The following is a 131539-nucleotide window of genomic DNA, read 5'->3' as shown; positions in this document are numbered from 1 at the left end:
TTTGTAGGTCATAATAATTAATACAACCAAGACTTCTAGAGCCCATAAAGCTCAGCAATATAGAAAACATTGTTGGTATTATTTCTGGTCTCTACAATAACATATCCTCTCTTATTTGGGATAATACATATCTAGTTTTATTTATTTTAGAATCCTATAAAAATCGACATAGCGAATCATATGATATGTACGAAAAACAAAAAAAAAAGATGAACAAAGACATAGGGACCGTAGGTAGATGTAGATCACAAGCAATAGGTGATTCTACAATTTCCACTTAACTGAGTGTAAAGAAGGTAACTTTTCTATATATGGTCCGATTGTATCTGTCTTGGTTCTCAGTACACGTGAAAAAGGTACAAAAAAGACATTACGAAGAAAACAATTGTGGCTAAAATATATATATATAAAAAAAAAAAGCAAAATGTTTGTATATATATTTCTAGAGAAAGCTTGCTGTTAATGCTACCTACATAACGATGGTCCAAATCTAATAATTATAGATTATAAATAGTAAGCCAGAGCGCAAGTATCCGAAAAATCATGCTAATTATTAAGAGACTACGATATATCGACAAGGCGTACTAAAATGTGAAATTTAATTTAATGATTCACACAACCATATTATCGCCCAACCACTATCTAACATAATTATGTTTCTTCTATAAACATGTGCAAACAAAAAAAATTATAAATATCTTCAAATGCTTTAGGGTTTCTCCGTTTTATATTGCGTTAAATATCTTTTTTTATTTTTTTGATAAAGATATTGCTTTACATATTTAAGATGAATGTAATACTAAATTAATTTGTAGACAATTAGAATGTTTAGAGTTCTTCTTTTACAGGCTGCCAGAAGAAAATCTATATATATTTTACAGTAAATTTAAATATTTAACTGATTATAGTTAAATTAGAAGAAAATATTGTGATTCTCAAATAATATATTAATCCGTATGAAAGATACAAAACGAGCAATTTCGATTATATATATATATATGTATATATATACGATATAATGGAGTCATCTTATACTATCCACATATATCGTAGAAGATGGACCCGTGGCCTGTACTATCGTAGTTGTATTCATATATAGTAATAACTCGACAGCGACAAATTAAAGTAAAGACCAACAAATAGTTCCATGTATAATGAAAACAAAAGAAAAAAAAAGGTATATTGAAGGCATTTGTGTTTTGAATTCGATATGATAAGCATTCATTATTGTTTTTGAAATTAAATTGATCATTTATTAGTGGGTCCAATATAACTTACAGAATTAATAGGTCCAATTTTTGATATAATTTAGAATGAGATGGTTACTGAATTACTGGATTACAATTTACAGCCAACTGTTTCATATAATAAAAATCAAAATGTTCGGTCCTATTTTTTATTTTTTATTTTACCGCTAATTTAGGTGTTAAAGAATTAGTAGGCCGAATCAGTCGTGGCAAATGATGCATCTCCTAGTAAATCCTATCTTCAAGTTTTAATTTGTGGTCGAAACGGAGATGTAGGCTATATGATATAGGCTATATCTTATTCTTTTAGGAACCTTAATCAAGTTTTCTTCTTTATCTTAAAATCTATATTCCATCTTTTTATTGGCCTTAGTTTACGATTTTCTTTTTTAACATTTTTTACTCAGTATTTTATCGAATTAGTAAAACAAACAATTATTAAAACAACAGTTAACAATATATGTCTCTCAACCCAATATCTCAAATCAGCTCTATCGCTTGAATAGGCTCTTCAACTAGACATTCCTTCTTCTTTCTCATTGTGAGTGGGCTCTCAGCTCTAGGCCTCTCGTTCAACCTCCTGAGTTCAAAATTAGGTCTTTTTTTTTGTTGGGCTGTTTTGGTTTTAATAATTGTGGGCTTTTTGTAACAAATATGGTGGGCAACTCCTACTATAGCATTTTATTTTAGATATATGCATGCATTAGATAGCCAAATTCTATTTTTTTTCTATGCAAAAATAATCAAAATCATCTTTAATTGATCCTGGACCTAAATAGCTCCAAAATGTCTTTACTGCAGTCTGCAGTTAATCAGTTATCATTGCATGGAGATGGCTCACAGGAGATGGGCGTTGGATCTTGCCGCGAGTGATTTAGCTGTAAATAGTTCGACGTACAAAAAAAAAGATATGTAGGCATAAAAGAAAGCAAACACATCGACAAAACATCCACCAATTTGCAAACAGCAAAAGAGCTGATTGTTCAAAAAAAGAAAAAAAAAATGATAAATCATCTTTACTTATCTATTGGTCACAAATTGGAAAATTTTGTAGAGACATTTTTAAACTATTTTTACGATTAAGTCTTCCCTCAGCCGGATGGAAACTGTCTCAAAATACATAATCATATTCTTTTTACCCCGGTTCAATTAGTCCGGTTCCACAACATGCATCCTCTACCAAATAAATCATGTTACATTAATGAAAAACCATACAATTTCATTAACTTTTTAATGAAATAGACAATTTTGACAAAAAAGAAAAAGAAACAAAAAAGAAGAAGAAATATGTTTGGAAATTAATTGTTTATATTAATAAGAGCGACCATCTTTACTTAAACCAACCATCTTTATTTCAAAAGAAATGATAAACATCTTCACTTACAGATAAAAAAGTTTTGTTGAGACATTCTTTAAAGTATTTTTACGACTATAATTCTGTAAGTCTTCCCTCAGTCGGATATAAACTGTCTCAAAATACATAATCATACATTCTTTTGGACGAACATTTTGAGATCACGTCTACTATATAAGATAGTATACATCAAAAGACATGATAAATCAAGCTATGACTTACATTTTTTGTCGAGATCATACATATCTCTCAATATATTTCGTCGCCATAATTCTGTAAGTCTTCTCAGTCGGATGGAAACTATCCCAAAAAACATATTCATCTCTATTTTGACATACATCAGCTGCAAAGTTGTTGCATAATACAGTAACTTCAATTAGTCCGGTTCCACAACATCCTCTATCGACCACCTTAAATCCTGTTACTTAAAACATACAATTTCATTAACTTTTTGATGAAATAAAATGTTAGACAATTAATTTTATATTAATACGAACACGATTACCATATTGTTGAGGGTCTAGAATGATATCAAAAAGAGAATCATATATATCAACGTAGATTATTGTCTTCTCTCCTAAAGTTCTTGACAAAGATTCCAAATTTGCAGCGAGCTTAGCATTGTAGAGCTTTGTTGCATCATTGAACCTAACAACACAATTTCTCGTTGGTCCCCCTGCTAAGGTTCTCTGTGATGGGACACATCCGAGTGGTGGTGCACCGAATACTTGGATTCTTCTCGCTCCATACTCATGTAATTTCTGTGAATACCAAATCATTAAAAAGTTTAAGAAAGAAAAAAGAGTTTAGGTTTTAAAGCAAAATATTGAAATTTGTACGTCAATAATAAACTTTTACGAAAAAAACGTGAGCATTAAAATTTGATAGCTTACAAAAAAAAATAAGATGATGGTTTATTAATTATATCCATACGTACTTGAGCAAAAGATCGAGCATTGTCGGCCATAAGAGTAGTAAAGGAAGCGACATCGTATTGGTGTTGAACAGAAGGAAGAGCAAAGTAGGTGTTGGTTATATCATTACTGCCACATATAACCATGAACAAACTGTTTTTAATTATGAACGTTGTCCTTTCTTCCCCAACCATTTCCTTCAACTTCTCTATATACTGTTCGAATAATTTCAATTGCTGCGATAAAGCTATTCCTCCCTTTAAGAACAACATATTATTATTATAAATAAAATAAAAAAAAACTAATTACCTTAGAAGTAATCATATTTGTTTTATAGATAGCGTAAGATTTAGAAGTTTGATTACCGATAATTGGGTCGTGAAGGGAACGTAACCAGCACCGCCAGACGCAAATGTTACACCGGTTAAGAGATCGTCTGGTTTCAAATTTGGATTTCGGTAGGCCGGTATAGTTGGTTTAATTCCGAATTTTTCCGCTATGATAAGCAAGAGAAAAGAAAATAATTTTTTTTGATAAATACATTTATATTTTTTTTGATAAATAGATTTATATATTAGAAAAATTTCCTCGCCCTTAATTTCTTTGATGTTTCGCTTTTCAGTTTACTTTTTTTTGTTTTTTTTTAACACATGCTTTTCAGTTTACATATCTCAAGAAAATGACACATACATTACTTGAAAACTAAGAGAAAAAAAAGAGATCAAAAACACTCAACGACTGAATTAATTGTCCTAGACTCCTAGTTAATGCGTCTAATATTAACCCATCCATTAATATTGTGATGGTGCCATTGTTTGGAGTTTCTTTGTGCCTTGGTCCATCACATATCTTTTAATCAATACTGTAAATTACATCCAAATTAACACTACTCAGTCACTGAGATATTCAGTACTACGTACGATACAATAATTGACTTCTTTATATTTTTTTTTGTTTTTTTTTTCTTTTGACAAAAAGGTTTTTTTTATAGATCTTTTTCGTTGAAGGCTGTACCAGTAATAACTTATAAGCTGTGTTCATAAAACACAAATTTATATAACTAAAAGTGAGTGTTTAGTTTTTATCTACTGTGTATCGAAATATAATCAATTACATCAAAGAATACTACGTGAAATTTACCTATAAAATCAGTCGCAACTTTGCCGTTGGAAAATCTTCCGGTAGGAATTCCACCGTCAAAATCGATGCCGTAAGGAGGATAATTGCATCTAGCCAACGTTGTCATAATGTCGTCATTATTTCCGGCATCGACGATCGAATCTCCGAACACTATGATCGCCGGAATCGTTTCGTTTGGCGGAAGCTTCACCAAAGCGTTCGTGGTCGTCTTACATAACAACACGAGAAAGAAAACACACCAAAACGGACTCGAAGGAAAAGAAGTAACGTGATGAACATTTATACTGTTTCGTTTCATTTTCACTCTTTGTTTCTTTGGAAGCTTTTGGAATGATGAGTAAATATATATGTAGAGCTTGGATCGGCACATGTATACGAGGACTTTTTATTCAAAATGGTTAATAGTCTAGTCTAGAACATTTAATAATGAACTAGGTTAGCATACGTAAACCCTTTTTAAAATCTGTAATAAATTTTGGGCATAGGGAAATTACTATATGAAAAAAAACAGTACTATATTTTAAAAAAAATTGTCATTGATATCCCTCTTTCGCCTAGTCTGTTTCTTTGTCATGTTTTATTTTCCGACGAAGAAAAACATTAATTGCTTTCGGGCCTGCGTCGATCAGATTTAACTGGGCTTTGTGCTTAATTTATTTTTATCAACCTTGGGCCATATGCTCAGTTAACACCTGCATATATATCAAAGATATTTATTATTGTTTATTTGTTTTTGCCTCTCCTATAAGTTTCAGTTCCATCCTATAAGTTTATGTAGCAGTTGGTCATCCCTTGTGGCTCAATAGTGTTTTCATTGAAGAGAGGGGTTTGTCTTCTGTTTGTGTGTGAGTCTTTTGGCTTTTTGGATGCTCAGTGTTTTGAGATCTTTTTTTGGTTGGTGTGAGTTTGTTATGCTCATCTAGCTCGGTGTTGTGAGCTCATTCTTTTGTATAGTCTTCTCTTGTGGGTTATGGAGTGGTGGCTAGTTTAGGCTAATGTGTCCTAGGGTTCCTTGACATAGTGTAGCTTTTTGTAACAATTGTGTTTCCTTTGGAATTTTAATATAATCTCAGATGACAAAAAAAATAAGTTTCAGTTCCATCAGGACTGTGACAAGTGATTTCGAGGATTTTTTTTTTTTATTATACTAGAAAGATAGATTTCATAGATAAACATGGGATACAAAAGCCGGCAAGGAACAAACCCTTCCAGAGTCTAAGCCGGCGAGTACATGAAGACTCCCAGAGACAAAGATCAAACTAAAGAGAAACCTTAGGGGAAAAAAACCGAACAACTAAATACAAAACATCCGAACAAAAAACTTCTTGGATTCATAATCCAAAGACTCAAATTAAACTTACAAAGCCTAAATCAAAATTAAATAACAGATCTGAGACTAGAAGACTCTCCTTACCACAACCTAAACTCGATTGAATGAGAGTCACTTGTAGGAATGAAGGAGATCGAGATCTTCAAGGTAGAATTTCAAAGTCTGAGGCGAAGAAGGATTGGATCGAACCTGCGCCTTTGCCATGGATGGATCGGCCAGATCTGAGGCTGAGCTTGGAGGAGAACAAAAGACAAGCCGCGAGAACCCAAAAGAAGAAGATTTAGACTTTATAAATTTAGATCTGAAAATCTAGATGTGAAACAGTTGGAAGAAAGGAAGCTCGGATGCGCGGTAGATAAAGGGAAACGAAACTAAAACATGGAACAAAGAAAAAAAAACCCCGGTTCCGGTGCTGAAAAAGCCACCGGAACCGGTAACCCTAGATGGAGGGCGGCGGCTGCGAGAGTTTTAGAGAGAAGGCAGAGAGATTTTTTTTTAGAGAGAGAGAGCGATCAGGATCGATTTTTTCATCTGTGATGAAGTGATTTCGAGGACTATAATCAATCTTTGTTGTTGAAAATGGAAAAAGAAGAAAATTGCCCTTGTGGACAAAATTAAAGCATATATATATATATATATCATAAGAGAAAATATCATTCAAATATCAAAATTACAAGTCTTGAGATATATATATATATATATATATATATATATATATATATATATATTATATATGTATGTGACCATCAAATATCATAAGAGAAAATTACAAGCCTTGAGAAAGAGAAAATTGACACAAGTGTAATTCTCTCTTTGAATTGGAATAATGATTATTTAAAAGTGTATGGAACATGCTATAAGAAATATGAGCTATATCGATTAGAAGAACCTGTTGAGATATCTATCGAAAAGCTTTGCAACTATAATTCTGTAAGCTTTTTCAGTAGGATGAAAACTGTCCCAAAACACATAATCAGATCTTATGGGACACACAGAAGCTGTATAGTTGTTGCATAGCGCAGTAACTTCTATTAATCCGGTTCCGCAACATCCTTTATTGGCCACCTTAAATCCTATAAGATTCATAATAAAAATATACACTTTTACTATAAAAGATTTGGGATGTTAAAAATATGTTGAAAATAAAGTAATAGTGATTGATTACCATATTGATGAGGGTTTAAAATGAGATCAAGAAGAGGACTATAGATGTCAATATAGATTATTGTTGGGTCTCGTAGAGTCCTTGACAAGACATCAATATTTGCAGAGAGTTTAGTATTGAAAAGTTTTGATGCATCATTAAACCTAGCAACACAATCTCTTGTAGGTCCTCCTGCTACGGTTCTCTGCGAAGGAACACATCCTATTGGTGGTGCACCAAATACAAGTATTCTTCTTGCTCCATATCCATAGAGCGTCTGCCACCACATAAATAAAAAACAATTTTTAATAAAGACAGCAGAATTACTAACCTTACTCGTGACATTAATTATTGTATTACTAGTTTACTACTTATCTTACAAGTTACAATTATAAATTGTTTTTACCTGAGCAAAAGAGCGAGCATTGTCTGCCATAAGAGCGGTGAAAGAAGCGACGGTGTAGTGGAGCTGAACCGGAGGGAGAGCAAAGAAGTTATTGACGATATCGTTACTACCACATATAACAACGAACAAGCTATTCTTGATTATGAACTTTGTCCTTTCTTCTCCAACCATTCCTTTCAATTTCTTTATATATTCTTCAAAATATTTCAATTGTTGTGGTAAAGGTATTCCTCCCTTTAACAATATAAAAATAAATTATTGTTATTTTAATACTTCTTTAGATAAAGTAAATGCATAAGAATTCAAGATCAACTACCGCTATTTTGGTTGTCAAAGGAACATAACCAGCCCCACCAGAAGCAAATGTTACACCGGTCAAGAGATCTTCTGGTTTTAAATTCGGATCTCGGTATGCCGGTATATTGGGTTTAATCCCTAGCTCTTCCGCTGTAAAAACAAATAAACTATGAGAATTTAATATAATTACTAGATTACTTTTTTTTTTTGCTTGGGTTTTACACCATTTTAATTTTATATAGAGCAAGAAAATCAAGCTATTCACGGGCTGCAAGTCATTAATCAAGTTATTGCATTCGATATATAGTTCTTTTTGCTAATATATAATTCGATATATGTAGTTATCCAATAAAAATAATGGATTTTTTTTTTGTCAAAGAATAAAAAATAATGCATTGTAGTGCTCTATGTAAGATTTTAATAAATTATTCAATGAAGAAAATAAATTGCAGGTAAACCAACCTACGATATCACCGGGGACTTTGCCATTGGAGAATCTTCCGGTAGCAACTCCACCGTCAAAATCAATGCCGTAGGGAGCATAATCGCATCTAGCTTCTGTTATCATGTCGTCGTTATTTCCGGCATCGACAATTGAATCTCCAAACACTATTACTGCCGGGACGGTCGTGTTTTTTGGGATTTTCACTAAAGCATTTGTAGTTGTCGTAAATAACAGCACGAGAAAGAAAGTACGCCAAAACGGTATCGTCGAAGAAGAGGGACAAAAATAAGAATTGATGCGAAGATGACCAGAACCACGTCGTTCCATAGTTGCTAATTACTATGACGTATCGATGTAGTGTATTTGTGTGTTACGACTTAGAACAAAACATAGAAAATTTTGCTTCTTTAAAAGCTTGGAACGATGGATATAAGTAGTCCTCCTCTCGTTTCCTATAGATATTTATATATCCATATATGTCTACGTGATTTGTTCGGTTTAGTTGTTGTCATTAATTGCAGACATTGACATTTTTTTTTGTCTACATGTTATTCTAATATCTAAGTACGTGTTATGGTTAGAGGATCACGCTTTTTGATAACTAACAACGTACTTTTCCAAACAAATGCCAAAAATCCCTATAAACTTTTTTTTTTTTTTTTTTTGGTGAGCGACCCTATAAACTTTGTTTCACACTTAAAATATGTTTGATTCAAAAAGATTAAATAAATCCTCCTAGGTTTTTCAATATCCAACATAATTATGCATAGCCTTTTCTTAAATAAACACAAAGGTTTAGTGGGACGTATATTAGTGTCCGTCCACCCACTAAGTCTAAACTATTACTCCCTCTGTTTTCGAATAGTTGTCATTTTAACTATATACACACAAATTAAGAAATTATTAATATTGTTAGTTTTTCAATATAAAAATATCATTACTACGAGATCTAACGTTCATGTGATTGAATGAAGAACAATCATTCTTTTCTTTGGTTTTTTTTTTTTTTTTGGTAAAATGTGAAGTATTCTTTTCTTTGGTTATTAGGACAATCATATATTACTACAGTCAACTTACATTTTATTGAATGAAGGACAATCATATACTCCCTCCGTTTCGTTTTAGTTGTCGTTTAAGGTTTTCTTACACAAATTAAGAAAAGCATAATTTGTGTAATAGTTTGCAAAAAAGATTGTTTCTCATTACTACGAGATCTACGTAATAGTTTGCAAAAAAGTTTTTCAAAAAACTAGATCTACGTAACAATTCTACTTAACAGTTTTTGTCAATAATTTTACCTAATAATTCTACCAAACTAGATGTACGTAACAGTTTTCCAACAAACTTTACCAAACAAATATATATTAAACTTTATATAAGAACTGTGCAAAACTTTCTATATTATACTCTACTAAATAACTATTTCAAAGAACTTTAGCAAAGATTGCATCTTTAAATAACTTTGCAAGAAATTCATGTACATAAACGTTATAAAGAATGTAACTATGCAAAATACTTAATTTTCTGTAGAACTAACAAATCGTTTTTTAATGGAGTTTGGTTTGATAAACACTTATATATACGTAACTAACAACATAGTTCACATAAGTTTAGGGAATTAATTTAGAGTTATATGATTAAAAATTATTCTATATTAGTTTGGCATATCCTCCCGATTTTATCTTCAAATTTTATTATAATCAATAAAAAATAAAAATTCAAAAAAATTTTGTGGGCTAGATAGAATTATAAACGTTAATTTAGAGTTATATTATAAAAAATTATTCTAGATTAGTTTGGCATATTTTTCAGATTTTATCTTTAAATTTTATCATAATCAATAAAAATAAAAATTCAAAAAAATCTCTAACTAACGTGGCTGTAATTTGTTTTTATGTTAAATCATATAATTAGATAAACATAAGGCTAATTTTGTCTTTGTGAGTGTACATCTTAAATTCTAAAAGATATAGCCAGGGCCGGTCCTAGGATAGTAGAGGCCTAAAGCATATTTTCATATGTGGCCCTTCTTAAATATATAATATTAGGTAATTCATAAAATGTAAAAAAAAAAACAAAAATATGCTCATTTGGGGGTTTGAACTCAGGTTTAAGACAAGTCCAAAGGACTACTTAACCATCTTAGCTAACGAAAAAGCTTTGTATTATAGCCCATATTTTTAGAATATAAAGTGTGGCCTAAAGCACATGCTTCACTTGTTTTATGGGCGGGCCGGGCCTGGATATAGCCTAGATTAATAATTTTGGTTTGTTTTTAGATTTTTTTCGTAATTTTCCCTTAAATTATCTAGTAAAATGGAAAATTTGAAGTTTCATAGTAAAAAAGGATAGTTGTTACGGATTGGCAATAAAAGTAAAGGATAACTAACTTCACGTACTGACTGTTTTAGTTTATTTCACTTTCACAGTGAAATTGAGAGAAGCAAAGCTGTCACCTTTTTGGCCCTTTCAATGATTTCACCATTTGCTTTTTTGAAAAATTGAGAATGAATTTTAAAATACTGACTTTCTTTTAAAAAATACTGACATTTCCAGTTTTCGTACAAATATTTCCTACATTTGGTTGTTAAGGAGCCAAATAAGTCATGTACATTTTACAAACTCATATGACTAAGAATATATATATATATATATATATATATATATATACAGGTCTTATGATTTGTACCAAAAGATGTGTTGTTGCATTATACACCATTACCACCGTATAACTATTAATGTTTTAGATTTTTTCTTATTAATTAATGTTCTATTAGTTTCTATATAGTTATAATAGAGTAGATACTATTAGTCTATTACTAATGTATCAACTATTCCTAAATAATTGTCGACGTCACCACGTGGTAATGCTCTTTCAAACTCTATCAATTCAATGTCTTCTCGTTATAGGTGTTAACGTCAGTATTAAATGAGATAGGACCCATAATGCCACTATCTGTTCACCGGTGTAGCAGTAAATGCAAATTGAGTTTAAGAAAGAGTGCAAATTATGAAATATATACTTCAAAATTCAAGCAATAAACACGTAAAACAAGTTTCCATATATATCTCACTCTTATCAAAACAGCTATAGAGCCTAGAGATATAATCATATAAAAGCCTAAACATTTAATTAAAGTACCCGTGATAGCAATCGTTACCGGTTTAAGTGCTTCTTTCTCTCTTCCATATACAAATTTTTTTTTTTTTTCTCTCTTCCATATACAAATTTTTTTTTTTTTTTCTCTCTTCCATATACAAATTGGTAGTTTGAACTCTGAAGCACGTGTATTCATTAGTCAAAAGTTAGGCGGTTGCTCGATCGTATTCATGAGTCACATTTTTTCATCCATATAACTATTTGCAAAAGAAAAGTCTATATTCTTTTCTTTTAAAATATTAAGTATTCATTTTTTTTAAAAAATTTAACCGTTTGTTTGATAAATAAGGCGATTGTAAATTCGTATTATACTGTTTGAAACCATCTCGTTTAAAATTCTAACCGCTTTTTTTAACCACGTATAACCTAATTCAACTATTCGTTTAATATGTCTGTACTTTCATCCATTCATTTAGTAGCCAAACGAAATGTTGAATCTTTAATTGCCTTTAACTTTTTATTTTATATTTTTTTTGATAAACCCTATCGAACTGATCCGGTCAGCCCCGTAAGAATGTATCGAGGTGCCACAAAGTGGATTACTCACATGGTTCAACGATTCAACAGACACAATAAACTCCGAGCAGACTCGGATCGAACGGGCCATGAGATCCAAAATTGGACTACCACACTGTCTGATCCGAGTTTGGAGTGCTTTCCGACTAATGTCACGGGTTAAGCAGACCGCCTGCATTTCTGACTACCAGGTAAACCAATTAGGCCAAGGCCCAACTGACAGACTTCCCAAACAAATGTGCTTTTATTTGCAAAAAGGATCGAACTCAAGTCAAGAAGTTTCACTCTTCCCTAAAGCTTCCTCTGCCACTAGACCACAAATACTTTGGCAGATTGCCTTAAACTATATTAACCAATTAAAGTCAAAACTTTTTTTCTGTAAACATGCTTATGCTAACCTAATGCCGATAATTTATTCATTTTTTTTTGTTGAAATACGTTATGAACAAAAGAAATGATTCCATTAACAGTACTAACCAAGGCGAATATAGTCTTGGTCCAAAAGCACCTGATCGGGCAAGTTGGCTCCAATCCTATATTTAAATGCTAGTTTAAACGATTGAATAGTAAAATATGTTTAACAAAATACATATAGTAATCTAAGTGATATTATAACAAAAACATTATCACAAATCACTAAAATTACATATACTCGTCCGTAAATAAACCACGAAAAAACAGAAATAAAATAACTGTATTAAATGATACAATCATATATTCAGATCAAATGATACTTTATATCACATCCTCGACGATACAACCAATTAACACTTGCACATTTATACATGTCTCTTTCTCTTTAGATCAGACATATACCAAATTTTGTTATGTTCTTTAATTAAGAGATCAGATGTGCGTAGTTGCGTACTCATCTTGGTAACCTAATTTTTATGAGCATGCATAGGGACTTTACTTTACAACGAACCAATACGGTGAATTTAATTCGAATACTAAAAATTGCGGCACACAAAGGTAACATTTTTTACTGCAATTTGTTTTTTTGTATTTCAGATGTTAATATTCAAGACGCGGCTAAGTTTTATCCACATGTCCACGTGTGATTCGCCTCGTATCCACACGAAAGTATAAAACCAGCAGCAAAAACTTAATTTCGTGGGTCGTAAATAAACAAATTACAAGCTCCACATTGTATACCGAGTCATCTCCAGATTTATGTTCCACGCTACTTGTTTCCATAACTTTGCAACAACTAACTATATTTATTATACATATCTACATCTTGAACAAACATCATACGAGTAACCTTACTGTTTCTTCTTTCATAACCTTAATTAAGCTGAAACGAGTACCAATTGGTCATCACTATGATTTGAAAATTTACAAGTTGAAATGTTATGAAGCACATAAGTAGTAAATCAATCAGTACCAAATCTCAATAAATGAAAATTAGTCTACCAGACTTTCACGCAATATTAAACATAAGGAAAGTTAAGATTAGGGGCTTAGAGCTTCTTATCGATGGTATACAGTTTACAGTATACATTTGGAAAGTTATATGTATCTTTTATGTGACGTACCCTATAATAAATTCCTATTTGTGCAAATACACACGCGAATGAATTTTAAAAATCTCAACGAATGTTGGATTCACAGTATACATTTGGAAAGTTATATGTATCTTTTATATGACCTATCCTATAATAGATTCCTATTTGTGCAAATACACACGCGAATGAATTTTAAAAATCTCAACGAATGTTGGACTCATCTCCTTGTGAAAACTGGAATTTTTTGTCGTTGTCAACATAATTTGACAATTAGTGCAATTGCACTTGATAAGGTTCAGCGTAAAATAGTTATTTAACTGCTAATCATCATTAAACTGTAAGAAAATGTTTCTTTCTCAAAGCAAATTTAACAAGTTGAGAAAACATATCTCATTTTTTTTTTTTGAATTTGCGCATAGTTTCATTTATCAATACTTTTTCTTAAACTTAAAAAATAAAAAAAATGTTACATAGCATACAATGTATTTAATTATTCATGTTCGAAAATAATGTAGAGAATGTAACAATATTATTGGCACAGTTTGACATAATATCCGAATGATTAACTCGCTTACAAAGATTTTCCCTATCCCCTCTACATTCTCGGATACCAACAATGTCTAGGAAATGGGGAACACTGAACCACACATTGTAACATCAAACACACACACACACACACACGTGCCTTAAAACGTCACAAACTCAAAGACGGCGACGTTTGCATAAACGGGTTCTTGCTGTGTGTACAACATCGTCACCATTATCACCAGTAGACGACTCAGCCTCCTCTGCCATATTCCTCTCCCCAAGTCGTCTCGTCGACTTTTCTTTCTTTTTAATTTCCAGGAGCCTCCCGGCAAGTTCTTTACACAAGTCCGTTTTCTGATTCGTCATCTTCCTCCAAAATTCGGCTTCTGCTAACGCTTTTCTCGTACGAATCTCCATTTCGCCACATTGTTTCTTCATTTCTTCGATGATTTTGTCTTTTCCTCTCACACACAAGACGGCTCTCTCCTCGAGACTCCTTAGTTGACCATACAATTCTCTTGTCATCTGGTTCTGCGCATTTCTGAACTATAAATATATGTTGATGAGAAAACACAAAAATATCATAATAATAAGAACAGAGAAAAACCTGTAACATATGGTTAATGTCATTTGCTTGTTGATGATATGGAGCAATCAAGCCTAGAGGAATCGCGGGATTCTGTGGGACAGTTCCATTGACTGGTGTAACACTCAGAGACAACTTCGTTTGGGGTTCTTGCATCTTTGATAGGCCAAAAGAAGAAGAAAGTCTCTTTACAAAATGTAGATGCAATGATATGAGAATGACAAGGAGATAATGAAACCCTAATCACCAATGATGCAAGTGTGTTGAATTTATAGAAAAAAACAGAAATGTATGAAACATAGAGACGCGAATGTTCAGATACAAACGCGTCTGTAAGAAACTGATGAGTTACTACAACTTCCAAAACTTAAAGGCATCGTTTCGACGAACGGGCTTTTAGTTTTTCGGATACATTTGGGCTTTCTTTAAAGGAATTCTAAAGCCCAATAACCAATTTTAGGCCTATGTTTCCATTTAATATTAGAAAAAAAAGTCAAGGGGTGAAAGGGTCTTTTGTAGAAAAACCGTAGCAAATATCGGGGGACTCGGACCGAGCAAGTACATTAGTAGCTTTCATAATTTACTAATATACCCCTCTTTGATATTTAACGATTAGGGTTTTCCTTTTCTCTATTGTGAACTTACGATAAAGCCCTGAATGTGACCGACTTTGCCCGAGTCGGTGGATCTGCATCTCAAGCGTCTATAAATAAGGACCTTACCCTTCGCTTTTTCTTTATTTTCTAAACGCGCTTAGCTATCTTCTGCCTCTCCGTCTCTATCTCTAGGTCGAGATTTTTTTAGGGTTTATCTCCGTCTCTATCTCTAGGTCGATATTCTTGTTTTGGTTTGCTTGAATCTGAAGCTAACCTTGGGTTAATTGAGTTTTGAATCGATTGCATCGCCTTTGACCTTTATCCTCCGATTGGATCTGAGAAAATATGTCGCGCGTTCTCACTTGCCCACCGCTTGTGTTTGCAAGGAACCAAGCGAGCGTTCATAACTTGGTCGAATCGACTAAGGTTCGTTGAGCTACAGATCTGGTTTTTTGCTTTTTTTCGTGATTGATTTTTACGGATTTTATTCAACCTAATTTTGGATCTGTAGTAAGTAATCTTTGAACTTGTCTTTCCTAACTTGTTCTTAGCAAATTGTACTGCGATTACCATTAGGATTTGTATATAATGTTTTCCATAAATCTCATCATCATTGTATCCCTTAGGGGTGAATCAGGTAAGTTGCATTGTTTTCAATTCTATTAGTATGATTTGATAGGTCTAGAGATGTATATGATTTAGTTGGTAGGAGCTTCTATGTATGTATTTGTGTTTCCACATTGAGTGGGATGGTTGAACCGGTCTGGTTGTGTAAGACGTGGAGTCTAAAACCCTTTATTCTAATGGATTAAAGCATGAAAGAATCACACTTGATTCGAAAAAGGCGCACCGGATAGAGAAGAAGGAGAAGAGAATAGAAAAGATAGGAACTAAGCTCCCGAAATCACATAAACATTCAATTAAAGCTGCTGATAATCATCACAAGCTAGTATTTCTTCCCTCCAAGAAAGTCTCAGATGAGTCTGACCAACATGAGAAGAGTGGTTTGACAGAGGAGCACGAGGAACCTCAAAACCATCTTGGATATTTGTCTGATGGAAGTCAGAATAGTAAGAAGAGGAATAGAGACAACTCTCCTCCGGCCTTTGACAGTCTCATCAAAGGTTTGTATCTATTCTTAATCGACACTCAAGAAGATCATGTCGATATCTGTTTTTAGGTGATTTACATTTTTATTTTCACATGTATTTGCAGCTTCTCCTGTAGCGGGTAAACCTCTACGGATTCGGTTGATCTTCAAAAAACCAAAAGAGGAAGTTCCTGTACTGCCTAGAGAGGGTCTTGTTTGCTCCACTACAGTTGCAAAGACTCTCAGTCACCAGGATGTCATAACAAGTTCTATATCAGCATCTGAGCTTGAAGAGAATCTGCTGTCAACTTCTGTAGCAGCGGCAATAGATGAAACAAAGAAGAGAAAGAAACACAGACCTAGCAAAGAAGATCAATACAATGCATTGTTTGATGGTTGGACTCCGTCTTCCATTTGTTTTGCTGATTCTTCTTCAAATGACAATGGTGATGATTGGCTATTTGGGAACAAGACGCAAGAGATGCTTAAGCCCAAAGCAGCAGTCAAGATTGCCGATGACATGATGATGAAACCAGGAGATTCATCTTGGCCTAGAGCTCAATTTTTGTCTGAAGTTGGGATCTATTCTTTACCGTACACCGTCCCGTTCTAATTGCTCGATTCTTTTTGTTCTAGCTTTAGGCTTAAGCTTGTACAGTGTTTGACTGTTTGTAACAACAATTCTAATCTAACCCAATTTTGATGTGTCAAAGGCTTTGTAACATATACTAGACATGCTATTCAGATCACTGTCACAACTGATAGATGTCAATTGGTTTGTTACTCTCACAACCTGAAAGCTTGGTTCAATTCAACATCGATCAAGTTTCCAAATCTAAAGATCTGTGATACTTCAGCTTTAGTATCGTAGCCTGATCATATGTCTCGAACAAAAAATACAGTGCCAAAATTCTACAATTCGATGTAAAATCCGCTTTGGTTATAAAATTACCGGAAAATAAACTTAATCTCGTCAATTGGCATATTTTTTTTTATCAAATAACCACAAAACAAATCTCGTTGAATTCGCGATTGTGAGCGGATGATTTAAACAAAAGCAAGAAAATAAAAATAAAAGAGTAAGTCTATTATTCGTGAGGCGCCCAACTGGAAAAAAAAAAAAAAAAAAAAAAAAAACTGCTGACACACGGAGGAGAAGAGATGAGGACGCTCGCCGGAGTAGAAGACGAGGATAAGTGGCTGGCGGAAGGAATCGCCGGAATCCAGCACAACGCTTTCTTCATGCATCGCGCTTTGGTCCGTTTGCTGCTCTTATTTTCCTCCGTCGAGTCATCTCCTTTTTGATCTGATAAATCTTTCTATATCGTTCGTCTCTCAGGACGCGAATAATCTCAGAGAAGTTCTCAAGTACTCTGCTCTGATGCTATCGGAGCTCCGAACCTCCAAGCTCTCTCCTCAGAAATATTACGATCTCTGTAGATTCCATCGCCAATAACTTTGAATCTCTCGATTTGTTGCTTGTGTTGACCGTTTTCTTATGATATTTCTCTTTCTGATTCGGCTAATTGTAGATATGAGAGCTTTCGATCAATTGAGGCAGCTGGAGATTTTCTTTAAGGATGAGAGTAGGCATGGATTACCTGTGGTTGATTTGTATGAGCTTGTTCAACATGCCGGCAACATATTGCCCAGGATGTAAGCAGATTCGTTTTTATCATTGAACTAGTTTCCATTTTTCTTGATCTGATAAAGATCTATTAGTCTCAATTCTTTAGCTATATAGCCTAGATTAGACTTTATCAGATTGGACTACAGTTATGAGATTATACTAGAAAATGGTTATCTCCTCCTATACATCTATCGAGGCAGCTAAATTGATGTTTCTCTTGGGCTGCATTGATTTACCAGGTATCTGTTATGTACGGTAGGGTCTGTGTATATCAAAAGCAAGCAGGCTCCTTCTAAGGATGTTCTTAAGGATCTTGTGGAAATGTGTCGAGGTGTTCAACATCCCATTCGTGGCCTCTTTTTGAGGAGTTATCTTGCTCAAGTCAGCAGGGATAAGTTACCTGAGATTGGCTCAGACTACGAAGGGTGGGTTTGCTCTTTCGTTTTCCCATGAGATTTGGCTGCTTAGCTGTTTGTTTGTTTACTCGCCTTGCCATCTTTTTGTAGAGATGCGAATACTGTGATGGATGCTGTGGAGTTTGTGCTACAAAATTTCACCGAGATGAATAAGCTCTGGGTTCGAATACAGCATCAGGTGAATTTTCGATCTGTGAAGAGTTGATGGTATCTAGATACGCATAGCACCTCTGCACTTGCATGCCTCTGACTGAAGCATAAATGAACGATGAAGAGCATGCTTTTGGTCATGCAGGTTGTGTGGTGCTTGTGAATCATTGATATTGGTGAACCTGAGCTGAGGTGTTCCTTGGACTGCAGGGACCAGGAACAGTTCGAGAAAAGCAGGAGAAAGAGAGGAACGAACTTCGTGATCTTGTACCATCGATACCACTACTTGAATTAATATCCTATTTTGCTATGTCATTGCCCACTAAGTTATATTTAATGTTCTCCTCTCAGGTTGGAAAAAATCTACATGTTCTAGGACAGATCGAAGGTGTTGACCTTGAGATGTACAAAGAGACTGTTCTTCCTAGAGTCTTAGAGCAGGTTCAGCAGCTCATTTTTGCATCTATTACCAATTCCTTTCTTAGAGATGAGTTTCAATTACTGCATAATCTGGAAACCTTGAACAGGTCGTCAACTGTAAAGATAAGCTGGCTCAGTATTATCTGATGGAGTGCATAATTCAAGTCTTTCCTGATGAGTACCATTTACAGACTCTTGAGACCTTATTGGCTGCTTGTACCCAACTGATGGTGGGTAGGCTAGCAATCAATATTTTTCTCTTTCCTACTCTCCAATGCAATTCTAGTTTATCCAAATGCTTTGTTTGGTGCTTTCTGAGTAACTCTTCTGAAATGTCTGCATTGCCATTCACTATTCTTGTTCTTTTTTAGGATTTCGGATATTCTTGTGTTTATTTCCTGGTGACTAGGGATTTGGCTCACCAGTTAGAATTTTTTGAAGGAGGTCCCTGATCTCTTACAGTTTGACTGAAATTACAAAACTTTGAGCAGGGAATCCTCAACAAAGAGCACTTTTCTTCTGAATTGACTCTCTGCATTTTTCTCACTTGAGATATTTGACCTTTTTCCGTCCTCTCTAACCTTAAGAAATAATTTCTCAGCCAACGGTTGACACCAAGATAGTGTTAACCCAACTAATGGACCGGTTGTCAAACTATGCTGCCTCAAGTCCAGATGTAAGTGCCTATTGATCTATCATCGTTCCTTTTTATTTCTGTTTAATGTTAGCTAGATGTCTTCTTATTCTAGAATTCTATGCAGGTGTTACACGAATTTTTGCAAGTGGAAGCTTTTGCCAAATTGAGCAATGCAATTGGAAAGGTGGGCTCCATTAAAGGAAAATCTATTATGAATGCAATTTTCTTTTGGCTGTTGGATACTTGAATCATAACGGCCCTTAGAATGGTCCTATGTAGGTCTCCAGTACCATGAGAAGTAGTCAGCTTGATTTTAGTTTGTCATGTTATTTTCCAATCTTCGCTTATCTTCTCTTAATCAACTCTTTTGTTAGGCATCGTCAAATCACCTTCCTTGACATATGATGAAAAATAGGCCACTGTAGTCTGAACATGTCTGTGCTCTAGTTGTTAGATTTGAGGTTCAGTAGCTAGAAGAGGAGTACATGTAAACTTATGCAGAACTTAAAATGGAAAACCATTAAAAATCAAGCTATCAAATTGCTGGATGATGCATCTTGTTTTCTTTCTCGGTCATCCAACTGCCTCAGTTCATATTGTAGATTCTGTTGGTCAATAGGCTCAATTCTTTGAGTCTTTGCTTTTCCCAGCATCCTGCATAAGATGCTTTATTTTTCTTGAAATATATCTATATGACTTATGAACTTGGTGTGGGATACAGGTGATAGATACACAGCTTGAGATGCCTATTGTTGGAGCTATGACTCTGTTTGTCTCTCTTCTGACTTTTACTCTCCGAGTTCATCCTGATCGGCTTGACTATGTGGATCAAGTATTGGTATGGTTTCCCTTCGTGGCCATATTTTTTATAAATTTTTAGTCAGTATTGTCTCTGTAGCTTGTATCTACATTATATAGTTTTTTATTGATTTTCAGAATCAGATTGGTTTCATTATAAAAGGTGTCAAATGCATTTTTAAAGTTTGATGATTACTTGAATCTGGTGTAACACTGGTGTTAAACTAACTCTTGATCCGAAAACTTTGTAGGGTGCATGTGTAGTAAAGCTTTCCAGTGTGCCCAAGCTGGAGGACGCCCGTGCAATGAAACAAGTAGTTGCACTTCTGAGTGCTCCTTTAGAAAAGTACAGTGACATAGTTACAGCTCTTACATTGTCAAATTATCCGCGTGTTATGGATCATCTTGATGATGGAACGAACAAAGTAATGGCAATGCTTATTATTCAAAGTATAATGAAAACTGATTCGTGTATATCAACTGCTGATAAGGTAATACTACTAACTCTCTTCAATTAAAGATGTAAATATGTTTACTGTAGTAATAATATGCCAATTTTGTGTTCACTAGGTTGAGGTGCTGTTTGAATTGATAAAAGGACTTATTAAAGATTTGGATGAAACCAACGCGGAGGAGGTTCTGTCACTTTCCCTTCGTTTTTTTCCGTGTGGTTTGCAGTGAGCAACTCCGATCAGCTGTAATTTAACACCTTGGTCCTGATGGATTTTCTGTGTTTTTCTTTAGCTTGACGAGGAGGATTTCCAGGAGGAACAAAATTCAGTAGCCCGTCTCATACATATGCTTGATAATGAAGAACCAGAGGAGATGCTAAAGGTTGAACATCATTAATTTACTATACTTTCAGGTTCAATGTTATATGCATTTCGCTTCTAGACCTATTGTCCCCATGATTCTACTTGATATTTATGGTATGGTGAAAGCGACTTGTTCAGTTAACCTCAACATGGCTATTATTATTCAGTGGAACAATCTTAGTCTGTTGCTCCATTCACCCAAAACACCCTACTGTCCCATGATCCACTACCCTGAAGCGGCCTGCATTCGTATATTGACTTGCAGGCCGGCTTCAGGCCCATTGGCGTTCATTTACAGAAGAAATCAATAAACATTGGGCTTTGGCGCCATGGTTTCTTCTTAAATCATTATCCCTATCGTATAAGCAAATGAATATCTTAACTGGGTATTTTACTGATATGCAGATTATATGTGTTGTGAGAAGGCATCTTATGACAGGAGGACCTCGACGCTTGCCTTTTACTGTTCCCCCACTTGTTTTTTCTGCAGTTAGGGTATATCTCTTTTTTCACCTATAACATGCTTGTAAATACTTATATGCAGATTCTCTGCTTGAAGACAAGTGGTTGACTTTACGAGTTGCTTAAATGTTTCTTTCACAGTTGGTGAGGCAGCTAGAATCCCAGGGTGGAGATATAGCAGGAGAAGATGTTCCCGCAACCCCGAGAAAGATTTTTCAGATTCTCAACCAGGTTTGTGAGCTTTTTTTTTTCACATATCTGAGACTGAGATAGAGAAATATGTTTTGTTTACTTCACTGAGGCTGGCTTCTCAGGAGTTAAAAATCATTCCTTGTGAATTGTTTATCTCTTTGATATATTCAGATTATCTTTTAAAATTAATGCAGTACCCTTTCTAAGTGCACTTTACTGTGTATTTGACGTATTAAGTAGATCAATTATCAATCAAAACTGATGCATTTTTTCAATATCAGGTTATTTGGGATAGTTTTAGTTTTCTCTCCGAGCTGCAGTATGCGAAAATTAAGTTGTTTACGACACTTCACGTTTAATGGTCAATATTTTTGTAATCCATTTAACATGTGCTTTTTTGTTTCAGACAATCGAGGTTCTTTCCTCAGTTCCATGTCCTGAACTGGCTCTAAGGCTCTACCTCCAGTGCGCTGAGGTAATTTATAGGGTTCGGTTTACCAAAAAATTATGAAAAAGCTTTGAACATATCCAGCTATTATTTCGAGCTCAGAATAACGTGATTCAATTAATGGAATCCAGTAATCTGTTGTTCATTTTATCTCTGTTTGCCTTTAGCAAGGCATAATCTGACATAGCATTCTCAATATTTTGTCTTATTTTGGATTGATGATCAGGCCGCAAGTGACTGTGATCTTGAGCCTGTTGCTTATGAGTTTTTTACCCAAGCATTTATATTATACGAAGAAGAAATTGCGGTAATTTCTTCATTCCTTTCTGAGTGAACTTTACACAAAGATAACTAAAAGTCTCCTAAAATTATATACTTTCATTTTTCTTGTGGTGCGTTGTATTTTAATATAGGACTCGAAGGAACAGGTAACCGCGATTCATCTGATCGTTGGAACCTTGCAAAGGATCAATGTCTTTGGTATTGAAAACAGGGACACCTTGACACATAAAGCAACCGGGGTACAAATATTTTGCAATGCTTTCTTCTCAGCTTCTATCCAAACGCTTACGTTGTGTGTTTCTTTGTGACCAGTACTCAGCAAGGCTTCTTAAGAAGCCTGATCAATGTCGAGCGGTTTATGCATGCTCTCACCTCTTTTGGGTCGATGATCCAGATGGTATTAAAGATGGAGAAAGGTAAGTTCTTTTCCTCTTTCATTACTATCACATTTTTTCTTTCACTTTCTGTTTCATTGTCATTCGCCGAGAGAAAACTTAACCATGGGTAAGTCAGTGATCTTCTTATCTCCAGAACTAATCGATTCTCAATGTTATTCTGCAGAGTTCTTCTCTGTTTAAGACGTGCACTGAGGATAGCAAACGCGGCTCAACAAATGGCTAGTGCAACCAGAGGTAGCAGCGGACCAGTCACGCTGTTTGTCGAAATCTTGAACAAGTCAGTATACTTAACAACAAGCAAACAAAAACATCGGACATTGATTCATAGACAAAGCTACTAATAATGGTTTTTCATATATACAACAGGTACATTTACTTCTTTGAGAAAGGGAATCCACATATCACTCCATCTGATATACAGAGCCTCATAGAGTTAATCAACAACGAGATGCAAAGCGACAATGGTAACACGACAATCCACTCAGACCCGTTCTTTACAAGTACATTGCGTTACATTAGGTTCATAAAACAGAAAGGTGGTTTGATGGGTGAGAAATATGACCCTATCAAGTTGTGACTTATATTCGCGACACAAGCCTCATCAAATCCGGGGAAGAATTTACTGTAATTTCCAAAGAATTGGTGAAAACACTGAAAAGGATGTGTGTACACATGTTTGTTTTCTTTTCGGTCTATATGACGAAATGGAGAAAATCTTTGTAATTCTTATTTTCTTGTTCGTAATACTCACCTGTGTGTATAGAATCCTCGTTTCTGTAAACCATTCTTTGAATCTATACCTCAATGCAACGTTGTTTCTGTTGTATACAAGTCACAGAAATACATCACACAATACGTCTTTAGTTGTCTGAATCTAACTACATGCCAATACAAGACCATAAGATCAACAGAAGAAAAGAGATTGTGAGCTTGAAAAAAGTCACTATAAAATTAATTAAGTTCATCTGTTAAGAAAATACAAAATGGATCCCAACAACAATAACAAAGACAAAAACAGTATTAAGAGATTAGTCTACATAGCAAAAGTACAACAACAACAACAGCACACCAAGAACTCATCCCCTTCTCTTACCCAGAATCCTCTTGGCCTCACTTCACTCATTAGATACACCAGCAAAAAAAGAAGAGTAAAGACCGAAACAAGCCGGATTCAACAACTATACAACGTTGCTGGTGTTTTTCTTTTTCAGCTTCGTTTGTTACCTAAATCTTTTTCCTTTTAAAAGATGTTCGATCACAAGAACACGCAGCGGTTCTTGTTCTTTTTCTTCTTCTTCTGTTTCGGTGGCTGAAGCACCACTTTTATGGCTGCGTCAAAGACTGCTTTCACATTCTGCAAAACCCAAGACCCAACATTTTCACTCTCTTACCAAAACCATATCCAAACAAAAAAGACATGTGAGGTATTATTAATGTGTGTAGTATACCTGCTGCGTCTTTGAACTACATTCAATGTAGATTGGAGATCCTATCAGTTTCTTTAGTTCCTCTCCCTGCAGACAAACAACTAAAGATCAAGAACTCGCTTGGCAAAAACTATTGTTTTAAAGAATATTGGATTGTGGAGTTATCTACCTGGTTTGTAGTAATAGGCACTGCACCAGGATGGTCTATGAAGAATTGCTTGTCATCTCGAAGATCTGCATATTCCAAAACTTGAACTATTATCATCTCTTTCTTAGTATTAGGAAAGAGTTTTTAGACAAGAAAAGAGTCAATACCGAGTTTTGTTCCAACAAGGATTATGGGAACACCAGGGGCATAATGCCTGAGCTCAGGAATCCACTGAAATAAAGAAAAAGCAAATGAAGAGACCAATTCAATATTAGCTAAGCAAAATATTATTATTATCAAATGAAGGAAGTTAGATGAACAAAAAGCTAACCTTCTTGGCTACATTCTCATAGCTAGCCTTGCTAATAAGGGAGAATGCAAGAATGAAGACATCGGCACCACGGTAACTCAACGGTCTTAACCTGTTATAGTCTTCTTGACCTGCACAAACGAAAGAACTATTAATCAAAAGGAAACCACAAGAAAACCAGATTTTTGATAGGTTACAAAAGGAGTTTTTACCAGCTGTATCCCACAATCCAAGATTCACCGTGTTCCCATCTACAACCACATTAGCACTGAAGTTGTCGAAAACAGTTGGAACATAGTCCTGATAGTCAATAACAAAGTCATAGAGTTGGTTAAACAAAACCAGTTTCTCAAGAAAATTTTAAAAATGGATCATCATATAAAAATAACACACGCAATAATGGAAAAGATTGTAGATCCTCGTATATGCAAATTTGACTAATACATACAAATTGAACACAAGTCCAAAATGAAAGAAAAGCAATGCTCATAGGTAAAGATAATAACTAAGAAGCTGAATCCATGGAAGCATCATAATAGTTCTGAAGAAAATGTCAAGATTTAACTTTTACAATTTCGCCAGCTAATCAATCACATTCAAGAACAAAAGATGCCAAAAAAAAAAAAAACATTCTCAAAGAAAGCTTCAAGATCACTACTGAGAGCAAAAAAAAAAGAAAAAAGGATGAAACTTTACCGTAGGGAAAGTGTTGCTTGTGTAAGAAATCAGCATACAGGTTTTTCCGACGGCACCATCGCCGACGGTGACACACTTTATAAACCTCGAAGCACTCATCTCCGCCGCAAATTTCACAAACTCAAACCTTTTTTTACTTGTTCGTCAAATCCCAGCCATTCCCAAGAATCAAAACACAATCTTTTCTTACTCAAGAAAAAAAAACCCTAATCCCGAAATGTAGAACACGGGTAAATTCAAATCGATGAGAGATAATGGCAGAGGAATGAGAAAAATCTTTGCTTTTTCTTTAGTTTTCAATGTATTTTGGGCCGTTGATGACTTTGAGATGAGCTTTTCATACAACCTTATGCCAGCTAATGCTACACCAAACAACACCTTATCATTTACACTTTTTTAAAAATACTACTACTATTATTAATATTTTGACCACTTTTAATTTTGAATTTTGAATACAAATGAGAAATTATCCTTTTTGATGAGGTTTTTAAGTTTCTTTATATATAGTATAAAACTATAAATAATATGTTTTCTTTTTTATGTAAATGATATATGAAATTAATACTTGTTTTGACATAGCTAAACTACCACCAAAATAACAACCTAATTCACTAATGAACATGGAATTTATTTTATTGTTTATTTTTAATAAAAGAATGTTTTCTAATTTTGACCCTAGTTGTTAACCTAAATGAAAATTAGAAAAAGAAGAAGACAGCAAATAAATAAAAGATTATAATTTTTTTTTAAAAAAAAAACAAACTAAGAGTAAAGCATATTATTAATCGATGAAACTATGGGGAGGCATGAAATTGCCAAATATTAATCATTGGATTGGGACACTCCTCGTAAAGAACGTGCGACTTAGTGTTACGGCACCATTTCATTCCTTTTTATCAAATCTCTTTCATAATTCATTTTATATTATAGTTTTCTTTTGTCAAGAGTGTCTTTGTCTTTGTCTTTGTTTTTATAAATGTAATTCTAAAGAAATTTCTTCATCTTTACGACATACATGTATAAGAATTGAAAAATCTTACAAGAACGTGCTCAACTCTCACTCAACGTACCAATGAGCATACGACACATCATGAACTGTCCCACATTAGTTTTGTCCAAATCATACGGTCGCATTATTACATTTTCTTTTAACAATAATAGATATGGACCATGGACACATTGAAATTTTGTCAGTTATATTTTATATGATCTAAATAACCAATCATATAAAAAAAACTAAAAAAGGGGTTAGAGTTAGCTCTACGCTTCTACCTACTCTTCACCAAAAACACCTTTACCCATTCATTCTGATTCTTACATGAAATGAATTTCAGACATTATGATTTTTTAAAAAATTTTAATATGATTGATAATGAAATCTAGTGCTTGTAATTAAAGCGACTTATTTGGAAATAAATAAACTTTTCATTAGTGATTCAAGTGACGATCACCGTTTTCTGTTGGTAGAAATTTTTTGAAATCGATATGGACGGAGTGCCATAAGGCCCATAACACAAAGGCACAACTAGAAGCTAGAAAAGACAATAACAAGAAGGCTCAGACTTGAGGCCCAGTAGCAACTTTAGGCCCATTAAGGTGTTTTATATTAGTGAATGATAAACTTGTTAGTGCTATGTTTGTAAGTAATTAGTGAAGAATAAGCCCATCGAGGGAAGCTTGGTGACAAATGCGGCACTTAGTGACTGGTGAGGGTGAGACTCAAAATGAATTGACTGACTAGTGCATGATTATCCACGAAACAAGAGTTTATTTTGGAACGTAGTAAATCATATGTCATAGAAGAGTAAAATATGTTAGTTCTGTTAAATCCAAAATGTTTTTTTTTTTTTTTGTGACGTAATTAGTAGATAAGGTGTAGTAGACTAAAGTCTGTCGGCTTCTCAGTCATTCAACATTTGTTAAAATCATAGTGCTGAAGTTTGACAAGTGCAAACAGTCTCCATAACAGATGGCGCATAGTTAATTTCTAACAAACAGGCATTGCTTAGTACTGAAATTTAAAACATGGTCGAGACATTGGGCCATAAATGTACGGTTATGAGAGATTTGATGACTTTTCTGAATTAACCATTTAACCTCAACCTAAAACAGTCAAATTAAGGTTTGTAGTTAGACTTCAAGTAGAGAGAAATTCAGAAAATTTAACAATCAAACACACAAATATCTGTTACATTACTTAATTAGCAATGAAAACACACATATTTGTTACATTATTTAACACTCGAACACACAAATATTTGTTAAAATATTGTGTAATGAGTAAGCATGAGCATGCATACACTGTGATACACAGTACGTACAACTCCAACATCAGATACTAGCTTGAGAGAATATATATATATATATATATATGGGTGCAGCCGTGCAGGAAGTTTATGCCATGCTGGTTCCAACTCCATCGAAGTAACAGTTTTGTTTATATATCCCTAATTTACAAATCTTGGAATTTGGGATATAGAAGTCTTTTTATAACAACATAACAAGCTTATGAACATTCTATTAAGTCTTGTAAATTGACATAGTTTTTGTGGAAACATGCATTTGGTATTCTTCTCCAAAAATGCCTCTCTTGTCCATTGTAGCCGAGCCAAGTACATTAAAAAAAAAAGAATCAAAGATATCTCACTAAACATTTTTTCTTTTCTATATTCTTTATTTAACTTTTTGCGCTTGCAAATCCTTTTTAATAGAGAAACCAATATGCCTACTCAACACACGACCTCTATTTTTTTTAAGTTGAATCAGCTACGTAAATCGCTTTGTTATTAAGTGGAGATGATGTTATGGAGCTCTCTTTATATATAAGCCAAGTATTCTTTATTATAAGCAGTTTTTATATATAACATATTCCTCCGAATTATCTATCTTTATCCCCAAATATTGGTTGTGTTACTTGTGTTGCAGTCTTGCAGAAAAAATATGGACAAGAAGAAACAGTAGTATATGTCGTACGTAAAAGTTTTATCTTATTATAACAAAGCAACATAAACATATCTGGTACATGTCATAATACCACTTATAGAGTGACACATACTTATTTTATAAAATTACACTTATAATTAAGCACTAAGAGTTTTTGGTAGATTAACATAGGAAATAGTAGATTAACATGGGAAGTAGCAGATACATTTGTGAGCTGGGAAGACATAGTTGCAAGATCCATGTCGTGCTTTCTCAAGTCTAATGCACTGATTCTTGCATGCATTATTGTTTCCGCAAACTCCTGACCATGTTCCACTTGGTCTCTCGCATAATTTCTGTGCTTCCACCATTGTTGGCGCTTCTGCATATGGATATATCTCTCAAAGTTAGTTATCACAACAAAGAGAAAAGTTAAAACTCAATTTGCCATGCATATGAATATGATATATGATAAGATCAATACTCACCAAGAGCAGCAAAGAAAACAAGAGCAGCGAAAAAAAAGGTAACGATGGTAGCAGACTTAGCCATGACTAGTTTTTAACTTTTTATGCTTAGTTGTTTTCAATGTATATATGTTTTAGCTTGAAGAAATAAGCTTGGGATCAACCTCTATTTATACTGAAAAAAGGATGGGGGAGAAAGTGTTTAACCCCATGAACAAATAAAAAACACCGTCTGATAGTAGAGAATACTAACACGCAAGTATACACCTAATGATAGAAGATATTATCTTGACCACCAATTCATAAAAAGTGTGCTGATCAATATAATGCTTGTAAGCTTGTTTCAAGTGCCACATTTGTTCATTTGCAATTTCATTCGACCGGCTGGTTTGACTTGGTCAAAAATTTAAATATCTTGAGGGTTGAGCAAATCCTAGTACACTGGTTATTAAAAAAAAAATCCCAGTACGTTACACAAGTGGTACTACTGTGGCAGTGATTTGTCACGGCCACATCGCATTTAATAATAAATCTTGAAGTTGGATATTTTCTATCGACTTTTCTTCTCTATTCATTTATTTTTACTGAAACCTCCAAGGAGCTACTTCACTAGCTTGCAAGTTGATAAAGTAGGTTATTTCTTCACTTTCTTTGTTATTGATCACATAATCACCAAACTAATTAAGATCTAAGCATGTAATTAAATATGAGCTATATAGTGGATTTGAACAAATTTACAAGAGGGCTTGGACTAATAAATTTGTAATTTCGTAATTCCCACCCCAACCCAACACAAACTTCTTGGATTCAACTCTGCCAAATTCAGACCACCGAAACAACTTAAATCCGATTTTTTTTTACGAGTTTTAAAAGTAAATCTAAAAAAGCAAACTAATCGAAAGAAAATTCGTTTTAGACTTCGTAGTCGTCATCCGCAAAGTTTGACAAAGACATTTCTGTCTCCTCTTTAAACATTTTCTGTCAACAGCCACGTGCCAACAACTTGCTTTCATGCCGTACTAAGAGAGCACCAGCACTAGCCGTGGACATGTGGCAAACTCAGAAGAACACCATACAAGTTAATTTGTTAGATTATTAGGAATAGAAAGGCAAGTTATTAATGAGATTTAAAATCCTTAAATTAGATAGAATATTATAGATTTAATGTTGTTGGATTATGAATTATATTTGCTTAGATTAACAACTAAGGAATGGATAACTTAGAGTATCAATATCGTTGGTATGCTTTCTTAAAAGATAAAAAATAATAATATTTTAGTTTTGCAATTATATTCTAATATTTTAATATAGATAGATCAATGACAGAGCTATACGTGTTTTTAGTTTGTAAAAATGTCTCTTATCTAAGAGTTTTTAGATATTCTCTCTCTTCCTTCTCTTAACATTTTATTTTTTTTATTATTTTTATTGCTAAGAGTTATACTAAGAAACTAACATTAATGGTGCTCTTAGAATCTTTGATTGGCAAAGATGGTAGTTTTGCAAATATAATTTTTTTTTAGTTACTTTTAAAATAGAGATGTCAAAATGAGCTAACTCCGTCGATTCACTTAGTTCACTATCGCCGGATTTGTGACCAATATGTGGCTTTCGTTGCTAATATGTGGCAAGTTGGTAAAGGATATGCCGTGACCACTCTGTCCTTTCATTATATACTGTATAATATTTCTAGCCATCCCTACGTGGTTTTTCAAGTATTAGCTAGCCACGGATTTACTACTTTGGCTACGAAAATTTGACTTTTCCTTGTAGTACGAGAGTTGGAAAGAAGCATGGGGAAGATGGAAGAGGGAATTAACCATGATGTACCAGCCACATTGATGCAGTTTATGTATGTAAAGCTCGTCATGTTGTTGCCCATAAATTTAACCTTGTACCCAAAAAAAAAAATGTTGTTGCCCATAACATACGTATTACGTAACGCTTCCTCTTGAGGATTAGATCTCTTATAGCATTTTCATTTTTATTCGAAACCTTCTACGTGTTTTTGCTTCACCCCAATCACACGCACCTTTTTTCTGCATTTTATTTTTGTTATTTTAAACATACTAGAAAATGAGTTGGTGCTACAAAAATAGTATCCGAATCTTGAGTTTTTTTTTTTTTGTTTGCCGTGATTCAACTCTTAAATAATATTTCATTTCCGCAACGTAAATTTGGTAGTCCGATCAAACTATTGAGTTGGGGGCCGGTTTTTCTCTAGAAAATAAGATTTTCTTTTGACATACTATTCGTTCATTTAATTGGACTATATAATTCATAGTTTTATCGGGGATCATATTCATTGCACAGAAGTTTTTTTTTTTTTCCCTTATCATTACACGGGAGTTGGATAACTCATACATATATATCAGATGATGTATATATGTTCATTTTTGAATAGCAAAACCAATATTATTTTTGCCTTTCTTAAGGTTGAATTAGCTACGCAATTAGCCACTTTCTTATTAAACTGAAGATGCTGTTAGCTACGTGCCCAATTCTTGTGGAGAGATACTCTGTCCATATTGAAAACAATGGCAGTTGTAGTCTTGTAGACAAATTAAATATGGACAAGAAGAAATATGCACTGTTGTGCCTCCACCTCTGCATATATATATTTCTCAAGGTTAATTATCCAAATAAATGTAGAAAAAATGAAAACCCTTTGACAAAAAAAAATAAAAAAAATAAATAAATAAATGTAGAAAAAGTTAGAAACACAGTTTGCATGAACAATGTTGTGTTTAGAGATCTTTTTTATGTTCTTGTGTCACCCCAATCATGTATTTTTATACATTTTACTTTGATATTTTTACTGTTGATAGACAATACTAGAAAATGCTACAAAAATATATAATTCGGATCTTCCTTTTTAGTTTTTACCATAATTCAACTCTCTCATTTAATATTTTATTCCTAATCTTTTTTATTTAAAAAATTCATTGTTCCAGCTTCGGTTTGGTAGTCTGATCAAACTATTAAAATGTGGTTTTCACCTAGTAATTTAACGTCCGTCCTAGTCCTTGTTTGAAAAATCGCTAGGCGCTAGTCGGGCGCTCGGTATAGGCCTAGCGATTAATCGGAAAATCGGATTAAAATCGGGGATTAATCGGGGATTAGTTTTAGGGTTATTTTAATATTTTTAAAATATATTAATCCAATATTGTAAAAATTTATGATTTTTATTACAAATTTATGATTTTTATTAAAATTTGAACACAAGTTATTGTAAAACATCACAAACTCTCCGTTCAAATGATTGAATAACAAAAATAAAAAAAATTTTATACTTTCAATCTAAAAAATAATCGGGGTATATAAGATTAGGCGGGAAATAATCGGATTAGGCGGAGAATAATCGGGTTACTGATTTTTTAGGGGATTAGTCATTAATCGAGGCGGATAGGGTGGGCCTAGCGATTAAGCGGGGAGTAATCGGGGCTAGGCGGGGATTTTTAGAACAGGGGTCCTAGTAATATATAAATGATGATCACGAGCTTTTCTTTTGACATATTCTTCGGTCATTTAATGGTCCTGTGTTTTTATTCTTTTTTTTATGAAAAAAACTAGTGCAAGGTTCTGTTGTAAACACATAATGGACAAGAAGAAACAGTCCTACGTCGTCGTACATAATTTTTTATATTATTATAACAACAAAAGCAAACCAAACATTAAAACATAGGCATATGCATGTCATAAAGTCATTTCTAGAATGACACAGACTTATTTTATGTAAAATACACACACGAAGCACAAAAGATTTTTAGGTAAATTAACATGGGAAGTAACAGATACACTTATGAGCTGGGAAGACGTAGTTGCAAGATCCATGTCGTGCTCCTTCAAGGTTAATGCACTGATTTTTGCATGCGCCACTGTTTCCGCAAACTCCTGACCATGTCCCACTTGGCTTCTCGCACAACTTCTGTGCTTCCACAGTTGTTGGTGCTTCTGCATATGTGTACATCGCTCAAGATTAATTATCAAATAAATGAAATATTTAAAGCACAATTTGCATAGATATAATTAAGATCATTACTAACCAAATGCAGCAAAGAGAACCAGAGCAGCGACGATAAGGGTGATGATGGAAGCAAACTTAGCCATGATGATTATTACTACTTAGTTTTGTTTTCAATGTAGATATGTATGTGTTGTGTGAAGAAATAAGCTTGAGATCAACCTCTATTTATAATGAAATGATGGTGAGTTAATCTGCCACTTGTGCACCGTACAATAACTTGGTAACCCCACAAATTAATCACACCGCGACTTCTAGTAGCTAATATTGAAAGATAATATCTTGGATATTATTCATAGTTGATGGCTGGTTTCTACACCACATATTTTTCCCTGTCAATATCTAATGTAACCTAGGTGGCTGCTTTATTTTTGAGCTAATGCTACAACATGGGCAGCTGCTTAATCTGACTTGGTCAAAACTCAAGAAAATAAGTATATGAATATGGATATGTTAGAGATTTTCATAGTTAGGACAAGAACATCATGGTTCCGCAAAACCGTTGTCCCCTGATTTCGCCATCAGAAGGGGACGACTTTTTCGGAGGAACGGAGAGGACAGGGACTGAGAAATAACCTTAGTTGGCTATGGACAAACAAATTAAAACCATTGTTAGTAGTGGCTAAACTGAAAACCGAAGCGGAAATAAATACTGAAACCTTTGCTGGCAATGGTCTGAACGTAATGGGCTAAGTGAGGGGCTCACGGTAATTAAAAAAAAATTAACGGTGAATTTCATCAAAATTTGGTGGATTAGCTGGCTTAAGGTCTAATTCGTACATTTGTAACAAAAGAGTTTGGTAAAATAACTACAAAATTAATAACTGATGAAACAAATATCATTAAGGACAACCTGAAAGATTATAAGAGATCAAAATTAAAATATCTCTATATATTACATATATATATATATATAAACTATTTATTTTAAAATCTTAGGAAATTCAGATTTTTTCTAGGATTTTTTTTTGGAGGATTGATTTGAAGATTTTGGATTTAAGGTGCAACTTTTTGAATTTAGGATTTAGAAATTTTTTTAATTAATCTCAAAATTCGTATTAAGATCTTAATTTTAAGAGCATGTTTAGTGGGAGTCTCTCATTTAATCTCTCATAAAAAAAAAATTATAAAATAACAAAAAAGTAGGAAAGAGAATGAAGTGAGTTTCTCAAATAAAAGATTTTGAGAATTTTTGTATAGACCGTTCTCATTTGACACATGTTTCAACATCATTGATTATAAATTTTATGCATAGTTTAAATTTTAAATTAAAAAATAAATTACTTAAAAGTCATTAAAATACTATATTTGAGAGATTAAGAGAAATTCTCCCCACTACACATGCTCTAAAAATCCCGGATGCAGTCTTTACACTATCTTCTATGGGAATATCCTTTTTCCCAAGTGAACTGGAAGCATGAATATCTTTATCAGTGTTTTTGTTCTCTTTCATTAGGCCTAAGCACTTGATTAGGATTCATGATTATAAATTTTGAATTTAAGATACATCGTCTTCTATATGAACATCGTACAATCACCTGGTAACTAGTAACCCCACAAAGTAAACACACAGTGTCTTCTAGTAACTAACAATATTAAAAGATAAGATAAGATCATCTTGGTTGATGGCTGGTTTCTCCACCACATATATTTCCCAATGGGAAGGCTGCTTCTCTATCTAATGTAACCTAAGTGGCTAGCTGCTTTGGCTTTTTGAGTCAAGTGTTATATCGTTCACATAGGCGGCTAATTAATTTGACTTAGTCAAGAGGTTTAAACGCAGTGGCGGATCTACGGCATGAGTAGGGTGGACACGTGTCTTGCACTCTTTTTTTTTTAAGTAATTTTGATTGTTATAACTACAATACACCACGTTATTATATAAAGAAAACATTAAAAATGTCTTATTAGCCAACTAAAAAAAGCAAAGGTCTTCTTAGACTGCATAAATGCTAAATGAAAACGTTAGTTAAGACTTATGAGATATTAGGTATCGTCGAGCCAAACAAATTTTAAACCATTGTTTAGTTTATTTTGTTAAAAACATATGTTTTCAAAATGATAAATGAAATAGTAGTGAAAAATTTTCAAAATATAGAAAAAAATAAGATAAATTTATAAAAAATGAAACAAAATATTGATGTAAAAAATTGTACCCCGGACTAAAATAAGTTCTGGATACGGTTCAATGTTTGGAAGGAAGAAGACGTGAAAAAATGAACCATGAATCATAATGCATCTCGCGACACTGGTCATTTTTGTAAAGGTCGTTCACATTTTCTATAACATTCTTGACACTTCCGTTTGAAATTTAAATCTCCTATTTTATTTCATTTTGATCGGAAACTTTTATAGTGATTAACTTCCACGCACAAAAAAGGGTATCTGAAATTGAACCTTATATATACAGTGCCAGCCCTGTGAAATATGAGGTCCCATACAAATTTTTTTGGATGAGTTTTATAGAAAAAACTAAAACTTGAGACCAAATCCTAAAATTTTAGGAAAATGGGGCCTCGTTTTGCAATAACAAATAGATAAAATTTAAAAGTTGAAACTAAATCTGAAAATTTCAGAAAAAATGAAGCATATTATTTGCAATAACTAATAATTTTGAGGCCTAAATTTGATACTAAAAAATTTTAAAATTCTGGAGGTCCAATACATTTGTTTCTTAGAAATCTGTGGCGGGCCGGGCCTGTATATATATATAGAATGCTAGTGACAGAAATAAATTATGGAAGAATCCGCAACTTTCTAAACAAATCTTCTACAAAAATTTAACTTCTATTCGTGTATAAATAATTGTGTTGAACAATCTTGCAGAAAAAATCGTAAATCGACGTTGTATGAGAGTTTGGCGGAAAGAGTAGGCTTGGAGAACAGATGGATATCAGGATATGTCTTGAATTTTTGTTTTATATTTATATGAACGTTCTTAATTAGTTCTTACGAGCATGAGAATAGAGCTGAAAGAGGGAATTATTGTTACTAATTGATTTTGGTCATTTGCTTGAGTCGCAAGGAAAAAAAAAATCTAATACTCATGTGTTTAATAATGCTCACAACTCGTAAGAAAATAACCGGGTTGGGTTTGAGTCTTTGGAATAATGGATTAGCATTGGGCTCGCTGATCCAATGTTTCAAATGGGTAAGTGATGTTGACGCCAACGTAACTGAAGGCCCAACGAACAAAAGAACTAGAGATTTTTCTTTTTTTCCCGACATTTTAAAGAAATGCTTGATGAACAAAAAAGGTATTGCTCTAACAAAGTAGTGGATGGGAAAGAAAGAAAAAAAAAAAACTAATATTCTGATTTGGTTTAGATGTGTAACTTGTGCTGCCTTATCATAAGATCTAAAAAATTTAGATCTCAGACGTACGATGGAAGAAAAAGTGAAAGGTGATTTAAGGGTCATTTGGGATTGAAAAGTTTCTTCATCAAAAATCATTGCATGAGTTGAATGGATTTGGGATTAAAGCTGCCAATTGAGACAAGGGGATTCGGTAATGAGTGAAGCAAAAGCCCAGCTGGGCCATTACCAGTTTCCAAGACAGATAGTGTAAGACCACTTATGACACAACTTTGTCTTCACTATCATCATCTTCTACTTCTACTACTACTTTTGTAGCCTTGTCGTTTTTATCATTAACGTGATTGACATGACTATGAGCTATATACGTTATCAATGCTCTCTATTTGTTTCTTTTTTATTTCTACTTTTTAATGGTTTTTTTATCTCTAACTAAACAATATGGTTAGTGCGTGAAACAATATGGTTTTTTTATATGTGAAGTGAAAGTGAAACAAACATAATAGAAGTAAAAGGGGAAAAATGTCATTTAATAGCCCAACTTTTAAATTGTGGCCGTTCTCTACACCAACTTTATATATGGCCATTTTAAACATGAAGATATCGTTGACCAACTGTTTGAACTATGAACATTCTGTTGACCAGGCCAAAAAAACTAACCGTTACCAATCGTTAACAGATTATCTAACATCCGTTAACACTTCCGTTAACCATCCCAAAACGACGCCGTTTTTGTCTTTTTAAAAAAAAATTACAAACATGGGATTCGAACCTCTTACCTTTGAGAAAAACCAAAGGTTACTTAACCACCTCACCTGTACAATTTTATTGGTAATTCTACATAAACACATGCACTTATATATTCTTAGAGCTCTTCTTCTTCATTTTTAACGAAACAAAACATCTCCATAGTAAAGCTTGCATTGAAGAACACCTCCGATTTTGAACACTTCGAGGTTTTTGATGAAGCTTGCATAACCGGTAGAACTCCATGGAAGGCATTGTTAGCTAGATTCAAGTGTGTGAGATACTTAACCTTGGAGATGAATCTTGGAACGGTGCCGTTTAGTTGGTTTCCACTCAGATCTAAGTGTGTAAGCTCTTGAATTGAGGAGATTGAATCTGGGATTGGTCCTGATACCTTTTTGAATGATAAAGATAGGTATTCTAGTGATATTAGGTCGTCGATTGAATCAGGTATGTCGCCGGAGATAGAGTTTTTGGATAAATTTAGAGACTTTAGGTTTGAGAACAGAGTAATGGAAGTGTGTATTGAGCCTTTGAGTAGATTGTCAGATAAATCGATGAAAGTGAGATTTGAGTGGAAAGATTTTGGGATGATTCCGGAGAGATTTGCGTGAGAGATTGTCAAAGAGACGATCTTGTTCATGTTTCCGATGATAACGAAGAGACCAGAGGTTGAGAAGGGAACAGAGGAGACTGTGAGGTCAGTGAGGTTAACGAGACGAGCTACGAAGACTCCGGAGAGGCCATTACGACGGCGGTTAAAGATGTTTGTTTCGAAGGTTGAAGATGAAGAAGAAGAGCTCTAAGAATATATAAGTATATGAATTTTTGTATAAATACCAATAAAACGCTACAGGTGAGGTGGTTAAGTAACCTTTGGTTTTTCTCAAAGGTAAGAGGTTCGAATCCTAGGTTTGTAAATTTTTTAAAAAAGACAAAAACGACGTCGTTTTGGGGTGGTTAACGGAGGTGTTAACGGATGTTAGATAATCTGTTAACGATTGGTAACGGTTAGTTTTTTTGGCCTGGTCAACGGAATGTTCATGGTTCAAACGGTTGGTCAACGATATCTTCATGTTTAAAATGGCCATATATGAAGTTGGTGTAGAGAACGGCCACAATTTGAAAGTTGGGCTATTAAATGACATTTTTCCCGAAATAAAAGTATTATTCTTATGCTAAACTATACTATTGGTTAGTAGAGTGTGTATACACATTATCTAAGCAATTGGTGCATCTGTATATAAAAACTTAATGAATTTAAATTTCTTTCTTCTTTTTAATAACTACTAGTATATGAATGGGGTCACTAACTTTCTAAACAGTTCCAAAATTATTCTTCAATCAAACTGCATATGATTTTAAAATTGTTTGATACGAGTTTATTATAAATTTATAACATAAACCACTTCCAAGCGACAGAGAAGAATAAGCATATGATGCAAATTGTACTATGGCATGTGCAAATCCAAAATGTCTTGTGAAATTGAACATCTGAACCAAGCTTCTATAGTTTTATTTCTTTTAGTAAAATTTAATTTCTAACAAATTTATTGATATCCATTTAAAAGTTCTTTCACGGCCAGAGTCATTTCGTGATCAAGATGACATTAGTTTTGGTGATAAATGTTCCATCTTTGCTATGTCGTTATATTATATATTCTCTGTATGTATATTATATACATCAGAAAATAATCCAAAGTTTAGAGATTCCTTTCTACAATAAAAAAATTTCCCACTTACTAAAAAGAGCTCCTTTTCTGCTGAAGAGAACCTAAAACCTTTATTCCCTAAGTTAATTGAGTTTGAGCATTTTCAGCGAATCATAGTAGATATGCTTCTCTTTTTCATCACAAATTGACATCTCATTGTTTAAAGGTTGTACCGGTTGATCTGATTCTCAATTCACTTAAAACCGGCTAATAGTCGTTTAACAAAGACACGTGAAAATGAAAGCACATTTATTTGTTGTTAGGTATGTGTGTACTTTTTCAGCGTTTGCTTCTTAATCTAATGTAATATCATAATTCATAAGATAATATCTAAAACAAAATGCACAAAAAAATTATTAAAATGAGAAATTCGCTGCCATTTATAAATTGGACCTTTATGCCGCATATATATAGAACATTGGTCCCCAAGTGTATTTGTGTGTATGTCAACCCCAAGTGTATAGATTTCTTAAAAGATTAAAGTCCCTTTTTGTTGCTAAAGCACCTGATATTTTATCAAATTATAAATTGTTAGCGTGATGAAGATATATATTCGCCAAGAAGTGAACCATAGTGCTTGTATAACAGCAGACCAATAAGTCACAGTTATTATTATTTATTGTTAGAATCGATCTTGTAAAAACTGGTTTAAATTATAGCATGCATATTTATAATCAAGAAAGATTCACTTATATAAGTTAGGCATATTATCATCCGGCCTAATTCGTTAACTTGTAGTTGATCAATGCTATATTTTGCTATTCGTTTTGCCAGCCATTAACAACAAATGGAAATAATAAAAAGTCTGATTGGTAATACAAAATTGTACCAATTTTTTAGGTATGAACTGGAGCTCTAAGTTTTTACGGAATAGTTTTAAACGAATATGATTGGTTATTTATAGGTGTTGCCGGTTGCAATTAATTTGATCGGTTCGGCCTAATCAAGATCAATTCTCAAATGGACCGAAGTGGATAAGTCCCTAATGTTTTCAAGAGACGCATAATTCTCAACTATCAAAAGAACGGTAATATGAACAGAGTCGTGGGGACCTAGAAGCAGAAGGTCTGTATACTGACCGGTGAGTGAGTGTATGAATGTGAAAGTGAGAAGACAAAAAACAAGAAAGAGCGTTGACTTGGCAGTTAAAAGCCAAAAAAAAAACACAAGGGCAAATTTGTCTCTTTTGGAAAAGGACAGATACAAACTTTATATACGGGCCAATTAGAAAAATAGGCCCTACTTCTAATTAAAGCCCATTTACTTCTCTCTTTGTCTTCTTTTTCCTCTTTTTCCCATCACGTGACGACGATGCAACAAAACGCCGTCGGATTATATAACTGGTGCCGTTGACAAGACGGCGACAGAAGAAAAAAAGAAAAGAAAAAGAAGAAACCACAGCCTCTAGGGAACGTAACGTTATGTCCTGTCTATAGCATTTATTATAACGGTCAAATCAACGCCGTTTAGATTAACAGCCGTTGATGTTAAAGGACACCGTTAAATTCGAAACGCCGTGAACCTCTTATGTATTGATTTTTTTTTATGAAGACAAAAAAAATGGTGTCAGAAGACTTATCAGAGAAGAAGAAAACGACGACGTTTCCGTGTTTCCATGTCTAATAAGTGTAGTAGTGGCGGCTACTAAAAACTGTAAAGTTTTTTTTTTTTTTTGTCAATCAAAGAAAAACTTAAAAAAAAAAAACTGTAAAGTTTATTTCCAGTAAAAGTGCCTTTTAAGAGTAATTCCAGTGGTTTTTTTGAATTTGAATAGTGTGACCAAATTTGAAGTACAACAATCGCAGCAAATATTATTGATCACTCGTTATAAAAGAATCGAACATGAAAGAAGCCAATGAGAGGCTGACACGTATGTTTGACCACAAGTCGTAGTTCGTAATAATATACCTGCAGATGTTCTATATAAGTCGAATTGTACTTGCCTTAACTTTTAGTTTCACAAATGATAAATCTACTTAGACAATAACCACACCAAAATTTACAAGATAATTTGAAAAAATAAACACTAAGATTTTTATTTTGGCGCATTATATTTTTATAATAACAATATATATGTAAAGTCACATAAAAGTATTTATTCTCTCACAAAGTCTTACGGTATTTAGAACAGTACCAAATCGATTCTCTTCATCTTCCTCTTCATAATATGCCATTGTTGATGTCTCTGTGTCTTATCGCATAACACTCACGCTAACTTATTATTCTCCATCTCTCTTTCTCTCTGAAAGGACATCTTAAAAAAAAAATGGCGTTGAGACTTTTGAAGACTCATCTTCTGTTTTTGCATCTGTATCTATTTTTCTCACTATGTTTCGCTAACACTGACATGGAAGTTCTCCTCAATCTCAAATCCTCTATGATTGGTCCTAATGGCACCGGTCTCCACGACTGGATTCCTTCCTCTTCTCCGGCAGCTCACTGTTCTTTCTCCGGTGTTTCATGTGACGGCGATGCTCGTGTTATCTCTCTCAACGTCTCCTTTACTCCTTTGTTTGGTACTATCTCACCGGAGATTGGGATGTTGAATCGTTTGGTGAATCTAACTTTAGCTGCCAATAATTTCTCCGGTGCATTACCATTGGAGATGAAGAGTCTAACTTCTCTCAAGGTTTTGAATATCTCCAACAATGGAAACCTTAATGGAAGCTTCCCTGGAGAGATTGTTAAAGCTATGGTTGATCTTGAAGTTCTTGACGCTTATAACAACGGTTTCACCGGTACGTTACCACCGGAGATTCCAGAGCTTAAGAAGCTCAAACACCTCTCCCTCGGTGGGAATTTCTTCAACGGAGAGATTCCAGAGAGTTACGGAGATATCCAAAGCTTAGAGTATCTTGGTCTCAACGGCGCTGGAATCTCCGGTAAATCTCCGGCGTTTCTATCTCGGCTCAAGAACCTAAAGGAAATGTATATAGGCTACTACAACAGCTACACCGGCGGTATTCCACCGGAGTTCGGCGGTTTAACAAAGCTTGAGATACTCGACATGGCTAGTTGTACTCTCACCGGAGAGATTCCGACGAGTTTAAGTAATCTGAAACATTTACATACTCTGTTTCTTCATGTCAACAACTTAACCGGTCATATACCACCGGAGCTTTCCGGTTTAGTCAGCTTGAAATCTCTCGATTTGTCAATCAACCAGTTAACCGGAGAAATTCCTCAAAGCTTCATCGATCTCGGAAACATCACTCTAATCAATCTCTTCCGGAACAATCTCTACGGACAAATACCAGACTGCATCGGAGAATTACCAAAGCTCGAAGTCTTTGAAGTGTGGGAGAACAACTTCACGTTACAATTACCGGCGAATCTTGGCCGGAACGGGAATCTGATAAAGCTCGATGTATCTCATAATCATCTCACCGGACTTATCCCCATGGATTTGTGCAGAGGTGAGAAATTGGAGATGTTGATTCTCACTAATAACTTCTTCTTTGGTCCGATTCCAGAAGAGCTTGGTAAATGCAAGTCGCTAAACAAAATCAGAATCGTTAAGAATCTTCTCAACGGAACTGTTCCGGCTGGGCTTTTCAATCTACCGTTAGTTACGATGATCGAACTCACTGATAATTTCTTCTCCGGTGAACTTCCGGCAACGATGTCCGGCGATGTTCTCGATCAGATTTACCTCTCAAACAACTGGTTTTCCGGCGAGATTCCACCTGCAATCGGTAATTTCCCCAATTTACAGACTCTGTTCTTAGATCGGAACCGATTTCGCGGGAATTTACCGAGAGAAATCTTCGAATTGAAGCATTTATCGAAGATCAACACAAGTGCCAACAACATCACCGGCGTTATTCCAGATTCAATCTCTCGCTGCACTACTTTGATCTCCGTCGATCTCAGCCGTAACCGAATCACCGGAGAAATCCCTGAAGATATCAACAACGTGATTAACTTAGGAACTCTTAATCTCTCCGGCAACCAACTCACCGGTTCAATCCCTACCAGAATCGGAAACATGACCAGTTTAACAACTCTCGATCTCTCTTTCAACGATCTCTCCGGAAGAGTACCACTCGGTGGTCAATTCATGGTGTTCAACGAAACTTCCTTCGCCGGAAACACTTACCTCTGTCTCCCTCACCGCGTCTCATGTCCAACACGGCCAGGACAAACCTCCGATCACAACCACACGGCGTTATTCTCACCGTCGAGGATTGTACTCACGGTTATCGCAGCGATCACAGCTTTGATCTTAATCAGTGTAGCGATTCGTCAGATGAAGAAGAAGAAGAACCAGAAATCTCTCGCCTGGAAACTAACCGCCTTCCAGAAACTAGATTTCAAATCCGAAGACGTTCTCGAGTGTCTTAAAGAAGAGAACATAATCGGCAAAGGCGGAGCCGGAATCGTCTACCGTGGATCCATGCCAAACAACGTAGACGTCGCGATCAAACGACTCGTTGGCCGTGGAACCGGGAGGAGCGATCATGGATTCACGGCGGAGATTCAAACTTTGGGAAGAATCCGCCACCGTCACATAGTGAGACTTCTTGGTTACGTAGCGAACAAGGATACGAATCTTCTTCTCTATGAGTACATGCCTAACGGAAGCCTTGGAGAGCTTTTGCATGGATCTAAAGGAGGTCATCTTCAATGGGAGACGAGACATAGAGTAGCCGTGGAAGCTGCAAAGGGCTTGTGTTATCTTCATCATGACTGTTCACCATTGATCTTGCATAGAGATGTTAAGTCCAATAACATTCTTTTGGACTCTGATTTTGAAGCCCATGTTGCTGATTTTGGGCTTGCTAAGTTCTTAGTGGATGGTGCTGCTTCTGAGTGTATGTCTTCAATTGCTGGATCTTATGGATACATCGCCCCAGGTTAGTTACTACATTTGGATTGTAACATTAGTACGAACCAAAATGTTATATGTTCTGATTATCATTTTGTTTTTGGTTTGAATAGAGTATGCATATACCTTGAAAGTGGACGAGAAGAGTGATGTGTATAGTTTCGGAGTGGTTTTGTTGGAGTTAATAGCTGGGAAGAAACCTGTTGGTGAATTTGGAGAAGGAGTGGATATAGTTAGGTGGGTGAGGAACACGGAAGAGGAGATAACTCAGCCGTCGGATGCTGCTATTGTTGTTGCGATCGTTGACCCGAGGTTGACTGGTTACCCATTGACCAGTGTGATTCATGTGTTCAAGATAGCAATGATGTGTGTGGAGGATGAAGCTGCGGCAAGGCCTACGATGAGGGAAGTCGTGCACATGCTCACTAACCCTCCTAAATCCGTGGCTAACTTGATCGCGTTCTGACCAAAGCAAAAGATAAAATGAAAATAAGATGTGTAATGTGGTGATAATTTTTTTGGGTGTTCCTATTTATGGTTTCAAATACTTTCGGGTTGTATATTTGCTGTGTTTCAATTTGTATATTACCTCTTATGTGTTCTTATCTTCTCGAGTATGAGAGAGATGTAATCAATATGCTTATTGCTAATGGCTTTAAACTTTAGCTAATTCTCCTTTCAGAGTGTATAAAATAAAAAGAATGTGAGAGCTTTGACCTCTGGTTCCAACACTAGACTATTTACAATAATCCATTCCTATGTGAATTACGGTCTTGTCTAAATTCATGTTTGTGCTAGCTTCCATCATGGAGTCATGTTGCACTTCTTGACCTTATTATCTGCAAAGTACTTACCCTGCATATGTATAATGACCAGTTTTATTGAGTTCTTGGTGGTCATTCACTTCTCAACACTTTAAGATGTAAATCTAATCATATTTTTTACGACCAAAGAGACTCACCTCAGGGCCATAAACCGAACATTGTTGTCTCTACTCTTGGAGCATAACACACAAATTAAGAAACCGAAAAACCACAGAAACCAAACACCAAAAAGGATGTCAGCGATAAATTCATCCTGTATAATGTATTTTCCACAAGAGCAAATAAACCTGTTGGAGATGAGGATGATGCTGTGAAGCCAACTCTATACATAACTCTCACCTCCATTGATGGCCATTTAAAAAAAAAAAATGAATGTGATGTATTGCAACTCACTTGCAGTGTGTGAGAAGAAGACAAGGCACAGAACAGAGTCACAACGTAAAATCCAAGGGAGATCTACTCCACTTTTTTCTGCTCACATAACAATCTTCATTGCTAGATTCTACCCAAATCCAATATGACATCTAAATTACAAAGCATTTCAGGTTTCAAAAAAATCTTCATTACTCAAATAAGTCTCTTCATTAAGAATCCTATACAATTTCAACCCACAATCTTGATTCACTGGAAAGACTGAGTTTCGCCAAGCAGTTTCAACACTCAAATCAAATAACACTGCAGCTCTTGAATTCAAAATCGATTCTATTAAGAAAACAAGAACATCTATAATCATCATCATCACTATCAAATTTTACAACATATCAATACAAAGAAACTTTCCAACTTACAAGAAGAAGAACACCATTACCCTATTCCTCATCAAATCTATTATACAGAAAATTTATGAGAAATTTATACCAAATACATGTTATCTACTTCACTTGCATTTTTTTTTCAACAAAGGGAAAACAAAAAAAAAAAGTCAAAAAAGGGAAACTTCAAGATTATATACTTAGAAAGCACCGTAGGGTATATGTTGTGGAAGCCTAAATCGAACCTGTGAAGCCGGAGACCGAACAGCAACGCCGTGCCAGCAAATCCCTCCTTTACAAATTGCACCACCGTCGTGATGGTGACGGTGGTGGCTAAGATCCTCCTCACCACCAACGCGATTGTACCGCGAAACCGCATCCGCTGCTCTACGAGACACATCCCAAGCAAGCGTAACCGCAAGCAAAACACCGACCGCCGTAATCGAAACGACGACGACGAATCCAGCGCTGAAACTCCTCCCGGTGATTAATCCGTAGGCTTTAATCGCGATAATCACCGCCACGTAGATCGTCGCGAGATTACCGAGAACCGCGTCGGATAACGCCATGAGACACATAGAGATAGGACTTTCTTTTTCTTCTCCGTCGTCGTGAAAATTCGTTGCGGTGGAAGAAGCTTTAACAGAATAGTGGAGAACAGCGAATTGTGATGGATGTTGAAAACTCCAAAGGGAAGGATATTTTTAAAATTACTAAAATACCCTTGATAAGATCTTTTGCTTCTTCTCTAATCTACATGACTCATCATCACTAATGCGAGAAGAGTTTGGTAAAAAAATACCCTTCGCGTAAAATGACACCGTTTCTTGATTTGGTCAGACTTGCCACGCACTACATTTATGGGTGTATGACATTCTTACGCATGTCGTTGTCAAGGACTCAAGCGGCTCTATTCCATTTATGTCTGTGGTCAAATCTTGATCGTCGTACTCAAAAATAAATGCTCTTTGGACTTAGTAATTGTTCTAACGGGCCTCTAAAATCAATAATGGACTCCAGTTTTAGACCCATCTTGATAATAAGTTTTCTTCTAATTTGATTAGTGTTTCCTAACTATGAGAGATGAAGAAGGCATGTCTTCATCATATTCCATGATGGCTTTATGCTTATGATATTTTCGTCAAATCATATGCAGTGAAATAGACACTTGGTTTATATTTATAGGTTTACTCCCACTATAAATCAAAGGCATCATCATCAACTCTCAACCTTAATTTATATTATCTATTTAATCTTTTTTTCAGCTAGTGGTATCACTATTAATTAATGTTTTGGTCCATTTACTTTTGAAACCTATAATAGAGAATTTTGTATCGCTCTCATATGCGCTTGTAAAGTCAATTTATTATTAAATACAGTGGTTGAGACAAGACCAACAAATGTATAATAGTGTTATTCATTTCAATGTTCCGAATGGCCACCACAGCATCATCAGACAACAAACAAATGAAATATTCCCCCAATTGTTTCCAATATATATAGATTTTAACACTCTTCTAATCCTAGTTACATTAAAAATCAAATAAATATTCCCATCTTTTATGAACTCCACCCAGCAGCCCACTTTCTTTCCCACGTGTTCCTCACCCAAAATAAGAATTCTCCCATGAATGAAGGGTATTTTCGTCAATCTCGGGTGTTGTTAACCTTTTTTCTCAACTCTGACTCAATCCGACGTCGTTCGGAAGTAAAAAGGTCACATGGGCCGGAACGAGATAAGGCTTTAGTCAGTGAGGGCCCACATAGTCTTGATTTTACGCGGGAGACAAAGTTAGGTGTCAAAAGAGCCGCCACATCCGACAAAAGGCCAGCGCAAGTGTGACTGTGATTCCACATAACGAAAGATGACACGTGGACGGTGTTCCTTTGCTCTGATCCAAAGCTCCTTCGTATATCATCGATGTATCTACCGGTGACCACGTCGCACTACTATCTCCGGCAGGAGTTGTCGACGATGTTCCCGGTGGTGTCGTCTGTTTCGGATCTGAGCTCTGATCTTGAGATGATTTCTGACTACAAAACAAAAAAATCATAGCCGTTAAGTAATGTGTACAAGTTTCTGCCACGCGTCTCCTCTAGATTAGAGATGATTTTTTTTTTTTTTTTTGTCAAACAGATTAGAGATGATAATGAGGAAAATATCTCAATGAGCCGTTAAAGATGCACATCCCAATAAATCTATCTCTACTCGAGGATAAAATTGGGACTATCAAAAATTTGGCAAGAAAAGAGAAAAATCGTAATAAACACACATTTCTTTTTGCAGCATAAAGCAAAATCCTACAGTAATTATTTCTAGGAGTTACTTCGATTACAAGGTAAGCAAAAAAAGGTAATTAATGGTTAGTAAATATGTTGTCTGCTGTAATTGACAAAAATACCCTCAATAGCGTTTTCTCTCACCAAACCATAGTCATAAACTACAATTCATGATTTCATGCTAATTTAGTGCGACAGTGAAGAAGATAGATCCGTTGTATATTAACGAAACTACCCTCCCTAATCAAAGCATGGTAATAGTAACAAAAGGGTATAAATGGAATTATCACCTGGTGTTAGGAGTTGGGCAAAACGTGATAACGTAATTAGGAGATTTGGCACATGTGAAGGTACTACTCTGATCATCGTAAGCGTAGCTGTAAGCACGTGGACACGCGGTTTTAAACATCAAAGAATACGACGACGGTTTACACGTGTCAGGTGTACCGTACGCGCCGCTGCAACAATACTCCGGCGTACGAAAAGCTTCACACGCGCTTTTACATCCCATAGATAGTTTACCTCCGCCGTCTAAACTCGTCACTTTAAGCTCCGACGGACACGAACCGTTCAGATCTACAACGCATCCGGTGCTGCTACAGTTTAAACCAGAGCCACCTTGTGGAGCCACTAGCATCGGGACGTTGTAACCGTCGACGAGACTTACGTCGTAGAAATCGAGACCATTAGATCCGTCGAGTGTGAATTCCGCTAGTGTTGCTGGTGGTGCTGCTCCGGATCCGGAGCATTCGATGGTTCCGGATCCGCAATCTCCGGTGAGGCAAGTGAATTTTCCGTCGGTGTCGGCGGAGCATTGAGTTCTTCCCCAGAATCTTCCTCCCCATGAAGTTGGAGCGTTAATTGTTCGTTCTTCGCCTTTTTGAAGTACGAATCCGGTCGTCGGAAGTGGTGGAACTCCGGCGTTTGATAAAAGTCCAGGCCACACTGTGTATTCGCATTTGTTCACCATTATGAAGCTCGTAGATCTAACTCCTGTTTATAAAACCACAAATCATCAGAATCAAAGTTATAATCATTACTTAAGTTTATTCGTAAGAATCGGAGAAGATTCGTACCAGAAACGAACAAATTAGAGAAGATAAGGAAGATCAATGGCAACGGAAGAGCCATTGAATTGGAGAAGAAGAAGAATATGAAGATTTTTAATGCTCTGTTTCTTCTTCGTCTTCTTCTTCTTTATTTTTAATATTTATGAAACAGAGACTCGAAGACGATTCTGAGAGCGAAAGATGGATGAAGAAGAGGATGGATGATTTATAGAGGAGGCCTTTTTTCTCTGTTGGTAAGAATCTGGTGTATGTGTTGGCTGGTAGCTTATGGTACACCGGCTTACGTGGATACACTTAATTGGATCAGATATTTTTAACCGTTGAGATTAAGAAAAGCATTTGATGATTTTATATAGTAAATCTTGTACTTTAATCGGTTCATGATTAGAACTATACCATACTCCCTCTGTTCCTAGATATTTGATATTCTACAGTTTTAGTTTGTTCCACAAAGTTTGATTTTTTAAGTTTTTGTTTTATTTTTTATTGATTAAAATTAATATATCGTAAACTTTAAGATATAATGATTAACTGTTTTCTAATACTATTGGTTCAAAGTTATTAAAAAATATTTAGTATAAAAAAGTAATTGACAAATAATTAAACAATAATTGTTTCTTAATATATGTGAAAACTCTAGAACATCAATCTTTTAAGAACAGAGGGAGTAGTCGATAATGGGTTAGTCTGGTTTGGAAATAGTTAAATTACCACTAATTGTTCTTCGAGTTTGATTGATAATTTTCAACGAAAATATCCAATTAACTTTTGACGTTCACTTTTAATTCAAAATATCTACAAAACGTAAAGTAGATCTTTATTTTTCAAGATTCTTTTAACTTTCCTGTTTGATTACGCGATTAAGGATTTGTAACCACGTAGACGTGCAAAACAAAATTACTTTTTTTTTTTGTGCAACAAATTACTTTTTATCTATGAATTATAGTAAATATTCAATTGAGATTCCGATGCAACGTTGTTGTTTTCATCTAACAATAAGAAGTGTCTAGTACAAAATGAATGATGACGAGCTTCAAAAGTCCAAAACCATATAATTTATAAAATTATCATTTCAATTTCAGAACAAGTGAACAACTAGGTACGATTAGTGGACGTTTCAACGTCTTCATGATAATCGCGGGCCATGTAAATTATATTGGAGGAAAAAAAAAATATATTGGAGGATCCATATAATATCTTGGCTATATAAAATTATTGTATTTGTCCAATATAATATCTCTGCGTTTGATTGATCAATTGCAACGATATATTCCCAAAAATAAATAATGAGTTTGTTTTGACAGTTACCAATCACAAAAAAAACTTTATCAAAAGCATTATTAACAGTTTTACTTTCAACTTTTTGTATAGTTTTTTTGTACAGCTCTTTCATACAGCTTTGTATTATTCCGGTAAAGCTTAGAGCATCTCCATCAGTAAACATGATAGGAGTTTCTAAAAAAATAAAAAAATAATACTATTTAATTAAATTATTTATTTTTTATTACTTTTTAATAATTTAACCAATACATTTGTGACATATGTGCAGAAACTGTGTCTCAGAGTTTCTGGGCAGAGAAACTGTGTCTCTCTCTTCATTTATGACCTTTTTTATTAATAAATAGTGGCTAGACACTCTCCTTCATTTTACCGATGGAAGTGTTCTTACAGCTCTAGCTAACAACTAAAAAATTTATACAGCTTTTAGTTACCAATCAGATCATTTTACTTATATATACATTGTACATTTCTGTATTCTCAAAATTATCTCTATGTTAGATATTTTGTTGTGAAAAGTGTAAATGTTGTTGTTACTTTTTACTGTTTTTTTAAGTAAGTGGTTTGAACTGTGAAAGATAAAAGAAGATGATATCAAAGTGATTAATAATTTTTCAATAATTGCTTTGCGTTATTTTATTTTGTAGGACTAAATAGCGACCATTTCTGTAATTTTGTATAAGCCAGGTCACATCAACTTTACAATATATCGTAAGCCATCGTCTTCGTCTTCCCTGACGTTTTTTTTTTCGTCCGTCACAATACAAATAATTAGATACGATAAAATACTTAATGGGCCTTTATGCATGGTTTAGTATAATTAACAAACTTTTAACAAAAGCACAAATGTGCTGCCCATAAATTAGGTTGGAAATGCAGATTGCATGAACTTTCGACATATTCATTATTCATAGCACAAAATATGTAAGCTTTATCTCCAACAGTAAGAGTAATTAACATCAAATTAATGTAGCTACTTCTCGCTTCTATCACTTCTTGTTCACAACACAATCATCTCAAAATTTCTTCATCAATCTATATACATTTTCATAAATCACTCTTTCGCGATGAGGCATGTCTTTGTCGAGGTGGTTGTTCTGATATCTTTGGTTATCTTGGAGTTGAGCTATGCGTTTGCACCAATCGTATCGTATCAATGGGTCGTCTCTTATTCTCAACGTTTCATTCTTGGAGGCAACAAGCAGGTAACTACAGATGAATTGCTTATATTTTTATATGTTAGAATAATATGGTTTAATTATCATATATGAAATAATAGATGCATGATCAATCTATAGGTTATAGTGATCAACGACATGTTTCCTGGACCGATGCTTAATGCAACAGCAAACGATGTCATAATCGTTAACATTTTCAACAATTTGCACGAACCCTTTCTCATGACCTGGTAAATATTTGACACATTAATTATGTAATTTTTTTTTGATTTGGGTTTATTTTAGTCACAGCTGATATTAAACCTATATACAACATAAAGGAATGGCTTGCAATTGCGGAAGAACTCGTGGCAAGATGGAGTTCGAGGGACAAACTGTCCCATACTACCGGGAACAAATTGGACGTACCGTTTTCAGGTGAAGGATCAGATTGGAAGTTACTTTTACTTTCCATCGCTTCTACTCCAGAAAGCGGCCGGAGGATACGGTGCTATTAGAATCTATACCCCAGAACTTGTCCCGGTTCCATTCCCTAAGCCCGATGAAGAATACGACATCTTGATTGGAGATTGGTTCTATGCCGACCATACAGTAAGTTTCTTTTATATTTTACCTTATATATTATTATCAAACTTACAATCCAATATTATCTTTTTTATAAATAAAATGTTGTAGATTTTAACAAACAAACTATATTAGAATTGAAAATAGATTTGCTTTGTTATTGAGTTTTATCTTGCATTATTGCATATTTATTGAATGCATGTGTTTTAGTTAGCTTCATTCTAAAAGATGTTTTGCTTGATTTAATTTGCATAACACTGGTAACTTGGTTTCCAAATGATTTGATGTAAGGTTATGAGAGCTTCACTTGACACTGGTCACAGCTTGCCAAAGCCTGATGGTATTCTTTTTAACGGGCGTGGACCTGAAGAGACCTTCTTTGCATTTGAACCAGGTGAGTTTTTTTTTTTTCTTCTTTTAATATATTACATTGTATCTTTAATAATGTAATTACACACAAATGTTCGGTTTTGTTTTGTCCATAATAACAGGTAAAACATATAGGCTAAGAATATCAAACGTGGGTCTCAAAACATGCTTAAACTTCAGAATCCAAGACCATGATATGCTTCTAGTTGAGACAGAGGGTACGTATGTTCAAAAACGTGTTTACTCGAGCCTGGACATCCACGTAGGCCAATCATACTCTGTTCTAGTCACTGCCAAAACCGACCCGGTTGGAATCTACCGGTCCTACTACATATACGCCACAGCCCGGTTCACTGATTTCTACCTTGGCGGTAGAGCTTTGATTAGATATCCCAATTCCCCACTTGATCCGGTCGGACCAGTTCCACTCGCACCTGCTTCGTGGGATTACTCTTCCTCAGTTGAACAAGCCCTTTCCATTAGGTAAACAAATACTTCATTTTTTATGGGAAACATATATATAACCTTTTTTAATGAAATATTACTAATAAATGTTAAGTGTGACACAGAATGGACCTAAACGTTGGAGCAGCAAGATCGAACCCACAAGGTTCGTACCACTACGGACGTATAAACGTAACCAGAACAATAATATTACATAACGACGTTATGCTGTCGTCGGGCAAACTACGTTATACGATTAACGGCGTTTCGTTTGTCTACCCTGATACTCCGTTAAAGCTCGTTGATCATTTCCAGCTAAATGACACGATTATCCCCGACATGTTCCCGGTTTATCCATCCAACAAAACACCGAGTCTTGGAACTTCAGTGGTCGATATTCATTACAAAGATTTTGTCCACATCGTGTTCCAGAATCCTTTATTTGAATTGGAGAGTTATCACATCGATGGTTACAATTTTTTCGTTGTCGGGTAAAAATTACAATTTAAATCATAATCATGTGTATGATGATTAAATTTGGTATACTAATCTTATTTGGGTTGATGTTAGATATGGATTTGGAGCTTGGTCTGAGAGCAAAAGAGCTGGATATAACTTAGTGGACGCTGTTTCACGGTCAACAATTCAGGTATACTAATCTCGTAATTAAAGTATTAAACCAGTGATTAGTTTTGGTTAATTGGTTCTGTTTGGGTTTAGGTTTATCCATATTCGTGGGCAGCAATACTAATAGCTATGGATAATCAAGGAATGTGGAACGTGAGATCACAGAAAGCAGAGCAATGGTATCTTGGTCAAGAGCTTTATATGAGAGTTAAAGGTGAAGGACAAGAAGATCCTTCGAATATTCCGGTTAGAGATGAAAATCCGATACCGGGAAATGTCATCCGTTGTGGCAAAGTTCTTTAATAACTAATTGTTTTAAATAATTAAAATCGAAGGGTATTAGTAAAAACTAAAAAATACTAACAGTAAAGAACGTTTTGAAGAGGATCATGTTGATCTTTAGGGTTTGGGATTGCGTTGTGGCTATTGGCTAAGACTACTAAACGGTGCCGTTTTCGCTTTATTGATGGGCTCGCATAATTGTTATCTGCAAAGTCGGCCCAGCCCAGGTCTGCTTTGACTTGGTGAGTGCTAACGTGCTCCCATTTCGTCTATGTTCCCTTCAGTGACATTTTCACAATAAGTTGGGAACAAGTTTATATTAAAAAAAAAAATAGGATCCTTTTACAAGTTCAATTATTGATTTTGACGTTACGTATAAACAGTAGATCGAACATGACATAAATAAAAATGGGAAAAAACTAATTGGATCAAATCTGAGATCTTACTACAGTCTACATCTAGCTAGCTACATGTGCTATGACATTATTTTATTTTTCTTTCTATATTTTCCTTTGTTATCATCAATATTGTATAATAGATCCAAACATAATCAGTGTGATGATATTTTTTATATACTTATTGATAATTCAACCAATTTCAATTATTGTGTTTTATCGTTTACATAGAAATAGGTACATATGTATTCAAGATCTCCATATCGTTTATTACATCTTGCTACATGTGCTATGTCACTAAAACAACTAAGACACTACATGGAAGTTCTTGCATTCATTTCGCAGTCAACTTGTAATGCATTATAACTATCAGAATTATTGAATTTTTGTTACTCGATGATTTCAGAAAGACATAACATATAATCAAGGGGGTTGTAGCTAGTAGTAATGAAGTTCGAATAGTAAAAGATTTCATCATATGGATCAAGATATATATAAAACTAGTCCAACTATCTACAACCATTGTAGACGTTTGTAATTAGTAAAAACATTCCGTCTTTTCATCGATTTCAATGATTAGTATGTATTTGTGACCATGATTTATTCCCAACTAATAAAATAAAGTCAACAAAGAAAACAAGGGGAGCTAACATTGATTGAATGTATAAATAGTAACAGAGAGCATGACTGGTAATCTGGTCTATCAGAATAACTAAATAATTGTTAGGGAAATGAACTGAACTAAATCAAGTTTCCGTAGGATAATTATATAACGCTGACAAACTAGTTATAGTAAATTAATCACGTTCTGTTTTATCAAGTTATTTTTACAAGTTAACGATATACAGCATAATGACTTTTCCAAACCATTTGATGAATATTTCGAATGGAAAAACAAAAAAACGATCTCAAGCTTTCAAGACGAAATAACATAAACAAATGGTATAAGCCTTTTCATCGTTTTAGTTTACAAAAACTTTAAAGCTATTCACAATTAAATACACGATGTAACTCAACAATATCTTAAATAACATTAATCATTTTTTGTTATGATGTATCATTCATTTACTTTGTAGAAATTTCAATTTGACGGTGCTAACAATTTGATAAAACATGTGATATTCGATTTTTTTGTAGAAAAAAAGAAAACGGTAAAAACTAAAAATAGTCATATAAAAAAAAGTAATAGTGTATAGTGAAAAACAGAGGATAAAAAAAAACGGTTATAGCTAGCTGGCAAGATCCATCTTCTTTCACACGCTGTCAAAATTTGTCACTACTTGCCAAAAAAAACTCTCCCGCCTCTCTCTCTCTCTCTCTCTCCCTTCTTATTCTCCTCCTTCACCATCTCTCTCAGATCTCAAATCTTCATCGATCATCATCATCATCATGAGAGAGATCCTTCACGTCCAAGGCGGTCAATGCGGTAACCAAATCGGTTCCAAATTCTGGGAAGTTATCTGCGACGAACACGGCGTTGATCCCACCGGACGTTACAACGGTGATTCCGCCGATCTCCAGCTCGAGCGTATCAACGTTTATTACAATGAAGCTTCTGGTGGTAGATACGTTCCTCGTGCTGTTCTTATGGATCTCGAGCCTGGTACTATGGATAGTATCAGATCTGGTCCCTACGGTCAGATTTTCCGTCCTGATAACTTCGTCTTTGGGCAATCCGGCGCCGGAAATAATTGGGCCAAAGGTCATTACACGGAAGGCGCTGAGCTTATTGATGCTGTTCTCGATGTTGTTCGTAAAGAAGCTGAGAACTGTGATTGCCTTCAAGGTATTTATAAATCGATTTCTACGATGATGAATCTGGTGTTTGCTTTGATCATAACATTTAAATCTGTGATTGATTTTTGAACTAAAACTGCAATTGTTCCAATCATTGATTTGGTTTTGATCAATGTAGTAACCGATGATATCGATTTCACTAATCATCCTCAAGATCATGACTCCAATTACAGATTTATGGATTACGTGAACATGATCCTTCGTTGATCGATTTGCGTTTTTAAGATGTTTCCTCTCTTTGTGAGTGAGTCGGTGCTTCGTTTTCACTAATTCATATTTTGGTTCAAACCAACTAATTGTTGATTACTGTTTAACACTTAATGATTGGCTAGGAATTAGATTTTGCCTATTCTTTATAGTAAAAAGTTTACGTCATTGAATCTAAGGACAATATCCTAATTTGGCCCCTAAATGTTTTTGTTCCATATTAGTGACTGTGAATCAAAATGATCACGTGAACCTTAAACCGTATCGAATTTTATAATAAGAACCTTAAACGTGAACTCTTGTGTTGTTGACAGTATCGAGGTGAAACATATCATTTTGTGGGGATATAATTGAATAAGCAAGTGGGTCATGATTGGTTTCATCAACTGTTTATATAATAACATCTCAATACTTTTTTGGATCTGGTCTTAACATTTGTTTCACACTTGTTCTTAACATTTCTGTATCTCATTTTATATAATTACAGGGTTTCAAGTATGTCACTCTCTTGGAGGAGGCACAGGTTCTGGAATGGGAACTCTCTTGATATCAAAGATCCGTGAGGAGTATCCAGACAGGATGATGCTCACATTCTCTGTTTTCCCATCTCCAAAGGTCTCAGACACTGTCGTTGAACCGTATAATGCAACTCTCTCAGTCCACCAGCTCGTAGAGAACGCTGATGAATGCATGGTCCTTGACAACGAAGCTCTCTACGATATCTGTTTCCGCACTCTCAAACTTAGCACTCCTAGCTGTAAGTACCACGATTTGTGTAAAAACGCTACTGTTTCTTTCTTGGTTCCTAAATTCTAAGATTTCATATATATACATTTTGCAGTTGGAGACTTGAACCACTTGATCTCTGCAACCATGAGTGGTGTGACTTGCTCTTTAAGGTTCCCTGGACAACTCAACTCTGACCTAAGGAAACTGGCCGTGAACCTTATCCCATTCCCTCGTCTCCATTTCTTCATGGTGGGTTTTGCACCTCTCACTTCCCGTGGCTCCCAACAGTACATTTCCCTCACAGTCCCCGAGCTGACACAGCAAATGTGGGACGCCAAAAACATGATGTGTGCAGCTGATCCGCGCCACGGACGTTACCTCACAGCCTCAGCTATGTTCAGAGGGAAAATGAGCACAAAGGAAGTGGACGAACAAATCCTGAATGTCCAGAACAAGAACTCATCCTACTTTGTTGAATGGATCCCAAACAATGTCAAGTCCAGCGTCTGCGACATTCCACCAACTGGAATCAAAATGGCTTCCACATTTGTCGGAAACTCGACTTCAATCCAAGAAATGTTCAGGAGAGTAAGCGAACAGTTCACGGCTATGTTCAGGCGTAAAGCTTTCTTGCATTGGTACACAGGTGAAGGAATGGATGAGATGGAATTCACTGAAGCAGAGAGCAACATGAATGACCTGGTGGCTGAATACCAGCAATACCAAGATGCTACCGCTGATGAAGAAGGCGAGTACGAAGATGAAGAAGAAGAAGTTTACGAATCTTGATTTCGTAATCTCTCAGATTGGTTCAGAGAACAACACAAACCAAAAGATTAAAAAAACGGAAGTCAATTCATCTCTATGTCTCTATTCCTATTATTACCACTATATATATATATATATATACATGTATCAAGTTGAAGAAACTGGGAAATGTGTTTGTTTGTTTGTTACTTTTTCTTTGTGGTTCTCTCTTATTGTATTTTGCCATTTAGTTTCTTCTTTTCTTCTCATTGCCTTTGTAATAAATAATATGTCCACGTATCTCCCTTTTAAGCCTTTAGCGTTTTTACTTCGTACTTCATAGTATTCAAAAAGGGATTCTTAGAATCCTTTGAGTTTCCATTATGAAACGGAGGGAGTAGTATACACAACCAAAACATTGGAAACTTGGTTGCGTATTCATTACAAAAACCTACTATTTCTGCTATATAATTATAACCCAAAAAAGGTTTTTTCAAAAAACTACCCATATCACTACTTAAGTTGATAAGAAGAGATGAATCTATTATAAAGCTTCTTGGATCGAATCAAACCTAGTCTTCTTTGTCTTGCTTGAGCAGCTACTTGGACTTTATTTGCCACTCTCTGAAAACCCTCCTCTGCTGCTGGAAGGTTGAGATCAAAGCCACGTCGTTCCAAGTTATCCATACGCAACGACGCCGTTTCGAAATCCCTCACCTTGACCGTACGATCAACCGCAATAAACGGTAGATGTTGATCACATCTAATGGGCTGGGCTATTAAACCAACGTGTGCTCTAAGTAAACCTGTATCCGCCTGTATCTTCACAGAATATTATCAAAATGGAAACAAATATTAAAAAAGTAAACATTTTTTATACATAGGGAAAATAAATAAAATAAAAGGTAAATATGAACACCTCGAGGACTGAAGAACTCTGATTTTTTTTTTTTAAAGGGAAAACCTCTGAAAAAAAGATATCAGAGTTCTTCAGTCCTCTGATATTTAATTAGTACAAAATTCTGCTTCTAAACCCTTTTTAATCTGTCGTTTATATCAAAAAAACATACACAAAAACAATTACTAAGTACCAAATTTAACATATCAAATGTATTTTACACAGATACGAATAAAAAAATTGAAGAATAGAAACAAGAAAAGCCAAAAAAAAAAACTCAAGAGAAAATTAAGACTTACGATTTGAGAATTGGCTTTTTTGGCCTCGCCGGTTAAGCACGACGAACTCGAATTACTTCCCATATCGCCGACCTCCGCCGTACACGGCAGCGATTTCATCACCGGTTCCGGCGGATGCAGGTGAATTGAAAAAGAGGACCTCTTTTTAGTGCGACCCCATTTATGGAACAAAGGAGAATCAGAAGAGAATATGACCGGATGTGAAAGTTGCAATAAGATTGAAGAAATTTCGTAGTCACTTCTATCGAAAAAATCATCTTTCTTCTTTCCTTTGCCGTCACGGTAACGGAGAGAACCGTGATCTTCCATAGCTATGCTCTGTTTCTTCTTCTTCTTCGACATTGAATGGGCAGAGACACGAATGGGGTCGTCTTTTGGGAGTCTCTCTTTCTCTCGGCTTGAAACGATTGGGTTTATGAGATAAATCTTTCTCCCAAGATTTTGTTTCGTTTTTATTTTTTGTTTATGACACGTGTCATTACATTTTTTGTTAAATTTTTTTGCTTTCTTTTCTCTCTTTTATTTGTTTTCTTATTTTATTTTTTTTTCGTTGTAATTACAAATTTCCTTTTTGGCCATTTAATTCTGTCAATTTTGGAAGCAAAAAAAGGATTAATACCTGATATGTTAGGTAAAAAAATACTTATTTTTCTTTTCTTCTTAAACCTTATTTTATTTCTGATATTTTTTCGACTACCATATTTTTTTTTTTAACATAGTATACATATTATTAATTCTACCGAAATGGGCTTTGGGCTTTGACAATGGACAACAACAAAAACCAATGGTCTTTCATACTTACTAAGCAACAAACCACACAAGGCTCGTTATTATCAAACCCATTGTTGAATGTGATGATGAGCTTAACAACAAGGATATTATATCCACACTAATACAAATTACAATATTTGTTAGCATATGTATTCAATTGGTAAACAAACCTGTTCAGACTATTACAGAAGAGAACTCTTTCTCAGTCCACATATATAGTTGCTATTGCGAGTTGTGCATCGAGTTAACATAGGGAGCCTAGGAGACCTTCTTAATGGTTTTACCTCATCATGTGATGGTTTTGAGATTTCGTTGCCCTTCTTCTTCTTACTAGTATTGTTAGAAATTCAGCCACTTTAGCCATCAATCTTGAGATGATTGAAGCTGCTCCTGAATAGATATAAGACTTGAGATTTTCTTATTCCCTTGTTTGATCTCTTCGTCTTTCCTCATTAACTCCTCACTAGTTTCCTTGTGCAATTGTAACCGGTGAAAGTGGTGGAGATCGAGAGATAGTGGAAGGATTGGGAGAACAAAAACCTAATAAAAGGGGAAAGTGGATTTTATTTAAAGATATCGTAAAGAGTTTAGCTATATTATTAAAACAATTCGATTAATGAAATAATTGCATCAATCAAATCTAAAATTTACGAATAAATAAAAGTAAATCGGAATACTTTGACTTTCTCATACTTAAACTTCCTAACCTATATCCTTGGCAAACAAAATCATAAAATTACATACTCCTATATTCGCATTCACATTCAAGATTTCTCCATTTACTTGGAAAGATGTTTTCTTCTTCTCTGCCTCCGGAAATTATTCTCAAAATCCTCTCTTTTCTTCCGGGCAAAACATTACAACAACTCCGATTAGTTTCAAAGCAATTTAACTCCTTAATCTCCGAACCCTACCTCCTCCGTCTCCACCACCGTCATGCCCTAAACTCCTTCTCTATCCTAACCACCTTCATCTCGTACCAAAGATCCCTAACCATAGATCTCAAACTCTTACTCTTTACTCGGAGTGTTATTGGATTGATCACTTTCAATACATTTTAAGCACACTAATAATTACCACTAATTGTTTATTCTTAAAACAAAAATGTGGACAGAATCATATGATTTTGAACTTTTTCTTCTTTTCATAGAAGACAAAAAAATACAATCTTTTCATGGAATCATAATGCAAGAAACAGCCTAAAACACAAAGCAAGATATTCATACGTACTTGAAGAAACAATCATTTCACAACACATGAAATCCACACCAAAAAAAAAAAAAACATGAAATCCACAATAGATATTTAAGAAAAAATCCAAAACAATGATAATCACTATTGCACAATCCAATTATAATCGTTGAATAATTCACTACAAATATGATAAAATGGAAATTAATTCATTACAAAGAGACGAAGCAGAGTCGTTGGCTTACCACGAATCTAATTTCCACCAAAACAAACTTAACACTACACGTGTCACCGTCATAAAGTGTTAAACTTTTCGACTTTTTTTTTTGTTCTGTAAGAAAAAAGGAGTGAATTTTAGCTCTATGGTTGCGTTACCAATTTCTCCAGTTTCCCCACTCCACCTCCAAAAAGATTAAAATTTAAAAGACAGTGTAAGCATAATAATCACCTGATCAATTCACACATAAAAGAGACAGATCTGTTTTTTTTCTTACAATCATCGTACCAAGTTCCTAAAGGTTTCGACTTTACTGTTTCTATTTTCGGAAAGAAAGTGAATGATTGAATCGAAGATGAAGGCGGCGAAGAGGCCGATCCACGCCGTGACGACATGGGTTCGTCGGCAACCACCAAAGGTTAAAGCTTTTCTCGGTGTTGTATCCGCCATGACTGCTCTCGTTTTGTTGAGAATGATTGTTCATGACCACGACAATCTTTTTGTCGCTGCTGAGGCTGTTCATGCCCTTGGAATCTCCGTCCTTATCTATAAACTCACCAAGGAGAAGACTTGTGCTGGTATATTATCGATTTCTTGATTTTTAGGTTTAGGTTTTGAATAGGGGATGATTAGTGATTCTGAATTTGATTTCCCCCTGATGATCGGTTTCGATTTCGAATTAGGGTTTGTTTGATGCTGTTGGATTCGTGTGTTACAAATTTGCAATCTTTTAATGACAGGATTATCTCTCAAGTCTCAAGAGCTAACGGCTCTGTTTTTGGCGGTGAGATTGTATTGTAGTTTTGTGATGGAATTTGATATTCACACGTTGCTTGATTCGGCTACATTGGTGACTACACTTTTTGTTATCTATATGATCCGTTTTAAGCTCAAAGCTAGTTACATGGACGACAAAGACAATTTTGCTATCTACTACGTCGTAAGTTGTTTTCTTTATTGTGTTTTTGAAGAATGTGAATCATATATTTGAAGAAGGTTTAAGTAGCAACCTTTATTTCAATTAGTTTCTTTATTTTTATCATTTTGTAAGATTTCCTTTCCTAATACTATCAATTTGAGTTTCATTGTGATAGAGTTTTATTAGTCCATTTTGATAATAATGTTTGTGAGCTTTTTTGAATATGGTTGCAGGTTATTCCATGTGTTGTTCTATCAGTTCTCATTCACCCATCAACACATCATCATATAATCAATAAGATTTCTTGGGCCTTCTGCGTTTACCTTGAAGCTGTTTCAGTCCTTCCTCAACTTAGAGTCATGCAAAACACTAAGGTACTTTTGAAAAGCTTGAAACTAGTCCCTATCCTTTACATGATTTAAACTAGTAACACATGTCTCGTCTCAGATCGTGGAGCCATTCACAGCACATTACGTATTCGCTTTGGGGATCGCTAGGTTCTTGAGTTGTGCACACTGGGTCCTTCAGGTTTTTTTTCTTTGTTTTCTGGCCTCCAAACTATAAAGCTTGATTTTTGTAGTATATAATGATAATCTGATGATGGTGTAGGTTTTGGACACTCGAGGGCGGTTATTGACTGCTTTAGGATATGGTTTCTGGCCTATAATGGTCCTCTTCTCTGAAATCGTCCAAACCTTCATTCTCGCAGACTTCTGCTACTACTATGTGAAGAGGTAAAATCATGAATGTTTTTAGTCATCGTCTCATTTGTCGATACGTTGGTTGTAATTATGTGCTGATGGCTGATCTTAAAGAACATTGATGGGTGTTCTAAGATTTTTATGTTTGTGGTGTTGGGCAGTTTAATGGGTGGTCAGCTCGTTCTTCGTCTCCCATCAGGTGTTGTGTAAAATTTGGTGGAAACGAGATAAGAAGAAGATATGGAGTTGCTTAAGCTTATGATGTGGAGTAATGATCTATCTCTTGCAGGCTAATCGTTTTGAGTCTTCTCTAATCTCTTTTTTTCTTCCCTTTATGTTTTTTTTCTTTCTTGGAGGACTTGTAAAGAAAAAAGAAAATTGATTATAGATTATGAGTTTTGACATTAATTTGAAAATTAGTCTCAGCTTTTAATATATTATGTAGTTTAATGTTGTTTCCAGAAGCAATTAGATGAATGCTTTGGTGTTCAATATTACATGAGAGGGATTATGAATCATAATATGTGTATACAAATTTAAAGGGTCTCAAATACTACTCACACTTTATTTCAGTTTAAATTGCCTGCTTGAGGATTACAAGAAGTCGAGGACAAGCCAGAAAAATAATTTGTTGAACAGAAAAAAAAAAAACTTAATTTAAGGGAGTAAGAAAATATTATTTGAATGTATATATTATTTGGTTGTGATAACAGCGAAAATTAGATACTATAAAAAGTTTTTTCCTTTCAAATAGTTAGTTTCACGACTTTCTTTTCACATCAAGAATTACAATAGTTACGAGTTACTTACGAGTGACGATGATTGTTGCTATTGTTTGTTTCTTTCAGCTATTTTCAACTGAAAAGGTTCTCAAGTCTCAAGTCTCAAGTCTGAGCTTATCCAAATTTGTTTGTTTTATATTCGATTTCGACTCTTTTGGCTGCGGGCCTACAGCTGGACTCTGTAATCGTATCACCTAATATTCCACCAAATGTTTTATATATAATTACAATTCATTTATACTAATTTTAATGAATGGAGTAGCTAGTAGATATTATTATTATTTTTTGAAAAAAAGCTAGTAGATATTATTGGGTGATATTTTTATGTCTACCCAAACCTTATGTGTGAATGATCATCGTTTTTATTAGAATGATCAACAATAAAATCGACGAAAATCATGCTTTTAAACGAATTCAATGCGACAAATGTCAGCGTTTTGTATGTCGAAAAAGATTCATCTTCAAAGCATTTTTGGCGGATGAACCACGATCACAATTTTTGTAAAGTCGAGCAAGCACTAAGTGCTTCTTTACAACGAAAGTGTACGTGTCTACTTGATCTTAGAGAACGTTGTCTCGATCGAGTGGCTAGATATGTGATATGTCTAGTGCCCATTTATATGATCTCTAATAACCAAGTGAATTTTTTGGTCTAGTGAACTTTTTTAAAGAAAACAACGTATCAAGTTATCGTTAGAATCTATTTAGAAGGATCTAAAAGATGTTCTCGTACTCTCGTATATTTAAGAGGTTTTGATCCGAATTTAGCCTCTTATTTTCTCAACTTGTTAAAATAAAATTCAAAAAGAATGAAGTATATTTGTGGTCATTAGATGATATGATCGGTGTGGTATGGGCGACTACCTATTGTCGCATGAATATATGGTTTGGCAAACAAAACAAAAAAGTATTGTAAAAAAGACTCCAAATCCGTTTGTTTAAACGTGTGTTCCTTAATTTTTTCTCTGTTTATAACTTTATAGCATGTCATATAAATATAATTAACGATTCATTCATTAAAAAAAATCATCTGCAAAATCACTTTTTTTTCTTTCAAATATACAACTACCACATATGCATTATCAAATTAAAAATGAAATATAACTTAACAATTTAACATCGATACTATCACAAATCGCAAAGCTAGACAACTTCTAAGTTCTAATCCCGCAAAATAACATTATAAAATTTCATAAAATATCAGTAAAACCCTAGTATCGATTATATACAAATGGATTGGGATGGAAAAGGAGATCACAAGTTGGCAATTATTAGCTATATAACAGCTGTTAATGCGAATAACAACACTTTCACAGCTGTCTTAAGAACTCACTTCTCTATCACTTTTTCTTAATTTTCTTTCCTCTTTAATACATTTTCAGCAAATAAAGGTTACTTCCATTTTCGAATCTATTAAATAATAAAGTGGTCTATTTCACGAGTAAAGAACAATTTCTTGAAAACGCTCCTCTAAATTAATGGCGATCGAGATATGATCCAAAGTCCAAACAACAAAAGATTAGGAAATTAAAATGTTTTTGAGATACTATTTACTTTGTTATGCATTATAATTCATATTCTCAATTGTTTTCTTATGTTATGAATTCTGATTCATATACTCATTATTTTCTTTAATTATGCTCCTTACTATATAAACTGTTACCATGAAAATAATTGCTGGCAAATTAGCGATATGTTAATGGAATCTCTTTCTGTTTTCGTCTAACAAAACTAATGTTATTATTTGATAAACCTAAAATTATTAGTTACTTATACTTAAAAGTTAAAACAGTGAAAGTTAGGTGCAAATATTGATCGACTTAATGTAGAGAGTTCAATGAAACGACTAATTAAATAAGTAAAGACATTATGTGTCAGCCATGATAACTGAAGTGACATTTTCATGCAGAAAGAAACATGCTCCTCAATTATTTATTTATTTGTAAAATCAAAAGGCTATGGTATAGACTTCCTGAAGAATGTGTGTTAAGTGTGCGTGCGGGATGGGGTTTGGGGTCGATAAGAGCATCATTATAGATAGTTTTTTAGAGATAGATCTTAGTAATATTTAAATAATTTATTTGTAAAAGTGATTGTTAAGAGATAGTATTTTTGAGTTAAAATTTTTGTGTGATTAATGGTAGGCTCTTAACATGTGGTTCTTAGAGGAAAAAAATATTAATATAAAAATAAAATTTATAATTATAAAAAATTTAATAATTGTTGCATATTAAAACATACATGAGATACAATTTATAACATAAATCACAAATATTTTAAACTTCATTTCTTCTATATTTTGTCCATATATGCTCGACCAAATCATTCTTCAATTGTTGATGCATACCTCGATCACGAACTCGACCTCTATTATCGAAGAAATTAGAAGGCGTATCTGTAAAATATGTGAAATCCTCTCAATCAAAACGTGACATGTGGCACCTCTTAAGTATTAAAGTGATTTAAATTAAATAGTTAATATAATAAGCTAAGGAAGGTACCTAAAATTAAGGTAACATCCCCCTATAATGTTGCTTTAAGTTTGGTGAAAAAGCCAAACACTGAAGACAGACGATCCGTGACATTGACCTCTCTATTTCTTTACCTTTCCAGTTTTTGTCTATTATTTCGAAACGTCAATTTATATAATTTGTAACATTTTACATCTACTCCACTATTTCTCAATAATTCATAGTTTCTATTAAAATTCTTGTTTTAACATTTTTTCATTTTGTTTTGGAGAATAGTTAAAAATCTTAAAACATATATAAGTGAACCTAACTTTTAATCGACTCATATATATGAACCTAATTAGTATGATTTTGACTCTATTAATAACAACATCCAAACATATCTTGCATAGAAATTAGTTTACATTTGTATATAACTATATCAATTCAAAGAAACAATCAGAAAACAATTTTGGTGTTGGAGCCCAATTTGCCTGTTGCCTAGTGGTAGTCCTTATATATGGGACAATGCGTAACTAAATTTACTCTCTTTTTTAGTTCAAATCCTATTATAGAAACAAAAATTACATCCATTTTGGAAGGTAGGAGTTGTGACCGTACATATGTGTTGTCGAATGGTTGTGTTATACCAAAAAAAAGTTCAACTAGAACCCTCCAATTCAGTGGCGGAAACCAGTTGAAACTTTGGTGGACCAAGTTTTTTTTGTCGACTGCCTCACTCCTGAAGCTAATCGGAAGGCTTAACTGTAATTGGACAATATATATATTTGTAAGCATATTAATTATATTCATATACAATTGTTGATTCGAATCATTCAAAGTTATTAGAAATAAATAAAAAACTAAAATTATCGTTTCTGGTTTACGGTCGATATTATGTAGACTAAAGTATATAATTTTTCGGTACTAAAAAAATCAAACAACAAAGAGTGGAGACGAAAAGAAAACAACAAAAAAAAAGAAAAGAAAAGAAAAGAAAACAACAAAGAGTGGACCATAAGAAAAATACTAGTAATACTTAAAACAAAACATAAAGATTGATCTAGAAATCAATTTAAAAATAAAATAGAAAAGAGGAAATATATAAAGACGAAGAGTGGGTCATAACTCATAAGAAGAAGTGCAAGCTGTGAAATGCAGCATTCGCAAAAAGGACCACTCACGTCTACTTCCTCTCATCCTTCTTGTCTCAACCACATCAACTCTCTTTTTTAACTCCAATTTTCACATTACTTTATTATACGTCAAGATATTAGTTTTTGTTATAATATAATATAACAATCTCATGGAAAAAGCTCACTATGGAAAAGTCAATCGTCCAACTGAATTATTATATTTACATATATCGCTGAATTAGGATATTTTTGGTAGAACCAAAACTTACCAAACCAAAGCGAAACTAATAATAGAGTTTAGGCTTAAGTACATCATAGAAGTCTATACACTTGTACAGTAATACATTGGCTTTTAGTTCTATCGAAAGCAAGATTCACATAAAACAGTGAATTTCATACAATTTGATAAATAAAAATTCGTTGGAAAAAAAGTAATACCGAATCCATTGATCAAATTTAAACAAGAGACCACAAATAATACAACCTTATTTCGCCCACCATAATATTCTCATCTCCGCGTACTCACAACTTTTATACGCACCACCAACCGACCCATTTTGAAAAAGAGAAAAGAAACCATACGTAACAACATACATAAATAATATGCTGATAACCATTTTTTAAATCTATTAACTATTTATAGTAATCAATATCTATTGCAAAACATATTTATAAGAAAAAAAAAGAATACAAATTATTTTTTCTCAGTTACCTAAAAAATAAAAAAATGTCTTACTTTATTTTCAGCCACTGTTGGAAAGTACTTGCAATGATATCGCATTAGAATTATGAAACTCAGAAAGCAATTATTTTCCCTGAAAAGTGAAAACTAAAAACAACTAAAATTAAAAGAATAGTCTAGACCGAAAATGGGGTTGGGTGTTCAACGAAAGGAGGTCTATAAATAGAAGCCTCTAAGTTCTCATTTCGACACAACAACTAATTAAACGCACACATTTATCTTCACTCTGAATTGAGCTAAGTTCTCACATCATACTCTCTCCTTGGAGAATTATGGCTATTTCAAAAGCTCTTATTGCTTCTCTTCTCATATCTCTTCTTGTTCTTCAACTCGTCCAGGCCGATGTCTTCGTACGTCTTTTTCATCACAAATACTCAATATAATATTTTTTTTTTCAAAAACATATATCTCACATGTTACAACAATACTCGTGCAGGAAAACTCACAGAAGAAAAAAGGTTACGCAAAGAAGATCGGTAATTATATATTTTCTATATATGTCCCACAAATACATGTATATGATTTATATTAAAACTAACGTTAAATTAGTGAGATTAATATATAATCTCTGTTTTTCTTTCATGTATAGATTGTGGGAGTGCGTGTGTAGCACGGTGCAGGCTTTCGAGGAGGCCGAGGCTGTGTCACAGAGCGTGCGGGACTTGCTGCTACAGGTGCAACTGTGTGCCTCCGGGCACATACGGTAACTACGACAAGTGCCAGTGCTACGCTACCCTCACCACCCACGGTGGACGCCGCAAGTGCCCATAAGAAACAAAGCTCTTAATTGCTGCAGATAATGCGATGATGTCGTTTTGTTAGTATTTCTTTGGCGTATATATGTGGATCGAATAATAAACGAGAACTTACGTTGTCGTTGTGAGTGAGTACTGTATTATTAGTTGGTATATTTGTTGCAAGTTTTCTGGTTTTGAATTTGTTTTTTTTTTCTTATTTGTATATCGATTCGTGCAAAAATCTCATTGTATTATTTCATTTTGTAATAAAATTATGTTACTTTGATGCAAGATGAGAACTATTCGTGCATTTACTTACGTACAAGGGTCTCGTCAAAGTAAAATTTTCGTTATATAATTCATGAATTTGGCCAATTTGTGTTAACACGATAGAGTAGACTAAATAATTATATTCCAGTGATTAAATTTCATTTGTGGAGACCGAGAACATACTTCACTTTTTTTAATATAATCATTATAGATAGAATTTTGGTATAAGATTTTGTTACCATCGATATTTATTTGACAGCCATATATACCTTATTCCAAAATTTGGTCCACACATATAACATAGGAATAGCATATAGCTATAGGTTCGTCTAAAAGAAAATAAAACAAAAATGATGACTTAGCGAATTGATGATAGTAAAGTTTCCGTAGATCTAGCAAGAGGAAGTAAACTGATTTGGTAATATCCATTGCGAAAAGTTCGTTTTGTTAAAAACATATATCGTGGATACTTAATTTTGATTTAAGAAAAAAAAAAAAAAAAAAATTTAAAAGTGAAAGCCCCCGGCGAGGATCGAACTCGCGGCCTTTCGCTTACGAAGCGAACGCAATACCACTATGCTACGGAGGCTTTCGATTATCTGTAGAAATCCAGTCGTATTTAATAATAAGCGTATGAGAAATATTGAGGACTCGGAAGTTTGTAGCTTAGTTATTGCATTTTCAGAGGCCAATGTCAAACAGAAGGCCTTTCTCACGTTTATACGTTTCTCTATTCGTCGAACTTTATAGCAAAATTTGTAATGTTACATCTTGCTTGGGCCATTGTTTCATTATATGGGCCTTAGTTGTCACATGAGTGGTTCTTAATTCACTCAACTCGCGTAATATATGAGAAAAATGTCCAAGTGAACTAATAATCAAATTGGCAGAAAGGAGAGAGTCCACTCGAAAAAGTGAAGCCAACATAAATATTTGGTAAGACACTAAACACAGTAGATGAGTAATACGTTTGGCGAAATTCACCTGACTTGTCGATTTCAGTGTGATGACGTGGTCAAATGATTATTAGTTCTTCTTACATCTCCACTAGTTATGAGCACTTTGGACGGAAATACAGAAAGCCATGCCGTTTTTACTTTGACAAGACGATTAGACAAAAAAAAAAAACGCCGTGACATTCTCACGTAATTATGGAAGACAGCCAGACGTTTGAGTTAAAAGGGACCCGCCCGACCCGGTTCACGAAGTTATCATAATTGGTTTATATAAAAGGGTTGCCTGCCCCTGTCTCCCTGTACTATAGTGTTTTAACTCGGTTCCCCCTGTACTTTCATCCTCTTCCTATTTCCCCCTATACACATGACATTCTTCATAATTCCACCTCTTTTTATAAAATTCTACCCAATTCCCCACAATCAATTAAACTCTCTAAATGCATTTTAAAATCGCTAAATCGCGTTTTAAAATTGATTTTCTCTGACCAAACCGGTAATCGACCCAAATCTCATAACCCGAATTGAACCTTCAAATTGATAAAGAGGGTTCGATTTTCTTCCTAAAACCCTAACAAAATCAAATCAAATTAAGACTTGTTGTTTATGTTAAGGAAACCAAATTGAAAGAGATCCGAAAGAAAGCAAATTTGTCCAAAATAACCAACATCATCATAATTGTTACATTAGTCTAGAACCAAAACACATCTGAATCGGCTAAAATGTTGCTGACATAATAGTAACTCCAAAAACATGACAACACATTCAAATACCATTTGCCGAAAAGCATAGCATAGAAACTACTCTTGTGTTGCTTGAGAAGGTTGTGTGATGTTGATCGTATCCGGCCCTTGAATCTCCTTCTTAGATTGCTTCTCCTTTGTAGTCTTCTTCTCCTTACTATCCTTCTTTGCCTTCTTAGATTGCTTTTCAAACTGAGTAAGTAAGTTAGTAAGATACTAAAGAGAAAGAGAATATGAAGAAAGAAAGAAACTTTAAAGCAGCTACATACCTCATCATTGCCATCACTCTTTGACTTTCTCTTCCTTGGTACCTTCTCCTTAGGGAATTTTTTATATCCTAATGCGTTATGCCCAGCTTCACCGCAACTCTTGCAATGCATGGTTCGGCCTGTTCTGCCAAGCTTTTCAACTTCATTTTTCTTCTTTTTTTTTCATCTTTGGTGACTCATTCTTCCCTTTGATCCTTGCAAATTTCCCTTTTTTTGTTTTCCCTTTCTTTCTTCCCGGAAGAACAGGTTCTGGTGGTGCGCTTACCAAACTGTAACATGAATTCATCCAATACTTAGGACCCCTTAATGGCATGGTGGCTGTCTCATAGTTGTCTCTCCATAGCTCTGTCAAGAAGAACCCAGATATGTAGTTCTCGGCATCCAAAGCAGCCTCTATCATAGCTGCATAAGCATGCTCACAAGGTATCCCACTTATTTGCCACTTCCCACATCAACACATTGTTTTTGGTATATCCACTTTATGACCATTTCCATCTATATAGACCTCAAAAACTCCATGTGTGCAACGATATACTGTACTTCTATCCGCATCTTTCTTCTCTAATGCAAGAATCTTCAAAGCATATTTAGAAAATCTCCCTTGATGGCGCTGTGATTTCTTGTTCCTCTTGACAATCCGAGTCATTCCTTGCCTCCTTATTGTTTCTAGCATTGGAATCAATGACTTTGCTCTTGCCTTGGTGATGGTTGAGTTGAATGACTCGGTAGCATTATTGTCAACATCCTCACAACAACTACCAAGCTTATAGAAACATCTTGACCAAGTATGTGGTTCCTCTTTCAAGACATCATTGTACAGTTCTTCATCATAGACTCTCAAGTTATTGAGATTTTTCTTATAGTCCTTATCATTATAGCTCCAAGCCAATTTCCACACTAATGTCTTGAGCATATCCTTCTTGGCATGGTTCTTCTTCAGATTCTCTACAATATGCTTCACACACATTCTATGTTCAGCATTTGGCAATTCATGTTTCACAGCACTCAGGAGACCCTGTTAAACAATTTGGAAATTGTAAGAAATTTGAGACTTATCAACAAGTAATGTAATACAAAAAGGATGAGAGGTTCTTACCTTTGAGCGGTCTGATAGGATAACAAACCGGCTGCCATCATATAGGCCCAAGTCTTTTTTTATTTACCCAACAAACCACAACCAATTATCAGCATTCTCAGATTGTACCACAGCCCAAGCAACTGGATAGATTTGATTGTTTGCATCGTGACCAACTGCAGTCAATAGAACTCCCTTGACAGCAACTTTCAAGAATGTACCATCAAGGCCTATTATAGGTCTGCAAGTCCCAGCCCAGTGTCTTTTTAGTATGTTAAAACATACATAAAACCTATTGAACACATCTTCACCTTTCTCATTTGGATATGTATCAACAAAGGCAACAGAACCTGGGTTCTCAGAATGAATCTCTTCAACATATCCCCGGATATGAGCAACTTGTTCCTCATACTCCTTCTTAAGCATTTTCAGAGCAAGAAGTCTCCCTCTTTGACATTGTAGACACCATTTTCCAGCGTTCTTTGATGTACTGCTGAATATCCATAGGCATGAACTTCTCATTTAGCCTCAGCTTATCCAAGAACAACCTAGCAATAACAGGACTCTTCAATATCTCACATTTCCCATTAGGTGAGCATGTATGCGACGTACATGATGTTTTCACCACAAACAGTCGCTTGTCTGAAACATATGAACAGTATACCCTCCAGTTACATTTGCCACCCATCCCGCACTTGAATCCAATCGTTTCCTTCTCCCACCTATTCTGAACAACATTATGCATGTGCTTCAAGGTCACCTCTAAAATAGCTTCTTTGAACTCAACACTAGTGAAGAATGTACTTCCAACCACAAATTTATCACCCAATGCCATTCTGATTCTTCTATCCCTCAACACAATGGGGTCCTCGTCTTCATCTGAACTCTCTGGAATTATATCTCGACCAATTTCAACCTCATCTTCGAAATTGGCCACTCCGTCATCTACTTCAAAGGCAAAACGCTCAAGTGGATCTTCTTCATCTTTTTTCTTCTTCTCATTCTTCTCCTTCTTCTCCTTCTTCTCTTTCTTCTCCGTCTTCTTCTTCTTCTTCTTCTTCTTCTTCTTTTTCCTTCTCAGATTTTCTTCAATCTGCTCTTCACTCTCTGATTCAGTATTGTTCACCATACTCTCATCTGCATTCTCTGATTCAGAACCCCCATTGTACTCGACATCATCCCTATCACTACATTTGAAAAACATGTCGTCAGACATCTCTTTATCACTCTCAAAATCAACTAATCCAAACAAATCGTTACAACTCCGAACAAATTGATACAATTCCGAACAAATTCAAACAAATCCAACAATTATGGGGCGATGTTTGGTAAGAAAAACCCAAAAACTTACGACATTTTTGTGTGGAGAATGTCTTCGATAGTCTCAACCGGAGGAGTCTAACTCGAAGGAGTCTCAGTCGGAGGAGGCAATGTCAGAGGAGTCTTTGACGGTCTCAGTCGCTGTCGGAAGAAGCAGTCTTAGTCGGAGAAGAAGAAGTCTTCGCAGGTGTCGGGGTGGGTGGAGAAGAAAATCCCCAATTTGATTTTGTTAGGGTTTTAGGGAGAAAATCGAACCCTCTCTATCAATTAGAAGGTTCAATTCAGGTTATGAGATTTGGGTCGATTACCGGTTTGGTCAGAGAAAATCAATTTTAAAACGCGATTTAGCGATTTTAAAACGCATTTAGAGAGTTTAATTGATTGTGGGGAATTGGGTAGAATTTTATAAAAAAAGGTGGAATTATGAAGAATGTCATGTGTATAAGGGGAAATAGGAAGAAGATGAAAGTACATGGAGAACCGAATTGAAATACTATAGTACAGGGGGACAGGGGCAGACAGCCCTATATAAAATATATATAGTTGCGGAAAAGTACATAAAAATCATTAATCACTGAAGTAGATGATGCGTTCAGAAATATTGGACATGTCTAGCCTTTATATTTAAACGTATATGGGAATTTATGACCGACGCATATTTAGTTAAAATTGATTTTAATATTGGATATCTACTAAATTTTTTTTTTTTTACTTTAAATTTCCATTAAACCGTCCAATATAAAGGCTAGATATTTTTTTTTGTATATCTACTAAATTTGGTGTCCAACAAACCATTTAATTGGTTAGCCGTTTGGCCATTACATTATTTGGTGATAGATTATTTGGTCATAAATATTTATAAAAATTTTCTTAAATGAAACATTATAAAAATTTTGAAAATGAAAAAAAAAAAAAAAAAACAAGTCCAAAGTCGTAGTACGGATTCAAATCATCGTCAAACTCAGAGGAAACCCATGTCGTAGTACAAACATTTTTGCAGCTCTAGCTGCTGACGTGTCTGACACATCGATCTGCTAATAGATTACGTGGCACAACACTTAAAAATAATCAGACGGCTCTGGTTTATCCTTTATTTACGCACCGTTGGATCGATCACTGAGGAAGATAAAACGAAAGAGAGAGAGAGAGAGAAGAAGCGTTTTGTCATATTTTGTGTGACATTTATAAAAGCGATCGAGTGAGTGAAGCGACGACAGCTTCGGATTATCCGTCTTTTCGGAATTTGGAAACTTTGAGAAAATACAAAGACACACAAGACAAGGTTTACATTTTTTTTTTTTTTTTTTTTTAAAGGTTTACATTTTTCTCTATTTGAAATCTCTGAATTCTGGGTTTTCTTTTTTTCCGATGAACCAAAGCTCTCAAATAGTCAGTCTCTGTGTTTTTCGATGATTTGTACTTGTGTACGTTTTCTTCTTCTTCTTGTGTCAGTTACATATCAATGTTTTGATTTGATTGAAGAACAGTGACTCCTTTTATGAAGCTTTTCCTTAGTAAATGAAAAATACTTTTTCCAAAAAAAATTCAAAAATCTACACTATTTTTTTTTTTATTCACGGGTTGAATGTACCAAACATTAATAATAGTTTAATACTAATAAAAATCTTCAACTTTTTTTTTCCTTAATTTCTTTAAGCTTCTTTCTTTCTTTTTTTTTTTTTTTTTGGCTTTTTGGCTTTTTTGTCTCTTCTCTTTATTTCACGAAGAACCTGATTCTTCGAGACACGAGAAACGATTTTATAACTTTTCTCTCTTTTTTTCCTCTTCTTCTTTAACGTCTTTTTACTTTTCTCTCTTTTCTCTTCTTCTTCTTCTTTTCTGTATTTATCTAAATCAAAGTGTGTGATTTTTTTCTTTCTGGAGAGAGAGAGAGAGATGTCGAAGAAGAAGAAGTAAGATTTTTTCTCTTCAATCACTGAGTCTTTCTTCTTCACCTCTATCTTGAGTGCTGAGATAAAAGTAGAAAGTAATCGAAAAGAAGATGGAAATGGGTCGTCGAGATTTGATGAGACGTGGAGCAACCAATCGATTTTCCAATAAACAACAATCTGGTAAAGATTTCTTCATCTTTTTAGTTTCAGAAACCAACAAAATTATAAAAATCCAATCTTTTTTTTTTTTTTTTTGTCTCACTTTTGTTGTATCCATCATCTCATGGATTTAGGATCTGGGTTTTCTACAAAGTCTAAGAAAGGAATGCTGAAGAAACTGCGTTTAGCTGATGAGAAACTGAAACAAGAAATGAGCTACTACGAGACTCTGCCTTGTCCAGATTTAGAAAACGAGGTTTCTAAGAAGAAATCTAAACTTCCAAAAAAGGTAACTTCTTCATCAATACGACACCTAAATTACTCTCAATAATCCCTTAAATTTCTCACCTTTTAGTCTTTTTCACATTAAATTTCTCTCTCTCTCTTTCTCTCATCTTTAGAATTTGAAAGACACTAATGGTGTGGATCATGCCTCTGTACCACGGAAGCTTCGTTCAGGTGCGTTGTTCGTGACTCATTGAGAAAACTTGTACAAACTCATAACTTTAATGTTTTTTTTTTTTTGGTTTTTCCTTTGTATAGTCGTGATCGTTAAGTGTGTCAGTAAAACAACTCAGTTTCTTAGTTGTTGGGAAGATTATGGTATTTTTGGCTTTTGAATCTGTCGAGATTTTTGATTATGTTTCAAGCAAACCCTTTTGCTTTTTTTTTTTTCTCTTTCTCACTTTCTTATTATGGACGCAAGATTCTGCTACTTGTCTTTTATCTTCTTTTTTCTTCTACTTATTAAAATCAAAAGTGATCAATCTTCAACTTATATTATTATTTTCATCTTCTTTCTTTTCTTTAAAGCTTGTCTTTGTCATCTCCAATTCAAAACTTTTTCACTTTTATCTCTAGTTTGTGAATTCTTTAGCATCTTCTTTTGTTCACTTTTAATTACAGCCATGATCATGAAGAAGCGGAATCTTGAATCTGTTTCTAAGCTATCCTCTGTTTCAAAGAGACTTAACCGGTCCAAAACCGGGATCGAATCTCTTAAGAAGGATCAAGAAATGGTTGGTTTTCTTCTATGATGATGACTTGTAATTTTGTAAGAATAGAACAGTTTACTTAAAAGCTTGAGTAATGATTATTGTTTTTTTTTTGGATAGGAAGCAAAAGCTATTGTTCCTGAGTCGATGATAATTTCTAAAGATGAGAAAGAAGTTGCAGAGACTTTATACGGTTTAGCTGGAATGTTTACTGATAGGAAGACTTGTAATGAGAAAGAAACCAGCAAAGTTGACTCGATTTTGGTTGTGGAAGATGACTATACAAAAGCCGAATCGCTTAAACCGGTTGTGTCAGTTCTCTCTTCAGCCAAAACTAAGCAGATTGATGCAATGCCATTAGAGCAATCTGATAAACAGTTCAGCACAACAGGGTTTGTAGCTAATTTTCGTTTTAACTTTGTCTTTCGAAATTGTCGAGTTTACTCTGATTGGTGGTTTTTGTTGTCTAATTTAACAGTATGGTTGATTTCATTGATAGATTGAAGCAAAGCAGCTCAGTGAATGTGAATGATGCACCTGTAAGCACTCTGATTCTAACTGAATCTTACTTTCTTGGTTTAGGTTCATATTAGACAATAATTCCACTGAAAATTTCTAGGCAAGGGTCAATGACACAAAGGTTGCAACAAGTGACAAGGACTATAAGAGCAATGGTAAGAAATTCTACCTACAAACTTTGTATCACATACAGTCCACTTACTGACTTATGTGCTTCTAAAAGGTCTTGCGCTGTGGCCTGGACTATCTTCAACAACTGTTCATTCAGGGGCTCATGTTCTTTCAACGTAATTCTTAACCTTTAAATTTTCTGTGAACATTTGTTCGTGCTGCTCGGTTTCTTCTCTTATGCGGGTTTTTCTTCCAATCAGGTCATCTTCGACAAAGCTTCCTCCTTGGATGGGTCAAGCTGTTTCTCCTTCCAATAGTGCTTCACTCTTGAGTGAACCATTAAGAGTCCAGCCGAGAAAGTTGAAGAGATGTGCCTCTCACATTTACATTTCCCGTCTCATTAAAGTATTACAGACCAGTAAGAGTAGTCCCACGACACTTAACCAAAGCGAGCAAAGATCTTTTGAAATGTCAGAACGTAGGCTCCCTGATTCAGTGATAACCATTAATGACTTTAAAACAATGGTTTCTCCAGCTAAGAGGTATCAAAACCCGCATCTGCTCGATATACACAGGACGCATAACCCAAAACCCGTGCAAGAAGACATGACTAAGCTTGCTCTCGAGCTCTACGGTCCGCACACTTCACAGAAACAGGTAATATATACTTCACTGTTCTTATCTGGTTAATTCTTTTACTCTCTGATTCATCTCTTCTTCTATTCTAATGACAGAGCTTCGATTTCCTAAGTCTCTCATCTGCTGGAGCAGCACAATCTCATTTCCCACTTCCAAACTCGTTTCCACAGTATCAGATCTCTGCAGCTTACAATAGCCAGCTCTCACCTGCAACTTCTAGCCATCAGGTGACCTAATTTATCTCTCTTATGAGCAAAAATTTTCCTCTTAAGTAACGGTTTCAGTTAGTAGTATATAACAAAAACATTCTTTCTTCTTGCAGGTGCAGCAGCTTTCTCCGTATCTAGCAAGTAGATTCCAAACCGCTTACAACGCAAACCAGCAGCAGCAGCAACAGCTTCAAAAAAGGCTATGGGCTGCTCAGTACAGACCAACAAATGGAAACACCATGCAATCGAACCAATACAGTAAACCAAACCTCTCCTTAAACCTGACTAGTATTCAACAACCTCCTCAGGTTACTTCCTCCCCAAGGTACAACAACAATGTATCTCAACAGCAACATCGTCTCATGGCTGCTGCTGCAGCAATGTCAATGAGTCATCACCATAATAACAATCCTTCGCGGACAGTGATGAACAGACAAGAACACCATTTCCCACTTATCTATGAAGATACAAGGATACCATTGCAACTACTCTGCAACGAGCAGTCGTGAAGCTGCCTGTTTTGCTTTATAGCTAAATAGTTGTAAGGATTTTACAGATGGTTGAGAAAAAAAAACAGAGATCTGTTTCTATCTTCGTCGTAATTTGAGATGGTGATGAAAATCAGATGAACAAGGATTGTGATCAGTGAGAGATGATTGAATCCCACTTGTTTGAGAAACCCCTTTTAATGTTTTTTCTATGTATAAATGATACACGAGTTCTCAAGAGGCAAATTTTGTCGACGACTCTGTTATCTGAACTGAGAGACAGTCACAGGAAAAGAAAAAAAAAAGATGTTAGTTTTTTTTCGAATCTCTTTCCAAGTATATTTTAAAAGCAGCTTTTCACTTTCTTGTGCAATAAGCCTCTAAGCTTCTCAAGAAAAAACATATTTGGATAAGGGAATTTTAACTTTATATTCTTATGTAAAAGCTAGAAGTGTTCGAACCAAAATTTTTTTACAAAAATCTGATACACTGTTTTTTTTTTTTTTAACAATATTACAAGATCATTTTTCAATCAAGACCTATAAAATCCTAATATCTTTAATTAATAAACTGAATTAATAGGAATACAAATATTATATACTTTAAAAAATATTACATTGTAAATATAAACGGAATTTTTTGTGAAACAAAAATAAAATTCTAAAACAACACTTATTATGAATAAATATTAATTTTATATATATACAAAAAAAAAACAATTAAAAAGAAAGAGGATTTTAAAGAAGTGTAGTTGAAGAAAATAATATGCTTTGCGTCGTCTCTCACTCAAGTCACAAAGCTATAAGCAAGCTTATGTATCTCTTAGCTTCGCAACAGAGAGCTAATTAAGCACTAACTAGCCATAAATAATGGAGACGACGAAGAGAGCAGAGATCGACACAACGGCACCGTTTAGAACCGTCAAAGAAGCCGTTGCGTTGTTCGGCGAGAGAGTCTTAGCCAGTCAAGTCTACTCGAACCATCTTAAGGTGGCAAGTCCCTCACTCTCTCTCTCTCTCTCTCTATATATATATATATATATATATCGGAGAATTATGGTAATAACATTAGTGAAGAAACAGATGCAGGATGAGAAATGGGAAGATCCATCAGGGATTGAGAGAGAGCTTGAAGAGACAAGACATGATCTCAAAAGGGCAAAAGAAGAAAGCATACAAATGAGAAACTCTTTGTCTTGTCTCAAGGAAGAGCTTGAACGAACTAAACAAGAGCTCCAGAAGCTGAGAGTTGATCCTGGTGTACCCGAAACGAAACTCGACGAGACTTTTTTCAAAACCAAGTTCGAAGTGTTAGTTCCTCGGGATGACGATGAACCAATTAGAAGTCCAAGGTTGAGATCGATGAGTGAGAAGAGATACGTGAAATTTGCAAACCCTACTGGTAATAATGGTTCCGCGGTGGAGATGTATCTTGAGAGACATCCTTCGATGAAAATGAAGGAGAAGAAGACAAAGAATAATAAGAAGAAGAAGAAGAGTTTGATCCCTTTGTTTGTTGGAGGGATTTTTTCAAAGAAAAAGGTTTTGCAATGAAACAGTTTGGTTTCCGAAATACTATCTTCTATGTATTTTTTTGGTTTTGATAATAAATGTCACATGTATGACTTTCGTAAATTGTTCTTGAAAATTTTAATCGTAATATTAATCCGCACGATCTTCACTATACATTTGTATTTGCGCATACAAACTTCGCAACACATATTTTGCAAAGCTCACTCTTAACTAATTTCCAATCTATTTTTTATCATCGGAAAATTAGAAACCGAAATCACCCTTTCTATCTAGTTTCTTCTTCTAAACCATGATAGTTTGACTAAGATGTAAGTTCATGGGAAAAAAAAATGACTAAGATGTAAGTTTAAAAATCACAATAACTCAAACAAAATAAAAGCAAAGCCTCGAAGCAAATGTTGGAGCAAAACAAAGAAAATAAGTGAGTGTTGAGATGTTGACTAAACGTAAAAACAGTCACGATCGTGATCGTGAACAAGGCGAGCTTCATGATCTTCACAAGACATAGCAGAAGACTTGTTGAAGAACTCTATGCAATCTGCGATAGCTTCACTGTAGTGTACGTGAGACGAATAGTACGAACTACTACACGAAATCTTCGGCGGCTCATACCTCTCTTCGTCGTTGGTGCGGACGAAATTCTTCTGCCTGCGGGAGGAGGAAGGGAGAGTGAGATCGATAAGCCTCATGAAAATCTTTCGTAATCCGTGGAAGAGCTTCATGAAGATGATTGTTGAAGGTGAAGAATCTTGTGGGGTTTGTCTATATGAATGGTAAAAGCTCGTGTGTATATATGTTTTTGTTAATTTAATAAAGAATTCAGTTTTCGTATTAAAAAAAAATCGCAAGTAAATTTGTAATGATTCATCAAGGAGGAAAAACAGGAAGAAGAGTGTTTCAATGATTAAACCACCAAAGAATTTCTTGAGAAGTGTTTATCCTATGAACATAATCCTATTTAATTGTCTCCATTTTTTTTTTTGTTTAAATTGACAAGAGTTTCAGGAGTGAAATAAAATAAAAACTAGTTTATGGTTCCGTAGTTACCAGTACGCATTAGCCTTGTTCAAAAAATCTACTTGTTCTTTTTTTTCCCAACAATATGCGTTAGTTCTTAGAACTCGGATAGATTATGCAACTTTTCTTTTTTCGTTACTCCACAGGCTAATATAAATATCTTATTCAAACGTTTTCTTGTAAATGTGACTGCATTACGAAATATGATAAATAAAATCGTAGAATTTTGATCAAAGTACAAGTGTACAAATGTCTGCAACATTTGAAGAAATGTCAATATCTTTTGTTATAAATGCTAATCTAACGTAAGATACCACATGGACCTAGTTAGACTGAAATTTCCTTATATTACATTTAAAGCTTTCAATGAAAATAAAGAAAAAGACGAACCAAGGAACTGATCAACGTACGATTAATCATAGACTGATAGTATAATTAACGCATAATTAAAGCTGTAATTAGTGATTACATTCAGAAAAAAGAGTTTTGTGGTCCTGCATTTTACACTTGACTTTGACCTAGTTTTAGGGCACATTATATTTTGGGACCAGTAAGCAAACATTTAACTTCAAAACATTATTCGCAGAACAAAACAAGAGTTTGATTTAAACAAAAGAAAAGTACTGAAATAAAAAAGGCAGACATTGAGGGAAAGAATTAGAGAGAAGGCGACATGGAGAGAACATAGAAGAATTAGAGGCTTTTGGTGAAATGATTGTTGGATTAGGATTATTTTTATAATCTTAGGTTTTATGACGGTTATGATTATGTCTTGCACTTTAATTCTTCCTTAAAGTTAAAACTAAACCACCTGGATAACTCATTAATAGCTCAATAGTTTATTAGTTTCGTGAACTTTTACTATGTCGGAGAATTTTATCCGACTGATTCAATTAGTTTTATCTAGGGGTGAATTTGCTAAATGAGATCATCATATGACAGAACTTATTCGTAAAATAATGTTGTGGTAAAATTATAATAAAATGGTAATTTTTTTGGCGGTTAAAACATATAGCGTATAAATCATGTAAAATAACATTAAATCGGGTTAATATAACATGTGAATGTTAAAAACATGCATGATAAAAGAAATGATTCATATTTCACTTCGTTTTTGTAAATAAAGGATATGAACACTGCCAAAAAAAATGATATTAACAAGAAAATGACAGAAAATATATAATAATAAAAATGTCGGTTCTGATCGAGCAGTAGGGAAGTGAACTCCAAGCTCTTTTAATTGCAATGCAAAGCTGCCGGAGTAAAGACTATATAAAAGTATGTTTTGAAGGAAATAGCAAAAGTAATGGATTTGATTAACAAGAAAAAGATCAATTTTGGAGTTGATAACTGGATTCTTGATATCAACCACTGCTTTGTCAAGTTTTTTATAAAGCAGATGTTACCAGAAAAAAAAATACTTTTATAAAAACAAAAACATAAAAGACTACTGGGTCGAATTCAACTGGTGGACCTTTGAGTCTGGATTCTAGAAAATGTATATCACCTTCGGCCCAATTTTGTTAATGGGCTAAGTGCTAACAAGCCTATTAAAAGCGGCAAGCACCTTCCCATTGGAATTTACTGATACTCAAAGCTTCAAAGGCCTCAATGTTTGACTTCACCAGTAAGCAAACACTATGTTAAATGTTTTGGCTTTAACAAGCGAAATGTTATTGACTTATTTCCAAACTATTGAATCTACAGGTCTACAACCTTGTAAACAAATTTTACTGTTATAAGTAAATTTGTCGACAAAAAGATGTAATACAACAAATCTAAACATTTTTTTTTTTTTTGAATATCTAGAAATTCAAGCCCGAAGAGGCGAAAACCCTATATCTCCTAGAGGCGGGATCCACACCAGATTAAATTCATCTCCTTCGGAGAAGAAATCCTTCCCAACAGGCGTCGAACCCAGTAAGCATTTTAATCAATCAATCTTCTTTTAAATGGATATATATATATATATATGTATGTATATGTATTTTAAAGTATATTTTCTAACATTGCTTGCTAAAGTTGGATCATCTTTAAGTCCATCTTTTCATATAACTTCTGAATTGAAACCTATGCTCGACATATTTGTGGCAAAACTGAAAACTCGAATATTAAACTGGTTTGATTCTAAATCTCTGATTTCATTTGCAACTTCAAGGAGAATCGATTTTTTTTTAACAAAATAAACAATGTAGCAGCTTCTGACAACGAGGAAAGTTCCAATGGTGCAACCTCTCAGCGTGCAACCCTTTATTATGTATGGGTAAATTTTGAACTTATCTGAACCATACTATATAACTACTTTTTTTTGCTCTTTTTTTGACAACACTAATAACTAAATTAAAACTCTACTATACCCAACTTTTAAAAAATCAGAATCAGCTTTCCCTATAAAATTAAAAAAATAACGAAAAGAACTTGGGTGAATAAAACAATTTACTGAAAACGCATGTGGTAGCAATTATATCACTCTGCCACTCCCACACTATTTGATTCCCACCAAGTGTGAACACAGCGATGAAATTTACTTGGTTAACAAAATGTTACATTTACTGGTCAAAAAGTATAAATTCATCATAATTCATAATCATGATTTTCTAACCTACTCTACTAGTGAATTCTTAACCTAATCATGATTTCAATAATAAAGATAACCTTCAACATACTACCCTAAGAATTACACTTAATAGTCAATAATAAGATGGGATTTATGATGCCGGTTGATGATTAACCTAATCTCTATCATATTAAAAAGTTAGAAGTACTAAAAACAAACATTATTTCTCAAGTTAAAATTACAAATTCAAGATTCTAAAACTTTGTAAATAACCACGAAGCAAGGTAATATAGCTCTCGGGTTATAAACCACAAGCTCCTCAAGATTCGAATAAACTCCAGCGTTGACCGCCACCGAGTCAAACGTACCCCCACTCGTAGAAACGCCAACCGCCGAGTTATCCTCCACCGGAGACGGAGCCTCCGCCGCCGGTAAATCAACGCGTTTAACTCTCCCAGCGATCACACGGCACACAAGCATCACTCTCCTCGCATCATCGCTACACCTCAGCAAATCATCAGCTCTTCCGCTACTCGCCGTCGTCCTCACGCCACTGCCGTTAGCGGTTGCAGTGGCTGCTCCGCCGCCAGATTTTCCTTGGAATCCGTGGCGAATCACGGTGCAGACGCCACATCCAGGGAGGTTAGAGCAGAGAGAAGAAGAGCCACGAGCTCCGAGAGAACAAGTTAAAGTGGTGCAGTGGAAACGTAAAAGCTCGTTGCCGTCGGCGGCACAACGAGCGTCTTTTCTGGTTGCCTGAAGTGCACGCGCCTTCACTGCGTCTCGGCAATCCTCAAACCGTTGGATCGTACGTTGAGTGTTTTGGACTTTTAATATCCGTTCGATCTGACAGATGGGACTGTCTTTTTTAAGCCAGCTTGATTTGAATATGATCTCCACTATGTTTCGACCCGAATCTTCCGGACCTAACTCCGAAACTGCAATTAAACGACAACGTTTTTGCTCATGAAATCACACAAGTCAATACAAATATCTGAGTTTTTGGAACATTAAAGACAAGAGTTTTATTTCGGTTTCTGTCAGGTGGGGGTTTTAATTCTGATACTGTCGAATGGAAAAATGACACGTAATAATATCAGGGGGACATTGAATTTAGTTAAGAGCAGAGACAGCTGTATCTTTTTATAGTACAAATGGTCCCATCGCATGGTAAGTGTTTCCAAGCAAAACGACAGATTTGGAGACCATAGAATATATCGTTCTCCAGTTATATTCCTATTCTTTTTTCGTATCTTTCTCTAAAAATACGTATGAATCTTTACTCCAAAAACAATCTGCCACATAAGGCCAAATGATCCTAACTTATTTGATCGATATAATCACCGACAATAACATTGAGATCTTGCTTCCATTAAGAAACAATGAAGTCTAATTAAGATATATAACGAAAGCATGTTCGTTAATTATTTGCTTAGCATTATGGTAAATCTATCGATAAATCCAAGTGCCTATACGCCGGAAAACATGTGTTAATGCTAATTATTCAATCAATTATAAACAAACAAAGGTTGAATCATCATTCACAAGTCAAATCATGGACTGAGATCTTAATTTTTTTTCCAAGGATTACAAAACATAATCTTACTTTACCAAGCAATTTGCATTTACGAAAATCCCACTAGATTCTTAGGGTTAACTTTAAAAATGTGACTACTACACACGCCAACAAAAATATTGTAGCTAAAGCGTTATTAAATAATTTGAGGTAAGTGATAAAGTCAAATAATTTTTTTTTTTAAGAAAAAAAACCTTACCTGCGTGACGAACTGCTTGATGAAGCTCTAAGCTTTCAAGCTTGGGAAAAACTTCTCCACATTGGGAACAAGCACAAACCCTAGGCGAAATCGGATACCTAAAATTCAAGAGAATGATATAAAATTACAAAAATATAAACCAGAACTACGAATTTACTTGCTCATCATTAATTTTTGTTGTCATTACCTGCTAGGGTCAACGATCATGTGACATTCGTAACATCCGGAGAGTTTACGGAACTGCATGGCTCTAAACGAAGTCGTTGACGATGACGTGTAACTCCCACTGGCGTTAGATCTCGTTGAGCCAGATGTAAGAGACCGAGACGAAGAAGAACCGTGTTGACCAGGTTTCCGAGTCAGAAGCCGAGTCTCCGAGTTAGGAGCAACTGAGTTAGCTACGTCTGGAGAGTGATCAGCTCTATGAACCACACGAGTATTGCCGTGAGCCACGTCTCTGAAGCTGCATATGGAGCTGCACGACGAGCCGAGCTTTGAAGGAGATAAATGAGTGGTCATGGACGGACCAACCTGTGAGTTCTTGGAAGGATCATGGACTCTTGACCCTTCAATTTGTTTGCAAGTCAATAGGTTCTTGATTTGGTCCCATGAAGATGGCTGCTTCTGAGGTACTTCTTTCTTTGGTTTCTGCGGTTTGTGTGGTTTCTGTTTCCGCGGCTGCGTTTGGTCGGTGGGATTCTCGCGTTTCTTGCGTTTGCTCGACGGTGGCTTGTGTTTTTGAGGCGCCTCTGCGTTTTCCGGCAAGAAAGTTAGTAAAGCCATTGAAAGAAGAAAGAAACTCTTGACTTGAGAATGTGAGAGTTTCTTTTGTGTTCTTCTTTATGGTTCTTTAATTATAAGCTTTTTTTAGGTGTTGAAATCGAAGATGGATCCAAGATGTGTAATAAGGAGGGAAGATTAAAGTAGAGTGCTCTATCTTTCTTTAATTCTTTATTTTACAGATTTACTTTCTTACCCTTCTGATTAATATTCTTGTCGTTCGAATTTATTAAAATTATAATCTACATTCAAAAATAGGTACTAAATTAACTATATTCAGATATCTTGTTTGGTCAGAGAAAAGAAATCTTTCTAATTAATTTTGGCATCTGGTAGCTTGCTTTGTTAGTTGTGGTGTAGTTATTTATATATTTCCCTCAAAAGAAAAAAGGTATTTAATATGGATTTTGAATACTTTTTTTTTTTTTGTGAACAAAAGATTTTGAATACTAGTAAATTACTTTTTTTGATGATAACAAATTAGTTAGAAGATTCCTACCAAAAAAAAAAAACAAATTAGTTGGAAGATAATGATTTTAATTTATTTTTGGACGAGCTTGGTTGGCTTTGTATGTGCTTTTAACTGCTTCATCTATATAATCTTCCATTACAGTTTTGACCTTAAGGGCTGACTTTGTTAACGTCACTGAACCTTCCATTGGTAGAGATGCAAACAAATGCCACGTAAGCAAGCATCTCGACTCTTTTATAGTAGTGATTTGTTCGGTTATTATACTCAATTTTTGAATGGAATCTCTTTATTAATAGTCCATACTACATAATAAAATGTAAGTTCACTATTAAGAACAGTTTAGCGATAGAAATCATTTATTTTTCTTTTCCTATGAATGCAAGCAAGAGAAAAAGGAAAGAAATGGTTTTAGTACATCAAAAATATAATAATAATCATTCTAAAATAATTATTGAGGATGTATGGTTAAAAGTTAAAACTATTGTTTTTAACAGAACAAGATTACACGTTAAACACCAGACAAGGTCTTTGGAAACTTCGTATTTGGAACTGTGATTACGCATTCCAAATGTTCTATTTGTCTCGAATTTAAATTTTCAATGCTCGTAATTTCTTATTTTCCTAAATAGTTTTGTATTTTGTTCACTTCTATAGTTTTTGGCCTCAATGTGTATATAAGTATTTCAGATTTCTGCAATGTCTTATTTCATATATTAGTAAGAAATTGATTTTGGACTTGACCGATAAACTAATTTTTTGAAAGTAATTAAGATATAAGGTGTCATAAACTAATCTCAGTACAGTAAATAGTGGTGGAGTTACACTTGAAATATGTGTAAAAAAGTATGGGGTAAATTCATTTATTCATATACTGATTACTGTAAAAGCAGTTCAATACACTAAATAAATAATAATTTAATGTGTAATAAATGTCTACATTATGGGAAGAACATTTTAATATGATAACTCAGATGAGCTTGCATATTTTTAGGTTGTCGTAATTGGGTTCAAACACAACACACAAATTCGAGTAATGGTATTAATCATTAATTATCAATAACATAAGAAAATTTAATCATATTCAGGGTGAAAATTGTAGCAATCAAAATAAATTATGGTTTTAAGGTTGACCGTTGACCGGATGTAAAAATCTATAAGACCTTCACATTCGCCGCAATACTTGGATTTATCACGCAGTCTCTTTGGCCTTCTCACTTGTCGTGTTCCACATTTGTCCCTCTCTTTTGTTTTCACCTAATAAACTTAGTTATAAAAATCGCAGAGACTATTATAAAGTCATTCGTTTAAATTTTTGTTAAAAATGGTTGCATTGTTTTAGGTTTCTTTGAGACAAAAGAAGAAAAGAAGCGCGAGATCTTGAGAATGTGTTTGATTCATAAACCAGTTTGAATTTCAAAAACGAAAAAGTTAAGTAATTGTTTACGTACGTAACATTTAAAATAATTGTTAGTCCGGTGACAATGGAATTTATTCGACTGACATAAAATTTAATCCTACTGCTGCATGTTAAAAGAGTCGCTACTGACAACGTGGCTGGTTAGTATTGGTTTGTGATTAATAAAATTTTTCCATTTATAACTTCAACATTGATATAAATTTAATATTAATATTACCCATCTTGTATTGCAGTAAAGAGAACCCTTCCAATTCCCAATTTGAATAACTTCAAGTGCTTTGAATATGCCATTAAATATAGAGCCAGGAACGGAATTTTTATCACTTATGCCACTATTTTGAAAAAATTAATCTGGCATGCCATCACATAATCTCTATGCCACTAAGATTGTGAACTTCCCTTTTTACCCTTAATGAACTCTATTCCAAAATAAAACAAAAATAGAAAATCAAAAGGAAAAAAATTATTTAAAAAAAAAACAAAATCCGTGGGCCCGATTTGAGTCAAACACGAATCAAAAAGTAGTGTGAACACAATATTTAATATTTTGGTGGAGTTTTTGACAACGAAATAATATTATTTAATAGGATAAAATGTACATAGTTGTACGTAAATGTCTATTTGTCCTGATTGCTTCATAGTTGAACTAAATGAGATTTTATAAATTTGGAGTTGAACCTTAATAAGCAAAATAATTTTCTAGTTGGTCACATTATTTATCACATTATATTGGTGTTTAAGAAGTTTTGATAGGAAAAAATAAGGAGATTAATCGAATGTAGATTGCCGAATAGGTATTTGCATTGGTAATTAATCGAATGTAAATCGTTCTTCTATTGAATCGATTTAGAGTCGAGGCCGACGGATCTATTCTACGAAAACGTATGAATTAGTACAAATGATATAACTAAGTGAGATTAACTGGTACAATGATAGACTATAGGCCAACTGGTACAAATAGTATTACTGTGAGTTATGGTGTAGATAATTGTGTTTTAAATTATTGTATTTTTAAGAAGAGATGAAGAAGAAGATCCACACAAACGTACATTTGGACTATGGAGGGTATTATTCAGAAGGAAATGAGTGGATTGTCAAAAATTCACTGTACAACCAGGACAACTATGAGTTAATTGTGCTTCAAATATGATTTGTATTTCTATGAGTTTAAGTTCATGGTTCAATTGGAACAACTATGAGTTTAAGTTCTTGGTTCAAGTGGGACAACTATGAGTTCTTGGTTCAACTGGGACAACTATGAGTTCTTGGTTCAACCGGGACAACTAAGACTATATTGTATTAAGATTTGTATTTGTATGAGTTTAAGTTCTTAGTTCAACCTAGACAACTAAGACTATATTGTATTATGATTTGTATTTGTATGAGTTTAAGTTTCTGGTTAAACCGGGACAAATAAGACGTTCAACTGGGTCAACTGAGCCGACAACAAAAAACTTCTATTAAAAATTAATCGAATTTTATCCCAATTTAAATTAATTTTGAACATTTAACAACTACAAAATACAATAACTTATATACAATATAATATTTAACATTAGTATTTTACTTGCTCGTAAATTTGTTTTCATACAATTCACTTCTTACTTAAGAAGGAACATTTAGTTCATGATCACCTATGTTGTTGATATAAATATAAAATCTATGATTTCCTTAATTTTTTCATATCAAAACTTCTTAAACACTAATATAATGTAATAAATAATGTGACCAACTAGAAAATTATGTTGCTTATTAAGGTTCAACTCCAAATTTACAAAATCTCATTTAGTTCAACTATGAGGCAATCAGGACAACTAAACATCTACGTACAACTATGTACATTTTACCCTATTAAATAATATTATTTTGCTGTCAAGAACCCCACCAAAATATTAAATATTCTGTTCACACTACTTTTTTACTGACTCAATCCGGGCCCACGGAATTTGTTTCTTTCATATCTCACTTTCTCCTTTATTCTTCCATCCCTTCTCTCTTTTCTTTCACTTTTCTCTTTTTCAAAACGAGAAAAGTCTAGATAAATTAGGGTTTTGGGCGAATTTTTTTTGATATTTCTTGGTTTTTGTATTCTCATTTATATTTTTATTAGTTCTTTTACCAGGTCCAACCAGAACTACTAGGTACAAATGCTTTATATGTTTTTCTATTTTAATGTTTTGCATAAGCCTCACTCACTCCCTCCATGTCTTATATGTTTCAGTTGGACCAGCTATATATATTATTATAATACACTACAACTTAAAATTACACAGATCCATTCCCAAATTCAGATTTGCCCAAAGAGTTTTTCTGGGTTTATTCACTTTCTGTGAACCGTAAAGTTCAAAGCTTTAACAATGTCACATAAACATTTAGAATCATCATGAAACTCAATTCAATCTTGCACTTCACAGCTCCTTTATTTGCAACCATTTCATCGCTCGAAAACCTTGTTTCTCCGATTGATCCACCTCTTTCTCCATCAAAGCTTTGAGCCGTATCTCACTCACCGACGACGATAATGGAGTAAAGACATTATCAGCTTCTAATTACAGCAATAGAAAAAAAGTTTCTGGTTAGTAGCAAGGAAGCGACGGCATCGCAATTCGATATCGGTGTCTGGTCGGAGTAGTGATCGGAGTGGGACTCCAAGATGTTGCTCGATTGGAGCTCATGGGACTTGCTCAGATTTCCCTTTCGATGTTGGTACATATACAAGTGGAGAGCTTTTTCGTGAAGTGAATTGGGGTTTTGATGTGAGTGAGGCGGCGAGGCTTTTACGGAGAAATCGGTGAGATTCCGGCGGAGAGAAGGAAGCTTCTGGTAGATTTGGATTCGCTTTTAGACTTGATCCAATGGAGAATGAATCTAGTTACCAAGCTAACCTGGTTATAGAGGTGATGAGTTTGGTTATGATGAGAAATTTGATGATGAAGAAGATGTTTGCAGAGAAGAAAAGAGAAGAAGAAGATGTTGAGCGATTGTTTTTTTTTTTTTAATTTTTTTTTCTGTTTTTCTTTTACTGAATTTCTAAACTTAGGAATTAAAGTAATTTGTGGATTTGGATCTGATCATCGGGTTGGAGCAGGTAATCGGATACTTTAGGTTGGGTGGTAATTTTCTGTTTTTTGTAAGGGCTTTTGGTCATTTCTAACGATTTGGACTTAAAAGAAATTGAATAAGAAAATGGAAAACATAACGGTGGCATAAGCGATTAACATTTCTCGATTTGTGGCACAAGAGGTGAATTCTCCCACGAACGATAGATGATTTTTAAAACACCGACAGAGAGAGAACTTCGTATTATACACAGTATTTTGAATATAAATCGATCTTTTCATGAATTTAACGTTTATCAGATATGTTTTGAAATTTTTGTAAGATTTCAGACACAGTTCTGTGACAAAGAAGATATTTCTAGTCTTCTAGATACAAAATGGTGTTACTCTTAGAAAAAAGAAAAAAAGAAAAAAAAAAAAGTGTTACTCTTACTAATGTATTCGTTTACCATGTTATAAAGTGCACGTGTGATTTGGGGTATCAAAAGTTTGGCAAAACGGTTTAAATATATGCAAAAAATAGAGACAATTGTGTCCCCATTTCCTATAATGATAATGTTGATTTAAATTATGAGTTTTCTAGTGATTTTAATTAATTAGATTACATCTCTCCCACCCAAAAAATTGAAAACTTATCTTTTTATGTGAGATTTTCCTAAAAGAAATTGTTCATATCCATTACTGTTTTGCATTACCTTGAAAGTACTTTATTGTATCATGTTCCATCTCCTAAAGCAAACTTCTATAGTAAAACTATAGTCATATGCCAAAAAGAACTGTCACGAAAGTGCTGAAATACATTGTGATACAGTATAAATGAAAAGCATGCGGTCTATTTTAATACTAGAGAACTTGTAACAACTGCAATGTATTTCTTTTCACACACTCATTCTATAATCAAATAAATTGTAGAAAATTAGATGTGAGAAAACGAGCCTGGTTTTGGTCTTTACTACCTAAAATTGTGTTTGTTATGCTGCTGACTTGGTTAGAAGTAGAGTCCAAATTGGGAATTCGCATCAGGTTGGCTTGTGGAGAATCAAACAAAGTCGTGAAAAAAGAAGGATAGGAGATTCTTGCTGACACTCTTTAGTTTCACACTGGATCATACAATTAGCTTCATATCAATAAATGCAATTGATTGAGTAGATAGATATACAACAACCATCATTCAAAAATGGTCCCTAATTTTTATAGTGGATTCATCAATCATTCGGTTTTGCATCCTTCTTCAATTATTGGTCTCTCTACACAACTCATTAATTTATGAAGTTTTGCATTCGGCTTGGTCTTTTTTTTACACGTACTATTGGTTAATTTGGTAATTTGTAAGTGCAAATACAATGCCATATTGGATAGGGTATCTCCACATATATTTTTTTTTTGTAAATATCTATGTGTTTTTCCACAAAATGATACTAATATGGTTGTAGCCGTGTGGTCCTTCCTATATATATATATGGTTACGTATTAGTTTTATGTTTAACACCAATCATTTTATGATTTACTTTGCAGAGTGTTTTTTTTTTATTTTAATTCTTTAACTCTTTTTCTTTTGAACTCTTTTTCCTTTTGGCGTAACAATGTACTGTAATATTGACCTAGTGTAATTTTTTGAATTTTAAAATAAAAGATTTGAGTAGGGGATGTTAGAGCGGATCAATCAGCTCCGCTACCCGTCCCATTTTAACCTGATCCACAACGAAGTCGATATTTTGCGGGTTTTTACGAGTCGGTTCGTCAAAGTAATTCTAAAAGCATCATTCTACATCCTATTCAAATTTCAGTTTTTCTCTTGTTTAGATCTTAAAACAAAAATAAAGATATTTTTCATAGAATTCATATAATTATACTTACTAAATTCAGTTCAAAATTTTAAAACTAAACATAAAAATAATTTTGATTAAAATTATCATGTATGCGAATTAGTTCTCCGTTTGTATGAGTTATTTGTCAATGACACCAGTAGATTAAGAGAATGGAGAGATGGGCTGATAACCACCAGAAACAAGCGTGAAAAGAATTTGGGCTTAGGCCCATCTCAAGCCAGATTCTAATGATTCCTACCAAACAACTTCAATGGATTAAAATGTACATTTTTTTGGTAAAATTTACATTTTATATTTTTTCTCCGAAACAATTTACATTTGAGGGCTACATGATAATGCATATAGTTAGTTAGTAGTTAGTACAGTGTGTTTTCCCCAATAGTTTCCCTGTCTTAATGTTTTCCTCTCGAATGATTCTATCTCATTTTAGTGACTTCATTTTCTTTCACTTTAAGAATTGGATCAACAAGTTTAGGTGGAGTTGTCTCTTTCTTTTCCTGTTCACAATAGAAAAAGAGTAAGACTTTTATTGAGGTTCACTCAAATGTTATAATGAGTCAGAGAAGAGTAGAAAGATCACGCGTAGAGCGGTAGAGATGAAGAAATTAATTACCTCAGACTTAGATTTTGGTGTTGAGTGTTCTGTAATATACTGCAAGATCTCAAAGAATTTGGTCTGTCCTTGGTTGATTGCTTTTTGAAGATATATCATTGCCATATCCCTAGCTCTAGTCCTTACCTTCATCAAGTTGCGGTCAATTTCATTTTCATGCTTTGCTATATATGGCCTGAAGAAAGAATCGTAAACGTATGTAGTTCCCTGAAATGGTCACACAGAGGAATAAAATTAGAGAAAAGGCTAGTTGAATCAAAAAGATAAAATAGTTTACCTACTTTAGTCTTTGGGAACCAGAGATAAATGAAGAATGCCAACTTCGCCTCGCTATACATTGGTAGCCTTCAAGATTACATGAAAACATGTATTATTAAGTATACTATACAGTAAAAAGTCTTTGTTTTCTATCTTAAGTAATATAAAACAACCTACCAAGAAACAAGAGCATCACCAATTCTTTCGATAATCGTCAAAGCAGCTACAATAATCCTGCAAAGATGTTTTGAGAGAGGAAGCAAGCAAGATTTATATAGGAATTCCTAAAAGGGTAGAGAGATCAAGAAAATAACATATGAGAGAAGCTAATCATATACCAATACTGACACCAGAACTGAAGCTGTTGAATCTCAGGCTTGTTGAGTTCGACCGTTTTGAAACACTCATAAGCAGGATATGCGTATCCAAACACCATTCTATCAACCAATTGAAAGATTCATTACTTTAGTTTGATTGAGAAAATGTGTTTTATAAAATCAAAAGAAGAGATCAAAGTTATTGAGTAACATACAAAAGTCCTCTTGTCAGAAACGATCCAATCATTGTGATCACCTGCTAAAACATTTAAAAAACAAAAGAATCTTCTAATCAGAAATAAATTCTCAATCACCAATTCATTGAAATGATTATATCATGAACTATATCCAAAATACAAAAAGACAGAGACAAAACAATCGTCTAAGCATTGATGCACAACTTCAATTCGATTACACTGATTAAAACGAATCAATCATAAAGACGAATATGAAGAAGAAAGCAATTAACGTTTTAAGCGGTTGAAGAATAACATACCTTATCAGAAAAATGATTTCGAACGGATTAGACGGCGGTTACGATTGTGACTTGCGAATGGAGAAAGGAGAAACAAAAAATGAAGCAACGGTATATTATTAATATCGTATCGGATAGTGACTTGCGAATCCTTGTTTCAAATTCTCTACTTGAGAGTTTCAACTTGAAACAGTGCGGTTTTAAAATAGTCAACAACCACGACTTTTAGATGTTATTAGCCGTTGGATTTAATATTTGACGGATACGATCTTTTACTTCTGAGCGGGTGTACCGTATCTCATCGCACCGGATAATTTTCTTCCTCTTCTCCAATAGTGGATAAGGGCGTAATATGGAAAACAAAAAGCCTTTAATCAAATGGAATAAAGCCACGTCAACAAAACGATAACCGTATAGTGAATAATCTAGTGGCTGAGATCAACCCAAAACCAAGAACCACTGGCTCTTCTTCTTCTTCCTCTCATCTTCGCGCGCTTAAGCGATAGCTTCACACCAACAAAGACAAGTGCTAATCGAAAATGCCAGTTTCAGCTCCATCTCCGCCTCGTCTTCTTCAATCTCCGTTCATTCACCGTCCCATCAATTTCACTCCGTCTTCTTTCCGGTCGCCGGCTACATCTTATCCCCGAATCAAAGCTGAACTCGATCCCAACACGGTTTTGATCCTTATCTATCGACTTTTTTCGCTCTCACTAGTTCAAAATTGATAATCGATTTTGGTTTTTTTCGTAATTATTAGGTCGTCGCAATCTCTGTTGGCGTAGCAAGCGTCGCATTAGGAATTGGTATTCCTGTGTTCTACGAGACACAAATCGACAATGCCGTGAGTCTTCTGATTCTCTTCTCAGTTAAATCGATTCGTGAAAGTTACAGTTTTGGTGTGTGATGACTGTTTCCGTCTTTACACAACTTCGTAGGCTAAGCGAGAGAATACTCAACCTTGTTTTCCCTGTAACGGTACCGGAGCTCGTAAGTGAATCGATTCTCTCTCTCTCTCTCTCTCTCTCTCTCTCTCGAGTTTTTGTTAGCATTTTTGGTATAAGAGCAAAATGTTTGATGTGTACAAGATGTTTATGAACATATATTATGATGAACTGAAGAAATAGTTTCTTTGGTGGTGGAACAGAGAAATGCAGATTGTGTGTGGGAAGTGGTAATGTGACCGTAGAACTTGGTGGAGGAGAGAAAGAAGTCTCAAACTGTATCAACTGTGATGGTGCTGGTTCCTTAACTTGCACTACTTGTCAAGGCTCTGGTGTTCAACCTCGATACCTTGATCGAAGGTACTACACGATTATTGTGAATCAGAGCCAATCTGTTTTTTTTTTGCACATTGTAGAGATGCTAACTTGATTCTTCTCTTCTTTTTCTTATGGTCAGGGAGTTCAAGGACGATGACTAAGTACCTTGCACTAGAGAACATATCCAAGAGTCTCTTTTTCTCCCTTCTCACATTTCTTCATTGTACAATACTGTTTTGTTCACCAAACATGTTGAGAGAAATCATGACATGGATATTGTAACTGTTAAAGAAAACCGCCAGAGTTCAATCAGATGTTTCTTCTGTTATAATGAAGTAACATTGACATAACAACTTTGTATCTTCATCTTAAAGTTGATACTATTTTCCCTCCTGAACTATTTCTATCATCAATCACCAACCAAAAAATTTCTACAAAAGACCAAATCGATTTGGCTTACATGCAACAACAATGAGCTTGCTACATATGTCTTAAAGTTAACCTAGCTGTGCAATTGAAGAAGACAGTTTCATGTACTTACCGTGCAACCATGTCAACTGTAACTTGCTACTTTTACGAGATAGGAAAGTCTCTCCAAGACGCATTCAACCATGGGTTACGCATATGTTATTCCATGTCTTTCTATCGAAAAACATTGTTATCTATTTCCTGATTGGATCTGTTTAACCACCAAGTCAGCTAAAACCTTGTCAAGAAACGGAGTCCCATCTCTTTCTCGATAGCTCTTGCTTTGGTTGTTGATCAGTTTCAACATCCATCATCAACATCTGTCATTCAAAGACTAGAATAAGACATCATCAGCCCTATTTATCACAAGATATCCTCAAGACAGAGAGACTTTACACCTGACACTGATTAAAATGACGTAACACCTACAGGTTAAAGCAAATTTAACCCGAATTAAACCCGAATTTGATACAAGAAATTAGGTCATCATCAAGCGACTTGAGCTCAAAATCTAAAGAAACTAATCGAATTTGAGTACCCAAATTGAACGAAATCAAATGCTTTGAAAAGCCCAGGCCCATAGTCTATTTTTTTTCTTTAATATTATTTACTTATTTAGTCTTCATTTGCGTAATGGATCGAAGCCTGGCTTGATAAGATAATGGCAACAAAAGTGAAGCACCACTAGCCCAATTGTTCCTTAACTTGTAGAATTTGTTGTTCCAATAAATAAAAATAATTATTCAATTTTATATTTTGAGCTACAAACTTTTATCATATTATAATTAGATATTATTAATGTGTACAAGTAAAATGAATAATATAGGGACCGACAGTTGTGACAGTGACAGTGACCAGAGTTGGACTCGGCTTAATTGCTTAAATTATTGGGTATTTAAAGGGGTATTTCGGTAGTTTCCTCTTACATGTAATGATAATTCACCCTTGATTTGTATATAAAACAAAATCATTTTCAAAAAAATAAAAGGAAAAATCCTAAAGGAGAGGAAAAAATAGATCTGAAATCCCGCTTGATACTCCACCGACTTTTAAACTGGGATTTGATTTAGTGTTAGTGACTCCTCTCTCCACCTTCCTTTGATTCAACCTATCACTTGCTTCTCCATCTTCATCAACAAAAATACGAATCCATCTCTCAATCTTAGATCCGGGAAGCTACTTTCTCTTCTCCGATCGGTGAATGCAGTTACATTGACCTCCGATCTAACCAAGCTCTTGTGGTTTCTTACTCTCTACCTCGTGGAATTCGAAAAATGGGGGAGAAATCCAAGTCAAGAGGTTGGTGCGGTTGGTTTATCGCGATTATTGTGCTAGCTTCTGTTGTCCTCGCCGTCGTTTACACTGTCAAATTGAGAATGAAGAAATCCGGTGACGATGGTGGTGGTGGTCCCGTTCCTGGACCTCCCGGCGCCATTGATAAGAAATACGCCGACGCTCTCAAGCTCGCTTTGCAGTTCTTCGATATCCAGAAATGTAATCATCATTCCTTTGCTTCAATCTTTCTAATCTTGGATGTCTCCACTGATTTCGTGTGATTTGATTCATAATGATTGTGCTTGTAGCTGGTAAATTGGCGAACAATAAGATATCTTGGAGAGGAGATTCAGGTCTTAAAGATGGAAGTGAAGCCAATCTTGATCTTTCCAAGGGTTTATATGATGCTGGAGATCATATTAAGTTTGGTTTTCCAATGGCTTTCACTGCTACAGTTTTGTCATGGTCGATTCTTGAGTATGGTGATCAAATGAATGTAGTGAACCAATTGGATCCTGCTAAAGACTCGCTCCGGTGGACCACTGACTATCTTATCAAAGCTCATCCTTCTGATAATGTCCTCTATATTCAGGTTTGGACTTCAAATCATTCATGATTCTCTCTTGTTAGTGTTGTGATGATTTATGTTTGATGTTAGGTGGGAGATCCGAAAGTAGATCATCCATGCTGGGAGAGACCAGAGGATATGAAAGAGAAGAGACCACTCACTAAAATTGATGCAGATACTCCAGGGACAGAGGTTGCTGCGGAAACTGCTGCAGCTATGGCTTCAGCATCTTTGGTTTTTAAGGATAGTGATCCTCAATATTCAGCAACGCTACTGAAGCATGCGAAGCAGTTGTTTGATTTTGCAGAAACTAAGAGAGGCTCTTACAGTGTTAACATTCCAGAGGTTCAGAAGTTTTACAATTCGACGGGATATGGGGATGAGCTACTATGGGCAGCTAGTTGGTTGTATCATGCAACAGAGGACAAAACTTACCTTGATTATGTGTCTAATCATGGAAAAGAATTTGCTAGTTTTGGAAATCCAACTTGGTTTAGTTGGGACAACAAGCTTGCAGGAACACAGGTTAGTTTGGAAGAAGAAGAAACTGTTGATGCATTTCTGTGTATATTTTTCTTCGGAGAACATTTATGCTTCTCAATCATTGCAGGTACTATTATCAAGATTACTCTTCTTTAAAAAAGATTTATCAGGAAGCAAGGGACTTGGAAATTACAGGAACACAGCTAAAGCTGTCATGTGTGGACTTCTACCAAAGTCTCCAACAGCTACAGCTAGTAGAACAAACGGTAATCTCACTTTATTATCGCGTAGAAGATAAAGCCTCTTTCACTTAATTTCTTATAATAAGGCTTGGATCTTTTAAATCTCTTGTTCAATAGGTGGTCTTATATGGGTTAGTGAATGGAACTCGATGCAACAATCCGTTTCCTCAGCATTCTTAGCCTCGCTTTTCAGTGATTACATGCTCACTTCCCGTATCCATAAAATATCATGCGACGGGAAAATCTTCAAAGCAACAGAGCTCAGAGATTTCGCCAAATCGCAGGTAACAAGAACAAAACATGAAAATCTGTAGACAACAAAACCAAACTAGTCAAAGAAGACTCACTAGAGTTTCTTCCTGCAGGCTGATTACATGCTGGGGAAGAATCCGCTGGGAACAAGCTTCGTGGTGGGTTATGGAGACAAATACCCACAATTTGTGCATCATAGAGGAGCTTCGATTCCGGCAGATGCAACCACGGGTTGCTTAGATGGATTCAAATGGTTTAACTCAACGAAACCAAACCCAAACATAGCATATGGTGCACTCGTAGGTGGGCCTTTCTTCAACGAGACGTTCACTGACTCACGAGAGAACCCGATGCAGAACGAACCAACCACTTACAACAATGCACTCCTCGTTGGTCTCTTGTCTAGTCTTGTCACTACATCTTCTGCTTTACAATCGTTGAAGTGAGCCCTTTTTTTGTGCCTTTTATTGGAATCACATTGCTTCATTTTTATTTGTAATTTTTTTTTTAAATTCGTGTGTGTGTAATCACGTTGTGTATTGCTTGATATGTTGATGAGTGTTAAAAAAACAATTATCCAAAATTTAGTGCTCTAAGAATCCAAAAATTTAAATCCGTATGTGTGTATTCATTTTTATTAGTGCTCTAAGAATCCAAAATTTAGAAGGAAACATAGACTAATCAAATAAAATAAAAATTACAAAACACACCATACTTATAGGTAACAACACATTGATGCAACGAAAAATAAAAAATTAATGTTGCAATCGGTATGAAACAGAAATACAGTCCGGTAAGATTCTTAAAAACCAAACTGTCCTGACTTTGTTTGGTCTGAAAACCGGAAAATGTCGGTAAGATTAACGAACCGGGTATTTGGGTTTTGACCTTAAACCCTTTGTCGCGTGAGGAAACCCTAGTCTCCTTAGACGACGAAGGCATCTTCTTCTTCGTCTTCGATTGCTCTGCTCAGGATCAAAAATCGTCGGTTTAGTTCTCCGGTTACAAGTTTTGTCCCTGCAAGGTGAGATTCTTTTCTATGTCATCCTCTGCTCGAGACTTCAAATTCTGTGTTTAGATTCAATTTCGTAGAGTTCGACGTTTCATGGAGTCCAGTTTTGATTTGAGACTTAAGGCTTATGTTCAGTTGGAAACCCTAAGCTCATTCTTAAAAGATAAAACCCGCCGCTATATAAATTCTCAGAATTGAAGCTTTTTTTTGTATGAACAGGAATTGGATCTTCAATGGAGGGGTTAAAGCTATCAGAAGCGGAATTGATGATTTATATTCATCCTTCGAAAAGCAGAAACGTTTTTCAGGCGATTTGTCGAGAGCTCAGTTCTCTTCTATTCCAGTTCGTTCTTTTTCTTCTCTTCTTTTTTTTTTACTTTCTTAAAGCTTTCTTCTTTGGGATCAAGTTTCGATTTTTAGGTTGTGATTCTTAAAGTTTATAGGTTACAAGAACTCACTGTTGCTAATAGCGGTTTATCGAATCGAGCTTTCTGGATGCAATGTTTGTTGGTGGTACTTTGGTTTTCTTATAATTTTTGTGTATCAATCTTTGTTCTGAAGGTATAATGAAACCTTTGATGGCGTTCTACTGGCTTATGATGCTACTGTCAAAAGCAAACAAGCTAAAATCCTTGCAGGACTTCATCCTTACTTTGGCGTCAGAGTTAACACTAGACTACTCCTTTTTGATCCTAAGCCCAAAAGTTTTGTAGGTAAGTTCTCAACTAAAGTTTCTTGCTAGTGATCTAATGTGTTTGAAGCAATGCTGGTTGGTTAATTTCTCTTGTTTGTTCTATGCAGAAGGGAAAATTGTGAAGATTTCTCCAGAGTCAATCCATGTTATTGTTCTTGGCTTTTCTGCTGCAGTCATTACAGACGTTGATATCCGGGAAGAGTTCAAGTACAGAGTGGTATGTATGATTTATAGGTCTTGAACGTACTTATTGCTGTCTTCCAACTTGTGAAAACGGACTTTAACCTTTTCTCTATTCAGAGAGATGGTGAAGGTTCTTTCGTGAGCAGATCGCATAAACGGCATGCACTAAAGCTTGGAACTATGTTGCGCCTTCAAGTCCAAAGGTAAAACATGTAGCTTCTCTGCTCTACTGTTTTTTTTTTTTTTTTTTTTTTTATATTAGAATTCTAGGTAACTGAATCGAGATAATTCTGCAGTTTTGATGAAGAGGTAATGCATATAGCTGGATCTCTACTTCCCGAAAACACAGGATGCGTTAAGTGGCTCGAAAATAAGTCTGAGGAAGCTTTGCATACGGATAGGTTAGTTAATTTGTACACTACCTTTAACTCTCTAATCATCATCTTTTAAAAAGAAAACTCTATTTTTATTTACAGGGATCATAAAAGGAGGAAAATCGCCTGAGGAATTATGAAAATACAAAACAATAGATTGAAATGAAGATAAACAGCTATGCTGAATTTTTGTTGTATCAGATCCTGTGATATTAACTCTTTTTATCATTAAACTATTGTCCTATGTCACCTTTCATTTTTGAATCTGAATGTTCTTTAAATTAAAATCAAAATGTAACAAGAAGTTTTGAAGATATGACAGAAGCCTTTTGCAGAAAGATAAAACCAGTAAATAAGCAGATGTGTTATATAGTTTAACCGAATAAAACCAAACAATCGTTTAAAAACAAGGTACAATACAAAGCATCTGTATATAAATGATACACCAAATGATGATAAATAAAAATGTCGAAAAGGGTATGGAACACTTATGTAACCTATAGTTTCTCCCAGCTGCTCTTATTCCCATTAAGCTAAGACCAAGAGCCGCCCAATTCTAATGATACAACAAACATATGAAACGAGTTCAACTACACCTGATGATTGATACGGTTAGGAGAGAGTCAGGAGTAGTACCATTGTGCTCAATATCGATGTCTAGGACGCAATGCGGTAAACGAATTCCCGCCTTGATCATGATGATGACTTCCTCTTCCTCTTCTTCCTCCTCCTGCTCCTCTGCGGTCGCGGTCACCACCTTGTTGATGATTATGCTGACCACCATACCCTCGTGGGTTATTATGCTCGGACCCACCTTGACCATGCCATTGTTGTTGTTGTTGTTGTTGTTGTTGATGTTGATTACCAGAATACCCCCCTCCTCTAGAGTCATGGTGACCTCCCCGTGATTGGCTCTGGTAAGGCTCTGATGGGAATCTCCCACTGGGTCCACGAGGTTGGTACCCGCCTCGGCTTTGGTAAGGAGGCGGCTGAGCATAGCCTTGCGCGCCATGTGGAGCAATATAGCCACCATGTTGGTAAGGAATTGGTGGAACATACTGCGGAGGATTGTAGCCATAACCAGGAGGATGCTGAGCATGCACATCTGTTGGTGTCTGATATCCATATCGGTCTGTTCCCATCTGTAAGCTGTTAGAGACAAGACGATGTGCTGCGTCTCCCAGATGCCTCCCAGATACACTTCCAGGTGGGTTTTGCCTAAAGAATTGAGGAGAAAAGAAAATAGCAACTTTGATATTAGACACTACCAATTTAATTCAAGATTAGGTTAACTGTTGGAGGTTGGTTTCTTATTAATCAAATAGAGACCCTTATATAGTTCTTCATACAATTTAATCATAACCCTAATGCATAAAAGAAAACACTTTAACAGAAAAACGAAAATAAGAAAACCAAATTCATACGGTAAAACACCAAAACTAATTAATTAAGACGTCATAACCGTGGCCTAATCAACCTAACCATAGTATGTTTGATGATTTTATTACCTCCCCTGATTATTATGCATCCCATGATTATTATGCATCCCGTGATTATTATGCATCCCGTGATTATTATGCATCGGTCTCCTTCCGTTTTCCTCATGCCACAGAGCAGGTGGGGGTTTCAAGTCCCCTATGTCCACAATCTGAACAGACAAGAGAAAACAACCAACTTAAGCTACCAAGACGATTTATCCATAGAGATCACTCAAAATAAGTTCTTCTTGAGCAATGACTAGCTAAACCATTAAAAGTCCATAGGGATGACATTCACAGACAAGACAAAGTGGTATCATTTACCTTCTTAGGGAAGATAACACCAGGAGGAGGCCTGGTTATGTGTTCATGTGCATCTGGAAGTCTATAAATACAACATCTGAAAAGCAACGAAATTAAATCAGTATTGTATGTTTAATCAATTTAAGCTCCGAACATTTTTGAAAACTAGGCCCGTTATCTCACATGACTTGGTTGGTCAAGATGTCCTCCATACCCTCCATTGGGGACCTAAATATAGGCGGGTGAGTCTCCCCTGAACACGGAGTCAAGTAGCCATTCATACCATCACTGCAAGTAGTTCTAAGAACATCAGGAAACAGATTTGAAATTTGTTGGCCTCAGTGAGATATCCAATTGACCAGCTTATTTCATACTCATCCACCATGAAATCATAAAACAAAACAAATAGAGTTACGTTTTACAAACCTGAGCTCAGGTTTGATCTTAACCTTAAAGTCTACTCTCTCCCTGGCACTTAATTGCCGACAGTGATTGTCAAGTGAAAAGATGAGTTCAGCCAGGCGATGCGACGTTGCTATGAAAAGCATATCACACATTCTGCTGTTTCTACGCTTCTCTTCATCCTGCAGATTGGATAAAGAATACTTAAAAATCCATCTTTTTGGAAGCACACATCTTGATGTGAAGGAAATCATAATAGATGCAGGAATGACGTACCGTCAATGTAAATTCCACTTCGGAAACAGCTTCTAGTAGGCGCTTTTCATCAATGAAAGGCAGCTTAGCAATACCCTTTGATGAAAAAGTAAAATCCGTTAATATAGTGATTGTGTTTCTTTAACATAAGGAAAAGATAAAGAAAGACAGAGAGGCTACCTGCCATGAAAAACGCTTTCCATTCATGTCGACTTCAAAATCTAAAATAACAATAGAAAGCGATGCAGATATAATTCGTTACAACAATTACCACTCAGAAAAAGATGGAATCTTTACTAGGAAAGGAAGCACTACCAGTTGGGTAAAAATCAATGATAGGAGAGTTGGGATCTGTCATCAAGGTCCTGTACCGCTCTGGAAGTGCATGCGCACTGACCAAATGAAGTAACGATTAATAGATATCCCAAAGAGAGGGAACAATAATGTAGACCTTTTAAATAAAAAGCATTAATGTAACTACCTTGCAGCTGGGAACACCCCAAGGAGTTGATTGAAAGGCTTAAAAGGAGTTCCTAATTCGAACTTAATATCCAGCCCTCCCAAGTCTTTCAGATCAGAAGCAAATGGTGCATAATGGTAGGGATAAAACCTGTAACAGCAAAGGACAATTATATCAGATGTGACAGCTAAAACCTCTCACAGTAGATGAAGACCTACGAATCTAAAAAGCAAATAGTGTCTAAAACCAAGATATAGATATAACATAGTAAACCCTATCAGACCAAGAATTAATATATAAATTCTTCTAAAAAAACACAAACAAGCAAAAATTTATAGCACTTCAAATGAAAAGCTTACAACATAAATAAAAATAGAGCACACTAAAGAAAGTAATCCAAACGGATCAGTAGGTGAAGTTGTTCAGTAAAAAAGAAATATCAAAGTGTAGGAACTCACCACTGCCAGGAACAAACACCTTCCATATAGTAATGCATGACCCAACAAAGGCCTTCTGTGTACTTCAAAACCTGTAAAAAAGAATGTTTCACAAATTAGAAGGATATCTCCAAGAGTGGTACAAAAACTTGCATTATATATCATTCTCAAACTTACAACATCCTTCCGCACTCTTTCCATTTCTTCGGGGGTTACTACTGAAAACTTCTCTTCATAATATCTTTCTCTCCATCCAGGTTCCCCTAGCTTCACCTATGCAAATGGAAACCACTTTCAGAAATGAAGGGAAATCCCAAGATTGACTAACAATCAAAGGGTAACTGAAAACCAAAGAAAATCCCAATAATGTAAATCTAATCATAATCCGCTAGAAAGAACCTTATCCTCTTCAGTAGTATCCGAGTTGAACGCATCTGATTTCTCACGAATTAACTCCTTGAGCTTTGTCTTTAGCTCTTCTTTGTTCTCTTGTTCCTGAAATAAAAAGTAAATAAATTAAAATGATTGTTCACTTATATAAGGTCATCCACTCTCAATTACACAGTGAAAAAGGAGTTAAAATCACATAATGCCTCTCCAGGACAGGAATGCATACATCAGATTCGAGACTGTTCTCGACGTCAACAATAGCAGCACCAACACTGGATCCTGAAGATAAACGTCGAACTTTTTGATGCGGAGCAGACCTTCCATCATTAGACTGAAAGGGTGAAGGTGTAGGAGCCGAAGCAAGTCGAGAACCACTAAATCGTGCAACAGCAACCAGAGAGTCTGGTTGAACTGTCGGAGCTGCATCATCCATTCTTCTTGACTGAGCTTTATCTGCTTTATCTCGTTTTACTCTTTCCGCTTGCTTCTGATATAAACCAGAGTAAAAAGGACCATTAATACATCACTACAGAAATATTAGTTCTAACAATATCTGTCAAGATACTAACACAATGTGGAACCATTTAAATGGATCAAGTTACAGTGTCACCACTTATGTGCAGAGGATTCCAGCAGGTTTTATCAGGTCAAGGGTTTCCAAATGACCATAATGCAGCAATAAATATACTTGCATAGCAAACAAGATTCAAATACACTCTACCAAACGTGAGGATACACATGGACCCCGATATAGTTTCCATTAAAATCCAATTAAATTAAATTTACAAGACTATGGTGAAGTATTAATATCTCTGCAAGCTCTACTCAAAATTTATAAACTTAAGATAGGTTACAAACCAAGTGGGAAAAGGGAAATGTCGTGTCAGTGACATATAATCAGATATATTAATAGCAGATAAATAGCTACTCAGGTAATGTCCCTCACTTCAAGGCCAAAAAAAAGTGTCGTTTTCTAAAAAAATCGATGTACCTGATGTTGCTTGGCTCTTTTCTGAAATATCTTATCTTCGTACGATCCAACAGCTTGAATAAACTGTTCCACCCTCTTTAAATTTGGCTGGAGAGGATAGCAGTAAAAGATGAAGTCAAAACCATGTCACCTAAGGGTAAATTGGAAAAGGAAAGATTTGAGTAAACTAGTCCAATATGAACAGAGAACAAGTACCTTGCACCCATCAGTTAAATAGCCGTCAAGTGACCGAAATTCCTTCTTGTAAACAGCCATAAGCAAGTTGATAGCACCCTGAAGAAATGAAGAATTACAGCAACGTTTCATCAAAAAGTAATTTAGAATGTGTTGTAAGATATGTCAAGTTCTTAACATAGAATAGATAACGGAATTTAGACATTAAACTGACACCACCAATTCTAACGTATCTAATCATACTAGGGCATCCCTTGAAGGTTCTTTAAACGAACAATTCATAATGAAATCCAAATCCAGGCAGCACAAACCTCTCGAATCTCTAATGTCGGCATATGTGGTAAGAAGTCATTGCCCACAAAGAAACATATGAAGATAAAATCATCAACAATGCGCTCTAGATCAATCTCAAATGGTGGGTTGGGAATCCTCATTTCTAACTCCAGGTATTCTCTAAGAATCCAGATATGGAGAAACTGACAAAAAGAAACATAGATATGAGACTTGACAATAATATCACGCTTAAAGATTGTATCTCAAGAACCTGCTGATCGTATGTTATAAACTTGGTCATGAATTTTCAACCTGATATGGCTTTTTGACAAAATCATTTCCATCGCCTTTCTCATCAAATTCTCCTGCCCTCTTCTTTGCTTTTCCTTCACAATTTGCAGCCATATGGCCCATTTGACCACACAAGAAGCATCTATCCTGCTGTCCAGGAGTGTAGACCACCTAAATCGTGGGATGAAAATTTAGAATTCAGCTTAGTTATCCAGGAAGAAAAAAGAAATTGAAGATTTTACTCCAGTTATTTCCTCCGCTTCTTTTTTACTACTCACTTTTGTTATTATTTCAGAAGGAAATACATATATAAAAACAAAGCCCTTAAACACAGAATTGAATACAAAAAACATGCGGAGAAGTAAATAAAAAACCTCTCGAAGAATTGAAAAATGAACTTCATGGGTGGCCAAGCCCAACATAATCAGGTCAGCGTCCTGTCAAAGAAAGTAGGTCAAAATGAGCCTCATAACTTAATAACACACTGGAAAGTGAAGGCGAATAAAAGATATAAGTAATTAAGACCCCAGGATCATGAAGAAACATACCAGTCCATACAAGCAATGCCGAGTGTTTGGGTCAAAACCAGGAAGATTTCTTTGAAGACGAATGTATGACATGATTTTATGCTCCCCTTCACCTGGAACATTTGCGTCTGAAAGGATAACCTTCGTAGTTCAACAGTTACGTGCAAAATTAGTCACAAACTCAATCCAATACGTAAATCTGCATAACTGTGTGAAGTAAGAACTAATAGAGAATCACAAATACCTTGATATTTTTCCAACCAACATCATGATTAAGTCTAAGGTGTACATAATATTGCAGCGCTATAGACAGAACACCCATGAATTCTGTTCCAGGTGTAATAACATTAGAATCAAACACTTGAGAGTCCACTTTAGGGGGGAGTCTTCTACCCTCCCTCTCAAACTCCTCTCGCAGCCGTTCTTCTTCAGCAGCCTGTAAGATTAACAATGTCAACAGATTTCCATTGAAAAGGTAGGAGACTCGTTAACAAAATGAAAAAAAAAGAAACACGTAAGGAAACGAAATCAAGAACACAACAATCATTAGAAGCATATGTCTAGATGAATTTAAATAGCAAAATAAAGTTTTTCTGGCTGAGGAACTACACAGTAGAAACCCCATGCCAGTATGGGGTAAAAAAGAACATACTGCATCCGATGCATCTTTGGCGGATCTAAACCGTCTAGACCGTTGTTGATTCATTTTAGCTCTTGGAGCAACACCATCTAAGACCCAAACATACAAAAGTATTAAGGTTTAAGCAAACACTTCTAAAACTTAATGTTGGCTGATAAAGAAAACTTACCAATAGCCATGTAGAGCAACTTCCGTGGCCGTACCATCACGAAAAGCCTATCAATGTAATCAAACATACACTGAAACACCTCCTCGAAGGTAGTTGGAGATGGCTGCAATAACAAACATAGCCATCAAAGAGCTGACAACAAAAACTACTAACACAAAGGTCAAATTTGAAAACCCTAATGTCTTAAATAAAACATTCAAAGTGAATGAATCAAAAATCGAAAGAAAACGTTACCCTATCTTCAGGGTGGAAACAAGGATGGATAATCCCGTTCATGTCGAGATAGAGATTATCGTATTCGAGATTGTTAGGGTTAGGTTTACTAGTATCCACCGGAATCTTGATGCCTTCGATTTCAACAGGCTCTTCCTCGATAACATCCGCCACTAACAGAGGATACTTCTCGGCCAACCACCGGTAAAACGACGGTACACCCATTCTTCAACGATCTCGAAGATATCAATCTCCGGTGACAAAGACCTACGCAGAGAGAGAGAGAGAGAGGTATAAATCAAACCAACGGTGTTTGCCGACGGCGGGTAAGGTTACGAAGTGCACATTAATTGTTTTTTTCCTTTTTTTTTGTAAGAAAGCAAATCGGATTAGTCAAGACACTAATCGGCCTTAAGACAAAAGGAAATTTGGGCTTTGTCTGAAGCCCAATAGCCCATCTAGCAAAAAATGACTAAAAAAAACTCCGTTGCCGGGACTCGAACCCGGGTCTCTCGGGTGAGAGCCGAGTATCCTGACCAGCTAGACTACAACGGAATTGTGATCATCATCAAACTAAAAAAATTAACAATATTTGACTCCAACAAGAGTACATAGAACTCGTACTTGATTAAACTAGTCTCTTTAGGCTTTATGTCTAGTTCTTGTGGTCCATCTATTCCGGCAGAAATTATGATTCTTGGATTAAAAAATCCTTTTGTTTAATTTTTCTTTGTGAGATTAGTGGTATAATAAGTCTTTCTTATACATTTGTCTACATTATCTATATGTCCCATAGTCTCAATGTGATTAATAGTGTGAGCGAAAGAATAAAACAATTGTGTTATAAAATTACAAAATCCCCTTTTGGTTTGCAGAAAGTATGGGTGAACCAGGAACCTTAACTAATTGACCTATCTGATAAACATGGAATGAAAAATATTTTGATTAATGGATTTAGATTTTTAGAAAGCATAAGCTTTGAAAATTGAAAATCAGAATAAAGCATTCATAATCTAACCATATATGAAATACTATAAGTATCCTTAGTAAGCAATGTGTACGATTTGGTAGTTTCTGATTTACCAGGCCATGAGAGATGCAGAGTTGGTCGTAACATTTGTCACAAGATTGGTAGCTACTAACATAATGCAGATACTGTCATTCACGCACATGTATAACGTACACAGAACCATATTGCATGTAAGATATTATTCTCACAAAGCTTTAATGAAATTTGTGTTGCTTGGTGAGATCATGTCCAAGAGATTAGCCTGTGCCCTTGGTCTAAAGTATAGTAGATATAGAACTAGGTAACAATTTTTGAATAATCCATACAACATTTAGTTTCTTTATATAATTTGCTTTTGGGGAACAACAAAAAATTCACACCATCCCAAGAGTTCCATATAGTGGAATCCAAAACGATGTCGTTACACTCTCCCTCCTCACGCTCCTCTCTCTTATATTATAGACGAAACAAAACTAAATCCTCTCTGCAATAAAAATCTTTCCTTTCTCCACTCTAATGGCCGCAACGGTCATTTTCTTCCTTCACTTCACCGCCGTCTTCTTCTCCAGATTCCACCATACTTCCGCCGTCTCATCAGAGATTCTAGCACTCACATCTTTCAAACTCTCACTCCATGACCCTTTAGGAGCTCTCGAATCATGGAATCAATCATCTCCATCAGCTCCATGCGACTGGCACGGCGTTTCTTGCTTCTCCGGCCGTGTCCGTGAGCTTCGTCTGCCTCGTCTTCGCCTCACCGGTCACCTCAGTCCTCGACTCGGTGAGTTGACTCAGCTCCGTAAACTCAGTCTTCACACCAACGACATAAACGGCGCCGTTCCTTCTTCTCTCTCTCGTTGTGTCTTCCTTAGAGCGCTTTATCTTCACTACAACTCCTTCTCCGGCGATTTTCCACCGGAGATACTGAATCTCAGGAATCTCCAAGTGCTCAACGTTGCTCATAACTCACTCACCGGGAATATCTCCGACGTTACAGTCTCAAAGAGTCTCCGTTACGTCGATTTATCTTCCAATGCATTATCCAGTGAGATTCCGGCGAATTTCTCGGCGGATTCATCTCTCCAGCTCATCAACCTCTCGTTCAACCGTTTTTCCGGTGAGATCCCGGCGACATTGGGGCAGCTACAAGACCTAGAGTATCTATGGCTAGACTCAAACCAGTTACAAGGTACACTACCATCTGCATTAGCCAACTGTTCGTCGCTTATACACTTCAGCGTAACCGGAAATTCACTCACCGGTCTAATTCCGGCGACTTTCGGGAAGATTCGAAGCCTCCAAGTGATTTCATTATCGGAAAATTCACTTACCGGTACAGTTCCGGCGAGTCTTGTATGTGGCTCTTCAGGTTACAATTCCTCCATGCGAATCATTCAATTGGGAGTTAATAACTTCACGAGAATAGCTAAGCCATCGTCAAACGCAGCTTGCGTGAACCCTAATTTGGAGATTCTCGACATTCACGAGAATCGCATTAATGGCGATTTTCCCGCGTGGTTGACAGATTTGACCTCTTTAGTGGTTTTGGATATATCTGGAAACGGTTTCTCCGGCGGTTTTCCGGATAAGGTTGGGAACTTTGCGGCGCTTCAGGAGCTGAGAGTGGCAAACAATTCACTCGTTGGGGAAATTCCGACGAGTATCGGAGATTGTAGATCGTTACGAGTCGTTGATTTCGAAGGAAACAGGTTCTCGGGTCAGATTCCGGGTTTTCTAAGTCAGTTAGGGAGCCTGACAACGATATCTCTTGGAAGAAACGGGTTCTCGGGTCGGATTCCGTCGGATCTTCTCAGCTTACACGGACTTGAAACATTGAATCTCAATGAAAATCATCTCACCGGAACTATACCGTCGGAGATAACGAAGCTAGCTAATCTCAGCATCCTTAATCTCAGTTTCAACAGATTCTCCGGCGAAATTCCGTCTAATGTGGGTGATCTAAAGAGCGTGAGTGTTCTAAACATAAGTGGGTGCGGGTTAACGGGTCGGATACCGGTAAGCGTAGGTGGATTAATGAAGCTTCAGGTCTTGGATTTAAGTAAACAGAGAATCTCCGGTGAATTACCTGTCGAACTCTTTGGCTTGCCCGATCTTCAAGTGGTTGCTCTTGGAAACAATGCACTTGACGGCGTTGTACCGGAAGGTTTCAGCAGCTTGGTTAGTCTTCGGTTCTTAAATCTCAGTTCCAACTTATTCTCCGGTCATATCCCAAAGAACTATGGATTTCTCAAGTCATTACAAGTGCTTTCGTTGTCTCATAATCGGATCTCCGGTTCAATCCCGCCGGAGATTGGGAATTGTACCAGTCTTGAGGTTCTTGAGCTCAGTTCAAACCGGTTAAAGGGTCACATTCCGGTTTACGTTTCTAAATTGTCTCGTCTGAGGAAACTTGATTTGGGTCACAACAGTTTTACAGGGAGTATTCCGGATCAGATTTCTAAGGATTCGTCTCTTGAATCTCTCTTGCTGAATTCGAATTCTCTATCAGGTCGAATACCGGAATCTTTTTCAAGATTGACGAACCTAACATCGTTGGATCTTTCGTCTAACAGATTGAATTCTACTATACCATCAAGTCTCTCTCGGCTTCATTCCTTGAACTACTTCAACTTATCAAGAAACAGTTTGGAAGGGCAGATTCCAGAAGTTTTAGCTGCGCGTTTCACTAACCCGTCGGTCTTTGTCAATAACCCGAGACTCTGCGGTAAACCGCTTGGTATAGAATGTCCAAACGTTCGGCGGAGAAGAAGAAGAAAGCTAATTCTACTAGTGACACTTGCAGTTGCTGGAGCTTTGTTGCTGTTACTCTGTTGTTGTGGTTATGTGTTCAGTTTATGGAGATGGCGGCACAAACTAAGATTGGGTTTGAGTCGGGACAAGAAAGGGACCCCGTCACGTACATCTAGAGCGAGTTCGGGTGGGACAAGAGGAGAAGACAACAATGGTGGGCCTAAACTTGTGATGTTCAATAACAAGATCACTTTAGCCGAAACCTTAGAAGCCACAAGACAATTCGACGAAGAAAACGTATTGAGTCGAGGAAGGTACGGGTTGGTTTTCAAGGCAACTTTTAGAGACGGGATGGTTCTATCGGTTCGTAGACTCATGGACGGCGCTTCGATAACTGACGCAACGTTCCGTAACCAAGCCGAGGCTTTAGGTAGAGTGAAGCACAAGAACATCACTGTCTTGAGAGGTTATTACTGCGGACCGCCTGATCTAAGACTTCTAGTTTACGACTACATGCCCAACGGAAACCTCTCAACTCTTTTGCAAGAAGCATCTCACCAAGACGGACACGTCTTGAACTGGCCGATGCGTCATCTCATCGCCCTCGGAATCGCTAGAGGACTCTCCTTTTTGCATTCTTTAACAATCATTCACGGGGATCTTAAACCGCAAAACGTTCTCTTTGACGCTGACTTTGAAGCGCATTTGTCAGAATTCGGGTTAGATAGATTGACGGCGTTGACTCCAGCTGAAGAACCGTCTACATCATCCACTCCCGTCGGGTCTTTAGGCTACATTGCCCCGGAAGCGGCATTAACGGGTGAACCAAGTAAAGAGAGCGACGTGTACAGCTTCGGGATCGTGTTGTTAGAGATCTTAACGGGGAAAAAGGCAGTGATGTTTACAGAGGATGAAGATATAGTGAAATGGGTGAAGAGACAGTTACAAAAAGGTCAGATCGTTGAGTTGCTTGAACCGGGTTTGTTGGAGCTTGACCCGGAAAGTTCAGAGTGGGAAGAGTTCTTGTTAGGGATTAAAGTTGGGTTGTTGTGTACCGGAGGAGACGTCGTTGATCGTCCGTCTATGGCTGATGTTGTTTTCATGCTCGAAGGGTGTAGAGTCGGTCCGGCGATTTCCTTGTCCGCCGATCCTACTTCACCTACTTCCCCAGCCGCCACCGCCGCTTCTTGAAATAGCTTTATCTTTTCACAATCATTTTTTTTTTTTTTTTTTTGGATAATTTATTTTGACTTTCATTGCGTTGTATCTTGTCACGGGTACGACAATCAAATTTTAAGTTGTCACATTTATTGCATTTTCCATGGTGGAAGGAGAGATATCAATCAGTTCAATGTGTTGTTATCTTGTGTTAATACTTAATATTGAACAATTTTTTTCCCGGGATTCTCGTTCAATAAAAATCATATTCCCTAATTTTAACAAATTCGTATGATCCGCATTTCTTCTGTTTGATTCGCTCTTCGTGATCTGTTTTCTTTATTCGGAGTTTTAGTCAGCTGAGAGGGTCCAACATTAGTCAAGTAGACTAAAATAGTGTGTTGATGTTGAACATGACCCTACGGAGCCGTTTTGGCAAGCATTGCGTAAACTATCTACCGAGCTTTAGTAGACAATGTTCCGTGATTTGGTCAGTGGGTTTAATAGTAGGATGTGGGGGCTCTCCACATTGTATTAGTTCTGTTTTAGTTCCCGCCAAATACGTTAGGACAAGTGGCTATGCGACACGTGTTTGTCACCCTAGGGATATGAAAGTAGCCGTTGATATAATTTATTGGATTTTTGTGTTTGGGGAAAAGTGAAGTTAAGCCGTCAGAGGACGAAAAGTTTTTTAAGCAGAGCCTGTTGTTGTCTGAAACCCCAATCCACGTTGGATTTTTTACTGTTTAGCCAGTGTACTTTGTTTTTTTGGATTCATTACTTCTCTTTCAATTATTTAACTTTTAATGTTTCATGTTTGGTTGGTGTACATTAATGGAGAACTCCGCCCATATTCTTTGGATTCCTTTTATAAACCCCAAGGAATAAATTTCTTAACTATAAACTTCTATGTATATTAAATCACGCCTAACCATAAAGGCACCATTTGTTTTCCATGAAATTGTGGAAAAGACGTTGTTCATGAGGATAATTAAAACAAGAGTGGTAGTCGTGAAGAAGGGATTGGTGTAATCAAGAAGGGAAGGAGAGTAAATGCAAAAGAAATGCAAATTTGTGTGAGAGTGTTTAATTGGTGTTTGGTTTGGTGTGGACGACTCATAGCATTATTACATGTGTCATCACTCTCATCTTTATAACAAGTCACGACAATTTGACTGTGCTGGTTTTGGTCTACTCTCTTGAACCCACCATCATATGTTTTCTACTACAAAGTGAATGGTAAGAAAATTATTTACAGTGAAAACGGTAGTTCCTTGAGTCGCAGTGTTCGTTCATGGATGCAAACGGTAGTTTGAATTATGTGAAAATAAATTGAGTTTTATTATTAGTTAATGGGAAGATATCAAGTAGCAGATTTTTGAAATCCCATACTGAGAAGAACATTTTGTATAATAAGGCTGGTTATTAGCGTTATATTGATTAGTTTTGAGATGCAAATGATAGTCTGTTGTATTGCATAATTGAGGGATTTGCAATGCAGGAATGCATTTTATACCAAGTTACAGTGTGTCCAATCATAACAGAACTCAAACTCACAAAAAAAGAAGTGAAAGGAGAAGCTTATGCATTAGATGAAAACTTCTGATATGAGACATGTTGATACTAACAATAAGTCACCACTTCTTTCACTCAGCTCTAGACTGACCAGCTCGAGATGAGAGGATGATACCAACAATGAGACCATACAGTGCAAGCGCTTCCGCAAAGATGAGAATCAGAATCATTCCCACAAACAGCTTCGGTTGTTGCGCATTCGCTCTGCAAAATGAAGCATGAGATTAACAATACAGAGTTCTGAACGATACGTACCGTAGTTGATGTATCAAAAATCAAAGCAGCCTGTTGAATTCTACTGGGAATTTCTCCTACTCTGCTTCAAAGATTCAATACAGGCAGGTCTTAACCAACACCGAATCTCATGTCAAACAACGTCTATGAGAGCAAATCAATAAAGAGCTTTCTCTGGGATGAGTTTGACAACAAATGAAGTAACGAAACTGTATTTGTTATCTTTGAAGCAGAATTACAATCAAGAAACCCTAACTATCTTGGCTATTTGTTGTAGAGATACCCTAACTCTCCTATAGGCTATAGCTAACCAAGTAACCATATGGTCAAAATCAAAGTTCAAAACTACTTAATCATTTTTCCTATCAAACGATGTAAAACAACAAACACCAAAGCTATACCAAAAACTTCTAAACAAGTGAATCGATCAAAATTGCTGCAATCGAACAATTAAGATCATGTAGAAGCAGCAATTACCTAACACCAGCATCACCGACGATTCCAATAGCCATACCAGCAGAGAGAGACCACAAGCTAGCCCAGAAGAGAGATGAGCATAGCCATCGAATAGGTAATAAGACTTGGCCTTGGGGTTAATCCCAGTACTGATGATGACAGCGATGATCAGACCATAAATACCTAAAACACCAGCCATGACCACAGGAACAATCGATTTCATAACAAGTTCAGGTCTCATCACTCCCATTGACGCAACTCCGACGCCACTCTTCGCCGTCCCGTACGCTGCTCCCATACCTGAAACATCAGATCGGATTCGAAGCGAATCAAAACCATGAGTGATTCAAGTCGGGGAAATTGACAAGAGAGAGGATCTGAATCTTACAGGAGAAAACGAGCGCGGCGGCGGCGCCGAGGAATCCGAAGAAAGGAGCAGTTTCATCGCCGCTGAAACCAGAAGCCATTGTGGCTCTTTGATGATGATTGTTGCTCCGATGAGATCTGTTACCAAATTATTATTGTTAGGAGGTTTTGAGAGGAAAGATAGATTAAATTTTTTTACGGGAGTAAAACTTTATAATAACTGCTGTTAAAAAGAGTATTTTGGTGAACGTGGGTTCTCTCAGTTTTGGTGATGCTAGATTACTTTATTGGGCTTAGAGGAAAGGCCCAAAAATCACTAGATGAAGATTGTGCTTCTTTAGTTATAAATTCAATTTGATTATCTGGTTTTCTAGCTTAGGCTCATTTTGGTTATTTGATTTCTACATATCATCTTGGTTTAGTCGCCTAAACCACTAGTTTTGGTGTGATGTATATATGAATTATCAGGCAGCGTAAATAGAATGTTTATGTTCCTGTTGAGAAAGAATACGATGGTTTCAGTGTATAAACAAAAGTTAATTCTAAATAATACTGCAAAAATAAGATTTCACGTTGACAACCAGAAACAATGAATACAAATTAAGAGTGTCAGCTTGCAAAGAGTTGATGCATTGAATTTTAACGGTTAATCATTATATTTCATAATATCGATATTCATGTTACATCTAAATAAAACTGAAGTATGACCAATAATAATACGAAAATTATGTAGCAAAGAAACTGAGACTCAAACATATCCTGTACTGTAATTGTCAACAGTGGGTCAATCCTTGAATTTGGTGGATATAATATAATATACACATGTATAAACGACGAATGCATTCCCTAAAAGATACTATTTGGACAGATTCACAACACAAATTGCTATACTATCAATACATTATACATTATACGATAACAGAAAAAAATCGTAATTGAAAATAGAGTAAATCAAATCTGCATCATATATACAGCTCTTAAACCAAATAGTATATATATAGCTCATATGAATTACAGAATAAACAAAAGAACATAAATCTTGGCCGCTTTTGATTTATTAATATTTTCATTTATTTATTTATGTTCAAGACAGAAATGCAAAATCTTTAGTTTATTATTCTTTTTGTTCCGTCCATTTTGTGCATTCCCCTCACCTCTCTGCTTATATATCACTCTTGTAATCTGTTTTTTCTTACTTTTATTATATATATATATATATATATGGGTTGATATAATCTGCAAAAGCAGCGTTAGATAAGTTTGACAAAAAAAAAATACTCATGCTTCTTGTTGTGAATTTCTGTGAACTCTCTTGTGTTTTATGTTATATACATTTGGCTTTCACTAGAATTTCTCTTTTAAATTACACTATTCATTCAATTTTGGGGGGAAAACAAAAAAACTGTGACATGTCACGTTAACAAAACGTTTCTATGTATTATGTATATGCACTATGCATATGCAAACATAAACTGTCCAGTGGAGAGATTCTTAATATCTTTACAGTTTGTAATTTGAAAAAGAACATATACTTAGACCAGCTTTTGGGTTTTAGATATATACGCAAATGGTCAAATGTATTAAAACAATTATATATATTTTCGCGACGAAACCATTGATTTATTCTAGGATACATTTTGGCGATCTTGATCATTATAAAACTTTTCTTTGCTGCTTTGAATATTTATCTGGAAGGACAGTTGGACCAACGAGACAGAATATAAATCAATAAAAATCTTCTTTCTACATCAAATTTATTTATAAACACCGGTTTATATAGTTGAAAAAGTACACTTTTAAACACGCCCAACGTATTTGTTTGTCATATTTGTTATTCGTGTATAGACTTTTTTTTATATAAGATTCACTGAATTTTTGAAGTGACGTTGTGGAGTTAAAACGTAAATATCAAAAGAAATAACACTTGGGAGATAATCAACGCATTTCAATGTTTGATGTTGATATAGCATCATTTCACAAACAAATGACTAAGCAATCAGCAGAATTACTCAACCCGCCTCGCGTATAATGTTAATATTCAATCATAGAAATTGTTCCTTCGACAATTAACATTTAATATTAGTACATTTCAGGTTGGTACCACGTCTTTAAGTAATTGACCAACCCGAAAAAATAGAAGTACTAACGGTAAAAAAAAAAAAAAAAAAAAAAAAAAAAAAAAAAACGGTAATTTTTTTTACTTGAGATGATCACTGTTTACTAAGGCTTAGGTCTTAACTATTTGCATAATCAATTCATATATTTAGATTTTAAATTAATCGGATGGAGAAACTAATTAAGATTGATGTGTACAATAATGATGTCTAAATAAAATTTTCACTATATTCGCCTTTGATATACTGTATTTGGTGTGGAATCTTTACATGGCTTCATAGTTATACAAATGTTGCATGGAATTTAAATCAGAGAGAAGAAACTTTTTATAACGTTGGGGATAACCCAATCGTGCCGACTCAACTATTCCAATTTTACATTTACTAAAGGTTCAGCTAGAAACAATTATTTTCGATGCAAAAATAAAAGGGCTTAGCTTTAAAGATATCAGAACATACAATAATTTTTTATTATAAAAACATACAATAAAGTGTAATGCTTTTAATTTAAGTTTATTTTATTTTGAAATTTCATTTCTTCTTACGCGTTTTATAGTATTAATTACAAATGGAAGATTTGACCTAGGAAGTTTGAAAGGTGGAAATTTTACCCAAATTTTTAAAGTTAGTCAACTTGAATTAAATAACTTTCCAGTTTTGAACTATTGGAAATTAGTAAAAAATACAGAGTAATGAAACATGGCATAATTTCACTTTTTGACACAGAATTAAAGGAAATACGCGTGCTTGTTACAAACACAAAAAAAAAAACCATTGTTTTTGGTGTTGTTCATATTAGGTAATTTTATTTAAGTAAACTCAATAAAAACTCCATTATAGACTAAGACTATAAGTAAAAAAACTGGAAATTTAGCATGATCTTTAGGAATAATATCTAGAGGTTTTAATTATTAGCACGTCTTTACATTTAATTGATTTTTTTCCAACCTTGTATAAAGTAGAGCTAATAGACCACACAAACAAGAAAAAAAAATTAGTATATATCTATAAATAAAAAAAACAACCCGTGACATAACTCAATATTCCAACGAAGACAAAAAAAAAAAAATGGCTGCTAAAGCCACAATCCAAATCTTCTCCGACGTCAATCATCTCCGATACTTCGCTCTCTTCTTTCTCCTATCGTGCCACGTGGCATCCGGCGACGAAGGAACATGGGAACTTCTTTTACCAAACGTCGGGATCTCAGCAATGCACTCTCAGCTCCTTCACAACGACCGTGTCATAATGTACGATCGAACCAACTTCGGTCCTTCCAACATCTCTCTCCCCAACGGAGCCTGCCGCAGCAGCCCGGGTGACGCAGTCTCGAATATCGACTGCACCGCTCACTCGGTCGAATACGACGTCGCTTTGAACCGTATCCGTCCCTTAACAGTCCAATCCAACACTTGGTGCTCCTCAGGCGGAGTCACTCCCGACGGAACTCTTCAACAAACGGGAGGTGATAAAGACGGAGAACGTAAAGTTAGACTTTTCGCTCCTTGCGACGACAATATTTGTGACTGGACAGAAGTCGATAACGGACTCGCTGCAAGAAGATGGTACGCTACAAACCATGTCCTCCCCGACGGTCGGCAGATCATAATCGGAGGTCGAGGTCAATTCAACTTCGAGTTTTTCCCCAAAACAAACGCTCCAAATCTCTACTCTTTACCGTTTTTGTCCGAAACCAACGATCCTGACGAAAACAATCTTTACCCTTACGTTTTCCTAAACACCGATGGAAACTTGTTCATATTCGCTAACAACAGAGCGATATTGCTAGATTATTCCAGAAACACTGTCGTCAAAACGTATCCCGAGATCCCTGGAGGTGATCCAAGAAGTTATCCGAGCACTGGCTCCGCCGTTCTTTTGCCGATAAAGAACCTTGTGTTAGAGGTTCTAGTGTGTGGAGGTGCACCAAAAGGATCGTACGACCTCTCTCAAAGGAGAAATACTTTTGTGAAAGCTCTTGACACATGTGCAAGAATCAATATCAACGACGTGAATCCTCAATGGATCGTTGAGAAGATGCCGAGAGCGAGAGTTATGGGAGACATGATGCTTCTACCTGACGGAAATGTTCTGTTAATTAACGGTGGTGGTTCAGGGACAGCTGCTTGGGAGCTTGGTCGTGAACCGGTTTTTAATCCTGATATTTACCATCCCGATAAACCGGTCGGTTTAAGATTCGAAGCTCAAAACCCAAGCAAGATCCCTCGAATGTACCATTCTACCGCGACTTTGCTTCGTGACGGGAGAGTTCTTGTTGGAGGAAGCAACCCTCACGCGTTTTACAATTTCACCGGCGTTCTTTTCCCGACGGAGCTGAGGTTAGAGGCTTTTTCGCCGTCGTATTTGGATCCTAAGTACTCGAGTATTCGTCCGAGTATTGTGGATCCTAGGTCACAGTCAACGATCAACTACGGTAGAATCTTGAGGCTGAGGTATACTGTAACCGGAAGAGTGAAAAGTCCGGTTAAAGTGACGATGTTGTTTCCTTCGTTTACTACACATTCTTTCTCGATGCATCAAAGGCTTTTGGTTCTTGATCATGTCATTTCTTTTAGACTCGGGATTAGCAGGATTTATGAAGTTAGAGTTAGGACTCCAAGCTCCCCGATTCTTGCACCGCCCGGTTATTACATGGTTTTCGTTGTAAACCAAGATATACCTAGTGAAGGTCTTTGGGTACGTTTACAGTGAACGTGGTCATCGACATTGATCATTCACTTACTATATGTGCTAATTGGGTGATTTTTAATTAAAATATTGTTGAGGACTTTTTTATATATTGATTTCGTAATATTTTATGTTATTATTCAAATATTAAAGGAATCAGATACTTTGGTATTTCTCTGAGTCGGTGAAATTCATATTATTAGATACTTTATAGAAATACGAAATCTCGAATTTGTTTATTACGCGAGGACGTGGGCAAGAGAATGATTGTAAACTTATTTATTCCTTGCGGATTTTTGTGGGAATATCAAATAAAGAAGAAAAAAAATGAGAATTTTTAAGTTGGAAAATCCAAAAAAGGAACGTCGTGTGTCGAAAGATTTGCGAGAGACCAGAATAAGACAGACGACAGATTCTAAAAGACATACTACGTAGTGAGTTGCGTCATATGATCCAACTAAGATTCTTACTGTCTTGCACGTCTCACCACCACGTATGTCACTCTCTTGCGCAACTATTTCTACGCCATTTACACCCAATCACAAAACATTCAAACACTTAAGTTTATAGTAAAATTCATATCGGATCCAACTAAGAGCATCTCCATCCATCAGACACTGTGTGGGTATCTCAAAAATACTATTTTAACCAATTTATACTCCCTCTGTTCCTAAAAGATTGATTTTCTAGAGATTTCACATATTTTAATAAACAATCATTGATTAATTATTTATTTTTATTAAACATTTTTTAATAAACTATGAACCAATAGTAATCTAAAACAGTTAATCATTACGTCTTGAAATCTACGATTTATTAATATCAATTAATTAAAAATAAAGAAAAAATATAGAAAATCAATCTTTGTGGAACAAACCTAAAACACTAGAACATCAAACTTTTAGGAACGGAGGGAGTAATAAATAAGTTATTTATTTAAATTATAAATTATAAAAAAAGAATTTGGCCAATAATAAAAGGACAAGTGGAGACATAGTTTTTCAAAGTTTCTCAAACCAGAAACTGTGTCTACACTCTCTCCTACTTTTATATTATTTTCTATTTTTTAATCTTGAGACATTCCTCCAGACATTACTGTTAGAGATGCTCTAAGTTTCTTACACCAATTGTCATTGTTGTTTATGGGAGGGAAAACAACAGTCCAAATAGAGACAAAGAAGAAGTAATGGACCAAAGATTCAAAGAGATTTGGTTACTTTCTTATTAGTAGTATGTTGAAAATAAATGTAAAGTAAGAGAAAAAAAAAATGTAAAGTAAGAGAACAAATTTACAAATGTCAAGTTCGAAACCTTGTGATTTTAATCATAGTTAGTTATTGTAGAAACTTTAAATGACATGAATTCCCGGTTTTGAGAATTGGTCTTGAATTCAGTTTCGAAATGTCTAGTTAAGTCAATAATAAAAGAAAAAAACAATAACACTAGACAATCAATCACAAGATTAATCCTCTGTTACGAGTTACAAAATCATAATTGGTGATTCTAAAGACATCAAATCTTAAATACCTAAATCAATAGAGTAAGAAAATCGTTGTTGAAACAGTGAGTTAACAAAATGTGGATTCAAAACACAATGATCACCGCCACCATCAATTCTAGCCCTGCAAGTGCGGTTATTCGGTTCGGTTTAATCGATTTGGTTTGGAAATCAGTTAATTTGGTTATTGATATTTTTACCGAAATTGTGGGAGGTTTTTTTTTGGTATGAAAAATTGTGGGAGGTTTTTAGCTAACGTTCGGTTGGTTTGGTTAAATCGATTTTATATTCTGGATATGAATGAAAAAAAAAAGATATTGGGCCAGACACTTTTTTATACAGCCCAAACACAAAACTGGGCTATCTAATTGTTTAAAATTTAAAGAAAACGAAACTGGGCCACAGTTTTTTGTAAAAAAAAAAAACTGGGCCAAACTTAAATCCATTTCAGACCTATACATAGACATCTACTTGTACGTATCTCCTTGTTTCAAAACAGAGGAAATTGAACAGAACAGAGAAGCGCGTTTGAGACAATGACGACGGCGGCGCATGGTAATATTATCGGCTCGGAATATTATCGCAGGGCTTATCAATTCGATACACATAACAAGAGAGTAATGAAGGTTTAATATCATTAATAACCAATTAATCTTTCAAAGAAAATTTAAGAACATAAATGTATTTTTGTTAAAAGCAGCAAAAACAATCCAAAACAATAACACCAAAACCCTAATAGAATAATAATAGTTCAAGATTGAATTCGATTCTAACTTCTAAGCACGCTCTCCACGAATTCTTCTTGCCAATTGAACATCTTTAGGCATAATCGTAACCCTCTTTGCATGAATGGCACACAGATTTGTGTCTTCAAACAAACCCACCAAATATGCCTCCGCAGCTTCTTGAAGTGCCAACACAGCGTGGCTTTGGAATCTCAGATCCGTCTACATTACAATGAAACAACATCTCAATCTCAATTATAATCACGATCAATCTTCTTCATCAAGTTAGGTTTTCGATAATCTTACCTTGAAATCTTGGGCGATTTCACGAACAAGACGTTGAAAGGGAAGTTTACGGATCAACAACTCTGTGCTCTTCTGGTATTTACGAATCTCACTGATTCATCAAACAAGAATCAACCGATTTCATCAGACGGAATGATTTCAGAAACAAAGATTGTGATATGAAAGAGGAGAGATCGTGAAACTTACCGAAGAGCGACGGTTCCGGGACGGTAACGGTGAGGCTTCTTGACTCCACCGGTAGTCGGCGCAGATTTCCTCGCCGCCTATGTTACGATTACACAATCAATCAATATGAAACCCTAGATTTCTCAATTTACGTTACAAAACTAAAAACGAACAAACCTTGGTAGCGAGCTGTTTCCTTGGAGCCTTTCCTCCGTGTGATTTTCTCGCGGTTTGCTTCGTACGAGCCATGGCTTCTTCAAGAATCTGAGAGCTTAGAAACTATGAAGAATATTTGAAACAGAGAGAAGAATCGCTGAAAGCTTTGAATGTTGTGTTTTAACTTATGAGAAAAGTAAAACAGATTAGTGAATTTATAGTGAGGATTAGGTCGGTTTATTTTGGGAGACTAACGGAAGAGGAGTTGATAGACGTCCGATTAAAAGCATGGTCGACGGTCCAGATTTGATTGATGATAAGATTAAGCATACGTGGCGATCTGCGTTTTTGATTCTTATTGGTCCATTTCTTGCATACATATACAATGAAATTACAAGAAGAACCAGAGACCGAAGATCCCCAGTCTTGATCTTTCTGACCTCAACCTTGTGTCCATATATCTTTTGATCCTGAAGCACTTTTTAACAAGGAAGTATGGAACAATTGCAATAAGTGATATTATATGGTAATGTTATCATTAGCAGAGGCTTGTTTTCTCACTGGACACATTACAAGTGAAAGCTTTTGATGACAAGAGAAACAGAGAAATAAATTAATGGATGTTTGCTTACGAGTATATAACAAATGATATAATTTAATCTTCGTAAAGAGATGCTTAAGCTAATTGATTGATTCAATAGCTATCATTAGAACAGAGACATGAGACATGAGATACTTAACTCACCTTGACACGAGCCTTTCCCTTGTAAAACAAGCCTCTAAATCATTCTCCAAGACAATAATCGAGATAGAAACATAGAATCAAGTAAGTACCTTTTTTGCTTCATCTTCATCGTTGTGATGAATATTCATTTATTTGCAGCCGAAATATATATATATAGTTATAAGGATTAAAAAAATGGAAATTATCAAACTCGTCAAAAAGAGGAAACAACCGAAGTTTTCATTTTTTTCTTGTATCAATCTTTCGCTATAAATACTAACTCACCTCTTCTCTTCCTTGAGAAATCAAAATTATCCATTGTTCAACGTGTTAGTGATTATGGTTCTTCTCAGCTATTCTCGCTGCGAAAGTCCCTGATTCGAATTTTTCCCACTTTCTAAAACCCAACACATGAACCTTCACGAACCTATCTTTCTCGTTACCTAAATCCTTAATTAACACATTCCCTGCTAAATTTCTTATCTCTCAAGGCAAGCAACGGAAACTCTTGCAACCAAGACCAGCTTTTCATTATAATAGTTATATAGAAAAGAAAAGAAAAGAAAACGAATAATAACTAGGCCCGCCACTTTGTAATACAGCCCAAAAACAAAACGAGGACACCTTTTTTTTTTTTCAAAGAGCCACTTTTCTTTGATCAAAAACAAAGCTGGGCCACTTTTTTAAAAGAAAAACAAAACTGGGCCAAACATAAAACCCAATTTACGTGCATCCTCCTCCTTTAGTAAACACGCATTTTCAAAACAGAGGAAATCGACAGATCGGAGAAGCGTGGTTGAGACTGAGACGGTGAATACATGGGTTAACCGAACTCGATTTACAAAGCTATCAATCTGTTCAGCTCTCTTAACCGAAGAAGCCAAACCAAAAACCGAGAATTTTGGTTCGGTTCGAAATATTATCGCAGGGCTAAACAATTCAGTATAGAGAACAATAGTAAGGAAGGATTAATATCATCGATAAATTCATCTCTCAAAAGAGCGTTTGACATATTCTTAAAAGTAGACAAAGCAAAAACAATCCAAAACTAATAAACCCTAATAGAAGAAATAATAGTTCATGATGATTGAATTCAATCCTAAGCACGCTCTCCACGAATCCTTCTTGCCAATTGAACATCTTTAGGCATAATCGTAACCCTCTTTGCATGAATGGCACACAGATTTGTGTCTTCAAACAAACCCACCAAATATGCCTCCGCAGCTTCTTGAAGTGCCAAGACAGCGTGGCTTTGGAATCTCAGATCCGTCTACATTACAATGAAACAACATCTCAATCTCAATTATAATCACGATCAATCTTCTTCATCAAGTTAGGTTTTCGATAATCTTACCTTGAAATCTTGGGCGATTTCACGAACAAGACGTTGAAAGGGAAGTTTACGGATCAACAACTCTGTGCTCTTCTGGTATTTACGAATCTCACTGATTCATCAAACAAGAACCAAACGATTTCATCAACATCGAAGACGGAATGATTTCAGAAACAAAGATTGTAATATGAGAGAGGAGAGATCGTGAAACTTACCGAAGAGCGACGGTTCCGGGACGGTAACGGTGAGGCTTCTTGACTCCTCCTGTAGTCGGCGCAGATTTCCTCGCCGCCTATGTTACGATTACACAATCAATCAATATGAAACCCTAGATTTCTCAATTTACGTTACAAAATTCAAAAACTAAGAACGAACATACCTTGGTAGCGAGCAGCTTCCTCGGAGCTTTTCCTCCGTGTGATTTTCTCGCGGTTTGCTTCGTACGAGCCATGACTTCTTCAAGAACCTGAGAGCTTAGAAGCTATGAAGAAGATTTGAAACAGATAGAAGAATCGCTAAAAGCTTTTGAATGTTGTTTGTGTTTTGATATTGAGAAAAGTAAAACAGGTAAGTGAATTTATAGTGACGAGGTGAATTGTTCGGTCGGTTAATTTTGGGAGATTAACGGGAGAGGAGTTGATAGACGTACGATTGAAGGCATGTTCGATCGACGGTCCATATTTGATTTGAATAAGATTATGCTTACGTGGCGATCTGCGCTTTCGGTTCTTATTGGTCCATATTTGATTTGACTAAGATTAAGCATACGTGGCGATCTGCCTTCAATTCTTATTGGTCGCTTTTGGTTTAGTTTAAGATTAAATCTTTCTTTTAGTCTAAGTAAAGTTTTTTAAATGAGTAGGCTTATATCTATTTGGGCCTACATTGATTATGGTTGGACTCTACAGTCCACTTAAAATAGGCCATAAGCCCATTAAAGCAGCCAAGCCACAACATAAAAACACTTCCCCAAGTTCTTCCCAAGAATTTAAGAAACATAAATCGTAGAAACGTAGAGAAACAAACATATATATCGTGACGCAGACATATTTGATATGATATTATATAAAACACATTAAGGACACTCAAGATCCTCTCATGAGATTGATTATTGGTTAGAGTTGCTATATTTTTAAAGAAAATATGATTTTGTTTTTGATATTTGATGTAACTATAACTCCTACTTCACAAGAACGATTCTTGATAGTGACAACCCAATCATTGACATATCTATTGTTTCACTTTGGTAAGTTTTGGTTCAATTGTTCATCTAAACATTGACATGTATGACGAATGATTAGCGTTTGCTGCAAAGTAGAAAAATCTCCAAACTTTTGTTCTTGTAAACATAAGAAGATCGAATAGACCGTAGACATTGGATAGATTATGACCGATGCTAATTCATTCTGCATGCAATTCTTTACCTATGCATATATTTTTATGTTTAGCGATTCTGCGAATGACTGAAATAAAAGGTATTCTACAATTTCTTGACTTTTACGTTTGATTCCAAATGATATTTTATAAGTATTCAACCATTATATTCCACAACTACCCCTAGTAGGCCTGCGACTTTGACCCGACCCGATTGTGCCAACCCAAACTGAACCGATTTTTTCGGTTTTCGGTACAAATCGATTTGGGTTTCGGTTCAATTCGGAGGGATTGAAATCTAAGTTCGGAAACCTGACCCGATTACCGATCGGATATCCGATATATATATATTTTTAAATGATACCATAGTTAACCAAAATATACCAAAATTAAATTGAATTTAACCGATTAAACCGGTTTTAACCCGGGAAACCCAAAAATTTATTTAATTCGATAGATATTCAAATAACCGAAATAAACTGAACCCGACCCTACCCGAATATTTTTCGATTTACTTCGGATGGATTTTTAATAACCCAAAAAACCGAAACCCAAAAAAACCGACCCGATCCGAATACCCGAACTCGCAGGCCTGACCCGTAGTGTTTCTACTTGCAGTCATGTCATGTGCCTAACTGCCCAAAAGCTAAGAATTAATGTATAATCATTACCAATCTCTTGGTATGATTTAAAAACAATTATTGCGTTACGACTCCAAACCATCGTGTACCATGCAATCAGATCTCTATAACTATGACTTTGACTTAATGAATCTCCTCTCTTTGAAATTGTTAGAACTTCTCTAACTTAAATGGGAGAAAAATGATAGAAGATGTTTCGTTCTTCTTTTTTCCTGGTCCACTGGTTCAGAGGAGTCATATATTTCTCAATAATATTGAATGATCATATAGTCTCTGCGAATGCAGATGCTCTCAAGTCTCAATCCAATGATTAGTTTCTGCTGTTTATATCAAGTGGTTCAAAAAACTCACAGCATATACGCCCATAACTATTAATATTTTTTGTTTACAATTTTTAATGTTATTATAAATGCTTTGACAATGAAGGTTATTGTGAATATTGAATAAGGTTCAACGACTACTTGTGTGATTCATGTGTTATATTGGCGCTGTCATTGAATTCCACAGTCCCAATCATATGAGATACATTCATACAAATTTCGTCCAACAACGATTCGATAACTTTCTGACCCAATCATATAACAATAAGAATAAAGAAATATTAGTTCACGTCTAGTTAATTCGAGCAATTTTGCAGTTGATGATATGAAGCTGAAAAGATGACTAAATGCATGGCTTTTATGGGCACTCTCTTACTGTACGGATTTCTCGGAACTCTTCACTATCTTTTCCCTTCTTGATAATAGCTTTCAATTTTACCTATACTTTAAAGTTTTAAATAAAAGTTGCGAGTGTTTTGACACTTACATGTTACACAATGATATATACTACTAACGAAAAAAGGAGGATATTAAGTTAATTAAAGGATAATGAGAGACCTAATTATTAGTGTATAATGAAAGATACTGTTTCAAATAAAGCGTCAAAATTATTTTTAGACAAACAATTTAATGAGCTGGTCTATGGACTGGCTTAACATTGACGTACTAGTATACTCAATGTAAGGACTAATCATTTCCCAATATACAATAAATTGATGCTAATTATTATACATTTACTTTAGTGTCGTTAATTAATCAAGGTCCATTTTCGTTATTAAAAACAAACTGAAAAAATGATGTTACACGTAGTATAAAACTCTTAATGCTTGAAGTCCGAAATTAGGACTAAAGTTATTCGCCCTCATACGTCACTGCGTACTTAACTACTTATTCCTTCGCTCCATAACATATATCAATTCTCCCAAAACCAGTTTTATATGATTAAGTCTCATCGTATAATTGCAATGCAAGGCTGTGTCCTTTGCTTTTCTCTTTTAACTTAATTTAAATTATCTTATATCTTTTTTGCCTCTTTTGTTTTCATTCTACACAACCCATGAGGTAACCAAATCTAGTGTTATACAATTTTTTATAGAATCATAAAGAGTTATATAACTAATTATGATTATGATATCTTTTGCCAAAACCTTCTTGATTATCTATAAAAGTTGGACTACCGTTTCCAGTATTGGCATAATAAATATAAAGATCACATAATTAGAAGATAAATATATTTGTCTGACCATGGTTAGTTTTAATTACGAACTAGAATGAGATTTTAAAGTTTCACCGAAGGGATTTGAGTATAGATTTTAAAAATTTGGTGCCTTCACTTCTGTTAGCAATAGATGATCCTGGATTTACAATACCAAAAAAATGAAAACTTTTGATTTAGTTAATTTATATACACTGTATATAGTAGTAAACATATACATATTATGAAATTAGTTATGTAGATCTAAAAAGTTTTATATCTAGACTAATCAATCGATTAGTGAGTTTGTATTTTTAAATAGAGTTTTCACTAATTGTACAAATTTGTTTTGTTGGAGCCATGAACAGAAACAAAACACTAATCTGAATTTGAATTATAAATATCTATGATTTGTAATTATTAATAAACAAAATAGAAAGGGAGACAGAGACGTGGCGAAATTTGATAAGGTGTTAGAGATGCCGAAAGACGTTTGCCTAAATAAAATCAAAGCATAATCCTGATTAGCATATATTAATGCTTTTATTAACCTAAACAATGCATGTGCACTTTTATGTCTTCACTCTTCTTCAGACTTATAAGAAAGCACTGATTAAAACTTAGATTTAATTAATTCGACATAAAGATTAACTAAAGTACCATCTATGATGAAAATAAATAAAAACTTAAGATTCCAGATAGGCTTTTATAAAGTACAATAGCAAACTATTAACCGAACTTATGTTTTTTTTTTTTTTTTTTTGAATAGATGTTAAATTATATTCAAAAAAGAGAAGAAAAAAACTTGTTTTACAACTTAATGCATACGTTTCATAGAAAAAGAATCTCTAACCGAACTTATGTTTTTGTGTTTAACGCGTCTTGATACCATAGTTTTTCTGTTTATAAACAGTTTCTTTTAAAAGAAATGTGAGTGGAGAATGACAAATTTCACTCCGAAAAAAGCTAGATTTACTTAATTTTAAGAAACATTGAGCAAACCAAACTTTAATCAGGTTCATCCCTTCTGATTGTGGCTAATGACTGCCTAATTCGTAAAATAAACTAAACTAGTAAAACGTATTTAAAGGAAAATAGAGAATACAAATATGACGGAATGTTCCGTGGGTCCGTAACGTTCACTGTGTACAACGGAGCGTCGTCACATTTTTTTCTGGTAACACTTGAACCTTTGGACTGAGAAAGAGGGTCACAAGTCGGTCAACGGGATTTATAAATTGTTTGACCACTCTTACTGACTTAGCTGGCGCGCCACGTCATCTTCTGACGTTGACATGTCATCGTTAAACACACTTTGAGGGTCCACATCGACATATTTAGCGCCTAGTAGACGTTTTCCACTTAAGTTATCAATTTATTATTTACATCATTTATTTATTTGTAATTAACAAATATTGAATAATTTATAAATGAAACATACTTAAAATCCAACCAAAAAAACATATAATGAATCGATTTTTTTCTTAGTAAATGATCAGAGATCTATATGGATATTGTTGCTTCAACAAATGACATTATACAAAGATTTTTATTTGATGTGATTTGTGTCCTAGTGAATACAAATTAAGCGTTTAGCTTATTGTTTGATCCTATATAATATACTTATTTCCTCAAATTGTTCGTGCATGTTAATGCAATTTGGTGCATGGAGGCAGAAAGAGACAATCCATTGCCGATTCTTAGCATACGATCAACTCTTGTAATTATATATTTATGGAGAAAAAATTAATAATTGAGTTGGATTCATTATAACCAATAATAAAACTAAAATTCTGCAGAAGCATTAATGAAGATTTGCTTAGGAAGATAAAATTAAATGAGAAGATCCTTAAAACGCAACAAGTGGGGTGAGAACGTAACGTCGCATGGGGGGGGGGGGATGCATCCATAACATGCATTTGGACCCACCTTTGTTTATTTCAATTTTTTGAATTCAATATTTAGATTTAAAAAAGGGCGATTCAATCACCTCTTTCAAACTATTATTTCAGCATGAAACATATATGTATATGAGTACTCGAGTTAAATCATATGATAAGTGAATATATCTATGGTCTCCATAGCAACATAGGCATTTGTCATGAGTCCAAAACTATTTTTTAAAAAATTATTGAAAAAAGGTCCCAATTTTTTAGAATATTTTTTTTAGTAAGAATTTTTTTTTTTTTAGTTTTGCCAAGGGTCCTCCCATAAATCGAGACGGCACTAAATATATCATAAAGTTATCATCATGCCACATGCAGAAAATGTGATATGTAGGAAAATGTGATATGCAGGAGTGATAGGAACTCGCGGTGTGGACAGTGGATCATTGATCAACGATTTTATATGTCTTTTGTAGTTCAACAATTTTAGGTGATGAAAGAAATTTCTTACATTCTTTAACAAAAAAAAAAAAGAAATTTCTTACATTAGTCAAATAATCTAATTGCAATGCAATAAGGGTTTTTTTTTTTTGGTACCATAATGCAATAAGGGTTATAGACTTATAGTATACTTACAATTACAAAATATGCTGTGTAATAAAAAACATAGTTTCTAGGAAGATTTTGCCGGCAGTCTTTTTTAGTAGACATAATCTGAAAATTCTAAGGATAAGAGTAATGAGTACATCAGATTAGACCGACAGTAACAATGCTGATAGTGATTAATCATGCATTTTATCACATGAAAATGTACGATACATAGATAAATGTACACATTTATCATTAGATTTACATATTTTTGGCATTAGAAAATGGAAAATCTGTTGGCTGGCTGCCTTGTTGCTAAGAAATTTTTGATAAAATAACTGGAGATGGGGACATTCGCGCACATGGAGGCATGGACACATTTGTAAACTACAAAAATAAGTGTGTTTTGGTGTGGTACGCCGTATTACAATATTTTTTCTTTCGCATAAAAACACTTGATTAAAGAAAATTAATTTTAATTTTCGCAGTGAACAAAAAGCATCTTCAGTTAATCTGAACTGGTTCTGGTGAGAGAACCTTTGTACTATAGTCTATAGTTTTATAGTATTAAATCAATTATACAGTTTTAAATAGCATTGTTAAATTACAATTTCTTACAACTTTTCCCAGCTACCCATGTGGTGGGTTTAATTTATTGTTGTTTAACATAAATTTTCCCACTTCCGTGCGCCGAAATTGATTTATTCGAAAACGACAAAGTTTAGTAGTATTAATAGTTTAATACTGTGTATTTTTATGTTTATTAGTATACACATTTAAAAAGTTTTGACTCTCATGCTGCCGCTTGTGGCTAATGGCCCTTGGTT

The 131539-nt window shown here is 35.2% G+C and overlaps 30 protein-coding genes, 2 non-coding genes and 1 pseudogene across 38 annotated transcripts; 15 read left to right on the top strand and 18 right to left on the bottom strand.

Moving 5' to 3' along the window:
* Nucleotides 1-2576: 2576 nt before the first annotated feature.
* Nucleotides 2577-5110, bottom strand: LOC110231054 (GDSL esterase/lipase EXL2). 2 transcript variants are annotated; one of them, XM_021035794.1, is made up of 5 exons: nucleotides 4656-5110; nucleotides 3881-4011; nucleotides 3539-3772; nucleotides 3107-3362; nucleotides 2577-3025 (listed from the first exon to the last, which is right to left on the bottom strand). In XM_021035794.1, the coding sequence occupies exons 1-5, from the start codon at nucleotides 5023-5025 to the stop codon at nucleotides 2838-2840; spliced, it is 1179 nt and encodes a 392-aa protein (XP_020891453.1). In that variant the 5' UTR covers nucleotides 5026-5110; the 3' UTR covers nucleotides 2577-2837. The 2 variants fall into 2 exon arrangements, with proteins under 2 accessions (XP_020891453.1, XP_020891454.1); XM_021035795.1 differs by having other exon boundaries at nucleotides 2577-3019.
* A 1605-nt stretch (nucleotides 5111-6715) lies between these two features.
* LOC9323682 (GDSL esterase/lipase EXL1) lies at nucleotides 6716-8726 on the bottom strand. 2 transcript variants are annotated; one of them, XM_021010204.1, is made up of 5 exons: nucleotides 8295-8726; nucleotides 7852-7982; nucleotides 7536-7769; nucleotides 7151-7406; nucleotides 6716-7058 (listed from the first exon to the last, which is right to left on the bottom strand). In XM_021010204.1, the coding sequence occupies exons 1-5, from the start codon at nucleotides 8602-8604 to the stop codon at nucleotides 6865-6867; spliced, it is 1125 nt and encodes a 374-aa protein (XP_020865863.1). In that variant the 5' UTR covers nucleotides 8605-8726; the 3' UTR covers nucleotides 6716-6864. The 2 variants fall into 2 exon arrangements, with proteins under 2 accessions (XP_020865863.1, XP_020865864.1); XM_021010205.1 differs by having other exon boundaries at nucleotides 7536-7598.
* A 5190-nt stretch (nucleotides 8727-13916) lies between these two features.
* On the bottom strand, nucleotides 13917-15024 carry LOC9325112. Its single transcript, XM_002887571.2, has 2 exons — nucleotides 14597-15024; nucleotides 13917-14520 (listed from the first exon to the last, which is right to left on the bottom strand). The coding sequence occupies exons 1-2, from the start codon at nucleotides 14729-14731 to the stop codon at nucleotides 14164-14166; spliced, it is 492 nt and encodes a 163-aa protein (XP_002887617.1). The 5' UTR covers nucleotides 14732-15024; the 3' UTR covers nucleotides 13917-14163.
* Nucleotides 15025-15305: 281 nt separating this feature from the next.
* On the top strand, nucleotides 15306-16973 carry LOC9325111. The gene is made up of 3 exons (XM_021010240.1): nucleotides 15306-15597; nucleotides 15986-16295; nucleotides 16387-16973. The coding sequence occupies exons 1-3, from the start codon at nucleotides 15517-15519 to the stop codon at nucleotides 16872-16874; spliced, it is 879 nt and encodes a 292-aa protein (XP_020865899.1). The 5' UTR covers nucleotides 15306-15516; the 3' UTR covers nucleotides 16875-16973.
* Nucleotides 16974-17347: 374 nt separating this feature from the next.
* Nucleotides 17348-23740, top strand: LOC9323681 (vacuolar protein sorting-associated protein 35B). Its single transcript, XM_002889001.2, has 22 exons — nucleotides 17348-17518; nucleotides 17601-17697; nucleotides 17794-17917; nucleotides 18131-18316; nucleotides 18398-18485; nucleotides 18668-18724; nucleotides 18809-18898; nucleotides 18985-19107; nucleotides 19479-19553; nucleotides 19639-19698; nucleotides 20236-20352; nucleotides 20564-20803; nucleotides 20883-20948; nucleotides 21057-21146; nucleotides 21533-21622; nucleotides 21731-21820; nucleotides 22188-22256; nucleotides 22456-22536; nucleotides 22643-22750; nucleotides 22824-22927; nucleotides 23073-23186; nucleotides 23276-23740. The coding sequence occupies exons 1-22, from the start codon at nucleotides 17423-17425 to the stop codon at nucleotides 23484-23486; spliced, it is 2376 nt and encodes a 791-aa protein (XP_002889047.1). The 5' UTR covers nucleotides 17348-17422; the 3' UTR covers nucleotides 23487-23740.
* A 91-nt stretch (nucleotides 23741-23831) lies between these two features.
* On the bottom strand, nucleotides 23832-25870 carry LOC9323680 (rac-like GTP-binding protein ARAC5). Its single transcript, XM_002887570.2, has 7 exons — nucleotides 25491-25870; nucleotides 25007-25094; nucleotides 24816-24925; nucleotides 24652-24715; nucleotides 24506-24570; nucleotides 24358-24423; nucleotides 23832-24263 (listed from the first exon to the last, which is right to left on the bottom strand). Exons 1-7 carry the CDS (start codon nucleotides 25587-25589, stop codon nucleotides 24165-24167), a joined length of 591 nt encoding a protein of 196 aa, XP_002887616.1. The 5' UTR covers nucleotides 25590-25870; the 3' UTR covers nucleotides 23832-24164.
* Nucleotides 25871-28455: 2585 nt separating this feature from the next.
* On the bottom strand, nucleotides 28456-29279 carry LOC9323679 (defensin-like protein 1). The gene is made up of 2 exons (XM_021035714.1): nucleotides 28901-29279; nucleotides 28456-28794 (listed from the first exon to the last, which is right to left on the bottom strand). Exons 1-2 carry the CDS (start codon nucleotides 28962-28964, stop codon nucleotides 28616-28618), a joined length of 243 nt encoding a protein of 80 aa, XP_020891373.1. The 5' UTR covers nucleotides 28965-29279; the 3' UTR covers nucleotides 28456-28615.
* A 3201-nt stretch (nucleotides 29280-32480) lies between these two features.
* On the bottom strand, nucleotides 32481-33058 carry LOC9323678 (defensin-like protein 16). The gene is made up of 2 exons (XM_002887568.2): nucleotides 32926-33058; nucleotides 32481-32833 (listed from the first exon to the last, which is right to left on the bottom strand). Exons 1-2 carry the CDS (start codon nucleotides 32987-32989, stop codon nucleotides 32655-32657), a joined length of 243 nt encoding a protein of 80 aa, XP_002887614.1. The 5' UTR covers nucleotides 32990-33058; the 3' UTR covers nucleotides 32481-32654.
* Nucleotides 33059-40638: 7580 nt separating this feature from the next.
* Nucleotides 40639-44222, top strand: LOC9323677 (receptor protein kinase CLAVATA1). The gene is made up of 2 exons (XM_021035941.1): nucleotides 40639-43533; nucleotides 43619-44222. The coding sequence occupies exons 1-2, from the start codon at nucleotides 40944-40946 to the stop codon at nucleotides 43969-43971; spliced, it is 2943 nt and encodes a 980-aa protein (XP_020891600.1). The 5' UTR covers nucleotides 40639-40943; the 3' UTR covers nucleotides 43972-44222.
* A 791-nt stretch (nucleotides 44223-45013) lies between these two features.
* On the bottom strand, nucleotides 45014-45894 carry LOC9323676. The gene has a single exon (XM_021035942.1). It carries the CDS (start codon nucleotides 45657-45659, stop codon nucleotides 45282-45284), a length of 378 nt encoding a protein of 125 aa, XP_020891601.1. The 5' UTR covers nucleotides 45660-45894; the 3' UTR covers nucleotides 45014-45281.
* A 569-nt stretch (nucleotides 45895-46463) lies between these two features.
* LOC9325109 (thaumatin-like protein 1b) lies at nucleotides 46464-48693 on the bottom strand. Its single transcript, XM_002887565.2, has 3 exons — nucleotides 48438-48693; nucleotides 47652-48354; nucleotides 46464-47115 (listed from the first exon to the last, which is right to left on the bottom strand). Exons 1-3 carry the CDS (start codon nucleotides 48490-48492, stop codon nucleotides 46881-46883), a joined length of 993 nt encoding a protein of 330 aa, XP_002887611.1. The 5' UTR covers nucleotides 48493-48693; the 3' UTR covers nucleotides 46464-46880.
* A 1953-nt stretch (nucleotides 48694-50646) lies between these two features.
* LOC9325108 (monocopper oxidase-like protein SKS1) lies at nucleotides 50647-53354 on the top strand. Its single transcript, XM_021034006.1, has 8 exons — nucleotides 50647-50914; nucleotides 51008-51117; nucleotides 51208-51478; nucleotides 51743-51845; nucleotides 51943-52303; nucleotides 52390-52755; nucleotides 52835-52913; nucleotides 52985-53354. Exons 1-8 carry the CDS (start codon nucleotides 50777-50779, stop codon nucleotides 53192-53194), a joined length of 1638 nt encoding a protein of 545 aa, XP_020889665.1. The 5' UTR covers nucleotides 50647-50776; the 3' UTR covers nucleotides 53195-53354.
* A 1396-nt stretch (nucleotides 53355-54750) lies between these two features.
* Nucleotides 54751-57348, top strand: LOC9323675 (tubulin beta-1 chain). Its single transcript, XM_021035012.1, has 3 exons — nucleotides 54751-55354; nucleotides 56060-56329; nucleotides 56414-57348. Exons 1-3 carry the CDS (start codon nucleotides 54958-54960, stop codon nucleotides 57088-57090), a joined length of 1344 nt encoding a protein of 447 aa, XP_020890671.1. The 5' UTR covers nucleotides 54751-54957; the 3' UTR covers nucleotides 57091-57348.
* A 45-nt stretch (nucleotides 57349-57393) lies between these two features.
* On the bottom strand, nucleotides 57394-58669 carry LOC9325107. 3 transcript variants are annotated; one of them, XM_021035016.1, is made up of 4 exons: nucleotides 58246-58669; nucleotides 58063-58092; nucleotides 57968-57997; nucleotides 57394-57864 (listed from the first exon to the last, which is right to left on the bottom strand). In XM_021035016.1, exons 1-4 carry the CDS (start codon nucleotides 58585-58587, stop codon nucleotides 57562-57564), a joined length of 705 nt encoding a protein of 234 aa, XP_020890675.1. In that variant the 5' UTR covers nucleotides 58588-58669; the 3' UTR covers nucleotides 57394-57561. The 3 variants fall into 3 exon arrangements, with proteins under 3 accessions (XP_020890675.1, XP_020890673.1, XP_020890674.1); XM_021035014.1 differs by lacking the exons at nucleotides 57968-57997; nucleotides 58063-58092 and having other exon boundaries at nucleotides 57394-57870; nucleotides 58246-58668; XM_021035015.1 differs by lacking the exons at nucleotides 57968-57997; nucleotides 58063-58092 and having other exon boundaries at nucleotides 58246-58668.
* Nucleotides 58670-60545: 1876 nt separating this feature from the next.
* LOC9325105 (putative ER lumen protein-retaining receptor C28H8.4) lies at nucleotides 60546-62498 on the top strand. The gene is made up of 6 exons (XM_021036074.1): nucleotides 60546-61002; nucleotides 61165-61364; nucleotides 61577-61717; nucleotides 61791-61871; nucleotides 61953-62077; nucleotides 62206-62498. The coding sequence occupies exons 1-6, from the start codon at nucleotides 60765-60767 to the stop codon at nucleotides 62252-62254; spliced, it is 834 nt and encodes a 277-aa protein (XP_020891733.1). The 5' UTR covers nucleotides 60546-60764; the 3' UTR covers nucleotides 62255-62498.
* A 4840-nt stretch (nucleotides 62499-67338) lies between these two features.
* Nucleotides 67339-68182, top strand: LOC9325104 (gibberellin-regulated protein 1). Its single transcript, XM_002888995.2, has 3 exons — nucleotides 67339-67504; nucleotides 67591-67630; nucleotides 67744-68182. The coding sequence occupies exons 1-3, from the start codon at nucleotides 67427-67429 to the stop codon at nucleotides 67923-67925; spliced, it is 300 nt and encodes a 99-aa protein (XP_002889041.1). The 5' UTR covers nucleotides 67339-67426; the 3' UTR covers nucleotides 67926-68182.
* A 496-nt stretch (nucleotides 68183-68678) lies between these two features.
* TRNAT-CGU lies at nucleotides 68679-68750 on the bottom strand. Its single transcript has one exon. It is a non-coding gene; the product is annotated as a tRNA-Thr (tRNA).
* A 5454-nt stretch (nucleotides 68751-74204) lies between these two features.
* LOC9325103 lies at nucleotides 74205-77858 on the top strand. Of its 2 annotated transcripts, none has more exons than XM_021035743.1 (11): nucleotides 74205-74593; nucleotides 74707-74861; nucleotides 74974-75031; nucleotides 75479-75591; nucleotides 75688-75959; nucleotides 76046-76106; nucleotides 76187-76241; nucleotides 76310-76373; nucleotides 76458-76854; nucleotides 76932-77063; nucleotides 77159-77858. In XM_021035743.1, the coding sequence occupies exons 1-11, from the start codon at nucleotides 74524-74526 to the stop codon at nucleotides 77552-77554; spliced, it is 1773 nt and encodes a 590-aa protein (XP_020891402.1). In that variant the 5' UTR covers nucleotides 74205-74523; the 3' UTR covers nucleotides 77555-77858. The 2 variants fall into 2 exon arrangements, with proteins under 2 accessions (XP_020891402.1, XP_020891403.1); XM_021035744.1 differs by having other exon boundaries at nucleotides 76067-76106; nucleotides 77159-77724.
* A 387-nt stretch (nucleotides 77859-78245) lies between these two features.
* On the top strand, nucleotides 78246-79213 carry LOC9323674 (WEB family protein At1g75720). Its single transcript, XM_021035733.1, has 2 exons — nucleotides 78246-78522; nucleotides 78616-79213. Exons 1-2 carry the CDS (start codon nucleotides 78403-78405, stop codon nucleotides 79084-79086), a joined length of 591 nt encoding a protein of 196 aa, XP_020891392.1. The 5' UTR covers nucleotides 78246-78402; the 3' UTR covers nucleotides 79087-79213.
* Nucleotides 79214-79285: 72 nt separating this feature from the next.
* On the bottom strand, nucleotides 79286-81475 carry LOC9323673. The gene has a single exon (XM_021036030.1). The coding sequence runs from the start codon at nucleotides 79785-79787 to the stop codon at nucleotides 79506-79508; it is 282 nt and encodes a 93-aa protein (XP_020891689.1). The 5' UTR covers nucleotides 79788-81475; the 3' UTR covers nucleotides 79286-79505.
* A 1327-nt stretch (nucleotides 81476-82802) lies between these two features.
* On the bottom strand, nucleotides 82803-85333 carry LOC9323672. The gene is made up of 3 exons (XM_002887562.2): nucleotides 84602-85333; nucleotides 84415-84512; nucleotides 82803-83577 (listed from the first exon to the last, which is right to left on the bottom strand). The coding sequence occupies exons 1-3, from the start codon at nucleotides 85195-85197 to the stop codon at nucleotides 82886-82888; spliced, it is 1386 nt and encodes a 461-aa protein (XP_002887608.1). The 5' UTR covers nucleotides 85198-85333; the 3' UTR covers nucleotides 82803-82885.
* Nucleotides 85334-89309: 3976 nt separating this feature from the next.
* On the top strand, nucleotides 89310-90135 carry LOC110224225 (annotated as a pseudogene).
* Nucleotides 90136-92202: 2067 nt separating this feature from the next.
* LOC9325102 (putative HVA22-like protein g) lies at nucleotides 92203-94002 on the bottom strand. The gene is made up of 7 exons (XM_002887561.2): nucleotides 93656-94002; nucleotides 93375-93415; nucleotides 93181-93279; nucleotides 93020-93076; nucleotides 92866-92929; nucleotides 92585-92791; nucleotides 92203-92468 (listed from the first exon to the last, which is right to left on the bottom strand). The coding sequence occupies exons 2-7, from the start codon at nucleotides 93404-93406 to the stop codon at nucleotides 92388-92390; spliced, it is 540 nt and encodes a 179-aa protein (XP_002887607.2). The 5' UTR covers nucleotides 93407-93415; nucleotides 93656-94002; the 3' UTR covers nucleotides 92203-92387.
* An 83-nt stretch (nucleotides 94003-94085) lies between these two features.
* On the top strand, nucleotides 94086-95293 carry LOC9325101 (protein disulfide-isomerase LQY1, chloroplastic). The gene is made up of 5 exons (XM_002888992.2): nucleotides 94086-94311; nucleotides 94395-94478; nucleotides 94573-94624; nucleotides 94782-94938; nucleotides 95036-95293. The coding sequence occupies exons 1-5, from the start codon at nucleotides 94174-94176 to the stop codon at nucleotides 95055-95057; spliced, it is 453 nt and encodes a 150-aa protein (XP_002889038.1). The 5' UTR covers nucleotides 94086-94173; the 3' UTR covers nucleotides 95058-95293.
* Nucleotides 95294-96215: 922 nt separating this feature from the next.
* On the top strand, nucleotides 96216-98799 carry LOC9325100 (endoglucanase 10). The gene is made up of 6 exons (XM_002888991.2): nucleotides 96216-96858; nucleotides 96948-97231; nucleotides 97298-97732; nucleotides 97818-97956; nucleotides 98050-98216; nucleotides 98298-98799. Exons 1-6 carry the CDS (start codon nucleotides 96639-96641, stop codon nucleotides 98628-98630), a joined length of 1578 nt encoding a protein of 525 aa, XP_002889037.1. The 5' UTR covers nucleotides 96216-96638; the 3' UTR covers nucleotides 98631-98799.
* A 243-nt stretch (nucleotides 98800-99042) lies between these two features.
* Nucleotides 99043-100705, top strand: LOC9325099. Its single transcript, XM_002888990.2, has 7 exons — nucleotides 99043-99208; nucleotides 99416-99539; nucleotides 99758-99909; nucleotides 99998-100107; nucleotides 100191-100276; nucleotides 100370-100474; nucleotides 100550-100705. The coding sequence occupies exons 2-7, from the start codon at nucleotides 99430-99432 to the stop codon at nucleotides 100575-100577; spliced, it is 591 nt and encodes a 196-aa protein (XP_002889036.1). The 5' UTR covers nucleotides 99043-99208; nucleotides 99416-99429; the 3' UTR covers nucleotides 100578-100705.
* A 103-nt stretch (nucleotides 100706-100808) lies between these two features.
* Nucleotides 100809-107847, bottom strand: LOC110231107 (5'-3' exoribonuclease 3). Of its 2 annotated transcripts, XM_021035967.1 has the most exons (24): nucleotides 107472-107797; nucleotides 107238-107340; nucleotides 107081-107157; nucleotides 106673-106864; nucleotides 106450-106569; nucleotides 106276-106338; nucleotides 105923-106072; nucleotides 105649-105813; nucleotides 105359-105436; nucleotides 105164-105250; nucleotides 104399-104659; nucleotides 104182-104277; nucleotides 103960-104055; nucleotides 103804-103874; nucleotides 103367-103495; nucleotides 103201-103277; nucleotides 103066-103106; nucleotides 102907-102981; nucleotides 102655-102812; nucleotides 102412-102516; nucleotides 102250-102325; nucleotides 101956-102095; nucleotides 101084-101665; nucleotides 100809-101003 (listed from the first exon to the last, which is right to left on the bottom strand). In XM_021035967.1, exons 1-23 carry the CDS (start codon nucleotides 107673-107675, stop codon nucleotides 101092-101094), a joined length of 3138 nt encoding a protein of 1045 aa, XP_020891626.1. In that variant the 5' UTR covers nucleotides 107676-107797; the 3' UTR covers nucleotides 100809-101003; nucleotides 101084-101091. The 2 variants fall into 2 exon arrangements, with proteins under 2 accessions (XP_020891626.1, XP_020891625.1); XM_021035966.1 differs by having other exon boundaries at nucleotides 100809-101665; nucleotides 107472-107847.
* An 85-nt stretch (nucleotides 107848-107932) lies between these two features.
* Nucleotides 107933-108005, bottom strand: TRNAE-CUC. Its single transcript has one exon. It is a non-coding gene; the product is annotated as a tRNA-Glu (tRNA).
* Nucleotides 108006-108742: 737 nt separating this feature from the next.
* LOC9323671 (probable LRR receptor-like serine/threonine-protein kinase At4g36180) lies at nucleotides 108743-112527 on the top strand. The gene has a single exon (XM_002888989.2). The coding sequence runs from the start codon at nucleotides 108976-108978 to the stop codon at nucleotides 112399-112401; it is 3426 nt and encodes a 1141-aa protein (XP_002889035.1). The 5' UTR covers nucleotides 108743-108975; the 3' UTR covers nucleotides 112402-112527.
* A 1322-nt stretch (nucleotides 112528-113849) lies between these two features.
* Nucleotides 113850-115162, bottom strand: LOC9325098 (V-type proton ATPase subunit c2). The gene is given in 4 exon segments (XM_021035403.1): nucleotides 113850-114147; nucleotides 114655-114703; nucleotides 114706-114933; nucleotides 115022-115162. Coding segments are annotated over 4 exon segments (489 nt in total). The 5' UTR covers nucleotides 115101-115162; the 3' UTR covers nucleotides 113850-114014.
* Nucleotides 115163-117892: 2730 nt separating this feature from the next.
* Nucleotides 117893-119981, top strand: LOC9323670 (aldehyde oxidase GLOX). The gene has a single exon (XM_002888988.2). It carries the CDS (start codon nucleotides 118182-118184, stop codon nucleotides 119823-119825), a length of 1644 nt encoding a protein of 547 aa, XP_002889034.1. The 5' UTR covers nucleotides 117893-118181; the 3' UTR covers nucleotides 119826-119981.
* Nucleotides 119982-121913: 1932 nt separating this feature from the next.
* LOC110231042 (histone H3.3-like) lies at nucleotides 121914-122845 on the bottom strand. The gene is made up of 4 exons (XM_021035754.1): nucleotides 122673-122845; nucleotides 122517-122593; nucleotides 122331-122421; nucleotides 121914-122246 (listed from the first exon to the last, which is right to left on the bottom strand). Exons 1-4 carry the CDS (start codon nucleotides 122742-122744, stop codon nucleotides 122076-122078), a joined length of 411 nt encoding a protein of 136 aa, XP_020891413.1. The 5' UTR covers nucleotides 122745-122845; the 3' UTR covers nucleotides 121914-122075.
* Nucleotides 122846-124337: 1492 nt separating this feature from the next.
* On the bottom strand, nucleotides 124338-125412 carry LOC9325097 (histone H3-like 3). The gene is made up of 4 exons (XM_021035755.1): nucleotides 125088-125412; nucleotides 124924-125000; nucleotides 124730-124820; nucleotides 124338-124645 (listed from the first exon to the last, which is right to left on the bottom strand). The coding sequence occupies exons 1-4, from the start codon at nucleotides 125157-125159 to the stop codon at nucleotides 124475-124477; spliced, it is 411 nt and encodes a 136-aa protein (XP_020891414.1). The 5' UTR covers nucleotides 125160-125412; the 3' UTR covers nucleotides 124338-124474.
* Nucleotides 125413-131539: the final 6127 nt, after the last annotated feature.

Source organism: Arabidopsis lyrata, assembly GCF_000004255.2.
Source record: "Arabidopsis lyrata subsp. lyrata unplaced genomic scaffold ARALYscaffold_2, whole genome shotgun sequence".
NCBI classification, from domain to species: domain Eukaryota; kingdom Viridiplantae; phylum Streptophyta; class Magnoliopsida; order Brassicales; family Brassicaceae; genus Arabidopsis; species Arabidopsis lyrata.
The sequence above is the reverse complement of the archived record's forward strand: the minus strand, read 5'-3'. Positions and strand labels throughout refer to the sequence as shown.

Coding starts and splice junctions, on each gene's coding strand:
- LOC110231054 (XM_021035794.1), bottom strand. CDS start 5,025: ATGTGCCGATCCAAGCTCTACATATATATTTACTCATCATTCCAAAAG. Junction 4,012..4,655: donor AGTTGCGACTGATTTTATAG/GTAAATTTCACG, acceptor TGCTTATCATAG/CGGAAAAATTCGGAATTAAA. Junction 3,026..3,106: donor TCTAGACCCTCAACAATATG/GTAATCGTGTTC, acceptor GTATGTTTTAAG/TAACAGGATTTAAGGTGGTC.
- LOC9323682 (XM_021010204.1), bottom strand. CDS start 8,604: ATGGAACGACGTGGTTCTGGTCATCTTCGCATCAATTCTTATTTTTGT. Junction 7,407..7,535: donor ATGCTCGCTCTTTTGCTCAG/GTAAAAACAATT, acceptor ATGTGGTGGCAG/ACGCTCTATGGATATGGAGC. Junction 7,059..7,150: donor TTTAAACCCTCATCAATATG/GTAATCAATCAC, acceptor TGAATCTTATAG/GATTTAAGGTGGCCAATAAA.
- LOC9325112 (XM_002887571.2), bottom strand. CDS start 14,731: ATGCAAGAACCCCAAACGAAGTTGTCTCTGAGTGTTACACCAGTCAAT. Junction 14,521..14,596: donor ACATTAACCATATGTTACAG/GTTTTTCTCTGT, acceptor AGAAATGCGCAG/AACCAGATGACAAGAGAATT.
- LOC9325111 (XM_021010240.1), top strand. CDS start 15,517: ATGTCGCGCGTTCTCACTTGCCCACCGCTTGTGTTTGCAAGGAACCAA. Junction 15,598..15,985: donor ACTTGGTCGAATCGACTAAG/GTTCGTTGAGCT, acceptor AATGGATTAAAG/CATGAAAGAATCACACTTGA. Junction 16,296..16,386: donor CTTTGACAGTCTCATCAAAG/GTTTGTATCTAT, acceptor ATGTATTTGCAG/CTTCTCCTGTAGCGGGTAAA.
- LOC9323681 (XM_002889001.2), top strand. CDS start 17,423: ATGAGGACGCTCGCCGGAGTAGAAGACGAGGATAAGTGGCTGGCGGAA. Junction 18,486..18,667: donor GGGTTCGAATACAGCATCAG/GTGAATTTTCGA, acceptor CTTGGACTGCAG/GGACCAGGAACAGTTCGAGA. Junction 22,537..22,642: donor TATACGAAGAAGAAATTGCG/GTAATTTCTTCA, acceptor ATTTTAATATAG/GACTCGAAGGAACAGGTAAC.
- LOC9323680 (XM_002887570.2), bottom strand. CDS start 25,589: ATGAGTGCTTCGAGGTTTATAAAGTGTGTCACCGTCGGCGATGGTGCC. Junction 25,095..25,490: donor CAAGCAACACTTTCCCTACG/GTAAAGTTTCAT, acceptor ATTGACTATCAG/GACTATGTTCCAACTGTTTT. Junction 24,926..25,006: donor TGGATTGTGGGATACAGCTG/GTAAAAACTCCT, acceptor TCGTTTGTGCAG/GTCAAGAAGACTATAACAGG.
- LOC9323679 (XM_021035714.1), bottom strand. CDS start 28,964: ATGGCTAAGTCTGCTACCATCGTTACCTTTTTTTTCGCTGCTCTTGTT. Junction 28,795..28,900: donor TGTTTTCTTTGCTGCTCTTG/GTGAGTATTGAT, acceptor ATCCATATGCAG/AAGCGCCAACAATGGTGGAA.
- LOC9323678 (XM_002887568.2), bottom strand. CDS start 32,989: ATGGCTAAGTTTGCTTCCATCATCACCCTTATCGTCGCTGCTCTGGTT. Junction 32,834..32,925: donor GGTTCTCTTTGCTGCATTTG/GTTAGTAATGAT, acceptor ACACATATGCAG/AAGCACCAACAACTGTGGAA.
- LOC9323677 (XM_021035941.1), top strand. CDS start 40,944: ATGGCGTTGAGACTTTTGAAGACTCATCTTCTGTTTTTGCATCTGTAT. Junction 43,534..43,618: donor TTATGGATACATCGCCCCAG/GTTAGTTACTAC, acceptor TGGTTTGAATAG/AGTATGCATATACCTTGAAA.
- LOC9323676 (XM_021035942.1), bottom strand. CDS start 45,659: ATGTGTCTCATGGCGTTATCCGACGCGGTTCTCGGTAATCTCGCGACG.
- LOC9325109 (XM_002887565.2), bottom strand. CDS start 48,492: ATGGCTCTTCCGTTGCCATTGATCTTCCTTATCTTCTCTAATTTGTTC. Junction 48,355..48,437: donor CTCTAATTTGTTCGTTTCTG/GTACGAATCTTC, acceptor TTTTATAAACAG/GAGTTAGATCTACGAGCTTC. Junction 47,116..47,651: donor TGCCCAACTCCTAACACCAG/GTGATAATTCCA, acceptor TTTGTTTTGTAG/TCAGAAATCATCTCAAGATC.
- LOC9325108 (XM_021034006.1), top strand. CDS start 50,777: ATGAGGCATGTCTTTGTCGAGGTGGTTGTTCTGATATCTTTGGTTATC. Junction 51,479..51,742: donor GGTTCTATGCCGACCATACA/GTAAGTTTCTTT, acceptor ATTTGATGTAAG/GTTATGAGAGCTTCACTTGA. Junction 51,846..51,942: donor CTTCTTTGCATTTGAACCAG/GTGAGTTTTTTT, acceptor CCATAATAACAG/GTAAAACATATAGGCTAAGA.
- LOC9323675 (XM_021035012.1), top strand. CDS start 54,958: ATGAGAGAGATCCTTCACGTCCAAGGCGGTCAATGCGGTAACCAAATC. Junction 55,355..56,059: donor GAACTGTGATTGCCTTCAAG/GTATTTATAAAT, acceptor ATATAATTACAG/GGTTTCAAGTATGTCACTCT. Junction 56,330..56,413: donor CAAACTTAGCACTCCTAGCT/GTAAGTACCACG, acceptor TACATTTTGCAG/TTGGAGACTTGAACCACTTG.
- LOC9325107 (XM_021035016.1), bottom strand. CDS start 58,587: ATGTCGAAGAAGAAGAAGAAACAGAGCATAGCTATGGAAGATCACGGT. Junction 57,998..58,062: donor GTTTAGAAGCAGAATTTTGT/ACTAATTAAATA, acceptor TTCCCTTTAAAA/AAAAAAAATCAGAGTTCTTC. Junction 57,865..57,967: donor AGAGTTCTTCAGTCCTCGAG/GTGTTCATATTT, acceptor GTGAAGATACAG/GCGGATACAGGTTTACTTAG.
- LOC9325105 (XM_021036074.1), top strand. CDS start 60,765: ATGATTGAATCGAAGATGAAGGCGGCGAAGAGGCCGATCCACGCCGTG. Junction 61,003..61,164: donor CAAGGAGAAGACTTGTGCTG/GTATATTATCGA, acceptor TTTTAATGACAG/GATTATCTCTCAAGTCTCAA. Junction 61,872..61,952: donor GTGCACACTGGGTCCTTCAG/GTTTTTTTTCTT, acceptor ATGATGGTGTAG/GTTTTGGACACTCGAGGGCG.
- LOC9325104 (XM_002888995.2), top strand. CDS start 67,427: ATGGCTATTTCAAAAGCTCTTATTGCTTCTCTTCTCATATCTCTTCTT. Junction 67,505..67,590: donor TCGTCCAGGCCGATGTCTTC/GTACGTCTTTTT, acceptor ATACTCGTGCAG/GAAAACTCACAGAAGAAAAA. Junction 67,631..67,743: donor AGGTTACGCAAAGAAGATCG/GTAATTATATAT, acceptor TTTCATGTATAG/ATTGTGGGAGTGCGTGTGTA.
- LOC9325103 (XM_021035743.1), top strand. CDS start 74,524: ATGGAAATGGGTCGTCGAGATTTGATGAGACGTGGAGCAACCAATCGA. Junction 75,592..75,687: donor TTAAGAAGGATCAAGAAATG/GTTGGTTTTCTT, acceptor TTTTTTGGATAG/GAAGCAAAAGCTATTGTTCC. Junction 76,242..76,309: donor CAAGGACTATAAGAGCAATG/GTAAGAAATTCT, acceptor TGCTTCTAAAAG/GTCTTGCGCTGTGGCCTGGA.
- LOC9323674 (XM_021035733.1), top strand. CDS start 78,403: ATGGAGACGACGAAGAGAGCAGAGATCGACACAACGGCACCGTTTAGA. Junction 78,523..78,615: donor TCTACTCGAACCATCTTAAG/GTGGCAAGTCCC, acceptor GTGAAGAAACAG/ATGCAGGATGAGAAATGGGA.
- LOC9323673 (XM_021036030.1), bottom strand. CDS start 79,787: ATGAAGCTCTTCCACGGATTACGAAAGATTTTCATGAGGCTTATCGAT.
- LOC9323672 (XM_002887562.2), bottom strand. CDS start 85,197: ATGGCTTTACTAACTTTCTTGCCGGAAAACGCAGAGGCGCCTCAAAAA. Junction 84,513..84,601: donor ATGATCGTTGACCCTAGCAG/GTAATGACAACA, acceptor CTTGAATTTTAG/GTATCCGATTTCGCCTAGGG. Junction 83,578..84,414: donor TCAAGCAGTTCGTCACGCAG/GTAAGGTTTTTT, acceptor GTTTAATTGCAG/TTTCGGAGTTAGGTCCGGAA.
- LOC9325102 (XM_002887561.2), bottom strand. CDS start 93,406: ATGATTGGATCGTTTCTGACAAGAGGACTTTT. Junction 93,077..93,180: donor CAGTTCTGGTGTCAGTATTG/GTATATGATTAG, acceptor ACATCTTTGCAG/GATTATTGTAGCTGCTTTGA. Junction 92,930..93,019: donor GGTGATGCTCTTGTTTCTTG/GTAGGTTGTTTT, acceptor GTAATCTTGAAG/GCTACCAATGTATAGCGAGG.
- LOC9325101 (XM_002888992.2), top strand. CDS start 94,174: ATGCCAGTTTCAGCTCCATCTCCGCCTCGTCTTCTTCAATCTCCGTTC. Junction 94,312..94,394: donor CTGAACTCGATCCCAACACG/GTTTTGATCCTT, acceptor CGTAATTATTAG/GTCGTCGCAATCTCTGTTGG. Junction 94,625..94,781: donor CTGTAACGGTACCGGAGCTC/GTAAGTGAATCG, acceptor GTGGTGGAACAG/AGAAATGCAGATTGTGTGTG.
- LOC9325100 (XM_002888991.2), top strand. CDS start 96,639: ATGGGGGAGAAATCCAAGTCAAGAGGTTGGTGCGGTTGGTTTATCGCG. Junction 97,232..97,297: donor ATAATGTCCTCTATATTCAG/GTTTGGACTTCA, acceptor GTTTGATGTTAG/GTGGGAGATCCGAAAGTAGA. Junction 97,957..98,049: donor TACAGCTAGTAGAACAAACG/GTAATCTCACTT, acceptor CTTGTTCAATAG/GTGGTCTTATATGGGTTAGT.
- LOC9325099 (XM_002888990.2), top strand. CDS start 99,430: ATGGAGGGGTTAAAGCTATCAGAAGCGGAATTGATGATTTATATTCAT. Junction 100,277..100,369: donor TTGCGCCTTCAAGTCCAAAG/GTAAAACATGTA, acceptor ATAATTCTGCAG/TTTTGATGAAGAGGTAATGC. Junction 100,475..100,549: donor GAAGCTTTGCATACGGATAG/GTTAGTTAATTT, acceptor TTTTATTTACAG/GGATCATAAAAGGAGGAAAA.
- LOC110231107 (XM_021035966.1), bottom strand. CDS start 107,675: ATGGGTGTACCGTCGTTTTACCGGTGGTTGGCCGAGAAGTATCCTCTG. Junction 107,341..107,471: donor GTTTCCACCCTGAAGATAGG/GTAACGTTTTCT, acceptor TTGTTATTGCAG/CCATCTCCAACTACCTTCGA. Junction 103,278..103,366: donor GGGGTGTTCCCAGCTGCAAG/GTAGTTACATTA, acceptor TCATTTGGTCAG/TGCGCATGCACTTCCAGAGC.
- LOC9323671 (XM_002888989.2), top strand. CDS start 108,976: ATGGCCGCAACGGTCATTTTCTTCCTTCACTTCACCGCCGTCTTCTTC.
- LOC9323670 (XM_002888988.2), top strand. CDS start 118,182: ATGGCTGCTAAAGCCACAATCCAAATCTTCTCCGACGTCAATCATCTC.
- LOC110231042 (XM_021035754.1), bottom strand. CDS start 122,744: ATGGCTCGTACGAAGCAAACCGCGAGAAAATCACACGGAGGAAAGGCT. Junction 122,594..122,672: donor GGAAACAGCTCGCTACCAAG/GTTTGTTCGTTT, acceptor ATCGTAACATAG/GCGGCGAGGAAATCTGCGCC. Junction 122,247..122,330: donor AAATCGCCCAAGATTTCAAG/GTAAGATTATCG, acceptor ATTGTAATGTAG/ACGGATCTGAGATTCCAAAG.
- LOC9325097 (XM_021035755.1), bottom strand. CDS start 125,159: ATGGCTCGTACGAAGCAAACCGCGAGAAAATCACACGGAGGAAAAGCT. Junction 125,001..125,087: donor GGAAGCTGCTCGCTACCAAG/GTATGTTCGTTC, acceptor ATCGTAACATAG/GCGGCGAGGAAATCTGCGCC. Junction 124,821..124,923: donor CCCGGAACCGTCGCTCTTCG/GTAAGTTTCACG, acceptor TTGATGAATCAG/TGAGATTCGTAAATACCAGA.